Here is a 144,179-nt window from a genome sequence, read left to right as displayed (position 1 = left end):
TCACAATTCATCCATGTTGTAGCATATGTTAGAACTCTGTTTCTTTTTACAGCTGAATAATACTCCATTGCAAGTATGTACCACATTTTGTTTATCCATTCATCTCTTGATGGTCATTTAGGTTGTTTCCATCTTTGAGTGATAAATATTGGCGTATATTAGGAAGCGGACTTGGCCCAATGGATAGGGCATCTGCCTACCACATGGGAGGTCCAGGGTTCAAACCCAGGGCCTCCTGACCAGTGTGGTAAGCTGGTCCACCTTCACTGCTGATGCACGCAAGGAGTGCTGTGCCAAACAGGGGTGCCCCGCGCGTAGGGGAGCCGACACACAAGGAGTGCACCCCGTAAGGAAAGCTACCCAGCACAAAAGAAAGTGCAGCCTGCCTAGGAATGGCACCGCCCACATGGAGAGCTGATGCAGCAAGATGTCACAACAAAAAGAAACACAGATTCCTGGTGCCGCTGATAAGGATAGAAGGGGTCACAGAAGAACACAGCAAATGGACACAGAGAGAAGACAACTGGGGAGTTGGGGGGGAAGGGGAGAGAAATAAATAAATAAATAAATAAATGTAATTACTAAAAAAAAATATATATATATATATATAGGCGTATAATAGGTGTACAAATATCTTTTCAAGTCTTTGTTTTCTATTCTTTTGGGTATATCTGGAAGTAGAATTGCCAGGTCATGTGGTAGTTCTGTTTTAACTTTTTGAGGAATTGTCAAACTGCTTTCCACAGCACCTGCACCATTTTATATTTCCCCGACAATATAAAAGAGTTCCTATTTCTCTGCATCTTTGCCAACACTTGTTATTTTTCCATCCTGTGGGTGTGAAGTGATATCTCACTGAGGTTTTGAATTGCATTTCCCTGATAACTAAGAATGTTGAACATCTTTTCATGTGATTATTGGCCATTAGTATACTTTCTTTAGAGAAATGTCACTTAAGTCCTTTGCTTATTTTAAATTGGGCTATTGTCTTTTTACTGTTGCATTGTAAACGGTTTTTTTTTTTTAATATATTCTGGTTATTCAACCCTTATCAGATACATGATTTGCAACTATATTCTCCCCATTCTGTTCATTGTCTTTTCACTTTCTTGATAATGACATTTGATGCTCCAAAGGTTTTAATTTTAACAAGGTCCATTTTATTTACTTTTTCCTTTGTTGCTTTTGCTTTGTGTATCATATCTAAGAAGGTATTGCCAAATCCAAGATCCTAAAGATTTTCCTCCATATTTTCTTCTAAGTGTTTTGTGGTTTTAGTTCTTACATTTAGCTCCTTCAGAGGGCATTATTAAAACAAGTCCAATGCCTTCCACATGCAACAAAAATAATAATCCCTTAGTATCATCTAATACCAATCCATATTCATATTTCCTTGATTGTCTCAAACACATCATTTAATTGCTGACTTGTTCAACTCAAGACCCAAACAAGGCCCTATCATCACTCTATTTTTGGTCCTATAAGGACTCTTCCTCTTTTTTTCTCAAAACCACTTTTTCTGGAGAATAATACAAATTTGCTGGAGGAATTGGGTCCTTTTTCCTATAGAATGTCCCATATTTTGGATTTGTCTGTTTGCATCTTTGCTGTTTAACTAAATCTTCTATCCCTCAAGTTGCCTGTTATCTGGTAGCTAGTTCTAAAGGCTTGGTTAGAATCAGGTTCAATTTTTTTAGGCAAAGAAACATAATGAGGCACATAATGTTTAAGCTGTCCCACTTTAAGGTAGGCCAAGACTGATCCCAGGGTCAACCCAGCACTTCTGTTTTCATGTCCCCTATTGACATCTCAGCCAATAGCTTTAGCCCCTTTAATAAGTGTTGCCTCAATTGATTCTTTCATTAGAGTTTGCAAATGGTAAATTTTTAAAAATTATATAATTCCTTATGCATTTATGAGTTGGGATTCTTCTACATAGGACCTACTTTTATCAATTATTTCCTTAGCCTAATATATAATTGGCTCTGAGAAGATAAAAATAAATACTTTCTCATTATTTATCTTTCAGAGTAAAATAGTATCCTAGCAACCTCCAAAGGTGAACAATTAGTTTTTTTTTTTAAGTCATCATTACAAACTCATGATTTTTATATTATTTGACAGGTTTTAAGGCACTGCTGTTAGTATTCTTTTTGATGTCCCATCTCATGGGAGGCCCTTCAAAGGCTCCTGTGTTGTTTCAACATGACCCCAAATAGTCTTGGATAGCATCCTCGCTTTCTGGCCAAACAAGCTGTTCGAGGCTCATCGTGTATGTTCCTTGCCCTAGACCTGGAATCAGTCATTTCACCGAGGGAAATGTTATTTAGACACTCGCTTCAGATTTTTTAAATTAAACACTGCAAACATAATTGAGGCTTCCTGTGCAAACATCTCCCCAATCTCATTGCTCTTCTTTTCCTTGTTGGAGGTAAACACTGTCATGAATCTATTATCATCCTTGCTCAAGTTTTCATTCTTTTACTACATACTTTGTGGCCATATATATTAAATGGCAATGTTTTGCAGATGTTCGATTTTGTAGAACAGTATTATACTGTATATGTCTTACTACCACAAGTGTGTGTGTGTGTGTGTGGATTCTTCCCCCATACAAGACTATTTTTTTGCATTTACCCATATTTATAGATACAGTGCTGGTCCAGTTTGGTGCTGCAAGGTATTCCATTGTGTGACTATACTAGATTTTTTTTTTCCTATTTAGGTTTTCTAATTTTGTTATTACAAACAATACTGCAGTAGATAATCCTGAGCGCATCTCCCTGTGCACAGTATGAGAGTTTCCTTGGGTATATACTTAGACGTGGAACTGCTGGCTCATAGGGTAGGAGCACCAGCAACTTTACTAGATATTGCCAAATTGCTCTCCAAAATGGCCATGCAAATTTATATGAAATTTATGCAGATCAATACAAATGTATACAAAAGTTCGTATTCTCCTACACTCAACTCAAACTTGGAATTACCAGACGTTTTTTCAGACTCACAGGTATGAGGTGGTTTTTCCTGGCTATTTTAATTTATACTTTCCTGCTTGCTAGGGAGACCAAGATTCTTGTTTTATGTGTTGGCTCCTTGGGATGCTTTTTCTGTTGAGGCTTAGAGCAAAAGTAGTGGATTAAAAGCATGGGATCTAGAGCCCAACTCCTAGGTTCAAACTCAGTTCTTCACTTATTAGCTGTGTGACTGCAAGAGAGTTATCTAACCCTCTCTGTGCCTGTTTCTTCATCTGTAAAACGAGCATAATAATAGATAATAATAGCACTTATTTCATAGGGGCACAGCAAAGATTAAATTAGTTAATATATGTAAAATGCTTATCATCATTATTATTTCATAGGTGTTCTTTCTATAGTCTCGATACTACTTTGTCAGATTTTGCATGTTAAATATTCTCTCCCAACTGTCTATAATTTGTCTTCTTACTTGGCATCTTTGCAGGAGATTTAAGGTTAATATAATAAAAATCCCTCCTTACTTTCCTTTATGGTTTGAGTTTTCAATGTAAGGTCTAGGAAAAATTTACATATCCTAAGGTCATAAAACCTTATCCCTCTCTTCTCTACTAAAACTTGAAAGTTTTTGTTTTCCCTTGTAATTTAACCCACCTGTGATATAAGATAGGGATCCAATTTGGTATTTTTCCATACAGATAACCAATTGTTCAAACACGAGTTATTGAATAGTACATTATTTTCCCATTGATTTGTAATTCTACCTCTGTCATAGATCAATTGTCCATATATGCATAAATGCTTTTCTGGCTTCTTATCTTGTTTCGCTGCTCTATTTGCCAATTCTTGCATGATGCCCCTATGCCCTACTTCCTGTAACTTTAAATTAAGTCTTAATGTCTAATAGAACACCAGCTTCTTTTTAAAAAATAGAATCTGCTGTCTGAGCCCCTTGTTCCTCCACAGAGTCTCAAGGACAAGAGACTAGATGGTAGCATCTGAAGGCAGAACAAAGAACGGCATTAGGGAGATCCCGGTTTCCCAGAATTTATCTGGGCAAAGCATAGAGATATTTCCCATGGGCCAACTCTGGGCCATAAGAAAGATAGCATTTGCCGGTGTTGAGCTGTCTTAGATCCAGCCAAGAGGACCAGTTTCTAGAAATATAGTAGAGGTTCACAGCCAAATACGGAGTTGCTGAGGGAGCACTCTAAGTAACCAGGTAGAAAAGAGGCACTCTCCTTCATAAATGAAATTGAAGGTGAGTGTCCCAGAATTGGAGAGAGGGTCTCAAAAAGAAAAGGGAAAAAGCCCACGAAAGGGATCCATGGTAGAAAAATTCAGCTTTAAACTTCTGTTCAGTCCCGGAAGTTCAGAACCAGCTCCTAACAGTTCTGGTCAGGTAGTTTCCCTTCTCCTCCCTCTCTGACCCTGAAGCAGTCAGAAGCGGCCTAGTAAGTGCGTGGGAGAAGTGGAAAATCCAGTTGAGGGAAACAGATGAGACACCGACCGCACTGAGGGACAGGTTGAACCACGTTTCCCAACGAAAGACGCGTTCTTCACCCTACTCCGCGTCCCGTGGGTGTGACCCCATGTAAACAGGACCTTTCAAAGCTGCTGTTTTTACTTAAGGTGTGACCCAACTGAATCCGGTGGGCCTTGATACTTCTGTACAAGCAAAAGAAACGCCGCGCACTCAGGGAAGGCCACGCAGGAAGAAGCCGGAAGTCCAGGGAAACCGGAAGTCCAGGGAAACCGGAAGAGCCGACTGAGGCGAGAGACTACCACGTGACCGGGGCAGAGTTGCTGGCCGAAGAGGCGCGAGGATGGCGGCAGGCGGCGCGGAAACACTGCAGACTCTGTGGAGAAATCATCGTTGTGCTGATGCCTTGGCTTTGGACTTAGTCTTCTAAGCAGTGAGCCAATAAATTCCTGGTGTTGAAGCCAGCCCATGGTGTGGTATTCGACCTGGCAGACTAAGACATCTCCGCGCCCGTCGGCGCCTCCCACCAGCCGAAGGTTCAGGTCGGGGGCGGGACAAGCGTTAACGTTGTGACGGTGACGTTTTGACTATAACATGAGGCTGAATGTCTTAATTAATAAACTGGGACCATTTTTCATGGCCAAAGGACTCTTTCTGGAGGGTCTGGAAAAGTCAATGACACCTTCCGGAGATTTCATCTAGGGGCAAGAAAGAGCCAGCTCCACCGTTCAGGCTTGCGAGGGCAATAGGGGCGAAAAACACTTTAGGATTGTACCCTGCCACGGTTTGAAGCTGTATGGACCCCAGAAAATTATGTTCTTAAAGTTAATTCATTCGTGTGGGTGTAAACCTATTGTAAGTAGAACCTTTTGATTAGTTAGGGTGTGTCTTAATCCTGTGGTTGGAGTCCTCTATAAATGGCATGAATATGGAGAAAAAAGAAGAGAAAGCAGGAAGCTGAAAGCAAGAAAACCCAGAGGAAAAGGGAGAGACCAGCTGACGCCACCACATGCCTTGCCATGTAACAGAGGAGTCCAGGATCGCCAGCAGCCGGTCTTCAGGGAGAAAGCGTGGCCTGGTAATGCTTTGATTTGGACATTTTTCTCAGCCTCGGAACTGTAGGCTTGTAAACTAATAAATTCCAAATTGTTAAAAGCCAACCCATTTCTGGTATATTGGTTTTGGCTGCCTAGGGGATTAAAACGTACCCTATGAATCCTATTTATTTAAAGTATTGGCTACATATTATAGTTAATATACTGGTGAATTAAATTTGCTAACATAGGGTTTTTGCATCTATGTTCTTAACCAAGGTTCACAGGTAACTTTTCTTGTTTCATCTTTGTTGATTTCAGTATCAAGGCTATATTAACCTCATAAAATTTAAAATTGAGTAGCTTTCCCCCTTTTCTATTGTCTGATGCTGTTTGTGCAAGGTGAGGGTTGTATGTATGTTGACCATTTTGTAAAACTTGTCTTTAAAACCATCGGAGCCTGGTAACTCTGGGCACAGAAAACTAGATAATATGATTTGTAATTGTACTTAGTTAGGCTCAGATAAGGTCACGGTTGCCTGGAATTGAGAGCAGAGGAATGGGAACACATTGCCCTCTGCATTGTGGAGTTGTCACTCTACCCTTAGGACAAGTCTCACACCATATATGGCCCAGGACCTACAGTTGAGTGAGAACATCAGTATCAGTTTGGGTATTAAATTTTAGTAAAGCTTAGCATCTTTCTTGTTTGGGATATAAATTAAGTAGAAATGAAAAGAAAAGAAGAAATATTGTTTCACCATGCTCCACTGAATCCCCCCTATGCACCCCATCTTTCGAGACCACAGCTCGAGAGAAGCTTATCTATCCAGAAGGCCATTCCAAAATGCTGAGCATTATCTGCAGCTAAAACAATCCCCTCAGACCCTCCATGGGGAAAGAGAGAGGACAGGAAAAAAAGGAGGGCTAGGATTGGGCAGTGGCCATTTTCAGGTTGTTTGTTTGTTTTTTATGGTCAAGTAATTTTTTTTTCCTTTTTTTTTTTAAATGTTACATTCAAATATGAGGTCCCCGTGTACCCCCCACCCCCTCATCCCACTCCTCCCACATCAACAACCTCTTGCATCATCGTGGCACATTCATTGCATTTGGTGAATACATTTTGGAGCACTGCTGCCTCACGTGGATAGTGGTTTACCTTGCAGTTTACACTCTCCCCCAGTCTATCCAGTGGGTCATGGCAGGACATACAGTGTCCAGCATCTGTCCCTGCAGTACCACCCAGGACAACTCCAAGTCCTGAAAATGCCCCCATATCATGTCTCTTCTTCCCTTTCCCTACCCTCAGCAGCTACCGTGGCCACTTTCTCCACATCAATGCTACAATTTCTTCCATTACTAATCACGATAGTTCCATAGTGGAATATCAGTAAGTCCACTTTAATCCATACTGTATTCCTCCAGCCTGTGGACCCTAGGATGGTTATGCCCACTCCCCCTCTATATCAAGAGGGGGTTTAGATTCCACATGGGTGATGGATGCAGTTCTCCTGCTTGCAGTTGTAGGCACTCTTGGCTCCCTGGTGTGGTGGTTAACCTGCTTTATAACTTTGAATAAAAGGGGGAAATGGAAAGGACAAATGAGTTTATATGGCTATGCATCTCCAAAAAAGAGTCAGGAGGTCGTCAGAGGGGTAATGCTTATGCACACCTCAGCAGGGTCCCAGAGACAGCCAAAGTAGATACAACCCCAGGTACTGGTTTTCCTGAGGGCTACTGAGATCCATAGGTTTTACGCTCATAGCAGATGGCTCCGGAGTTCAGTGCCATGTCAGCTGGCCCTACTTTGGGGTTTGTGTTCCTGAGTGTGATGGAGTTGGACTCAGATGTGACCTTTCTACACATGCCTCTTCTCTCACTTTTACTGGGTCTGTGGTTGGCAGTGGGGTTGGTGTATACTCAGGAGACCTGAATCTCTGGACTGTCCATGTGACAGCCAGGCCTTGAGCCTCAGCAGACTTGTAACTTCAGGTATTTTTTAATGTCTGGGAAGCAGCATGGTGTTATGCATTTTCAAACTAGTCTGATGAGAAGAATTATTTAGCATCCTTGTTACTAAAGGAGATTCCCAGATTTTAACGTAGTTTTAATGAATCAGAATCTCCCAGAAGGGGTGCTTGAAAATCTGTACTTATCATAAACACCCTCGAGAGTCTTGGAAATGGGTAAGTTAGGAAAACAAACTTTTAAGAGTTAAATTTTGTCTCCTTAAAAGATAGGTTCAAGTCCTAACTCCCAGTTCCTCCAAATGCAACCTTAACTGGAAATAAGGCCATTGAAGATGGAATTAGTTAAATCAAGATGAACCCGTACTATCATCCTTACAAGAAGAGGCAAAGACAGAGAGAAGGGGGCTGTGTAAAGACAGAGGAGGAGGCTGCAGTGATGCTTCCACAAGCCAAACACCACCAAGGATTGCCACAACCGCTGGAAGCCAGAGGAGGCAAAGAGAGATCTTCCCTACAGGTTTCAGAGGGAGCACCACCCTGCCGACACCTTGATGTTGAACTTCTGGCCTCCAGAACTGTGAGAGAAAATAAGCTCTCTGGGTGGTTTTAAGCCATCCAATTGGTGGTCCTTGGTTCTGGCAGCCCTAGCAAGCAAAGACACACACAATTAGGAGAAGAAACATGGGCTTTGGAGCTGGGCCTGAACTGAATGATAACCTTCACTCTTATAGCTACATGGCTTTGGGCATGTTATTCATTCTCTCTGTGCCTTTACTTAGAAAATGGGGTTACTCACACCTATCTCATTGGGTTATTGTAAGGATTAAATTAGAATGGGTATAACACTTGGCACAAGGCCCAGCACTCAATAAGTGATCGTCTTTATTGGGCAACTTTATGGGCAGGGTTCTGGGAAAAGACATGAAGGCTCAAATTACCATCCTAAAAAGACATTCATCCCTGAACTTGCGACGAAGGTAGGACCTCAGTTGCTCTTGCTTGTTCAGCACCAGGCCCCCATTTTTCTAGAAAGAATGCCCAGATTTTCTCGGAGAATCACCATCCCCTAGCATTCCTAGTTCATGAATTCCAGTTGCTCCTGCTTTCCATTTCCAGGGTTGAGCATGTGACCCAGACCTGGCCAATCAGTGGACTCCACTCCTCCTGGCCCTTATGATTGGTTCATGATGAGTACCAGGACCCGAGTTGGTCCATTGAGACTCAGTCTCAGCACTTTCCCTAGGGCCCCGAGCCTGGAGCTGAGCTGTAGGCTGCCATCTTGCCACCAGGAGGGGAGGGCCTGCCTGAGAAGCAGCAGCCCAGAGGAGGGAAGAGCCCAGATTCGGAGAGCCAGAGGCCAAGTCCTGGGCATATTTTTTGAGCCCTTGTATCTAGACGTGCTAAGGCAGTTCTACCCAGGACTTTTCAGTTACGTGAGCCAATAAAAATTTTTGCTAAAGACACTTTGATTTAGATTTTCTGTTACTTGCAAGCAAAAGAGTTCCGACAATGATTTTTAAGGCATTTTGTCTATTTTTAGTCTCCAGCTTACTGTGTAGTCATGAAAGCCCTTTTCTTGTCTGATACATTTCCTAACTTTATTAGGAAGAAGAAATCCCATGGCCTAGCATTTAGACTTGATGGATAATGGAAATTTCTGTAGCATTATCATTCTCCAAGAATTAGAAAACTCAACTCTTTTCAAGCTAAATGGATTCTTTCTTCTCAGGGTGGGAAGGAGCTAATATTTAGGTAGTTCTCTTTTTCTGTCCTCCGAACTCTGGAGAAAGGTTGCCATTAAAGGACAACACAATTAAAAGCTTTTGGATCTGAGAATGACAAGCTACAATGGTATGCAATAATTTGCAGCTGAGATGCTTATTCTCAATTGATGGGCAAACAGTACGTAATTGTCTCTTTCAAGTCTGAGTGCTAATGCATAGGACACAATCAGAGGGCATTGTACATTGGAATATGACTCATTAGCCAGCAACAATTTTTACCCCTTTAGAAATAAAAGAGTCCATAATCCGTGAAAGCCACAAATCAAGAATTTTTCATTTGCAGCTATGACAAGTGAGGAATTTCAGTTGGGGAAGGATCCAAAAGGCAATGGGATTGGAGATTCCTACAGAAATTCATTTTTAAGGCAAAAACAGTGGTTAATAGAAAGAGGGGGTTGGGAGGGGGGGAGTTGACAGGTGCCTCCCACGAGTTGTCCCATTCAAGGGCCTCCAGCAAATCTGGCCGGGGCTGCAGCTGGCCCTGGAGAGGGACATCCCAGAATGGACATGTCCCTGTGTGACTGCCCAGTGAATACCAAAAGGCTTGGGTCATTTTATTCAAACCTGGAGGGCTTGGCCGCCCAGCCACATGCTCTGTGGATGAACTCACTTTTGCTTTAGTCCCACATGGCTGCCAAAGTCTGATCAGCGCAGACAGCAGGGAGCAGGGGAGAGGAGAGCACAGGCTGGGTGGTCAGAGGAAGCCAAGGAAGGGGATTGGGTTACCCTCAGATCAGGGGGCCTGGGGAGCTCAGGGGCAGATTGATGGGCGCATCCAACCGGCTTGGCAGGGAGCTGGGAGCCATCCCGGTCTGCTGTGGGGAGCCAGCTGCCTCGGGTGTGAACGCAGAGCGCAGCATTGACAAAAGCCACCCAGCCTTGCCTCGGCCCGCCCATCTGACAGGAACACAAAGCACCTCTTCTGGACTGAAATTTCCCCACACCATAGAAATATCTATGATGTTATCCGGTTTCCTGCTTCATAGCGTATGTCTCTTCAGGCTAAAGAGCCTTCTAAATCTCAGGCACTGTGCTGGGTGCTGGGGATATGGAGAAAATATGTGCAGTAATTCCCTCGGAGGAGCTCAATTACCAAGAAGAAAAAAGTACTGTAGGAGCTGAGATAAAGGAGAACATATAGGAAATGGGATCCTGGCAAACCACTAAACCGCTCTCCAAATACCACACCAGTCTTCTCATCCCATCCAGTCCCATATCCATGACCTTGACATGGTAAAGATATCCCCATGGCCATTCAACTCTAGTAATAATTTAATGTTGGATTCTTCTCGGTGTATGTTCTCTGGATATGCTTTCACATCTTGGCTGTCTTTCTTCTGAGTGTGTTATTTAATCTGGCTGGTAGAATATGATAGTAAGAACCCAGGGCTTTAATTTTATGGACCATTTCGCTTCATTTGGAAGGACAAGAAAGCTCCCATGACCAGAGGTTACCCATCCATCAGAGCCAGGGCCCGGCAAGTGTGTACCGTGCCCTTGGTCAGGGGGTTAAGGCAGGAGACCGTGGATGGTTGGACTCCATTCAAACCTATCATTACCTGAAATACCATGAGTAGGACATAACCTGTAGGTAGTTTGGCAGTAGAAATATATTCATAAATAAGAGTAAGCGTGTGTGTCCGTGTGTGTGTGACATTTTGCAATCTCCTGGGCACAGCAGAGACAAGGATGTAGCAGGAACTACTATAAACTGATGAGGCCCCTGTCCTCTCCTTCTTTTAGGTCTGTGCTCAAATATCATCTCCTAAGAAAGGCTTTCCCCAATCACACTAGAACATAGTAAATGCACCAGGAGTTTTGTCTATTTTGTTGACCACTGTACTCCCCTGTTCCCAGAAGCAGTGCTTGACACATGGTTGAGGCTCAGTAACTATTTATTAAATGTCTAGTAAATTAAACAATAAGGTGCTCTAGCAATGAGGCTTTCTTTTATATTTTTTTCTTTTTTTTTTTTTATTAGGAGGTACTGGGGATTGAACCAGTGACCTCATACATGCAAAGCAGAAGCTCAACCACTGAGCTACACCCACTCTGCTTTTTCATTTAAAAAAAATTGTTTTGAGGTACTAGGACCGGGGATTGAACCTGTGACTTTGTATGTAGAGGCTGGTGCTCAGCCACTGAGGCACTTGGCTTCCCTGAGGTGGCTCCCTCGTTTGCTCATTGCTTGCTCATTGCTTGCTCGTTGTTTGTTCATTTTCTGTAGGAGGTATCTCCCCCATGTGGGAGGTGGGCTCTCAACTGTTTGAGCCACATCTGCTCCCTTTTTAAGCAGGTAATAGGTTGGCTTAGTTTAATAATTTTTTAGTGTGAAAAGATACATAATGAAAAGTCTTGGCCTCCGCCCCATTCCTTATCCATCCAGTTCCCAGGATGGGAACCCTGCACAGGAACCCCCGCTACCACCAGCACCAATCATTTTTATTAGTTTCTTATTTATCCTTTCAAACCAAATACAAATGAAATTCTTTTTATTACACCATGTGATACACTCTGATTTTATCCTTGCATTTTTCATTTAACTTGAAGATTCCTCCATATCCAATTTGGAGAGCATATTCAAAAATTTTTTTATACTTCCAATCAGTTCCATTGTATGGACGTTCTGTAATTATTAAACCAGCCTCTGTGGATGGACATTTGCATTGTTTCCAATCTCTGACTATTAAACAGCACTATACACCACATAATAAGATAAATACCCAGAAATGGGATTGCTGGGTCAAAGAGTCTATGTATTGGTAATTTCATATCTATATTGCCTAGTTACCCTCCAGAAGGATTATGCAAATAAGTATTCTAACCAGCAAAGAATAAGAATGTCTGTTTCCCCACAGCTTTGTCAACAGACTGTTAATCCAACTTGGATTTTTGCTAAACCTACGGGTAAAAATATCTCAGTACAGTTTTTTTTTTGTTTTTTTTTTTTTAAAGATTTATTTTTATTTATTTAATTCCCCTCCCCTCCCCCGGTTGTCTGTTTTCTGTGTCTTTTTGCTGCGTCTTGTTTCTTTGTCCGCTTCTGTTGTCGTCAGCGGCACGGGAAGTGTGGGCGGCGCCATTCCTCGGCAGGCTGCTCCCTCCTTCGCGCTGGGCGGCTCTCCTCATGGGTGCACTCCTTGCGCGTGGGGCTCCCCTACGCGGGGGACACCCCTGTGTGGCAGGGCACTCCTTGCGCGCATCAGCACTGCACATGGGCCAGCTCCACACGGGTCAAGGAGGCCCGGGGCTTGAACCACGGACCTCCCATGTGGTAGACGGACGCCCTAACCACTGGGCCAAAGTCCGTTTCCCCTCAGTACAGTTTTGATCTGCAGTTCTCTTTTTGTATGTGAGGTAAAGCATGTCTTAATTTCTATGAATGAACTATTCATATCTTTCTTATGTTTCTATAGGTTAATAGTACTTTTATACTTGGTTTATAGGAGTACATTGATTAGCCCTTTCATTGCCATTTATTAACAAACATAAAATAAATGGTATAGAAAGTAAAAAAGTAACATAAAAATCATTTAACCATTTTAAGTGACCAATTCTTTGACATTAAATACGTTGACAACCCTGTGTGTTTTTCACCGCTATTTCCATACTATTTTCATCATCCTAAACCAAAGCTCGTATTTGTTTAGCAATAACTTCCCATTCCCACCTCCTGACCCACCTGAAAATCACTTTTTGCTTTCTGTCTCTATGAATTTGCTTATTCTGAGCATTTCATATAAGAGAAGTCATTCAATATTTGTCCGTTTGTGTCTGGCTTATTTCACTCTACATGATGTCTTCAAGGTTCATCCATGTTGTAGCATGTACCAACACTTCACTTCTTTTTATGACTGAATTATATTCCATTGTATGGATAGACCACACAAAATTCCTGAAAATTTAACAATCAGCTTTTGTGTGCCACTCCAAGCCAGCTCCAACACACCATTGCCTTTGTTCCCAGTTTGTTGTTTGCCTTTTGATTTTTTATCAAATAATGTTTTTCATCATACAAAGCTTTTGCTTTTTATGTAGTTACGTTTATCAATAGTATTTTTATGAGTTCTAAATTTTGAGCAATGATTAAGACGACTTTCCCCAATCCAAGATCATAAAAGAATTCTCCCATGTTTTCTTCTAATAATTTTATGGTTTCCTTTGTACATTTAAATCTTTAATACATTTAGAGTACAGTGCATGAATCTGTCTTAGTTTGCCAGGTCTTCTACAACAAATACCACATAATCTATTGCTTTAAACAAGCATTTATTGTCTCATAGTTTTGCAGACCAGAAGTCTAAAATCAAGTTGTTGGCAAGGCTATGTTTTCTCCTAGGGTCACCAGCATTTTGATGATGGCAGTTCTCCATCACATGTTGCTCTCTTCCTCCTCTTTGCCTTCTTCTGACTTCTGACTGTGTCAGAACTTCTCTCTTTATGAAGAGCAGCCAGTCAGGTGGATTAAGGCCCACCCTGATTCAGTTTGGCCATACCTTTAATAATAGTATAATAGTAACATTTTCAGAGGCTCTATTTACAAATGAATTCACACTCACAGAAACATGGATTAAGACTTGAATGTGACTTTCTCAGGGTACAGGTTTCAATCCCAAACAGTCTTGTCTCTGGACCCCAAAAAGACATGTTCTTCCCATATTCCACACACATTTACCCCATCTAAATATCCCAAAATCTTTAAGCAATTTCAGTAAAAATTCTAAGTCCAAACTCTCATTAAAATAGGTGAGGGGCATAGTCCATTCCAGGGCAAAATTCCTGTCTTTCTATGGACCTATGAAACTTAGAAAACAAGTGTTTTAGTTTTCCAAAGCGCTGCCAGTGCAAGGTACCAGAAATGGGTTGGCTTTTATAATGTGAATTTTATTTGGGGTAAAAAGCTTACAGGCCATCAAATGTCTCTGAGGGAAGCGGATTTTGCCCAGTGGTTAGGGCGCCCATCTACCACATGGGAGATCTGCAGTTCAAACCCTGGGCCTCCCTGACCCGTGTGCAGCTAGCCCATGTGCAGTGCTGATGCGTGCAAGGAGTGCCCTGCCACGCAGGGGTGTCCCCGTGTAGGGCAGCCCCACGCACAAGGAGTACGCCCCGTACGGAGAGCTGCCCAGAGCAAAAAGAAAGTTCAGCCTGCCCAAGAATGGCGCCTCACACACAGAGAGCGACACAGCAAGATGACACAACAAAATGAAACAGATTCCCGGTGCTGCTGACAACAACAGAAGCGGACAAAGAAGAACGCACAGCAAATAGACACAGAGAACAGACAATGGGGGTGGGGGCGGGGGGTTGGTGTGAAGGGGAGAAAAATTTTTTTTAAAATGTCTCTGAGAACTGGAGTAGCAGCTGGGCTCTTCCTGAACATCAGGGCCAAAGGCCAAGGGCTGGGACGGATTCCCTTCCCTACCCAAAGGCAAGAGCAGAAGGCCCTCCCTCTTGGCCCCAGAGAGAGCTCTTCAGTCCAGACTTCTGCCTCCCATGGTTCTGCCTTCAAAGTCATTTTTCCTTCATTTCATCCCATCTCTGTCCCTTTTAGTCCAGGCTGACAGTGCTTCTACTCATACAAAATTCTCAAAAACCTTCTTGGTTTTATAGGCAGTTCAAGGTACTACGAGCCATCAGACCAAAAGATCTTCCACAGATTCTTCCAGAAGAAATGCATTTCCAGTCCTGACTTCCTCTGAGATGTCTGACTGGATCCATGGGTCATAACCCTAATCTCCTTAGCAAAGCACAGTTCACTTATACCTCACATGGGGCTCCCTTCTCTGTAGAATCACTTCCTACAAGCTCCAGGATGGCCCTTATTAGAGCTACTTCTGCTCCTAATCTCAACTCTCTTGATAGGTTGAGAATTTTCCAAATCATCCATTTTTGGTTCCTTTGTGCCTAACTGTTCGGTCCTCAGTTTATCCTTTTCTACACTCGTTTCACTATAAAAGAGGCAAAGAGAAACCAGGCTGTACCTTCCACATTTAGCTTGGTAATCTCCTCATTTAAATATCCAAATTCATCTCTTATGAGTTCTGCCTTCCATGAAACATCAGAAAACAATTGTGCCTAGTCCTCTGCCACTTTATAACAAGGATCTCCTTTCCTCCAGTTCATCATTTTCTTCTAAGTCCTCACCAGAAGCACCTATAATATCCATATTTCTATCAACATTCTATTCATAACAATATAGGTACTCTCTAAGATGATAGAAACTTTCTCTATGCTCTAACTCATTTCTGAGCCCTTAGCAGAATCACCTTTAATGTCCCTATCTCTACCAATAGTCTCTTCAAAGCAATCTAGGCTTTTTCTATCAAGCACCTCAAAATTCTTCCAACTTCTTACCCATTCATCAATTCCAAAGCTGTTCCATGTTTTTAGGTATTTGTAATAGTAGCACCCCACTTTCCAGTACCAAAAACTGTTTGAATTCTCCAGGGCTGTTAAGACAAATTCCAACAATAGATTGATTTAAACAACAAGCATTTATTGTCTTATGATTTTGAAGGCTAGAAGTCCAAAATTAAGGTGTTGTCAAAGCCATGCTTTCTATGGAGGTCAGTAGCATTTGGGTATCAGATGGATTAAGGCCCACCCTAATTCAGTTCGGCCACACCTTAAATATACATGACATCTTCAAAGGTTTTATTTACAAATGGGGTCACATCCATAGGAACATAGATTAAGACTTGGCCGTGTCTTTTGTGGGGTGCATGATTCAATCCTTAATTTTTTTCGGATTCCAATCTAGTTATCCCACACATGTTGTTGACAAGTCCATCTTTTCCTACTGATTTGTACAGCCATCTTTATGTGATGCAACTTTCTTGCTTTTAATGATAACAGTATTGATCATATTTTATACATTTAAATTATACTTTGTAGTTTGTTAATAGCTTCCTTGTGCCTGGTCATTTTATTCTTTAACCTTCTGTGGTAGGTTTGGCAGGTTGTAATAACTATAATTTTTTTTTGTCTTCTCTTCTCTCATTTTTTTCCTCTAGGATTCACCAGGATTTGATACTGCGGACCTCCGATGTGGAGGTCACTTGTACCACCTTCAGTTCCTGGTTTCTGTTGCATCTCACCTTGACTCTCCCCTTCATCTCTCTTTTTGTTGCATCATCATCTTGCTGCATGGCTCACCTGGCTCGTGGGCACTAGCTCGCCATGCAGGCACTGGCTTGCCACGCAGGCACGCTTTTACCAGTAGACCCCAGGAGTCAATCCTGGGTCCTCCCATAGAGTAGATGGAAGCCCAATCACTTGAGCCACACCTGCTTCCCCATAATATTTTTATGCAACATACTTTCTCATCATCTACCTCCTGAATCTTTTAGGGAATTCTCCCTCAATGCTATGTGATCCTGGTGAGGCAGTCAATTATGTTGTAGGAGTCAAATCAGAGGAAAGTATTCATGACTTAAGCTAACCAATCAAAATATCCCCATTACAGTGCCTGGCTAATAGTTGGCCATCTGACCTGAGCATGGCTGTATAATTTTCCCTGAGATGATATTTGAATGGGAGAGAAAAGAAATTTTCTGTTGAAATTGATAAGTTAGGAGATACATTTCTTAGAATTTCTTACCTGGCTCATAAATTAAAGCTGTCTGTGAATAAAGCCGAAGAATAGAGCCAGGAATGAAGAGGCAGAAAGTCCTGATAACATCCTTTAGGTCTCTGCATCTAACCTTGCCAACTTATCCTTGCTCAGCAAGTTAAGAAAGCCTACAAATAACTTTTTTTATTTAACCTAGTTAAATATGGGTTCTTGTAATTTGCCATCAAAAGCGTTCAAATTCTTGGGAAGCCAGTGTACCTCAGTAGTTGAGCGTTTGTTTCCCACATACGAGGTCCTGGGTTCAATTCCAAGCCCCAGTAACTCAAAAAAAAAAAAAAAAAAAAAAAGACCTCAAATTCTCTTCATTGGATATAATTGTTCCCACATTATAAATTAAGAAACAGAGATTCAGAAAGATTAAATCCAATCACAATAATGTGTTTCCTACTCTTAGTTCTTATTTCCTAGTACCCATTTTTTAGCATTGGCAGCTCCCCTCTTGGTACATTGTATGCCAAAGAAGACTCTCTGATGATGACTAGGAAGAAATGCTATATAAAGGTATCTTGGGAGCTGCTTATTAGCCTCTAAAATTGCCAAGATTGTAAATTACATCGTTTCTGTTTCTGCTCATCAGCCATTTTACCCAGTGTAGCAGTTTGATATGGTTATGAATTCCAAAAATAGCTATTGGATTATGTTTGTATTCTGGGATGTACCTGGGTGTGATTAAGTTATGATTAGGGCTTTGATTGGGCCACATCATTAGGGTATTGAGTCCCCACCACTTGGTGGGTTGGGACTCACAAATAAAAGGCATGGCAAAGGACAGAGTTGGGGAGTTTTCATGTTGGAGTTTGATGCTGAAGCTGGAGCCCTGAGAAGAGAGGAACCCTGAGACTGGAAAGAAGCAAGCCCTGGGAAGAAAGGAACTCTAAGCCCAGAGGGAAGCAAGACCCTGGAAGGGGGGAACCCAGGAAGCCTGAACCCTCGCAGACATCGGCAGCCATCTTGCTCCAAATAGACTTTGGTGAGGGAAGTAACTTATGCTTTATGGCCTGGTATCTGTAAGCTCCTACCCCAAATAAATACCCTTTATAAAAACCAACCAATTTCCGCATCAGCACCCCTTTGGCTGACTAATACACATAGAAAAGTGAAAAAAAACCTCCCTGATATTACTTCTGACATACAGTCAAGATCTTGGCTTTGCCCCTCGGTGTCTTTGGCTAGAAATGTATAAAAGGTCATTCATTATCCAGTGAGGTCACAGATTAAATATGCCGCAGAGCTTTTTTCATCTTCAAAGGAGAAATTTGGTTTTCTAAAGCTCCTTTACGATTTGTAATGTAGATTGTACCTGTAAAATATTCTGAATTGGCCCAGGTCTTTAATAATTCTTTTTCCAAAAAGTCCAGGACCAGATGGCTTCACTGATGAAGTCTACCAAACAGTGAAAGAGTAATTAACACTAATCTTTCTCAAACACTTTGAAAGAATTCAGGGGGAAGGAACACTTCCTAATTCGTTCTATGAGGTCTCGTTACCCCAATACCCCACGTTACTCCTGAGATACAACTGGGACCCACAGTGAGGAGTCAGACATGCTGCTGTGGCAGCTGCCTTTAGGAATGGAGCACACTGAACAGTCAAAGAGGAAATTAAGAAAACTACTCCATTTACAAAAACATCTAAGAAAATAGAATATCTGGGAATAAATTTAACCAATAATATAAAAGACTTGTACACTAGAAACCCCAAAACTGCTGAAAAAGTTAAAGAAGACCTAAATAAATGGCAAGACATACCATGTGCATGGAGTGGAATTATTGTAAAGATGTTAATATTACCCAAATCAATATACAGATTCAATGCAATCCCTATCAAAATTCCAGCAGCCTTTTTGTAGAAATGGAAAAACCTATCCTCAAATTCATATGGACCTGCAAGGGATCCCAAATAGCCAAAAAATTTTTCAAAAAAGAACAAAAATGAAGGACTTGCACTTCCCAATTTCAAATTGTACTGCCACCCCGCGTGAAAAAAGCACAGCCTACCCAGGAGTGGTGCGGCACACAGAGAGCTGACACAGCAAGATGAGGCAACAAAAAAGAGATGCAGTTTCCCGGTGCCGCCAGATAATGCTGGCGTACGCAGAACAACACACAGCAAATGGACACAGAGAGCAGACAACAGGAGAGAAGGGGAGAGAAATAAATAAAAAATAAATCTTTGAAAGAAAAAAAAAAAAGACACAGATTCCTGGTGCCACAGAGAATGCAAGTAGACACAGAAGAACACATAGTAAATGGACACAAGAGAGCAGACAAATGGGGGGGGGGGAGGGGAGAAACAAAATAAAAAATAAAAATTTTTTTTAAAAAAGAATATATGCTGTATGATAGCAATTATAAGAGATGACTAGAAACAAGACATTCACAGAAATAAGCAAGAGGATGGGGAGGATAAAACGGAATAATAGGAAAAATAAATTAATTTTAAAATAATTTTTGAAAAGCATAAAGAATGGAGCATTTTTGTAATTTTTCTTTTGGAGTTTCCTTCTGGTATTGTGGGTTTGAGACACAGAAGGAAATCAGTCTGATAATTTTATAATCACGAGACATTCACCAGTCCTGATACTTTTTCTTATGGACATTTCCAATTTTTTTTTTGTTCTGCTTAGCATTGGAATCTCTTGTATTGTTGTGATTTTCTCAACTTTATTAGCCCCAGTGGGTTGCAGAGAATGTCTCATCCAATAAGAGATACAAATGTCAAACACTTGCTAATAATAATAATTCTCATTCCAATGGAGTGGCTAACACTTAGAGTTTCACAATTCAGAATTTTTTCTTTTAGCTTGAGATATAAACTTCTGTTAAAACGCAGATAGAGAATGTCGCTATGGGGGGAGCAGTGGAGTGAGGGGGTAGGGGGTATATGGGGACCCCATATTTTTTTAATGTAATATTAAAAAAATGAATAAAGACAAAAAAAAATTGGAAAAACAACAACAAAAAAAAACACAAATAGCTCCTGGAAGGGTTAACACTCAACTTTTATTGGCCATGTGCCCTTTGGCATGAATTTGCTTATCAGATTATTTCTTCATAGCATATTTTCACTAAGGGGGTATAGGGCAAAAGAGGGTAAGAAAAGAGAGAAGAAACAGAAAGAAGAGGCGGGGGTAAGTATTACTGGTGGGAAACAGAATACAGACACGGAGCCAGTTACCAAAGGTCTACCTCCTTAAGTCACTCCTGAGGCACAGTTGGGAACCGCAGTCAGGGGCAGGACAAACTGATATAGCAGCTGCTACTTAGAATGAATTGCATTAGACATTTTCTCTGAACCCTGAGTACCAACCATCTCATTCTTCTCACACAATCTTCAGCTTGTTTATTTTGGTGTTGCTCAAGACCCTTCAAGAGCTGGAATTAGTTTGCATCCAGAAATCAGACCAAGCAACTCATTACATATAAGTGAAGTTGTCTCATAATGTCCCTGAGAAATTTACTATCTAGACAGTATGTCATTTCATCAACTTATCTGTCCTGGGAGGCAGATGTGGCTCAAGCGTTTGGGCTCCTGTCTACCATAAGGGAGGTCCAGGGTTTGATTCCCTGGGCCTCCTGGTGAATGCAAGCTGGCCTGTGCAGTGAGCTGGACCGAGCAGAGAGCTGGCGCAGCAAGATAGAGCAACAAAAAGAGACACAGAGGAGAGACTATAAGAGACACGGCAGACCAGGAGCTGAGGTGGTGCAAGAGATTGAGCACCTCTCTCCCACTCTGGAAGGTCATAGGATCAATTACCAGTGCCGCCTAAAGAGAAGACAAGCAGACACAGAAGAATGCACAGCAAATGGACACAGAGAACAGATAGAGTGGGGGGTTAGGGGATAAGTAAATAAGTAAATCTTAAAAAAAAAAAGTGTTTTAAAAAAACTTATCTGTCCAATATCCTCATGAATTCCTCATTTATAAAGTTTTAATTACTCAACTAATTTCCTATTCCAAATTTCTTTTCAGTGGCTGAGTGTTTTGTTTTCACCATTCTTCTGTGATCACGCATACCACTATCTAGGCTACATACCAAGTCTCTCTTGCCCTTGTATGAAATTCCAAGTGAAAGCAAAAAACTATGCAGGAGATAAAGTGTGTTTTCTCATCCCTCTCAAACTACTCAAGTGTCATTAAAATTTTTTCCCCTTTACTCAACCAAAATTTATTGAATACTAACCAAACATCAACTCTCTGGTAGGTGTTCAAGTTTCAAATATACAGAAAATAGTCTCTGTGATACAGGACCTTAAAATCTGGTTGAAAAGGCGTGAAAGTTAAATTAACAGATAATGCCACGTGACAAGTACTAGACAGTGGTAAGAACAGAGACCTTAGGAAGCACATGGGTGGGGGCATTTAGCTCAGACAAGAAATATCTGGAAACACTTTTCAAAGGATGTTAGTGACTGGACTGAGCCTCAAAGAACGAATATGAGTTGGCCAAGGGAAAAGGGAAAAGAACATCCCAGGCAACAGAAGCAATAAATAAAAAGACACAGACATTGAAAAGGCAGAAGAAAGGGTCAGTGAGCTTGAAGACAGGCCTCTGAAAGCTATCACATAAAAGAAGAGATAAAGAAAAGAATGGATAAAATTCAAAAAGGTCTTAGGAAACTAAATCTTGGCAAGAGATGTGCATCATTGTGTGTCCCAGAAGAAGAAGATAAGGGAAAAGAGGCAGAAGGAATATTCAAGGAAATAATGGTAGAAAATTTCCCAACTCTTTTGAAGGACATAGATATCCATGTCCAAGAAGCACAATATTCTCCATCAAGCAGGTAACACAACTTCATTCCCCTTTATTACTGAATAATATTCATTGTATGTATACACACATTTGTTTAACCATCTGTTTATGGACATTGGGTTGCTTCCACCTTTTGGCTATTGTGCATAACGTTGCCACAAACATTGGTTTACAAATATTGGTTCAAGCGTCTGCTTTCAATTTCTTTTGAGTATATACCTAGAAATGGAATAGATCCAGCAAGAAATAAAAAGTGGAATTACAAACTAAAAATACAATAGTACTGGCATTTATAATTACCCATATAGTTACCTTTACCAGAGATCTTTGTTTTTTATGTGGTTTCACTCTACTTCTAGTTTCCTTTCCTTTCCTTTCAACCTGAAAAATCTCTTTATCATTGCTTGTAGGACAGGGCTAGTGGTGACAAGCTCCCTTAGCTTTCAATTATCTGGTAATTTCTTTATCTCTCCCTTATTTTTCAAAAGACAGTTTTGACAGATATGGAATTTTTGATGGGCAATTTTTTTTGCTTCTAGCACTTTAAATATGTCAATCCACTGCTTTCTTTCCCCCCATAATTTCTGATGAGAAGTGGGCACTTAATCTATTGAGACCCCTTGTACATGATGTGTTGCTTCCCTCTTGTGGCTTTCAGGATTTTCTTCTTTGTGTTTGTAATTCAACAGTTTGGTTATAATGCATTTCATTGAGATCATCTTTGAGTGTATCCTGTTTGAAGTTCACTGAACTTCTTGGGTATGTATACTCATGTCTATCATTACATTTAAGACATTTTCAACCATTATTTTTTCCAATATTCTTTCTTCCATTTTCTCTTTTCTTCTGCTTTTGGAACTGCTGTGTTGCATATATTGGTACACTTGTTGGTATTTTTCATAGTTCTCTTAATCTCTGTTCATTTTTCCTCATTCTCATTTATTTATGCTTCTCAGATTATATTATTTCAATGGTCCTATATTCAAGTTCACAGGTTCTTTTTTCTCCCAGCTCCAATCTGCTTTTGAACACCTCTAGGGACTTTTTTTAAAATTTCAGTTACAGTGGTCTTCAGCTCCAATATTGCCTTGGGTCTTTTTAAAAATTTTCTATCTCTTTTTCCTCATTTAGATCATATATCATTTTTCTCATTTCCTTAGTTCTTTTTCTGTGTTTTCCTTTAACTCTTTGAGTATATTCAAGATGGTTTTTTTAAAAAAACTTTGTTTGGTATGTCCAAAGTCTGGGGCTTCTTTGTTGATCGTTTCAGACACATTATTTTGTTACATTGAATATGCCATTATTTCTTGTTTCTTTGTATGTCTTGTAATTTTTTGTATCCTGGACATTTTAATATTTCAGTGTGTTAACTCTGAAATTTAGTCATGGGAGTTTTAAGTCTGCTCCTTAAACTGGTATCCTGCTAGGTTATAACAGAGGTTTCCTTGAATGCCAGGTGCTTACAGAAAGATAAAAAGGAGGAGGAGGAGCAGGAAGAAAAAAACATCTTTCCCAGTCTTCACAGATTGTCATGTAAGTGCTCTCCTCCTTCGCTTAGCCAGTCTTACCATGAGCCTGAAAAAATTGTCTAAGGCAAAAGTGTAGGATACACACTGGTCTATTCTAAGTATGTGTCTTGTCCTGGTCATGTGCCTGGCTCTGTGAATTCCCCCATTTACACGGATACTTTCCTTAGGCCCTCTTACCCCCTGGAAATTCTCAGTCCCTCCTCCGAGTCTTGTGCACTGTATTGTATGTTTAAAACTGGTAACCCTTTATTCCTTGCAGCTATGGTTTGATTTTTTTTTCCCTGTGGTATTTTAGCTTCCCTATGAGCCACCTCTCTTTCTGAGCAAGTTCTGGGACATACAAGAGACAAGCAGACTGGTTTAGTCTTTCAGGCTGTCACCAGTTTGGTATAGATGTACACGCACCCCAAAACGTGCATACGCTTTACTCTGCTCCCCCGAAACCTGGGCCAGGAACTGCACATGGACTAGTGCTGTACCGAGCTGGGGAGGGGTGGGGAAATGGCAGGCAAGGATGCTACATGGTAATCCTCCTGCTTTTAAGTTGACTTTTTCTTAATTCAGCATTCAGCCAGTTACTGCAACCCTTTAATTATTTTCCAGAGCACTAAGAAACATGGTTCTGCCAGTGTTATTTGTTCAAAAGTTCTGTGGGGAACAGAACCCTGGAGTGTCTCCCTCTGCCGTCTTAGTGACGTCACTCTTCAGCCCCTGTCTATTTAAAGATTACCTTTCCTTCATCCTTTCAATTTTCTTCTCCTGGGAACTCCTATTAGCTGTGTGTTGAATACATGCCTCAGCTCTTCTTTCATATTTTCCGTCTCATCTCTCCATGTTATACTCTGGATAGTTACCTTGTAGCTCTGTTGCTGTCCACTAATAATCTATTAAGATGTGGTAGTCTCAGTTTCACCCACTTATTCACTTTTTAAAGAAGGTACTGGGGATTGAACCTGGGACCTCATACATGTGACGCGCACACTCAACCACTGAGCTACACCTGCTCCCATTTATTCAATTTTAATATCAATATCTTTTTCATCTCTAAGAATTCTATTTGGTTCTTTTTCAAACTTATTTTCACAGAACCTTGTTTTTTTCTTTTGACTTCTATATTCTCTTTTATCTCTTGAATCTTTTTTTTTGACTTTTTTATTTTTAGGGGTACCAGGAATTGAACCCAGGACCTCATACATGGGAAACAAGTAATCATCCACTGAGCTAAACCCACTCCCCTCTTAAATCTTTTTTTTTTTTTTTTGAGGTACCCTGGCCTGGAGACCGAACCCAGGACCTCATATATGGGTAGCCAGCACTCAACCAATGAGTCATATCAGCCTCCCTGAGTTTATCATTTGTTTTGCTTGTTGTTTGTTTTATTTTTTTCAGGAGGTAGTGGGAACCAACTTGGGACCTCCCACATGGTAGGCAGGTGCTCAACTGCCTGAGCCACGTCTGCTCCCTTAAGCATTTTTAAATTGATTATTTTATAGTCTTTTTAAGACATCTATAAAATAAATTAGGGAAACGGACTTTGGACCAGTGGTTAGGGCGTCCGTCTACCATATGGGAGGTCCGCGGTTCAAACCTCGGGCCTCCTTGACCCCTGTGGAGCTGGCCATGCACAGTGCTGATGCGCGCAAGGAGTGCCGTGCCACGCAAGGGTGTCCCCCGCGTGGGGGAGCCCCACGCGCAAGGAGTGCGCCCATGAGGAAAGCCGCCCAGCGTGAAAAGAAAGAGCAGCCTGCCCAGGAATGGCACCGCCCACACTTCCTGTGCCGCTGACAACAGAAGCGGACAAAGAAACAAGACGCAGCAAATAGACACCAAGAACAGACAACCAGGGAGGGGGGGGGGAATTAAAATAAATAAATAAATCTTAAAAAATAAATAAATAAATAAAATAAAATAAATTATTTGGAGTTCTAATTCTACTGTGCCTGATAAGTCTCTGTATGGCTTATCATTTCCTGATGATTTGGAACTTGGGCTGTGAGCTCATCTTCAACAGGGATTGCTTTTCCCTTATGAGTCTCCTGGGTTATGGAAGTGTATTTGCTTCTGCCTGGCATAAAAAGGATTTCACTGTCCATGATCAGATTTTATGTTAATATCCCCTCCGCAGAATTCCCATTAACAAGAATTAGGGTAAATTCAGATTAAAAATATTAACATGGCTCAGAAATACATTACTTTGTTACTTCTTTGGAATTTTCTAGTTCCCCCTTTCACTGAGGGGGAGCTCTGCCACAGTCCTGGGTTTATTTAGGGATCTCACTTTCAGTTTCCTGCATTAGTTTATCTTAAGTCTATATCTTTTATTCTAAGGCAAGTGTTAGAAGGTCGGCTACTAGCCTATAGAGTATATATCCTGCCTTGATAGTTCCCTGGAAGAGGCAATAGGTTTAGCGATCTTACTTTTAGTTCCTTCTCTACTTTTGGTACCCAAGCACCCCATTTCCATGTCTTCACAGTGGAGAAGGGGAGGCATTGGCTCATTCTGCCATGATGCTCAAACTGGCAGTTTCCCTGTATTGCTCTCTGATTCGTATCTCTAGTTCCTTGGTTCCTACATTTTCTTCCAGAAATCTTACTCCACTCATGGCTATGGTGCAATCTCTATCCAGTCTAGAATCCACTCTATTACCTACAACCTAACATTGGATACCTCTTTTATTTTGTCTCACCCACCTTGCAAAACATGAAGATTGGCTCTATCCATTCACCATCCCTTTATATCATGCCCATGAAAAACATAGTGCATATTGCAAGTATGGACTCTGGAATAAAACAGAGCTGAATCTGAATCCCAGTTCTGCCATTTACCAGTTGGTTAACCTTGGGTAAGTCAATTAACTTATCTTATCCTCCATTTTCCCTTCTGTAAAATGTGGATGATAATATTTATCTCAGAGTTATTATGAGGATAAAATAAAATAGTGAGAGCAATGCACTTAGCGTAGCTCCTGGAATGTTCAGTAAATGGTAGCTATTATTGGATCCTGGAGAAAAATCTCTAAATTAATACCTCACAAATATATTTTCTTCAACCTCAGCAAGATCCTTTGTCACGCTTGGGAACTTTTTAAGGGCTGCCTTTCTTCCCCACAAATGCTCTTGCAGATGTGTAACATTCTCTTCCAAGCCCTGCTCCCAGCAGTTAACACCTTCCTATTCCAATGAAAGCATTGAGAGTAGCAGGTGCCTTCACCTTGTCTTAGTTTCCTAGGATCATGGTTAAAAAAAAAAAAAAAAAAAAAAAAAGCACCACAAGCTTAGAGGCTTAAAACAAAAGAAATGTATTGCCTCGCTGTTCTGGCAGCTAGATTTGAAGTCAAGATATTAGCAGGGTCCTGCTTTCTCTATAGTCAATAGGAAATAATCAATTCCATGTCTCTCTCCTGGCTTCTCTGCCTCAGTTGTCACATTGTGTCTGTCTGTCACCAACTTCCTGTACTTATAAGGATACCAGTTACATTGGATTAAGGGCCCACCCTACTCCATATGCCCTCTCTAATTCCATGTGTAATGACCCTTTTTTCCAAATAAGTTCACATTCTGAGGTACTAGGGATTAGGGTTTCAAGATAACTTTTGGGGGGACGCAATTAAGCCATATCAACCCTCAACTTACTGCCCCTGTGTAGTACTTGTAACAAATTTGGTATTCATCTCAGAAAAAATTTTGAGAACATGCTGTATTAGTCAGCCAAAGGGTGCTGATGCAAAGTACCAGAAATCTGTTGGCTTTTATAAGGGATATTTATTTAGGGCAAAAGCTTGTAGTTACAAGGCCCTGAAGAGTTCAACTCAAGGTTAGTTCCTCACCAAAGTCTATTGCCACGTGTTGAAGCAAGATGGCGGGTGACATCTGTGAGGGTTCAGCCTTCCTCTTTCCTCTTAAGGCTTTGTGGGTCCAGCATCTTCTGATCTCAGCTGTAAGCTGGCATGGGATTCATCTCTCTTCCTGGGGCTCATTTCTCTCTGGGCTCAGCTGCTCCAGTCTCTTCACGAGATCAGCTGTAGACCTATCAGGTGAATGACTTGTCTTTCTCCCCCAGGCCTCTGCTGTGTCTATGGAGCTGTCTCTCTGCCTCTGCGTATCTTCTCTGTGTATCTACTTCTGTATGTCTTCTTGACTGAGTGTCCATTTATATAGCCCATGAAGGGGACCGGGACTCAAATGGAGTTAACTCTACTGACATGGTCAAATCAAAGCCCTATTCTTAATGTCATTGAATCAAAGACATCTCAGCTGAATCTAATACAATCAAAGGCTATCACACCCAGAAGAACAGACCAGATTACAAACATAATCTCTCTTTTCGGAGTTCATAAATAATCTCAAACTGCCACACATGCTATGTGCCCAGTAGAGTTCTAGGTCCTGATGAACAAAAGGAACAAAAATCCCTGCTCTATTTAGTGTACATTCTATAGGGAGGAGAAAAACAATAAAATAAGTAAGTCCATTATATTGTCTTAGAAAGTGATAAGTGATATGAACCAAAGTAAAATGATGGCAGTGATACAATTTCAAATAGGATCATCAGAAAATTTCTCACTGAGAAGGGAGCATCTGCAGAAAAGTGGTGAGTGAATGAGGAAATAGCAAGTTCAGGGTCCTGGTATGGAAAATACCTGGTATGTTTCAGAAAAGAGAGGGGCCAAGGGGCAGAATAGAAGAGTCAAGAGCTGTAGAAGGTGAGGTCAGAGATCTAATGAGTGACCAGATTGTGCTGGACCTTGTAGGCCACTACAGGCCTCTGAGTGAGATGGAAAGCCTTGAAGGTTGGACTAGGGGAGCAACATGACCTAACTGACATGTTGATGGCTTCACTCTGTTTCTGTTGAGAATGACTGTAGAGAGGTGTGATGGTTTGAGTCTTTTATATGGAACCCAGAAAATTATGTTCTTCAATTGAACCTATTGTGAACCTTTGATTAGAGAGTTAAGGGCCGTTTGATTTTATAGGTAGGGTGTAGCCCAGGGTGGGTCTTACACCTCTTACTGGAATCCTTTACAAATGGAGGAATAAAAGCCATAGACACACAGATAAAACCTGCGTAGACAGAGAAGAGCCCAGAAGCTGGAATCAACAGAACACAAAGGCTGAGAAGAAGTCGCTTTAGCCAGAAGCTGAAAAAGACAAGATCAGTAGGGGAGGGGAGAGATGAGTGGACACTGCCCTGTGCCTGACCACCCACAACTGCAACTTGGTGAGACTACATCTCTTGATGATGCCTTGATTTGGACACTTTCATGACCTCAGAACTGTATGCTTTTAACCCAATAAATTCCTATTATAAAAGTCAACCCATTTCTGATATATTACTCCCAGTATCCTTTGGCAAACTAAAATTAGATGCAAGAGCAGAAGCAGAAGACTAGTTAGCAATCTGCTGAAATAATCCAGACAAGAGATGTTGGTGACTTATATCAAGAGAGTAGCAGTAGAGGTGGTGGGCAATGGTCACAAATGTATTTCAAAGAAAGTGCCAACACTATTTGTTAATAGATTGGATGTGGGCTGGGAGAGAAAGAAAGGAATCAAGGATGACTGCAAGACTTTTGCCTAAGCAACCAGAAGGATAGAGATCCCATCAAATTAATTAAGGAGGACTGAGAAAGCAGGTTTTGATCATGGGGATGAAGAATATTCAGGATTTTAGTTTGGCATTTGTTAAACGTGCAATGCTATTATGGGTTGAATTATGGCCCCCCAAAAGACATGTTGACAGCTTAGCCTTTGGTACCTGAGAATGTGACCTTCTTTGGAAATAGGTCTTGGCAGATGTCATCTAGTTAAGATGAGGTCATAATGAATTAAAGTGGGCCCTAAGCCATTACAGTTGGTGTCCTTATAAGAAGAGACATTGAGGCACAGGAGAAGGCCATGTGAAGACAGAGGCAGAGACTGCACTGGCCTTTGCTAGTTGCAGAGAAAGGGGCAGTCTCTGCAGGGGAAGTGGAGAGAGCATGGGAGTTTCAACTATACTAGCAGGAGGGGGGCCAATGGACGTGAATATATCCACTGCTAAGTGGGTGGGCAGATGTGGCGGTCAAGAGTTCATTAAAATTCTCTTCTAAGTGCTTTAATATTCTGTGGATATGTGTCCTAATCCCTGGAGCCTGTGGCCATGCTACTTTATATGGCAAAAGAGAATTTGCAAATGTGATTAAGGGTAAAGATCTTCACATGGGGCAATGATGCCAGATTATGCTTTGCGTATGCGTGTGTCTGTGTTTGTGTGTGTGTGTGTTTCTTTATCAGAGAAGTTGTGAGTTTATAGAACAGTCATGAATAAAATACAGGATTCCCACATACCACCTGTGGCAGTTTGATATTATTGATGAATTCCAAGAATAAATATAGATTGTGTTTGTGAACTGGTCTGTTCCTCTGAGCGTGACACCCTTTGATTGTATTAAACTAAAAGGTTACATTTACTTGATTAAATTAAGATTAGGGCTTTGATTTAGCCATGTCAGTAGGACATTGAGTCCCCACCCCCTTGGTGGGCAGAAATTCATACAGAAAAAGACAAGGCAGAGGAAGAGAGACAGCTCATTAGACATGGCAGAGGCCCTGGAAGAGAGATGAGCCTGATAGTCTGCAGCTGACCTGTGAAGAGAACAAAGCAGCTGAGCCCAGAAAGAAATGAGCCCCAGGGAGACAGCTTATGTCAGCTGACAGCTGAGACCAGAAGAAGCTGGAATCACAGAGCCTTAAGAGGAAGGAGGAAGGCTGAACCCCCACAGATATCACCCTTCATCTTGCATCAAAACGTGGCAAGACTTTGGGTGAGCAAGTACCTCTTATGGTACCTTGCATCGGGCTCTTTAGGACCTTGTGACTGTAAGCTTCTACCCCAAATACACGCCCTTCATAAAAGCCAAAAGATTTCTGGTACTTTGCATCAGCACCCCTTTTGACTGACTAGTATACCACCCCACCACCAACACCCAGCTTTGGTGTGGAGCATTTGTTGCAACTGATGATAGCACATTTTTATAATTGTACTATTAATTAGAGCCCGTGGTTTAACAGGGTTCATTGTGTAATGTAGTTACATGGATTTTTTTTAAGGCATTGGAACTAGATCATTGGAATTGTTCTGCATGATATTGCAATGACAGATAGAGGCCATTATGCATTTTGTCAAAACCTTATAAAATTGTATGGTACAAAGTGTAAACTATATGTAAACTATAGCCCATGGTTAGTAGCAATGTTTAAATATTTGTTCATCAACTGTAGCAAGTGTACCACACTAATGAAAGATGTTATTAATAGAGGAAAATGTGAGAGGGGTGGGGTATATAGCAATCTCCTATATTTCCAACATAACTTTTCTGTAATCTAAAACTTCTTTTAAAATAAAGTTAAAAATTTTTTTATTGTTACCATAAATACCAATTATCTTGATGGGCCCAATCTAATCTCATGAGTCCTTCAAAGTGGAAGAGGTGAATGAAATACTGACACATGCTACGAAATGGATGAACTTTGAAAATGTGCTAAGTGAAAGAAGCCAGTCACAATAGATCACATATTGTATGATTCTATTCATACAAAATGTCCAGAATAGACAAATTCGTAGAGATAAACAGAGTCAAAGTGGTTGCTTTGGGCTGGGGGATGGGGAAATGGGTAGTGACTGCTAATGAGTACTGGGTTACTTGTTAGAATGATGAATATGTCCTAAAATTGATCATAGTGATGGTCGCACAACTCTGTGAATACTCTCAAGACTATTGAACTGTACACTTTATTTTTTTTTTTTTTTAAGATTTATTTATTTATTTAATTTCCCCCCCTCCCCTGGTTGTCTGTTCTTGGTGTCTATTTGCTGCGTCTTGTTTCTTTGTCCGCTTCTGTTGTCAGCGGCACAGGAAGTGTGGGCGGCGCCATTCCTGGGCAGGCTGTACTTTCTTTTCACGCTGGGCGGCTTTCCTCATGGGCGCACTCCTTGCGCGTGGGGGCTCCCCCACGCGGGGGACACCCTTGCGTGGCACGGCACTCCTTGCGCGCATCAGCACTGCGCATGGCCAGCTCCACACGGGTCGAGGAGGCCCGGGGTTTGAACCGCGGGCCTCCCATATGGTAGACGGACGCCCTAACCACTGGGCCAAAGTCCGTTTCCCTGAACTGTACACTTTAATTGAATAATTGAATGAATTGTATGGTATGTGAATCCTTTTTTTTTTTTTTTAGGTACTGGGGCTGGGGGTTGAACCCTGGGACCTTGTATGTGGGAAGCCAGTGCTCAACCATTGAGCCATATTGGCTCCCAGGTATGTTGATTATATCTTCATGAAAGTTGTTACCAAAAAAAAAAAAAAAAAAGGAAGGAAGCAGAAGAATGGGTCAGAGAAACATGCGACTATGAAAAAAGTATCAGAGAGTTGCTGGCTTTGAAGATGGATAAAGGGGTGACCTTTAGAAGACGGAAAGGGCAAGGGAATGGATTCTTCCCTAGAGGTTCCAGAAAGAGACACAGCCCAGCCTATACCTTGATTTTAGCCCAGTGAGACCCATTTCAGACTTCTGACTTCAGAACTGTAAGATAATAAATGTATACTGTTTCAAGCCACTACATCTGTAGAACTTTATTATGATAGCAATAGAAAACTAAAATAGTCATCAACTGAGAATGAAAATGCAGAAGGAGGTATTGGAGGATCAAGGCAAGAGGTCATAAGAAATAGTCGTGTATGAGAGCAGAATGAACTGACTAGGAAAATGTAGTATGATTTCCAGCCAGAATTAAAGATATACTTAGGGGAACTGGGAACACCTTCATCCTCTCTAGAAGGCTACTATGGGAGTTCTACATTTTTATGGCCCATCCCTGGGCAATATTTCATCAATCCAGAGATGGCCATCTTTTATGAGTTTGGTAAATCTTCATACCACATTCCTGGCCATAGCTGATTTCTGGACTGGGTTATTAGCAACTGCTGTTCCCCCAAAAGAAAGTAATGAGCAGAAAAACTGACACACACATATCAAAACCCTTGCAAAATGAGCTGTGATATTGCTCAACCCCTAAGATAAGCCCCAGGCCCTAATGTATCCACCAACAGAGACTCTACTACTAAAATAGTAAAGTCCCTGTATTAGTTGGCCAAAGGTGCTGATGTTGGCTTTTATAAAGGGTATTTATTTGGGGTAAAAGCTTACAGTTACAAGGCCCTAAAGAGTCCAACTCAAGGCTGATTTCTCACCCAGAGTCATTTGCCACGTGCTACAGTGAGACGGCAGGTGACGTCTGTGAGGTTCAGTCTTCCTCTTTCTCTTAAGGCTCGAGGGTTCCAGCCTCTTCTGATCTCAGCTGTAGGCTGGAGGGTTTGTTTCTTTCCAGCTTAGCTGCTCTGGTCTCTTCACAAGATGAGCGGTAAACTATCAGGCGAATGGCTCATCTCTATCCCCTGGACCACAAGATCAAAACTCTCTCCTCTGCCGTGTCTGTGGAGCACTCTTCCTCTATTTCTTTTGTGTTCTTGATTGAGTGTCTGTTTATATAAACCACCAGGGGCCAGGGACTCAACCTGCACACCCTAATGATATGGTCAAATCAAAGTCCTCATCTTGATTAACTCAAGCAAACATAAAACCTTTAAATTTAAATCAATTGAACAGTATCATGCTCAGAGGAAGAGTCCAGTTTATGAACATAATCAACAACTCTTTTTGGAATTCATAAATAATATCAAACTGCCACACTCCACCCTCTGAATTCTAAAAAGACATCACAATATTCAAAAAAACTTATTTCAGTAGCAATGCTAAGTACAAAATCACATTGCAATCAGTTTATAGAAATAGTTTGTCTTGGGAAAAAGTTCTCTTTGGTTGTAGACCTGTAAAACTTATATAACAGTTTGTCTGCTTACAATATACAAAGGGACAGACAAAGGGTAAACATTGCATTATCATAAGGAGAATTTTGGAGGGAAACATGATTCACTCATCCCCTACGGGTTCCGAAACCTGGCAGGGTATGCTTCATTAGATTTCAAAGTCTGAGAGTCATACTTAAGATGATGGTTTCTTCTCATCCTTGGGGCTGCGTGGGGCCACCCTTTCTATAGACTTGTCCAACAGCCATTTTCTTGCTTCCACCCTCATCAAGCATCTGGGTGGTAACTGAGCTCCAGACCTCACCCTCAAGAACATTGGGGTGATGACCACGCCTTACCCAATCTCTGGAGTAGAGTCGTTACCCCGTTAGTGCAGTAAGGTGGAGGCATGCTCCCTAATCTCTGGGATATAGACCCAACCCTCTTTTTTTTTTTTTTTTTATTCTTTTTTTTTCCTTTTTTTTTAATATTCATCTTTTTAAAAATATTACATTCAAAAAATATGAAGTCCCATTCAACCCCACCGCCCCCACCCCCCACTCCCCCCACAGGAACACTCTCTCCCATCATCATGACACTTCCATTGCATTTGGTAAGTACATCTCTGGGCATCACTGCACCTCATGGTCAATGGTCCACATCATAGCCCACACTCTCTCATGTTCCATCCAGTGGGCCCTGGGGGGATCTATAATGTCCCCTAATTGTCCGTGAAGCCCCACCCAGGACAACTCCAAGTCCCGAAAATGCCTCCACATCTCATCTCTTCCTCCCATTCCCCGCACCCAGCAGCCACCATGGCCACCCTTCCCACACCAATGCCATATTTTCTCTGTGGACATTGGATTCCCAACTCTCTTAAAGCAATGAGTTGGTGACCTGGCCTTCCCTAATCTGTGGGGGACAGGCCCACCCTTCTTAGACCTTTGGGGTGTCAATCTCACTCTCCCCAACCCTTGAGGAATGTGCTTCACCTTCTCTGTAGTGGGGGTAGCAAAACTCTCCCTGAACAGCAGGCTGGAACATCCACCCTCTTCAACTGCTGGAGCAAACTCACTTACTCTGTACACATGGGCGGGGTTCCTCTCTTGGTCCGAGGAGATATCTCAATTCCAGAACTCAGCTTTCATGGTTTTCCTCTTAAAGCCATTTTCCCTTCATGTCCCTTTTAGTCCAGGCTGACAGTTTTGTTGGTACAACTCTCTTAAAAATCTTGTTGGGAGAAGTGGACATGGCTCAACTGATAGAGCATCTGTCTACCATATAGGAGGGTCCAGGGTTCGATCCCCAGGGCCTCCTGACCTGTGTGGTGAGCTGGCCCATGCATAGTGCTGCCGCGCGCAAGGAGTACCCTGCCACACAGGGGCATCCCCGTGTAGGGGAGCCCCACACACAAGGAGAGCACCCTGCAAGGAGAGCCACCCTATGTGAAAAAAGCACAGCCCGCCCAGGAGTGGCACTGCATACATGGAGAGTTGATGTAGCAAGATGATGCAACAAAAAAGAGATGCAGTTTCCCAGTGCCGCAGGATAATGCAATAGGACACAGAAGAACACACAGTGAATGGACACAGAAAGCAGACAACAGGGAGGAAGGGGAGAGAAATAAATTTAAAAAAAAACAAACAAAAACCTTGTTGGTTTAGCTTGCTGGAAACAGGAGTCCAAGCCATTAGACAGTAAGATCTTCCACAAGTCTTTCCTGGATAGTTGCATTTTCAATTCTGATTTACAAGTTCTAAGTTTAGTTAAGTCCTCAAAATAGGGCACTATTATCTAGGAGCTTGGTTTTCAGAGGGTTGGGATTTCTGGTATCAACTTCTGGTTTCTTTGTGCCCAACAATTCAGTTATCAGCTTGTGTCTTTATTCTAACATTTTGCTGTAAGCTGTAAGGAAAAGCCAGGCCACATTTTCCATTTAGTTTGGAAATCTCCTTGGCTAAATGTCCAAGCTTGTAGTTTTCAAATTCTGCCCTACATACAACATCAGGAGTCAATCTTGCTAAATTCTCTGTGACTTAAAACATGGATCACCTTTCTCCCAGTTTCCAATAATAGTTTCATCATTTACTTCTAAGACTTCATCAAATGTCTTGTTACCATATTCCTAACAACACTCACTTCGAAGCAACCTAGGCCTTTTCCATCAAGCATCTCACAATTCTTCCAAAAAATACCCCTTACGCATTTATAAAGCACGTCCTCAATTTTGATAATTACAAGGGCACCACCCTACTCTCTGGTATCAATTTCTGTATTAGTCAGCCAAAAGGGGTGCTGATGCAAAGTACCAGAAATCTGTGGGCTTTTTTATAAAGGATACTTATTTGGGGTAAAAGCTTACAGTTACAAGGCCCTAAAGAGTCCAACTCAAGGTTGATTTCTCACCCAGAGTCATTTGCCACGTGCTGAAGCAAGATGGTAGGTCGAGTCTGCGAGGTTCAGCCTTCCTCTTTCTCTTAAGGCTCTGGGAGCCCAGCCTCTTCCGATCTCAGCTGTAGGCTGGAGCGCACCTTTCTTTCCAGATCGGCTGCTCTGGTCTCTTCACAAGATGAGCTGTAAACTATCAGGCGAATAATTCATGTTTCTCCCAGGACCACAGGATCAAAGCGCTCTCCTCGCCATCCATGTCTGTGGAGCACTCATCCTCTATTTCTTTTGTGTTCTTGATTGAGTGTCCACTTATCTAAACCACCAGGGGCCCAGGACTCAACCCTGCCTGCCCTAATGACGTGTTGAATTCAAAGCCCAAATCTTGATTTAATCAAGTAAACAAAGCCTTTGAATTTAAATCATTCAAAGGGTAGCATGACCAGAGAAACAGACCAGACAGACAAACATAATCAATATCTCTTTTTGGAATTCATAAACAATATCAAACTGCCCCAGGCCCTTCAGAGGAGGCCCCCAGAAGCGCTTTCTCAGGGACGGCCCTGGGGGTTGCACACAAGGGAAACTCTCCTAGCGTAGAGAACCTGGGGCAGCCATACTGAACGCATGCCCCTATTAAGGAAGTGAGTTGATAAACAGATGCCCGTGAAATGTGTTGGTCCTATGATCTGCTTCACTGACCATAGCAAGCTGTTTTCCCTTTCCTTCTTTTCTAAAGGCTTTTTAAATTATGGATGTCCTGCTAGTCTTTCATGATTTTATATTTGTTGTACTCTAGAGGTGCAACATACACAAGTTTAATTCATATGACTTCAGATGGGCTTGAGAGAGAGAGAAGCATAACCATTATTTCACTCAGTGAGTAAATACCTGGAAGAGCAGAAGATGGAAGACATGAATCTGTCTTCCCCTCAGATGATTTCTGTCCACATACCTCTCACAGTATAGGAATCTAGCAGTCTGAGTACAGGTCTAGGGTCCTCAAAAGCAAGCCATTGGGGAGCAGATGTAGCTCAGTGGTTGAGTGCCTGCTTAAAGCAAACCAGCTACTTCCTCTAGTGCTCAGAAGAAGAGTGCACAATCTGTTCCACTGGGTTGGACTGACTGAGAGACAGTATGCCCACACGGTTCATAAATATAACTGTCCTTGTTTGTCTTTTGTGGACCCCAGAGAATTACGTTCTTAAGTTAACCCATTCCTGTACCTGAAACACAGGGCCTCTCGATTAGATTCAGTTAAGGGACCTTTGTCTTGATCATTTTCGATTAGAAGGCTTTAGGACTTTTGAATGGACTATGTCAGTGAGATGTGACCCAGGCTGGGTCTCCACCCCTTGCTGGGTCTTATATAAACTGAGAACACAGAGAGAGAAAGGAGAGACCCAGAGAAAGGGAGCTTTGCTGTTTTGACCTTGCATTGTGAGAGAGAGGACTCCAGGCGCACCAATAGCTTCAGAAGGACAGAGGAACCCTAAGAGGCTAAAGGAGATAAGGCCCAGGGACATATGGCTGATTGCCCACAGGTCATCCCAGGGAGCACAAGAGCAGCAGAGACGGAGAGAGGAGGCAAGGAAAGAGACAAGCCATATGCCTGATCACCCACAGCTGAGTTTCAGGAGCCAGTGAGCCTGAAGAGGATGGCAGGGACCTCGGCAGAGATGGCCGCCATCTTACCTTGCCACATGGCAGGATGCCAGAATCACCAGCAGTTGACTTTGGTGCAAAAGCTTCTCTGACGATGCCTTGACATGGGCTTTTCACAGTCTCAGAACTATGACTTTCCCCTAATAAATGCCTTTTATAAAAGCCCACCCATTTCTAGTAATTTTGCATTGGCAGCCCTGTAGCAAATGAGAACAATAACATATTGTGCTTTATGGGTAATTTAAGAGATCTTCAAAGGTGAATTTGATGATACATGATATTTTATTTGTCTTGTTTAAGATTTTAAAATTTACTGTAGAAAATAAGATTAACAAAAAATAAGGAAGGAAGATGAAACTGAGTATAGAAGATAATTGCATGTGAGACATATAAAAATAAATTGAGTGTGTATGTTCTGAACTAGATAGAAAAAGAAGGACCTAGTCACACCACAGATTCATGATTCACATAACTATACAAGGCACACTGAACATTCAGTGCTTACGAGGTCTTAAGCTGGTCACCCATAGATGATACCATTCTGACCGTACTTGTCCTCTGCCCAAGACATGCCAATGAAACCCCTTGCTACCCATCAGGCTATTTGATGAGAGACAACTATCAGCCATGTATACTTGCCCCTGTGTCTTTCCAATAGACAATGGGTATGTTGACTCCATGCACTTTCAGTCTGTTGGACACCCTTGCTCAAAGCTCATCTCTGATCCTCTTAACTACATTAGACAGGAATGCTGACACAGCAGAATAAAAACAGGAAATGAGTACTGTATAATCCAGATTCAGGTGCTCTTCCACCTCACTTGGACCTTATCCAAAGCATGTTAACCTACACCACACTTTCTCTTATCTGTTGCTGTGTGTTTTAATAAATGGTGTGATTCAAGCTTCTTAGTCTGTTCTGTGTACCTTTCTGTTCTGTGACCTTTGGGTTCACTGTTGAAGGCTACCATTGCACCAAGGTAATTTCTCACATGATATGTGCTAACTTTAGAACCACTGCCAAAGATGTGATCCTACTTGTTGGAGGGTTACTGAATTTGTCAGTTAGCCCATAGGTGGCAAAAGTATGTGTAACCACATCTAGATCTGATTATCAGAGAGTCTGGAAATCAGAGGTGTATGTAGTAGCTGGTCACGTCTTTGAATTGTTTCACATTGAGAAGTCAGAGGGTCTTGGTTTGCCAGGGTTGCTATAACAAAATACCACAAACTAGGTGACTTAAACAACAGGAATTTATTGGTCCACAGTTATGGAGTCTAGAAGTCCAAAATCAAGGTATTGGCAAGACATGCCTCCTTTGAAGTCTGGTGGTGGTTTGCTGACGATCAATCTCTGCCTCTGTCACATGGAGATCTACCTTTTTCTATCTCCTCCTGTGGCCTGTACCTTCTGGGTCCAAATTTTCTTTGCTTATAAGGACTCCAGTCATACAGGATGAAGGCCCACCCTGATCCAATTTGGACAGGATCATGAAAGTTCCTATTTAAAATGAGCTTCCATCCAAAGGACCAGGGCTTAAGACATGAACATGCCTTTTGTGGGAGATACAATTCAGTCTACTGCACAGGATATCTGTTATTCCATGTGGGATAACTACATCATGTTGGAAAAGGGATTTCATGTCATTGGACGTATGGGAAGAGATAAGTTTGTGTTCAACAACTAAATGGTAGATTGTATGGACATCTGTAAGATTGTCTGCCTGGCCTACCTCCTCCTTCTGGAAACTATCCCCCTCTTCAGCATCCACACATCTGTCATGGAAGCTGCCATGTTTTTATTGTACCCTATTGCCTTGTTTTCACAGTTGATTGAGTTAGGGATGAGAAGAACCCAAACCAAGCTAAGCCAATAATTTTCTTCCCTAGGATTTTTCCAATTTAGGACCCAAGAATTGAGGTCCATTTCTCTCTAGCAAACATATTTGCATGGTGTGCTCATCAGATTGCAGTACTTGAGAATTTTAAACTGATAGCTTGCATTCCACAGCCAGATTTCTTAGATTTGAATCCTGATTCTGCCTTTTGCTACTGTGTGGACTTGGACAAATGGCTTACCCTTTCTTCAGTTTCTTCACCTGTCAAATATGGTCCAAAGTAAGTCCTAGAAGGACTTAGCCTAGAACCTTGCATTCAATGGGTATGAGTCATTTTTACTCTTCACTTATTGAGACCAAGTATTTTATTCCCTCCAAGTCTGACTTCAAGCAATGTTATTCAGTTCAACATTTATTTTTAAGTACATTCTATATTTCAAGCATTAGGTTTAGTGGGAAAGGATAACAGTAGACAAATAATCACATAAACAGTGTTATAAATAACACAATAAGAAGTGCTATGAAGGAAAGGAAGAGGGTGTCTGGGAAGATAGAACTGGAATACCAAATCAGTCTTCCCTAAGAAAGCAATGTTTGAAAGAGAGGGAAGGAGGAAGGAGTTGGAGAAAGATTTCCAGCAGAGGGGACACAAGAAGGGAAAGGCCCATTCACTGCCTTAGGAAATGAAAAAGGCAGCGTGGCTTGGATATGGTGAGAGAGGAGGAAAGTGGCATGAAATGAGGCTGGCGAGATAGGCAGAGACCCAATCATCCAGAACTTGCAAGATGAGTAGAATTCTCTTATGCATTGAACTGTGTTCTGCAAAAAGATATCTCCAAACAAAAACAAAAAGAGAAAAAGAAAACAGTAACCAAAAAAAGAAAAAACAGTATCTTCGAGTTCTAACTCCCAGTCTTGTGAATGTGACCCTGTATGGAATCAGAGTCTTTGCAGACAGAATAGTTAAAATGAGGTTGCAAGGGGTTAAGGTGGCCCTTAATTCAATATGATATGTGTCCTCACAAGAAGGGGAAATTGGGACAAGGGAGAAGGCCTAGTGACAACTCTGGCAGAGATTGGCACCAAGGAACTCCAAGGATGTCCAGCAAACGCTGGAAACCAGGAAGAGACAAGACAGGACTCTCCCCTACAGGTTTCAGAGGGCATGTGGCCCTGCCACATTGGACTTCTCGCCTACAGAATTGGGAGACAACAGATTCCTGTTGTTTTAAGCCACCCAGTTGGTGGTACTTTCTTGTGGCAGCCCTGGGAAAATAATCCCCAAGATTGAAGGTCTTGCAAGGAAGGCTAAGGATTTTGGATTAGAATGGTGGTGGTTGAAAATGAGAGAAGTAGTCAGGGTTAAGAGATATTTAGTAGAAAATATGGATTAGAGTGGACTTACTGATATTCTACTATAAAACTATTGTGACTAGTAATAGAAGAAAATGTAGCACTGATGTGGAGAAAGTGGCCACAGTAGTTGCTGAGGGCAGGGAGAGGGAAGAAGAGATGTGATGTGGGGGCATTTTTGGGCCTTGGAGTTGTCCTCAGTGATATTGCAGGGTCAGATGCTAGACTTTATATAGCCTGCCATAAGCTACTGAATGTACTGGGGGAGAGTGTGAACTACAGGGCACTATTATCTATGTGGTGCAGCAGTGCTCCAGAATGTGTTCACCAAATGCAAAGAGTGTGGGAAGACAAGCTGGACATTATATATCCTGCCATAACCCAGTAATGTACTGGGGCAGAGTGTGAACTACAGGGTAAATTTTTATCCATGTGGTTCAGCAGTGCTCCCAAATGTGTTCACCAGTGCGATGAGTGTGCCACAATGATGGGGGAGGTTGTTGGTGTGGGAGGAGTGCGGTGGTTGGGGGGGTCTATGAGAATCTCTTATGTATTTTTAATGATGTACGTATCTTCAAAAAAATACCATTTACAAAAATGATGGGGGTGGGGGTGGGGATTGGGTTATATGGGAACCTCTTATGTTTTTTTAATGTAACTTCTGGGTGATCTATTAAATTTAATAAAAAGAGTATGTTAAAAAAAAGAGAGAGAGATTTAGTAGAAGTGAAGGAGTCAAGCATTTATCCTGCTTTCTTATAGAAACTGTACCCCAAGGTAATCAAATAACTGAAAGGGACTATTTCTCTTTATAGAAGCATTCTAGCTAACAAAATGAACGATGGTTGAATTATATCACCATTTAAAAGCTCCTCATGAATGAATTGATCTAGGCATTACTTACCAATGGTTGCTAACATCACAAAGGGAGACAAACACTCATTGGGTGTCTCCTAGTGAAAAAAATATACTACCGCCTATGAAGTAAGTTTGCCAAAAAAAAATGGAACTTAATCTAATAAAGCATGTGGATCCCACTACCAATTTACAGAGAATATAGAGGAAAAGGGGGCATGATAAAGTGCAGCTTGGAGATATATGGACAAGACTCAGGAGGGTGAATAACCCAGTTTCTTTAAAAACAAAAACAAACAAACAAAAAAAAAAAACTGCTGGGGATAAAAGGGAGGGAAATGCAGGCAAACTCCATAGATTAAAAAAAAAAAATGATTTAAAAGATAACCAGGGAAGCAGATGTGGCTCAAGCAATTGGGCTCCCGTCTTCCATACAGGAGGTCCAGGGTTTGATTCCTGGGGCCTCCTAGTGAAGGCAAATTCTACAAGAAGAGACACAGAGGAGAGATAATAAGAGATGCAGCAAACCAGGGAGCTGAGGTGGTACAAGAGATTGAATGCCTCTCTCCCACTCCAGAAGGTCCCACGATCGGTTCCCAGTGCTGTCTAAAAGAAGACAAGCAGACACAGAAGAGTACGTAGCAAGTGGACACAGAAAGCAGACAGTGAGCACAAAAACAACAAGGGAGTGGGGGGAGAAATAAATCAATAAATCTTAAAGAAAAATGATAACCAACACAATTTAGATTTTGATATTAAGAAATACTGTATTTTTTAAAAGTATGATGACATTGTGGGTTTTTAAAAAAATCTTTTAGTTTAAAATGTTTACATGGGACCTAACATGATAATCTAGTATTTTCTTCAACATACTACAGGTCGGGGTTGTGGATGAGGCAGGATTGGCAATGGGTTGATGATTTGGGGGCCTGGGTGACAGGTACTTACTTAAGTGTTTGTTTTTAAACCCTTCTTTCTATTTTTATGTTTGAAGTTTTTCACAGTATTAAGATTTTTAAAAATTAAAAAAATTTTTGAACAATAAAATAGACTTAAATTTATAATAAATTAGGTATTTGGCAAGGATAAGTATGTGAGAGGTGTCAAGGAGAAGGCCCAGTTTTCTGGTTTTGTGTCTGGATGGAAAATGGTACCCTACAGTGATTTAAAAATCAACAACTTGGGAAGCGGACTTGGCCCATTGGTTAGGGCATCCGTCTACCACATGGGAAGTCTGTGGTTCAAACCCTGGGCCTCCTTGACCCGTGTGGAGCTGGCCCATGTGCAGTGCTGATGCGCGCAAGGAGTGTCCTGCCACGCAGGGGTGTCCCCGCGTGGGGGAGCCCCACACACAAGGAGTGCACCCTGTAAGGAGAGCTGCCCAGCACGAAAGACAGCCTGCCCAGGAATGGCGCCGCACACACGGAGAGCTGACACAACAAGATGATGCAACAAAAAGAAACACAGATTCCTGTGCCACTGACAACAACAGAAGCAAACAAAGAAGAACACGCAGCAAATAGACACAGAGAACAGATAACTGGAGGGGGGGAAGGGAAGAGAAATTTAAAAAAACAATCGACAACCCTGCACCATGTTTACAGAAGAAGATTGTTAATCAGTTCCAGATCTGTTGAGTTCGAGGTATCTGTGATAACCAGAGTAGAAATAGTAGGCCATTAGAACTGCAGCTGGATGGGGAGATCTGAGCTATGGGTATTCATTTAAGAATCAGTGACTCGGGAAACGGACTTTGGCCCAGTGGTTAGGGCGTCCGTCTACCATATGGGAGGTCCGCGGTTCAAACCCTGGGCCTCCTTGACCCGTGTGGAGCTGGCCATGCGCAGCGCTGACGCGCGCAAGGAGTGCCGTGCCACGCAAGGGTGTCCCCCGCGTGGGGGAGCCCCACGCGCAAGGAGTGCGCCCGTGAGGAATGCCGCCCAGCGTGAAAAGAAAGTGCAGCCTGCCCAGGAATGGCGCCGCCCACACTTCCCGTACCGCTGACGACAACAGAAGCGGACAAAGAAACAAGACGCAGCAAATGGACACCAAGAACAGACAACCAGGGAGGGGGGGAAATTAAATAAATAAAAAATTTAAAAAAAAAAGAATCAGTGACTCATAGATTTTTATGTGAGTGGATGGGATTGCTTGGACAGGGGTTCTCACACTTTAGCATTCATAAAAATTATCTAGAGAATTCATCAAAATACAGATCATCGGGCCCCAACCCCAGAGCTTCTGTTTCAGTAGGTCTGGAGCATGACTTGAGAATTTGCATTTCTAACAAAGTGATACTGATGCTGTCAGTCTAGGGAGATAGTACAGGCAGTGGTTCTCAACCTTGGATGCACATTGGCATTCCCTGAGCAACTTTAAAAAATGGTCATACCTGGGCCCCATCACTGCAGTTAATTAAACAGAATTGGGCACTGGGATTTTTTAAAGCTCTGCAAGTGATTATAATGTGCACCCAAGGTTTGGAACCATTTGTCAAATATAAAAAGAGAAGAGCACCCAAGTTTGGATCAATTCCTCCCTGCCTTCCCTTTCGCTCCAATTAGAGACTGAGAAACAGCTGTCAGCAGTAAGAGCAAAAACACCTGGTGTGGTAGTTGGAGGCTTTTATGGACCCCAGAAATCATGTCCTTTGAGCTAATCCATTCCTGTGGGTATGAACCTATTGCAGGTGTGATCTTTTGATTAGGTGGCTTCAGTAGGGCATGGCCCAGGGTGGGTCTTAATCCTCTTACCAGAGTCCTTTATAAACAGGATGAATATGGAAAAAGAGAGAGAGAGAAACCCACAGAACCCAGAGAAAAAACCACAGGAGCAGAGAGAGAGCCCTGAGATCAGGGAGATGACACCAATGGAACCGAGGAGAGAGGAAGTCAGAAGCTGAAGCAATGAAACTCAGAAGGGAAGGGAGAGACCCGTAGATGCCATCATGTGCTGGTCTTTGGGAAGAAGGTATCACCTGCCTGATGATGCCTAGATTTGGCCACTTTCATGGTCTCAGTACTATAAGCTTGCAACCTAATAAATCCCGATTGAAAAAGCCAACCCATTTCTGGTATATTCCTTTTGGCAGATTTTAGCAAACTAAAACACCAGGAGAGTGGAGTGTCTGAGAAAATCAAGGCAGAGATTGCTTCAAGCTGGGGGAAGTGGCCAACAAGACCAAATGCTGCTGTAAAGCCCAGTAAGATGAAGGTGACAAATGCCCTTTGGACTACCAACAGAGAAATAATAAGGTACTTTGAGGAGTCACCTTTTGTTGGAGGGAAGGAGAAATCAAATTAGATTGGACCTGGGGAGTTAAGGAAAAGATGCAAAACAGAAGAATGGTGAGTGTAGATAATGGTTTTGAGGAGTTTGGCTGTGATTCCTATGAAGTGGAAGAAAGATAGGGTGGTGGCTGAAGGGGGAGGTATAGCTGAGAGCAGATAAAGGCATTAAAGTAAAGTTATTGTAAATGAAAGACTACCTTCTTCCTTACATTAAAAAAAGAAAAAGAAAAAAAGATATTCATCTTCTAAAGATGAGTTGTATTTCGAAAGGTGCATCTTAAAGACCCAAAGAGCTTTGGAAAATCAAAAGAACGGACTTCAGTCATGGATATTCTGACACCTTGTGTTAATATTGGAGCTCACACTTTTTCCCTTACATCTTTGGGCCTGGGAAGCTATGACTGTACTGGCCTCAACATTCATTTATTTTACCATTCATTCATTCATCAAACATTTTTCAAATACCTATTATATACTAGACACTATGCTAAGCTCTGGGGTTACACTGGTGAATGAACAAGTAATTATAAGAGTGGAGGATGTTAGAGAAATGTAGGAAGCTCTGAGAATATATAATGTGGGGATAATCTGGGGATAATATGATTTGGGGAATCAGGGGAGGCGTCCCTGAAGGTACGATGATTAGGAAGAAATCGGAATTCCTTTTATATTAATTATTCAGAATCAGCCAATCTAAAGAGACAGCAAGTAGATTAGCGGTTGCCTAGGGCCAGGGGTTCAGGGGAGAAGGGGAGTGACTACTTATGGACATGAGGTTCCTTTTCGGGTGACCAATGTGTTTTAAAATTGATAGTGGTTGTCGTGGACCCTGGGGGAGCAGCGGCAGTCCCCCAGGTGCAACGGCAAGAACCAGGAAGGAAGGAGGGCCCAACAGTGGGCTCCTGATACTAATGGCTATGCTTTTGAGCCTATACACCTGCAATAAGAACTAGGCCTAGAGTAGCACTGTGCCTGGGAGTTTCCTCCTGACAGCCTTCATGTTACTCAAATGTGGCCACTCTCACAGCCAAACTCAGCATGTAGATGCAGTGCATTCCAGCGTGGGACATGACACCCGGGGATGAGCCTCCCTGGTACCGAGGTATCACTACCACATACCAGCTGAAGATGCAACTAGAAAATGACCTTGAATTAAAGGTTCAATACGGATCAGCAGAATATCCCTGTCTACATATAATAACATGACTTCAAAATGCTGTTTGACCTAATGTAAGGGGGAAATGGAAAGGAGAAATTAGATTATAAGGCTATGAGTCTCTAAAAAAGAGTCTGGAGGTTGTCAGAAGGAATGCCCTTATGCACAACTGAGCAGAGTCTGAGAAACAGATAAAGTAGATACAACCCCAGGTATTGGTTCTTTTGAGGGATAAAGAGACCCACGGGTTCTATGGTTATGGCAGATGGGGTTCACTGCCATGGCAGATGGCCCTTCTTTGGAGCTGGTGTTTCTGCATGATGGAATTGGACTCAGAGGGGATCTCTTCTCACAAGACTTGCATGCTACTTTATTGGAATTGTAGTTGGTGCTGGGGTTTAAGATATATTTAGGGGATTTGAATCTCTGGACTGATAATAAGACACCCAGGCCCAGAGCCTCAACAGACTTCAGCTCCTACACTTTGATTTACTGGTCTTACCCCACTCAGCTAACATGGAGTTGAAGAAGGTCAACCACCACACCATGGAGCCTAGAGTGTCTACAACTGAAAGCAGGAGGATTGCATCCAGTATCCATGTGGAATCTAAGCCCCCACTTGACATAGATGTGCAATGGTCACAACCAATCCAATGTCCACAGAGAAAATGTGGAATGGGTGTGGGAAGGGTAGCCATGGTGGCTGCTGGGTTTGGGGAATGGGAGGAAGAGATGAGATGTGGAGGTGTTTTCGGGACATGGAGTTGTCCTGGGTGGGGCTTCACGGACAATTACGGGACATTGTAGATCCCCCCAGGGCCCACTGGATGGAACGTGGGAGAGTGTGGGCTATGATGTGGACCATTGACTACGGAGTGCAGTAATGTTCAGAGATGTACTTACCGGGTGCAATGGATGTGTCACGATGATGGGAGAGAGTGTTGCTGTGGGGGGAGTGGGGGGTGGGGGCGGTGGGGTTGATTGGGACCTCATATTTTTTTAATGTAATTTTTAAAAATAAATAAATAATTTTAATAAAAAATAAATAATATAAAATAAAATAAAATAAAATTGATAGTGGTGATGGTTGCACAACTCTTAAATAGAGTAAAAACCATTGAATTGTACCCTGCCGTAAATGGCATGTGCATTATATATCGATAAAGCTCATCTAGGATTGGGAGGGTGGGGGAAGGGGGAAACTGTGTGCAACTTGCGTATTTCTAAAAGGAGTCCAGTGAGAGATGGAGCTGCAGACATTGAAAGGGTCCAGATCATGGACAGTTGTAAAAGCCACGCTAGGGTTTGGGGCTTTAGGATAAGAACATGAGGATGTCATTGTTGGGTGACACATTATGACACTGGCCAGTGTAGTGAATGGAAAGAAAGGAGAGCATATTTGGAAACCAGATAAGTTGTTTTTTAATTCTCCAGGGACAAGCTATTGGCGTCTTAGATTCAGGTAGTGGGGTTGAACTGGACAAATTTAGCAGGGCTTGGTCATGGATTGACTATGAGATGCAGTGAAGTAGATGAATAAAGTAGTGAGGTTGATTCATTCAATTGGGTGGATGATGAAATGGGAATATAGAAGAGATGCAAATGGGGGTAGTGGAGAGCGAGATTAGTTTTTTAAATAAAGTTGGAAAGATCTGAGAATTGAGCAAGGCTGATGTGTGTGGCATGAACTCCCTGCCATTGGAATTACTCAAGTCAAACTATAGATCCTTCTGATGATTTTGAGGCAGGACAGAATAGCGACCTAAGGAGGAGGGGCAGAAAATGCAAACAGCCACACAAACACCACCTGATGAGAAATGCTGAGGCAATAGCCTGCTGACTTGTACAAGCAAGTTTTCAGGGACAGCTTGCAGCATTCACCCAGCAGCTGCACCATCAGAAGGCAACTTGCAACACTATCATAAGGCGGGAAACCAAGAGGGGGCAGGAGGGGCACCCCCACCCCAACCCACCCACTTGCATATCACCTCAGGCAGCAAACTCAGCAGAGCTCGTGGACAGCAGCACTGCACAGAAACCCCTACAACTCAAACCACCCCGTGAAATTTCCCCCACTTTGCCTCAAATACACCAATCAGCACAGACACTAACCCTCTATGACAGCACATGAAACCGGGAACCCCAGAACAGAGCGAGCCCGTCTCTAGCATGAGCATGCCCACACTCGGGTCTGAGGGTGCACTTTCCCCTTATTAAACTGTTTTCCAGCTTTCTTCTAACTGTGCTGTGTCTCTGAATTGATTCTTACAGAGTGCCCAAGGACCTGGAAATCAGTTCCGGCAACAGGTAGAAAGCATTCTTCCTCTGAAAGAAGTTTTGGACTAAATAAGTTTCCATTCAGCTCTAATGGTCTACCACAAGAAAATGGCCATCTTTGCCAGAAGTTGGTCCCTAAACAGCTATGGCTGAAATAAAGCCGTTTGAGTGGAATTTGAATTCCTCCAAATCATCCTCACCATGTTTAGTAATTAAAGGTTCCTCACACTGTCTGTATTTGTTTGTATCATCTGGGTACAGGACTCCGGTTTCACCAACTCCTCCCAGCTGTATTATTTAAAGAAGGGTAAAAAAAAGGTGAATGTATTCCATAGCCCAAAGGCAAGTCCCTACTAGCTGGGAAAAGAAAAAGGTGGGAAGCGCCAGGCAGAATTTGCGGAAACTGGCCCAGCCCAAATCCAAAACAGATGAGGCTCCTTCTTTGTATATATCTTTGTATAGATTTCTCACACCCTCTCCAAGTATCTAACATTGATTGGGCCCTTAAGGGCCCAATTGCCATTTATTGGTTAACTGAGTCTCCAGATCTAGGAGTGGGGTAAGAGTGTGATACAAATTTTAAATGTAAAATGAAAAAGAAAAAAAAAAGAAAAGCAGAGGAGGGAAAGGGTGAGGAGGTAAACCACTCTAGAGAAAGCAATGTTTTGGTTGGCATTGTTTGAGTAAAAGACAGCCGCAACCTGGGACTCTTGTGAAACAGAGAAGACTTGCCTAATGGGCTGTCCTAGGAGAGATAGGCAGTGAGTTGGTTTGGCTACTTCATTCACGCCGATTTTCCTTCAGTTGTTTACCTTTGAATTCACTCTCACAACGCCACAAGGGCCTCAAGCTCCTGTCCCTTCCTGCCCTTTCCTCTGTCAGCTGCCATTGCTTTCCCAGAGTAGGCACCCATTCCTACTCTTCTTTCCATTCCCTTCTTCAAAACTTGGCACACAACCCTCTGGGTCTAAGTCGGATCTTTCTGATTTTCTCCATCTCTGAAATGGGAATAATATAGTTGTGGGACTAAATAAAAGCTATGTATCAGCGTTGGGAGGATTAAATAACATCCTATAGACTTCATAACTTGTTGGAAACTTCAAAGGAGTCTACAAATAGAAGTTGTTTTTATTGTTTTTATTTCTAAAACATTTTTCAAATGTTAGAATTAGGGTGCTGGGGTACTTAGCTGTTTGTCTCAGAGAGACGATTAATGTGAGATGTCAAATGTCTCAAAAGAATAATCCATTTGGACTCCAGGGGACCTCCAACCCACCTGGCACCAAGCTCTGGGGAGAGAAACCTTTCGGTTTAAAAGCTGGAGGCTGAGGAAAACAAAGGATGCAAATGAGGACAGCCCACGGCGCGTGGGCTGCCCGGCTCCCACCCTCCACCGCCTCGGGCCGTCGGGGAGGACTCCACCTGGGCACTCCTCTGCACCGCTGGGCCAGGGTCTGGACAGGTGGGGAAGCTAGGATCCAGGGAACTAGGAGTCTGAACACGGCACACGACTGTGCGACTGGCCACGCGCCCCGAATCCTCCCCAAGCAGTGCCCGCCACCTCGGGGTGGCCCCATACTCCCTCCGCTGAGGCCGGGAGTCCCCAACAAGTAAGTGGGGTGTCACTCTAGGTGGTGGATGGCCTGGGGGCGGCTCCGGGTAGCCCCGGCGTCTGGCGTCTCCCTCGCCTGGACGGGGTGGGTGCCGGGGACGCCTCCGCACCGGCCTGTTTTCCTCTGAGAGGCTTCACCTCGCAGAGACCTGGGCTGTGCTGTTCCGGGTTCAGCGCCGCCACCGAAACCACTCTAGGAAATCGGCGCTTCTCTCCTTACTTCAGAGGAGAGACGTGTGAGAAGCGTGAATCTCGCCGAAAAAAGCCGGGTGACCAAGTGGAAGGGAGGCCGTCCGGGGGCAGGACGAGCCCGCCCCGCGGCCACAGCAGGTGGAAGGCAAGGTGCGCGCAGGAGCCGCCGCCCGCCTGCGCCTGCGCCTGCGCCGTGGGCCGCCCGGCCGCCCCGCCCCCGGGCCCGCCCGGCCGCCGGCGCGGAGCATTGTGGGACACAAACAAAGTGCCCCCAAACAGGCTAGAGGGAGCCGGGCGGCGGCAGCGGCGGCGCGGGGCCCGCACGCGCGGCAGCGGCTCCCCCTCCCCAACTCCCCTCCCCTCCCCTCTCTCCCCCTCCCCTCCCCACCCCGCCCCGCCGGGACCACGCGCGCCGTCGCCGCGCTCCCCGAGCCGCGCGCCGCCCGCGGCCGAGCGTCCCCCCGGCCGCCCGCCCCGGCCCCCGGGCCCTCGCTCCTCCCCTCGGGCCCGCCGGCCGCCGGGGCTGCGCCGCCGCCCCCCGTCGCGCGCGCTCCCCGCGGGGACGCGCCGCCATGCCCCAGCCCCAGGCCGCGCACGGGCCTCGGCGGGGCGGCCCGAGATAGGGCCTCGGCCCCCGGGGGGGACCCGGAGCGAGCCGCGCGCCCCGCCCTCCCCCGGGCCGCCGCCGCCGCCCCGACCTGGCGGGAGGAGGAGCAGCAGCAGCAGGCCTCCGGGCCCCGCACCGCCGCCGCAGGTAACGGGAGGGCAGGCGAGCGCGGGCGGCCGGCCTCTCTCGGCCCCGGGCCCTCGGGCGCGCCCTCCGCGGGGCCCACACCCCGGGCGCTGGCGGGGCCGGGGAGCCTGGTCTGTCGCCCGCAGGCTCCCCTCGCATCTGACCCCTCAGGCCGGCGACCGGTCTGGGCTTCGCAGTCCGGGAGAAACGATCCCCGTCTTCCTTTAATCTGCACGTCCTACCCGAGAGAAGGAGATGGTGGTACCACCTCTCACCTGGTGGAATTTCCTGGTGCGACCTAGGAGCCTTCCTGGTCCGACCTAGGAGCCTTAGAGCTGACTCTTGTGCTCCCCCCGCCCCGCTTCTTCTCTGGTATTGGAAAGAAAAGCGTGGCATGTATTATTGTTATTTTTAAAATTACTCCTCTTTTTCTTCTCTGCCTGAGGAGCACTCTCCTTGGAGTCCTTTTACAGCTGGCCTAACCAGAACAAGGGGTTACCTGTCGAGTGAAGTGACAAGTACGTTAGCAATGGTGAAGGGAATTTGTGTTCGTGTGAGTTCTACGAACCATACCGGAATTTAGAAAAAAAAAAAACCCCGATAATTGTGTACTTTATTGGAACATATTTATTCAAATACAGACAAAAACTTAAATTTTTTCAACATGTAGGTAGATTATTTGTTGGGATCAGGAAAGAATTCTCTTTAGCTTCACTTATTAGTGTTTTATTCGGATGTAGACTACTACAAAAAGCAAACTACACACATTGATAGACCGCAGATACTTCGGGGAGATGAAGAATTTTGATGATTTCCTCTTGCCTAGGGTATCAGTTGGAATTCTGGGATTTAAAAACAATTATATAAATCTTCATTTGCCCTATTATTTCACTTTGACTTCCAATATGTTAATATTTAATTTTACCTTTTTTAGTTTCCCGATCCGGGAATGTGCAGATAATGAAAGGAATGTTTTCCTTCATTTCTTAAATTTTAGGATGATTACATTCATTAATTATGAAAATCTGATTAACTTATTGCAGGTAACATTTTTTTGCTGGACATTTTGCATATATAATATTTAATTCTCAGAACAACCTAATGAAGTAGATGTTAGGACTCAGAATTTTATGGAAGAGGCAGAAACAGTGATATTAACTAACTTGCCTTAGGCCACACAAATAATAAACGATAGAGATGAAGTTTAAACCCTCATATAACTCCCGTTTAGGTACGCTCAGTTCCTCCTGTATCTCCTAATAGTAAAAAATGTTTAAGCTTTATTAGAAAAATTTTCAGTTGTGTGGAAGTTAGGAAGAAACATACCACCCGCCACCACCATGGAGGGATTAGCATTTTTGCCACATTGTCCCCAACCCCCCCTTTCTGAGTGTGTATAACTGTTTGAAAGTTGCAAACATCTTGACATTCAGATGTTCAGCATCCATTTCCTAAAAACAAGGACATTCCCTTACTAACCCCAGTGTCATTGTCACACCTATCAATGTTAATGATTCCAATCTGTATTCAAATTTTCCTCGTTGCAAAACATTTGGAGTTTTTGTCCGGAGTTTTTGTCTTGTGGGATTTAGTTGGGATCCATGCATTGCCTTTGGCCATTTGTCTCTGCTTAAAAAGAACGGAGACATCTCCCCACTGCTTTTTTCTTTTTCCCTTGGCGCTTGAGACACCAAACCTATCTTCTCGTAGAATATTTCCAGCATTCCCACATTGTGGATTTGTCTGTTTCCTCCTAGTGTCACTTAACAGTAAATTCAGGGGATAGGGGAAAAAGTTAACTGGAGGTTAGGTGTAAATAAAGTCTTGAATAGCTTGAAGTAAAACTCTTTTTTGGGCAAGAATATTTAATAGGTGATGCTGTGTACTTCGTATTATATCACATCTTCTGTCTTGATTGAAGGGAATGACTGACAGATCATCCCATTGTAAAGGTGTGGTCTGCCCCTGTGAGATAAATTTGTAATCTTGACACCAACAAATTAGCCTGTTACTGGCCACCTTTTGTTTAATGATTTGAGTACCCACTGACGACCCTTCTTTGAATCAGTTATTTCGTTGAAGGTTCTCTGTATGGAGGAAGGTTTCCTTCATTAAGTGGGGGTGCACTAAAGGTCTTCCTAGAAATGCAGGTTAAATGCTTAATTTTTTCCCTTTATCAAAAAGTGAAGAATGGGGTAATAGTCACATAAGTGGTGGAAATGGAATTTATTTGCTTTCTTTTGGGGTCATATCACTGTGGACTCAAGGATTTTTCATTTATTTTTATAGCCATTTGCATTCATTGTGCTTTTTGATTATTAAATTGTTCCAAATTTTGCCAGGAGGAGCCCTTTCAAGCTGGCTCCTGTGTCTTGGAGTGCTTTCTGGGACTGGGTATCCCCGACTTTCCTTGTACTTTCTTTGCTTTGCCCCCAGATCAGGAGTGGACTCTTTATCCAAGGAGCCCTGGTTCTTTTTAGTCAGAAAAGGTATGTAGAAACTAAACACTGGATGTTTGGCATATTCATTGTTTCTGGGATGCCGTTGCTTCTAGGCCCTTTCAGAGGAGAGAACTAGATGGGTTTTGTTTTGTTTTGTTTTGTTTTGCTTATTTCAGTTCATGGTGATATAGCTGATTCAAATTGGACATGGCAGATGTTTTTCTTCTCTGATTCCTTAGTGTCTCTTTTGTCTTCAATGAAAATCTTGATACCTAATAAAATTAAGACTTGCTTACTTGCTTCATCCTGTCTACATAATATTATTTCAAACTTACCATGCCTATATTACTACTGTTACTTCTGAGTGAAGTTTGACTTATTTGCATTTATTTACATCCTTAGAGTTATGATATGAAGGATATATAATCATTTTGAAATACTTTTCTCTATTCGGCTGTTCTACTAATTTAATATGTATTTAGGCTCATTGATTTCCATACAGGAACTGTTGTTACTAGATTAAAATTTTTTTTCTAATTACTTCTAGAACAATATTAAATTTGTTTAAATCAGTATATCAACTGTCCTGAAAATTATAAATTTCTTTTATACAACTAAAGAAAACATTGTTGGGGGAAGAGTTGACTTGCTACAGTGAATACCTTTCTAAATTGTTAAACTGATAAAAAGTCAGGCAGGCTGTAACTGAATGATGTTTCATTTTTATTTTAGGGCTTTTTTCTGAACCTTATTTTTGAATATAAATGTATACATGGCTCAAAAGTCAGAAAAATGCTTTAAAAGTATTCTTAAATAGCCTCACCCAAATTAGGTTTTTTAAGATTTTGGCCATCCTCCTTTTAATGTCTCTTATATTCTCATGTATCTTAAGTACAGAAGGAGTAGTGTTGCTGGAGTTGATTTCCAGGTCCTTGGGCACTCTGTAAGAATCAATTCAGAGACACAGCACAGTTAGAAGAAAGCTGGAAAACAGTTTAATAAGGGGAAAGTGCACCCTCACACCCGAGTGTGGGTATGCTCAAGCTAGAGACGGGCTCGCTCTGTTCTGGGGTTCCCGGTTTCATGTGCTGTCATAGAGGGTTAGTGTCTGTGCTGATTGGTGTATTTGAGGCAAAGTGGGGGAAATTTCACGGGGTGGTTTGAGTTGTAGGGGTTTCTGTGCGGTGCTGCTGTCCACGAGCTCTGCTGAGTTTGCTGCCTGAGGTGATATGCAAGTGGGTGGGTTGGGGTGGGGGTGCCCCTCCTGCCCCCTCTTGGTTTCCTGCCATATGATAGTGTTGCAAGCTGCCTTCTGATGGTGCAGCTGCTGGGTGAATGCTGCAAGCTGTCCCTGAAAACTTGCTTGTACAAGTCAGCAGGCTATTACCTCAGCATTTCTTATCAGGTGGTGTTTGTGTGGCTCATTGTGTTTTCTGCCCCTCCTCCTTAGGTCTATCTTTTTTAAAATATTTATTATTTATTTCTCTCCAGTCTGCTCTCTTGTGTCCATTCGCTGTGTTCTTCTGTGTCTGCTTGCATTCTTATCAGTGGCTCCAATAATCTGTGTCTCTTTTTGTTGCATCATCTTGCTGCCTCAGCACTCTGTGTGTGCAGGCGCCACTCCTGGGCAGGCTGCACTTTTTTCAAGCGGGGTGGCTCTCCTTACGGGGCACACTCTTTGCATGTGGGGCTCTGCTATACGGGAGACACCCCTGTATGGCACAGCACTCCTTGTGTGCATCAGCACTGCATGTGGGCCAGCTTACCACACAAGTCAGAAAGTCCTGGGTTTGAACCCTGGACCTACAATGTGGTAGGCCAACACTACCCATTGAGCCAAATCCACTTCCCCCTATTCTCCCTTGCCTCTGAGTAGTGGACAAGATGTGTCACTTACTTGAAGTGATGTAGGAGTACTTTTAAGTTTTACTGGATTCTGATTCCTGTGGAATAGTGAGACTAATTTTTAGATGTTAGCAGAGAAGTAAATTTCAGGTTTGCTTCTGCCTATCATGTTTGTAATAACAAATTACATAAAACTAGAGCTGCAGCTTTTACTTGAAAACCTTGTCTTTGAAGAAACAGGTAGTTGGTAGAGGTTTTTTGAATCTGCCTACTTGTGAGCCATACAGCAGAACTGGTGTGCAAATGCTGTCTGTAGCTACAAAGGCATTTGGACATGTGATCAGTGAAGGTAATACATTTGTATTGGGAGTAATTGGATGGAAATTTATAGTTGTGTGTTTTCAAATATCGTCTTCAAATGAGGTTTTAAAAGGGAGCAGTGGTTGTCTAATGTAGGCGGAGCAAAACTAGGCACTTTATCAGGTACCTGTCAGCCGGGTGCTGAGAAAGCAAAAGATGTGCCCACAGTGTGTTCTCTGTTCACCTACACTGCTTTTGAAAATAAGATGAACATCTGTTTCCTTCCGGGAGTAGAGTGGGAAGAGTTCCTGTTTGCTCTCCTTCTCCCTTTATTTTTTATTTATTTATTTTTTTTTAAGATTTATTTTATTTATTTAATTTCCCCCCTCCCCTGGTTGTCTGTTCTTGGTGTCTATTTGCTGCTTCTTGTTTCTTTGTCCGCTTCTGTTGTCGTCAGCGGCACGGGAAGTGTGGGCGGCGCCATTCCTGGGCAGGCTGCTCTTTCTTTTCACGCTGGGCGGCATTCCTCACGGGCGCACTCCTTGCGCGTGGGGCTCCCCCACGCGGGGGACACCCTTGCGTGGCATGGCACTCCTTGCGCGCATCAGCACTGCGCATGGGCCAGCTCCACACGGGTCAAGGAGGCCCGGGGTTTGAACCGCGGACCTCCCTTATGGTAGACGGACGCCCTAACCACTGGGCCAAAGTCTGTTTCCCCTTCTCCCTTTAATCTCAGTAAAATAGACTGTCCAGGACGATTAGAACACATGCAGTACTGAGAGATATGCTATCAACCGTTGGCTAGGTTTCTCTGGCCTGCTGTGGTAGGCTGACTGGCCTAGTACAATGCTGATCATTGCTAAGATTTTAGAGCCCTTCCTTCATGCCAGCTCGGTGCTAAACATTGTGTACGTCACCTCGTTTAAATCTCACATGAACCCTATCATATGACAACTGTCATCTTATTTTGCATGTGAGGAAACTGATATTTAGAAGAACTAAATGACTTGCCTGGGTGTCACAGCTAGTAAGTGGCAGACACAGGTTTCAAACTCAAGCCTGCCTGTCTTCAAAGTTAGCACTTACTGCTCTGCCACATTCCACGATTAAATTTAACTAGTCATGAATTTGGATGAAGAGACTATATGAACCATGTTTGTCTTCTAGCAACCTGAAGCTTGCGTGCCTAGAACTAAATGTGCTCGTCATCTCTTTAAACAGCCTTAGTATGCCCCCTTCTGAGATGGTGGCTGTTCCTGACCCTGCTTCAGAAAGTACGTTTAGATACTGTTTTAACAGGCATTGCAAAAGTAGAGCATCAAAAAGCAGTTGGGTTGATGGATAGAAATGTGACAACAAGTATAGTAAAATGTTAATGGTAGAATCTTGGTATGATTGGGCATTCGGCTACAAAATTCTTTAAATTTTGCTGTATCTGAAAATCTTCATAATGAAATGGAATGTTGGGGTGTGATTAATAAAGGATATAGACAGCAATGTATAAACCAGTAACGTGATATATATCCTCCATGTCTCCATGGAGACTTTTACTGAATCATCTTAGACTGCTAAAAGGGTAAACTCTTTGAAACTGACAATGGTCAAACATCAAAGATTATTGTAAAAGGCTTTTCTTCAGTAGTTAGAAGGCTCCTTCCAACTATAATTTTTTTAATACTCTTGTAGATATTACAGCTATCAAATAAATTTTTGTTCCTGCTTTCTGGACGTTTTGTAGACTGCTATTAAAGTATATTCTTGAAGCTTTTTGGGTTGTTTTTATTTTAAATGCCTAACAGTCATGACTGAAACAGTTTTCTATATACCTCAGAATGATTGTTTGAAATTTGTCTACTGTTAAGCTGAAAGCCACATTCATTTTTCTTTGTTCTGCATATTAGAAACACTTCATCCCATTTTAGGCAATGAACTAGAAACTTTTAACTTCTTAGTCATAAAATCTGAAAGAGTGTGTGTGCCTTTAAAAAGGTCCGTTAGAAAGCCGCCCAGCGTGAAAAGAAAGAGCAGCCTGCCCAGGAGTGGCGCCGCCCACACTTCCCGTGCCGCTGACGACAACAGAAGCGGACAAAGAAACAAGACGCAGCAAATAGACACAGAGAACAGACAACCAGGGGAGGGGGGGGATTAAATAAATAAATAAATCTTTAAAAAAAAAAAAAAAAAAGGTCCGTTAGATTGATGATACATTCCTTCTTGAAGGCCACAATGAATATGACATCAGTTTCTTCAGTGCATGTTATTGGTGTGACTGCTAAAATTGTACTTGGCCAGGACATCCATACTAAACTGGCCCTGGAGGAAAGCCCTGCCTTGGGTCATCAGGGTATCTCTTTGTTTTAAAAGAGTAAAAATTGACAGAGGATCCTTCTTAGTAGTATCTCACTCTTCTTGGAGATCTCCCTTATCTCCATATTGAATACTCTTCCATTTTACTAATTGTCTTGGATAGCTCACAAAAATATGAAAATTACAAATGTTTGATACCTGATATTTTTGTTTCAGTAATTTCTTCAGGATATTGCTGTCCTTCAAAAGTTATTAAATGGTATGCGTACCTTTACATTGAAGTGATCTGATATTAACTTGGTTTTGATAATTTTTGATGTAGTCCGTATAACTGCAAACATCTCGGGAGCATGTAAACAAGCCTGAATTTCTGGGATCAGGTTTTTATGGAACTGCTCACCTCCTGAAACAACTGTAGATAACTACGTTATGTTATTTACTTATTTCCCCCCTCCCTTGTTGTATGTATCCCTGTCTGCTCTCTGTGTCTTTTCTTTTTTTTTTTTTTTTTTAAAGATTTATTTATTTATTTAATTTCCCCCCCTCCCCTGGTTGTCTGTTCTTGGTGTCTATTTGTTGCGTCTTGTTTCTTTGTCCACTTCTGTTGTCGTCAGCGGCACGGGAAGTGTGGGTGGCGCCATTCCTGGGCAGGCTGCACTTTCCCTTCACGCTGGGCGGCTCTCCTTACGGGGCGCACTCCTTGCGCGTGGGGCTCCCCCACGCGGGGGACACCCTTGCGTGGCAAGGCTCTCATCAGCACTGCGCATGGGCCAGCTCCACACGGGTCAAGGAGGCCCGGGGTTTGAACCGCGGACCTCCCATATGGTAGACGGATGCCCTAACCACTGGGCCAAAGTCCGTTTCCCGTGCTCTCTGTGTCTTTTCATCTTCTCTTCAGGAGGCACCAGAACTGAACCTGGGACCTTTCATGTGGGAGAGAGGCACTCAGTTATTTGAGCCACCACAGCTCCTTGGTTTGTTGTATCTTTCATTGCCTTTCCTCTGTTTCTTTGTTGCGCCATCTTGCTGCGTGACCTCACTGAGACTGCCGGTCATGCCAGCTCGCCTTTTCCTGGAGGCACCAGGAACCAAACCTGGGACCACCCCTGTGGTAGACAGAAACCCTGTACTTTGAGCCACATCCACTTCCCTAGATAATTGCTTTTTAAAATTATTTTTTCTTACTTAGATCTTTTTTTGTTTGTTTTCAATTTATCTCCCCTTTCCCCACCCCCCATTGTCTGCTCTCTGTGTCCTTCGCTGTGTGTGTTCTGTGCCCATTTGGATTCTTGTCAGCGGCACTGGGAATCTGTGCCTCTTTTTTTGTTGCGTCATCTTGCTGCATCAGCTCTGCATGTGTGCGGCACCACTCCTGGCAGGCTGCACTTTTTTCGTGTGGGGCAGCTTTCTTTACGGGGTGCACTCTTTGCGTGTGGGGTTCCCCTACACAGGGGACACCCCTGAGTGGCACGGCACTCCTTGCTCTCATCAGCACTGGGTGTGGGCCAGCTCACCACATGAGTCAGGAGGCCCTGGGTTTGAACCCTGGTCCTCCCATGTGGTAGGCGGATGCTCGTATCAGTTGAGCCAAATCTGCTTACCATTACTCAGATCTTAACCCACTAAACATTTGATCCTCACCTACTCTTGGCAAGCTAGCATATTCAGTACTGCACACTGTTAAAATAATGTAATGTGGCATTTGATCAGTACAATTGGAATATTCTTTGGCCCCCAAAAAATAAAGTATAAACGTTTTAGACATACTTATTTTTCCCTTTACTAACGGTGTTTACTGGAGTATGTGTGTTTGTCTGTTTCCTTTCTTCCACTGTTAACTATTTCTCCTTTTTACATTAAAATTTTTAAAAATTTTTTTCACTTTTTTTAAATTAGAGAAGTGAGTTTACAGAATAGTGATGCATAAATACTCTATTCCCGTTTACCACCCTTTCACTAACACTTTGCATTGATGTGGTACATTTGTTAAAATTGATAAAATCACATTTTTATAATTGTACTACTGTGTCCATGGTTTAATTTAGGGTTCCATATGTTCTATGGTTCCATGGATTTTTTTTCTTTTTTTGTGCTAGTAACATATACAATCTAAAGTTCCCCTGTTAACCACATTCAAATATATAATTCAGTGTTGTCCATTACATTCACAATGTTTTGCCACCATCACCATCATCCATTACCAAAATTTTCCCATCATCCCAAATGGAAACTGTGTACATTTTAAACCTTTACTCCCTAATCCCTAACCCCAGTCCCTTGGTATAATATTCTGCCTGTATGTGTATGCTTATACTAATTATTTCATATCAGTGAGATCATGCAATATATGTCTTTTTGCATCTGGCTTATTTCACTCAACATGATATCTTCAGGGTTCATCCATGTTATCTTGTGTATCAGAACTTCATTCCTTTTTACATCTGAATGATACTGCATTTTATGTATACACCACATTTTTGTGTTTCTATTCATCTCTTGATGGGCGCTTGGGTTATTTCCTTCTTTTGGCAGTTGTGAATAATGCCACTGTTAACATCCGTGTGCAGATACCTGTTTGAGTCCCTGCTTCCAATACTTCTAAGTATATATCTAGAAATGGGATTGCTGTCACTTGGTAATTCTATGTTTAACTTTCTGTGGAACTGCCAAGCTGTCTTCCATAGCAGTTACACAATTTTACATTCCCACCAGCAGTGAATGTGTGTTCCTACCTCTCTACATCCTTTCCAACACTTGTAGTTTTCTGTTTATTTTTCTTCGTAACAGCCCTTCTCTTGGATGTGAAGTGGTAGCCCATTGTGCTTTTGATTTGCATTTCTCTAATGGCTAATGATGTTGAGCTTCTTTTCATGTGCTTTTTGGCCATTTGTATATCTTCTTTGGAGAAATAATCTATTCAAGTCTTTTGCCCATTTTGTAAACAACACATTTGAATTGTTTGTCTTTTTGTTGTGGAGTTGAAGGATTTCTTTATCCATTTGGGATATTAAAGCCTTTTCAGTATGTGATTTCTAAATATTTTCTCCTATTATCTAGGTTGTCCTTTTATGTTCATGACAAATTCACTTGAGGCACAACAGCTGTTTTTTTCTTTTGTTGCTTGTGCTTTGAGTGTAAAGTCTAACTAAGAAACTATTGCCTAACACAGAGGTCTGGAGTTGTTTTATGGTTCTGGCTCTTGTATTTAGGTCTTTGATACATTTTCAATTGATTTTTATATATGGTGTGAGATAGGCTCCATTGTAAATCTTTTGCAAATGGGATCCAGTTTTCCTAGCACCATTATCTGAAGAGACTATTCTTGCCAGTTCAGTGGTCTTTGCCCTCTTTTCAAAAATCATTGGCCAAACAGGTTTTTTACAAACCTACCAAGTCTACATTATTGGGACAAAGCAGTCTCAGATGGTGCTGGAAGAACTGGATATCATAACCAAAAGAATGAAAGAGGATTCCCGTCTCATTCCCTATACAAGAATCACTCAAAATGGATCAAAGACGTAAATATAAAAGCTAGGACCATAAAACTAATAGAATAAAGTATAGGAAAGCGGATGTGGCTCAACAGGGCGTGTGCCTACCACATGGAAGGTCCAAGGTTCAAACCCAGGGCCTCCTGACTTGTGTGGTGAGCTGGCCCACGCACAGAGCTGATGCGCGCAAGGAGTGCCGTGCCACTCAGGGGTGTCCCCTATATAGGGGAGCCCCACGCGCAAGGAGTGTGCCCTGTAAGGAGAGCCACTCCGCGTGAAAAAAGCACAGCCTGCCCAGGAGTGGCACCACACACAGAAAGCTGACGCAGCAAGACGACGCAACAAAAGAAACACAGATTCACAGTGCCGCTGACGAGAATCCAAGCAGACACTGAAGAACACAGGAACATTCACTGTTTGGGGGAATGTAGAATGGTATAGCCACTGTGAAGAGCTGTTAATTCCTAAGGAAGTTAATATAGATTTGTCACGTGACCTGGCAATACCACTGCTAGGCATATACCCAAGAGAACTGAGAACCGTGACATGGACAGACATCTTCACACTGATATTCATAGCAACATTGTTCACAGTTGCCAAAAGATGGAAACAACCCAGGTGTCCATCAACCAATGAACTGATAAACCAACTGTGGTATATTCACTCTGTAGAATATTATCCAGCTATAAGAAGAAATGAAGTTGTGAAGCGTACGACAACATGTATGAACCTGGAGAACGTTGTGGTGAGTGAAGTAAGCCAGACACAAAAGGACAAATAATGGGAGGCGGACGTGGCTCAACTGAAAGAGCATCCATCTACCATATGGAGGGTCCAGGGTTCTGTCCCCAGGGCCAGTGGTGAGCTGGTCCACGTGCAGTGCTGCCACACGCAAGGAGTGCCGTGCCACGCAGGGGTGCCGCACGTAGGGGTGCCTCACCTGCAAGGAGAGTCACCCCGCATGAAAAAAGCACAGCCCGCCCAGGAGTGGTACTGCACACAGGGAGAACTGACACAGCAAGGTGATGCAACAAAAGAGACGCAGTTTCCCAGTGCTGCAGGATAATGTAAGTGGATGCAGAAGAACACAAAACAAATGGATACAGCAGACAACGGAGGGGACAGGGAGAGAAATAAATAAAGCTTAAAAAAAAAAAAAAGACAAATACTGTATGATTGTGTTACTATAAACTAAATATATTGTATAAACTCATGGAGTTAATAACTAGATTATAGGTCACCAGAAAATAGAATGAGGTTAGACAATGGAAAGCTGAGGGTTAATCTGTGCAAAATTAGTAAAAACATTGTTAATATTTGGTAATGAATAGAGATGGTGAATGTGCATCATAGTGTTTGTAACTAGCAGTGCTATTGTATGGGTTTGATAGTGGTTGAAAAGGAAAGTCTAAGGTCATATATATTCCTAGAAGGAAAGGTAAAAATTGTAACATGGGACTATATAGCATAGTGAAACCTCATGTGAAATATAAATATGGATAATATTGTACATATTAATAGAAGACCGTTTTTGTTCGAAGCTGAAAAAATGTAAATGTTAAAGTTGTTAATATCAGGCAGAAACCAAGCAAGCAAGCAAGCAAACAAAACCCATGTTATGCTAAGAGAAAGAAACCAGACACAAAGTACCACGTATTGTATGATTCCATTTATATAAAATGTAAGTACACATCAATTTCTAAAGATGGTATTAGATTAGTGGTTATGTAGGGCTGGGGAAGGATAGAGGGATTGAGAGGTGACTGCTAAGGGGTGTGGAGTTTTTCTTTTTGGAGTAATGAAATTGTCCTAAAATTTTTGATGAATGTACAACTCTGTTTTATACTAAAAGCCATTGATTTTGCACTTTTGATAGAGTTTATGGTATGTGAATATATCTCAGTAAAATTGCTTTTAAAAAGATGAGTTTGCCATAAATGTGAGGGTTGACTTCTGAGCTCTCAATTCATTTCTTTTTTTATTTTTTAGATTTATTTTATTTATCCACCCCCCACCCCCACCCCGCCCCGTTGTTGTGTGTTCTTCTGTGTCCACTTGTATTCTCATCGGCACTGGGGATCTGTGTCTCTTTTTGGTTGTATCATCTTGCTGTGTCAGTTCTCGATGTATGCGGTGCCACTCTTGGGCAGGCTGCACTTTTCTCACGCCAGGCAGCTCAATGCAGGGTGCACTCCTTGCGCATGGGGCTCCCCTATGCGGGGGACACCCCTGTGTAGCACAGCACTCCTTGCGCGTGGCAGTGCTGCACATGGGCCAGCTCACCACACGGGCCAGGAGGCCCTGGGTTTGAACCCTGGACCTCCCGTATGGTAAGTGGATACTCTTATCAGTTGAGCCACGTCCGCTTCCCTCAGTTCAATTTCAGTGGTCTTTATGTCTGTCCTTGTGTCAGAACCATGCTTTTTTTGATTACTGTGGCTTTTGTGACTCCTCATGTATAGATGTTGATCTTGTACCCTACCACTTTGCTGAACTCATTTATTAGCTCTAGGATCTTTTTGTGGATTTTTCAGGATTTTTCTGTATATAAGATCTTATCCTATATACAGAAAGTTTTACTGCTTCCTTTCTAACTTGGATGCCTTTTATTTTGTTTTCTTGACTAATTGCTCTGGCAAGAAGTTCCAGTACAATATTGAATAACAGTGGTGACAGTGGACATCTTTGTCTTGTTCCTGATCTTAGAGGGAAAGCTTTCAGACTTTAACCAATAATTAGAATTCTAGCAGTGGGCATTTCATATATGCTCTTTATTATGATGGGGGAATTTCCTTCTATTCATTAGTGTTCTATGTTTTTAAAGCAACAAAGTATGCTGATTTTGTCATATTCCTTTTCTGCCTTAAGATAATCAGGTGTTTTTTTACCCTTTGTTTTGTTAATGTGGTATATTACATTAATTGATTTTCTTACATTGAACCAACTTTGCATACCAGGGCTAAATCCCTCTTGATCATGGTGTATAATTTTTTAAATATGTGGTTGGGTTTGGTTTGCTAGTGGTTTTTTTGAGGATTTTGGCATCTATATTCATAAACAATATTGGCCTGTTATTTTCTTTTCTCATGGTATCTTTATGTGGCTTTGGTATGAGGTAATGATAGTCTCATAAAATGAATTAGGGAGTGTTCCATCTCTTTAATTTTTTGGAAGAGATTGAGCAGAACTGGTGTTAATTCTTGGAACGTTTGGTAAAATTCCCCCTGTGAAGCTATCTGGTCCTGGACTTTCTTTCTTGGGAGGTTTTTGATTACTGATTCCATCTCTTTACTAGTTTTCACTAGTTATTGTTTTGTTGTGATCTTCTATTTTTTTTTTTTAATGATTTATTATTTATTTATTTCTCTCCCCTTCCCCGCCCCCCCCCCCCAGTTGTCTGCTCTCTGTGTCCATTCACTGTGTGTTCTTCTGTGTCCACTTGTATTCTTGTCAGCAGCACCGGCAATCTGTATCTCTTTGTTGCATCATCTTGCCACATCAGCTCTCTGTGTGTGCAGCACCACCCTGGGCAGCCTGCGCTTTTTTCGCGCTGGGCGGCTCTCCTTATGGGGCGCACTCCTTGTGCATGGGGCTCCCCTACGCGAGGGACACCCTGCGTGTCACCGCACTCCTTGCACGCATCAGCCCTGCACTTGGGCCAGCTCACCACACGGGTCAGGAGGCCTTGGGTTTGAACCTTGGACCTCCCATGTGGTAGGCGGACACTCTGTCCATTGAGCCAAATCCACTTCCCTTCTATTTCTTCTTGAAGTCAGTATAGGTAGTTTATGTGTTTCTAGGAATTTGTCCATTTCATCTAAGTTATCTAATTTGTTGGCATGCAGTTTTTCATAGTATCCTTTTATGGTCCTTTTTATATCAGTGGGGTTGGTAGTAATACCCCCTTTTTCATTTCTGATTTTAAGTCTTTTGTGTCCTCTCTTTTTTTCTTCATCAGTCTAGATAAATGTTTGTCAATTTTATTGACCTTTTCAAAGAACCAGCTTGTGGTTTTATTGATTCTCTATTTTTTATTAATTCTCTATTTCATTTATTTCCACTCTAATATATATTTCTTTCCTTCTCACTTTGGGTTTAGTTTCCTCTTCTTTTTCTAGTTCTTCCAGTTTTGAGGTAAGGTCTCTAATTTGAAATCTTTTTTAATGTAAACATTTATAGCTACAAATTCCCCTCTCAGCACTGCCTTTGCTATATCACATAAGTTTTGGTATGTTGTATTTTCATTTTCATTTATCTGAAGATATCTCCTAATACTCCTTTGTGATTTCTTCTTTCATCCTTGGTTGTTTAATTTCCACATATTTGTAAATTTTCCATTTCTCCCTCTGTTACTGATTTCTAGCTTCAATGCATTGTGGTCAGGGAAGATACATTGTATGATTTTAATTTTTTTTTAATTTAAGAAGACTTGTTTTGTGACCTAAAATATGGTCTGTCCTGGAGAATGACTCATACACACTCAAGAAGAATGTGTATTCTGTTGTTGGGTGAAGTGTTCTATATATATTTGTATTGTCTGGTTTAGAATATTGCTCAAGTCTTCCTTATTGATGTTATGTCTAGATGTTCCATCTTTTATTGAAAGTGGTGTATTAATGAGCTCTACTATTAATGTGGAATCGTTAATTTCTCCCTTCTAACTCTTGTCAGTATTTGCTTCATATATTTTGGGGCTCAACTGTTAGGTGCCTACGTATTTATAGTGTTAGGTATTCTTGTTAAATGACCCCTTTATCGGTATATGATGACCATCTTTGTCCTTCATAACTGTTTTTGTCTCTGTTTTATCTGATATTAGTATAGGCACCCGAACTTTCTTTTGGTTACTACTTGGCATGGTGTTTTTTTTTTTTTCATTCTTTATTTTCTGCCTATCATGGTGTCCCATAGCTGTCTTATGCTATTTTTGCTTTTAATAAATCTTTTTTCTTTCTACTCCTCAGCCTTACTCATTTCAATTATCTTGTCTTCAAGTTCACTCTTACTTTCTTCTGCCAACTCTAGTCTGCCATTGAAATCCTCCTGGGAATTTTTCATTTCACTTGTGGTCTTCAACTCCAGTTTTGTTTGGTTCCATTTCAAAATATCTGACACTTTATTGAGATTCTTATATTGTTCATTCATTGTTTACCTGACATCCTTTAGTTATTTCTCTGTATTTTCTTTCATCTCCTTGGGCATATTGAAGAAGTCTTTAAAATTATTTTTTATTTTTAGGTACTGGGCCAGAGATTGAACCCATATGTGGGAAGCCGGTGCTCAACCACTGAGCCACATCAGCTCCCCTGATGTGGGAGTTGTTTTTTCCATTTGCTTGCTTGTTGTTTGTTTTTGTTTTTTGGGGGGAGGCACCGGGACCAGACCGCAGACGTCCCATGTGGGAAGCAGGTGCTCAACCGCTTGAGCCGTATCCATTCCCTGAAGATCCTTTTTTGTAGTCTTTGTCCCGCATGTCCACAAGCTTTTCTTCCTTGTTGGTGTTTTCTGGATTTTTATCCTCTTCCTGTAGATGTGCCATCATTTCCTGTTTTGTCTTGTATTCTTTTGTTGCATATTTTAATATTTTTGTTGTATATTTTACTATTTTAAAATGTTAACTCCTGGATTTATTCCTGAGATGTCTGTTTCTTAATCTTGTAACCACCCAGTGATATGACAAGATTTTCTGGAATGTCAGCCCTCCTCTCAGGACGGCCTGCCCAAGTTGAACACAAAGTGCGGTGTCCTTTCTCTGTCTTTTCTGGGCCTGGGTCTTGTCTGGGGCTTGTGCTTGCTAGTGACTTAGGAGTTCCCCTCTTTACAGGAGTTTAAGTGTCCTCTCTACTTCCCAGTAGACAGACCTTTCTCCCTCTCCAGGTGTTCCACTCTTGTAGTTAAAACTGGTAAGTCTTGGCTCCTGGTGGTCTGCCTAAGTTGTTTCATACACTGCTTTCCTTTTCTCAAGCTGCTTCTGCCTGGAGGGCACATTCAGTGTTGGGCTGGGGAGGCATGCTGGAGAGGACTTTCTTTTTTTAAATGTTTTTTATTTATTTTTAAAAGACACATATTTCACATAAAATGTTACATTAAAAAATGTAGGAGGTTCCCTTATGCCTCACTTCCCACCCCCCACACTCCTCCCACATCAACAACCTCTTTCATCAGTGTGGTACATTCATTGCATTCGGTGAATACATTCTGGAGCACTGCTGCACCACTTGGATTATAGTTTACATGGTAGTTTACACTCTCCCCAGTCCAGTCAGTGGGTTATGGCAGGATATATAATGTCCAGCATCTGTCCCCCGAGAGGACTTTCTGAAATCCATCTTTCCCCGCTGGAACAAGGCCAGGGACCCACAAAGGGAGCTCCATTTGGCTCCAAACTGCCCTGGCTCCCCAAAGATGCATTTTCTTGACCTGTCCTGGAAATGCAGCTGTCCTCTGTAGCTCTGAGGAAATTGTCAGTCCTTAAGCCTCCTCTGCCACCTTTGTCCAGGGCCAGTTGAAACAGTGACGTCTCTCAAGAGTCTCCAGCGAGCCACAGTTGCTAATGAAAAGCTGTGATCGGTGATTAGACCGTACCCATCCTGGATCTTGGGGAAGTGGAATTTTGTTTCACTTTATGACACCAGCAAGCTAGGTTATCTGTGGGACCCGCCTGCTGTGTGCTGTGGAAGTAGGGGATGGGTGCAGGTAACGGCCATGCAGAGAGAGCAGTTTACTGTAATTTACTAACCTCTTCCTCCTGCTCTTCCCTGGATCCTGTACAGTGTTCTACTGGATTCCTTAGTTTTGAAATAATTGATTTGGACAGTTCTTGCTTGTTTAACAGTTGTTCTGATGGAGAGACTTCTTCCCACAATCCTCTTCCCTTCTCTTTACATTCTCACTTTGCATTTTTCCTTGGCTCTTTGCTTTTCTTCCTTTCTCTTTTTCCTCTTCCCACTGCTCATTTCCTTCTTGTAGCTTTCCCTTACTATATGTGAACCGTTTCTTTATCTTTGGACCTTTTACATGCTGTACAAATCTATACAAATGACTTGTATTTACAGGAGTCACAGCCTTTGTTTTGTGGCCCACCTGGTTATTGTTTCCTCCCCATTTCTTTCTACTTCCCTCAGTAAACTAGGTTTACTTAGTTTAAGTTTAAGAGGTGATATAGTATAGTGTTAAGGGCATACTACCTGGTTCAGATCTTGACTCTGTTATTTACTAGTTGTAAAGACCTTGGGCTAGTTCCTTAACTTCTCTGTGTTTCATTTTCCTCACTGCTAAAATGATGATAACAATTGATACTTATCTCAAAAGACTATTTAAAAATTAAATTATTTAATATATAAAAAGTTCTTAAAATATAAGTATTAACTAATGATTTTTTTTTGGTAAAAGTGTTTCAATTTTATTGCTTTTTTTCACTAATGTTTCTTGAGCTATAATTCGAAAGCCGTAGACTATTGCCATTTACAAATTTGTGATATTTATTTCAATTGATTCTTTATGCCTCCTCACCATTTTTCTGTTATATTTCTTCTGTACACATTAGTTCTCAAATTCTTTATTTTCCTCAAAATCCTCCTTCATCTCTTCCTTTCTCAACAGTCTACCCCTGCCTATAACTTCAAACAGAAATAAAAACGAAAGCCATCAGATAAGAAGTCCCACTACTTTTTACCACTCCATCTTTCCTCATTTCTTCCTATCACTGAGTTTCCTACTGTTTAAAGCTAATCCTTTTGCTCACGCTTTGAATCCCATTTCCTTTTACCTATCCATGGACCTTATGCCATCTGTTAACACCTCTGTTCCTGCATGTTAGCTGTTCCCCCTCTGCGGAGTCTTTTCCAGCAGTAATCAGACACTCTCTGATTTCTCCCATTCTATAAAAATTTCAGTACCCTTGCCTACCCTTTACTTCCCTTCAGCCATTCACTGTGCTCTGTGTTTAGAACCAAACTTCTTCCGATGGAATTGTCTGTACTCACTGTCTTCACATGCACCCATCAGTCTTTGGTTATTGCAATCTAGCTTCTAATTCGACTACTATTTTTTTCTTTATTTAGACATTTTTCTTTAATCATTTATTTTATTTATTTTTCCCCGACCCCTCATTGTTTGCATTTACTGTGTCTGTTCGTTGTATACTCTTATTTAGGAGGTATCGGGACCTGAACCTGGGACCTCTTGTGTGGGAGGGAGGCGCCTAGTGGCTGGAGCCACCTCCACACCCTGCTTTTTTGTGTCTCTCATTTTGTGTTCCTCCATGTGTCTCTTGTTGTGATATCTCGCTGTGCCGGCCTGTGATGTCAGCTTGCTGTCTTGCTTGTCTTCTTTAGGAAGTATCAGGAACTGAACCCCGACCTCCCATGTGGTAGGTGGGAGCTCAATCACTTGAGCAACATCCACTTCCTTCTACTACTTCTTATGTTCTAGTATATGGTCATCAGTGGCTCCTTTGTGGTTAAACCTACTACACATGTGTCTATATTTTATTTGATCTATCAGCAGCAATTGACGTTGTCAACTACATTCTTGGTTTCCAGAACATAGGCCTTCCTTGTTAGTCTATATATCTCTTTCTTGGGTTTCCCCCTCCTTATTTAAATTCTCCCTCACTTCTTTTCCTTGATGAATCTAAAAAAAAATGTTTATAAGTTTTGCTTATCTTTTCAGAAAACCAACCTTTGACTATTTTTTTTTCTATGGATTGTCTGGTTTTTTCCCCCAGTTATTTCCTTCCTCCTATGTATTTTGGGTTTACATTGTTCTTTTTCTAGCTTCTTATGGTAGAAACTTAGGACGTTGATATTTTTTTTTATGTCAGTATGTTTATTTTGCAGTTGATAAAAATTTGCATTAATCCTGAAATTTCATTGCTTGAAAAGCCCCAGCTTTGCTTTAATTTTTTCCTTTATTAGAGAAGTTCTGGGTTTACAGAACAATCATGCATGAAATACAGGATTCCCATATACCACTCTACCACCAACACCTTGCACTGTTGTAGAAAAGGGGTTCTTAACAGGATGCTTTGCCAGTCAGGTGAGAATACCACAGACCCCTTATGAAGTTCACACTATGCTGTGTATTATTTAATAAATATATCACACCCTCACCAACACGTCCCTACAAGAATAATGTTTTAATTTAAATTCAAGCTCACGGACCCCTTGTTAAGAACCCCTGGTATAGAACATTTGTTAAAACTGATGATAGTTGGAACGTGGATGTGACTCAAGCGATTGAACTCCCGCCTACCGTATTGGAGGTCCCGGGTTTGGTTCCTGGTGCTTCCTAAAGAAGATGAGCAAGACGGTGACCTGACGCAACAAGCTGGTGCAACAAGAGACACAAGGAGAAAAACATAACAAGAGACCCAGTAAAGCAGGGAGTGGAGGTGGCTCAGGCATTTAGGTGCCTCCCTCCCATATGGGAGGTCCTGGGTTTGGTTCCCAGTGCCTCTTAAAAGGAAGATAAGCACACAGTGGACAGATAAGCGAGCTCAAACAATGAGGGGGAGGGGAGAAGTAAATAAAATAAATCTTGAAAAAGAAATCGATAGCACATTTTTAAAATAATCTTTCTATTAATTTAAAGTCCATGGTTTAACTTAAGATTCAATGTTTGTCTAGTATAGTTCCATGGGTTTTTTAAAAATTCTGTTACGTATATACAGTCTAAAGTTTCTCCTCTTAGTCATATCCCGGTATGTATTTCAGTGCTGTTGATGGTGTTCACAATGTTTTGCTGCCATCACTACCATCCATTGCCAAACCCATTTCCATCATTCCAAATAGGAACCCAGTCAATTTTAAGCCTCAACTTTACACTCCTTATCCCCACCCTGTCTCCTGGTAACCTATATTCTAGGTGAGTTTGCTTATTCTAATTGTTTCAAATCAGTGAGATCATACAATATTTGTCCTTTCGTGTCTGGCTTATTTCACTCAACATGATGTCTTCAAGGTCCATCCATGCTGTCACGTATCAGGATTTCATTCAGTTTTACAGCTGAGTAATCTTCTGTTGTATGTGTATACCTCATACCACATTTTAGTTATCCATTCATAAGTTTGGTGGATCCTTGTGTTGCTTCTGTCTTTTGGCAGTTGTGAATGATACCCTATCAACATTGGTGTACAAATACCTGTTTGAGCCTTTGTTTTCAATTCTTTTGGGTATGTATATACCTAGTAGTGGGATTGCTGTGTCACATGGTAGTTCTATACTTAGCTTTCTGAGGAGCGGCCAAATGATCTTCAACAGTGACTGCACTGTTTTACATTGCCATGAGCAATGAATTTGTGTTCCTGTTTCCTCATTCTTTTTGACCCTTGTTATTTAACATTTTTTAAATAACAGGCATTCTAATGGGTGAAATGGTATCTCGTTGTGTTTTGATTTGCATTTCCTTGATGGCTAATGATGTTGATCATCTTTTCATGTGCTTTCTGGTCCTTTGTATATCTTATTTGGAGAGACATTTATTCGAGTCTTTGACCTGTTTTTAAATTGAATTGTTTGTCTTGTTAAGTTGAAGAATTTCCTTATATATACTTGATATTAATACTTTATTGGATATGTGGTTTCCAAATATTTTCTCCCATTTCATGATAAAGTCCTTTGAGAAACAAAAGTTTTTTATATTTTGATTAGGTCCCATTTATCTATTTTTTTGTTGTTGTTACTTTTAGGTGTAAGGTCCAAGAAATAATTGTGTAACACAAGGTCCTGAAGATGCTTCCCTTTGTTTACTTCATAGAGTTTGGTAGTTCCAGCTCTTACATTTAGTCCTTTGATCCATTTTCATTTGATTTCTTTATATGGTGTGAGATAGGAATCCTACTCCTTCCCTTTTTTACAAATGGAAATCTAGTTTTCCCAGCACCATTTATTCAAAAGACTGTTCTTTGCCAAATGAGTAATCTTTGCCCTCTTGTCAAAAATCACCATAAATGTGAGGGTTGATTTCTGAGCTCTTAGTTCAATTCCATTATTCTATGTGTCTGTTCTTGTGCTATTGTCTTGCCGTTTTGATTACTATGGCTTTGTAATAAGTCGTCCACCTTTATTCTTCTTTCTCAAGATGGTTTTAGCTATTCAAGGACCCTTTCCCTTCCATGTGAGTTTGATGATTGGCTTTTCCATTTCTGCAAAGAAGGTTGAATTTTGATTGCGATTGCATTGAATCTCTAAATTGCTTTGGGTAGTATTGACATTTTAATGATACTTAGTCTTCCAATCCATAAACACTGAATATCCTTCCATTTATTTAGGTCTTCTTTAATTTTTTTTTTTTTTAGGAGGTACTGGGGTTTGAACCTGGGACATTGTACGTGCAAAGTATGCACCCAATCACCTAGCCATATCTGCTCCACTTCTTTCATTTCTTTTAACAATGTTTTGTCGTTTTCTGTGTACAAGTCCTCACATCTTTGTTTAGTTTTATTCCTAGATATTTCATTATTTTAATGGCTATTCTGAATGGAATTTTTTTTCTTGATTTTTTTTTCCTTTTCTTCCCATTGCTCATTGCTTGTATATAGAAACACTTGATTTTTGTATGTTGATCTTGTACCCCACTACTTAGCTGAATTCGTTTATTAGCTGTAAGAGTTTTGTTGTATATTTTTCAGGATTTTCTACATATAGGATCATATCAGCTGTTTTCCTGATATCCTTTCTTTCATTCTTTGCACTTCTCTTCATCTCCTTGAGCATTTCTAAGGTCATTTTTAAAAAGCATGTCCACATTCTTATCCTCTTCATTAGTGTTTTCTGTATTTTTATCCTTTTCCTTTGGATGGGCCATCATTTCCTGTTTCTTTGCATACTGTATATTTTAATATTTTTAAATGTTAACTCTGGAATTCACTCCCTGGGATGTCTGTTTCTTGTTTTTGTACCCAGCTGGTGATAAGACCAGGGATTTTCCAGAGTGTCAGCCCTCCAGTCAGGAAGGTCTGCCCACAGTGAATGCAGTGTGCAGGCTCTTCCCTGTATTTCTGTGCCTCTTTCTTGTACTGTGCTTTTGTTTATTAATTGTTTTGGAGTTTCCTAGTTTACAGGAGTTTGGTTGTCTCAGACTGTCTGCCTCTATAATTTCCTACACTCCTTTTGTTTGGCACAGCTTTTGCCTAGAGAGCAAATTTTAGAAGGGCCACCCCATGGAATCTCCCAAGTTTGTCTTTCCTACCCGAAACAGGGCCAGGGACCTGTGAAGGGGAACAGAGCAGCTCCAGAGAATGCCCTATGATGGGGCTCAGGAAGGCACCAAAAGCTTCTCCGATGGCTCACCAAAGCTGAGCTTTCCTGGCCTGCCCAGCAAATATACCCCTTCAGCTAACTTTCTGCCACAACCCTAAAGGTACACCACATCTTTAAATTTCCACTACCTTTGCCCCTGTCTTCGAGGTATGAATAATGCCTGCTGCTGACTTTGTCCAGGGCTGCTTGAAACAGTAGATGCCCTCAGAGTTGGATCAACTCAGTCTTAATTTGCTAAACAAAAGTCTTGATCAGTGAAAGGCGGTGGCCACTGCTATTCTTAAGGAAGAGGATTTTTACATACTTTGCTGTCACCAACCAGGAGCCAGGGACTGGATGCCTTGGTGGCCTGCCACATGAGTGGGGCCTGGGCACAGGTAGCTGGGCAAAGAGCAATTTACAGTTCTTTCCTGTGATTTATATCAGCCTCTTCCCTACATGCTGTCCAATATTCTTCTGACCTGGCCCCTGGAGCTTCAAAATAGTTGTTTAAGAGGAAAGACTGAGCCCTAGAGCTCCCTATTCTGCTATCTTTCCTAGAAGTTCTCTGATTTAAAAAAAAAATACCTTTTCTAATATGTGTACTTAAAGCTATAAATGTTCTACTAAGCACTGTTTTAGGTGCATCTACAGATTTTGGCAACAAAATATTTTCAGTACCACTCAATTAAAAATAGCTTTGAATTTCCCTTGTGATTTCCTTCTTTGATCCCAGATTATTTAGAAGTATGTTTAATTTCCAAATGTTTGGGGTTTCTCTATATCTTAATATTATGATTTCTCATTTAATTGTCTTGTGATGAGCTAACATTTTGTTTGCATTCCTTCCTTTAAATATCGTAAGACTTGTCTAATGGCCTATGTATGGTTTACTTGGTGACCATTTTCATGTTGCACTTGAAAAGAATTTGTGTTATGCACTATACATATATATCAATTAAGTCAAGGGGCTTGATGGTATTATTTAGATCTTCTGTGTCTTTACTGCTGAGTTTTTTTCTGGGTTGGTTGTTTTTGCCCAATTCTACCATTGGACAAAATCACTATTATGTTGCTGTCTATTTCTCCCTTTAATTGTTCAGTGTTTGCTTCATGTATTTTATAGCACTTGTTACTAGGCGAACTCCCTTCCCTTTTTTCTTTATCCTTCTATATTTCTGGTAACATTATTTTTTTGTTTTGAAGTCTACTTTCTGTGATATTAAAACTGGCCAACTCCAGCCTTTTTTATCTTTATTGTTTGCCTGGTATGTCTTTTTCCATACCTGTCTTTATATTTAAAGTGGGTTTCTTGTAAAGAGCATATAGTTAGGCTTGCTTTTTTTTTATCCTGTGTGACATTCTCTGCCTTTTAATTGAAATGTTTAGTCAGTTAAAACTTAAGGGGGGAAGTGTTGAGTTCCTAACCAGGGGAGCTCTGTCATGGTCCCCAATGGAACAGCAACAGTCCCCCAAGTGCAAGGCAAAGACCAGTGAAAAAGGATGGTCCAATGATGAGCACTTGATACTGATGACTGTGCTTATGCGCCTGTGTGTTTAAAATTTCAACTAGGCCTAGAGCTGCAGGGTGTCTAAGAGTTACCTCCTGAGACCCTCCATGTTGTTCACATGTGGCCACTCTCTAAGCCAAACTGAGCATGTAAAGGCATTACCTTCCCCCAGCGTGGGACATAACTCCCAGGGATGAGCCTCCCTGGCGCTGAGGAATTAGTACCAATCACCAGCCAGTGATGCAACTGTAAAGAGATCTTGAATAAAAGGGGGAAATGGTAAAGGCAAATGAGTTGATATGGCTAAGAGACTTCAGAATGAGTCAGGAGGTCATCAGAGGGGTCATGCATATGCACTTCGCAGCAAGATCCCAGAGACAGCCAAAGTAGATACAACCCCAAGTACTGGTGCTCCTGAGGGCTACAGAGACACCCGGGTTCTATGGTCATGACATATGGCTCTGGAGTTCAGTGCCTTGTCAGTGGGCCCTACTTTGGAATTTGTACTCCTGAGTATGATGGAGTTGGATTCAGATGTGACCTTTCCACACATGCCTCTTCTGTCACTTTTACTGAACCTGTAATTGGCCCTGAGGTTGGTGTATACTCCGGAGATTTGAATCTCTGGACCGGCCATGTGCCAGCTGGGCACTGAGCCTCAGCAAAGTTCCAACAGCTACTCTCTGGTTCGTTAAACTTACCCACGTCAGCTAACAGGGAGGTGAAGATGGTCAACTACCACACCAGGGAACCAAGAGAGCCTGTAACTGCAAGCCGGAGAATCACATCCATCAGCCATGTGGGATCTAAGTCCCCTCTCGACTTAGAGGTGGAGTGGACATCACCATGCCAGGGTCCACAAGATAGAGGAATAAAATATGAATTAGAGTGAACTTACTGGTATTCTACTATAGAAGTATTGTGACTCTAGCAGTGGAAGAAATTGTGTTATTGATATGGAGACATTGGCCACAGTAGTTGCTGAGGACAGAGAGAGGGAAGAAGAGATGTGATATGGGGGAATTTTTGGGACTTGAAGTTGTCCTGAATGATACTGCAGGGACTGATGTTGAACATTATATACCCTGCCATAAGCTCTGAAAGTACTGGGGGAGAATGTAAACTACAATGTAAACTAAAATCTGTGCAGTACAGCAGTCCTCCAAAATGTATTCACCAAATGCAGTGAATGTGCCACAGTGATGAAAGAGAGTGTTGATGTGGGAGGAGTGGGGGGTGAAGGGTGGAGGATATGGGAACCTCTTATATTTTTTAATGTAACAGCTTTTGTGATTATGTAGCTTTAAAAAAAAAAAGAAGTGGATGTGGCTCAAGGGGAAGTGGATGTGGCTCAAGTGATTGAGCTCCTGCCTACCACATGGGAGGTCCCAGGTTTGTTTCCCAGGGCCTCCTAGAGAAGGTGAGCTGATGCAATGGGCAGGCGCCGTGAGCTGATGCAATAAGATGGCACAACAGAGACCCAAAGAGGAAAGATATGAGAGACATAAAAAAATCAGGGAGCTGAGGTGGCTCAAACAATTGGCACCTCTCTCCCACGTGGGAGGCCCCAGTTTAGTTCCCAGTGCCTCCTGAAGAAAGGACAGCAGACAGCAAGCACAAACAATAGGGGGAGGGGGAATAAATGAATAAAAGAAATCTTAAAAACTTAAGGGAGCAATATCGCTGAAGTGGTTGAGCACCTGCTTTCCATGTACTAGGTCTTGGATTCAATCTCCAATACCTCCTAAAACAAAAGAAAACTTAACCCAGCTAAATTTTACATTCTTTTGAAAAGGAGACATATTTAAGTGCCATCATATAGAGCCACTTGTTAAAGCCACTGTAGTTGTATACATATTTAATGCATTTATGCAGTGGAACTCTTGAGTACTTGGTATGAATACTTTCAATATTTTTAAATGCTTTAAAATTCCCAGTCATCTGATTTAACATTAAACCTTAAGGCAGTGGTTCATATGGTTTGGGTACTCTTTTGAGGTTCTCTAGACCTTTCAGAGGGTCCATGGTATCAAGACAGTATTTTCATAATAATATTGAGACATTATTTGCCTTTTTCACTCATTCTCTCACAAATGTATAGTAGACTTTTCCAGTGGCTATATGAAATATAATATCACAACAGACTGAATTCAGATACAGATAGGAGAATCCAACTGATTTCTAATGAACCAGACATTAAGAGATTTGGAAAAATGTAAAACAATGCTATTCTTCTTGCTATTTGGAGGAAGAAGGGCGTTTGAGAAAATGTCGTTTTTTGAAAAATATTTGTGTTAACTATAATAGTCTAGTGTTATTTTTAATAACACACTTTTCTAATTTTTACTTTTTTTTTTTAAGATTTATTCCCCCCACAAACACACACATTGCTCTCTGTTTCCATTAGCTGTGTGTTCTTCTGTATGTCTGCTTATCTTCTCTTTGGGCGGCACTGGGAACCAATCCTGGAACCTTCCAGAATGCCAGCTTAGCTCCCTGGTCTGCTTTGTCTCCCACCATCTCTCCTCTATGTCTCTTTTTGTTGCACCATCTTGCTGCATCAGCTCTCTGCTCAGGCTAGCTTGCCACATAGGCCAGCGCTCCGCGTGGGCCAACCTGCCGCACGGTCCAGCTTGCCTTCACCAGGAGGACCTGGGAATTGAACCCTGGACCTCCCATATGATAGATATGAGCCCGATCTCTTGAGCCGCATCAGCTTCCCAAAATTCTAGTTTTTAATTTCCTGTATGGTAAATATTGCTAGATATAGTTTATGTAAATAAGTGCTTTGGAGTTCTCATATTTTAAGAGTGTAAAAGAGATCCTGAACAAAAAAGAGTTTGAAATCTGCTGTTGATTCTTCTCCATTTCTTCAGTCATTTTGCCTTGACTCTTGCTCATTATTGTTATCATGCAGATACAGCACCTTCATATATTGGTGATAACGTTGAGGTTACTTCATAATAATTCCTGCTAGTCAATGATTTATCCCATTCACTCCTTATTGATATATTTGCCTCTGCATTTTATTTCTACTGTAATTGTATACGTCTGTTTATTAGCACTTTCAGCATTCTTACTACTGCTGCCCTTATTGAACATTTTGGATTTAATACTACTCATAAACACCTCAAACGAAGCACAGAGAGAACAAACTAATGAAGAACTAGAGAGCTAAGACTTAAATGACCATGTAAGACCATTATTAGATTTCCTGGTAGTGGGCGTGGCTAGCACTCTTGCTCTGCAGTGTTGCTTTAATTTGTCAAGGAACATTCCTAAGGAATAGAGAATCTGTCATTTTTCTAAATTTGTCTGTGAAGGGAGAGAGAGTAGCTGAGGGAAGATTTCTAAGGTGGTCTAGTCGGGTTGAGGGGAGAGGTGGAGAATCAAAAAGGAGTATTAGATTTTAAGAGTTGGGCAACTAGGCCATTAAGGCACCATTAATAGAATGTAAATTCTATAATTTTGAGAATTGTTGAGAAGAAGGAATTTGGGTTCAAATTCAGACATGTAGAAATTGAAATGATAGCAAGCACATACAGATGGCACCATCTCGCACTCTAGCTGGTCATTCAGGCCCCAAAATTGAAATTCAGGAGATGTAGAATAGCTCAGCCAGAGGTGACTGGGCAGTCTTGATAGCTCATTTGTTGCAGTACTCTCCTGTATTCTTGTGTATGTATGCACTCTGTGCTAGACCCTGTACATTCTATATACTCAACGCCAGTTAATCCTCACAGCCGTCCTCAGGAAGCTTGCTTACCGTGGTTTAGGCCGGCCAGCCTGTTCAGCTGGCCCACCACAATTAAGAGCCAGGTCTTTCTGAAATAGAGAGAGACCTTGTGCTTCCAAGTATGCATGCTTCCTCCAGGCAACATTGACATATTGACTAATAATTAAATATGGTAAGATACTTGAATAAAGCTTAATTTTACATGAGGTGAAAAAATCTGCAATTGGATTTTGGGGTCTATGAAAAGACTGTAATTCTTTTAATGCATAATAATGTGCCAAAAGATCCAGTGTATTTATCCTTACAGTCATCTTCTGTAGTTCAAAGAGCAGGGTATTCTAAACTGTGTCTAAGGTATGTCTAGAATTAGAAACCTTAATTGGAATTGAGGAGTAGTTATGATGTATGGTATATATGGCTCATTAGGAAGATTTGGGGTAGTAAGTTTCTAAGAAAATTCAAATTAATAGGTGCTTTAAAATGACTTTGTAAATTTTTATATTTATAGATTGAAAAGTTACAACTATATTGGTATATATTTTTCTCAATCAGAGTGGACTGTTTGATGTTTTTACCTTTTTTTCTTATTAGGTTGCTTTGCAACAAATACTCCAAGACTCAGCTTTTATAAAAGTCTGGCCTAATAGCAATTTTTCATTTTCTTTTATGCATCATTTAGTTACAGTCTGCCAGACTTTGTCAGTTTTAATAGTTTAGAAAGGTATTCACTGTGACAAGTCAACTTTTCCCCAAACTACCTGTTTTCTTTAGTTGTATGAAAGTATTTTATAACTTTCAGGATAGTTGATACACTGGTTTGAACAAAATGTTTTCTAGAAGTAATAAGAAAAAATGTTATTCTAATAAAAACAATTCCTGTATGGAAATGGAATAATTCTTACACTATTATCAAAACAATGGCAAGAGTACTCATAATTCAGGAGGACTGGGCCCAGGTCTTGGTTTTGGCTTTAACTGTGATTTTTGTACAAAGCACTGGAGTCCAAGAATAAAGTAATCTGGATTCCACTCCCACCTCTGCTGTTCAGTTACTGAGTTGGTTAGCCTTTCTGACTTGAGCACAAGGATCTGGCACCTGATGTTTGTTGAATTTAACTTAATTTCATTTCCTAAACTTTAAAAATAATCTCATATCCCTTTCAGCTCTGAAATCTCAAATTCCGTCATTCTATTTCTGAGGATTTTTTTCCATCTGAGAAGACAGTGCCTCTTTTCAGTCTATTCCTTCATCCTTCATCTCTTTAACATCTTAAGATCATATCCAAGCCCTGAGTAGTATATCTTTAGAAAAGAGAACAAAAACTTTAGTCCTAGTGGTGTCCACTACAGTCTAGCATGTGATTGTTCCAGGGACTCTAATACCGCATCAAGTATATCAAAGGAGAATGTTTTTCCGCAGTTATCTGAGTCTTCTGTGCTGGTTTCCAGCATTTGGCCACCTTTTGACAGAATCCTCCAAGGAACAGATCTTATCAGAAATTTTGTGATTGTGTTCTCTTTCGTTGTGAGTCAAAGCTAGAGCTTCAGAAATTGGACTTCTTAGCTTAACAGCTACAACCTATTGTAAAGAGCCATTTCTAAAGTCCAGCTCTGTTAATGGTTGTGGCAATAATGAATTATCGAAGTGTTTATATTTTATCAGTGGATAAAATTGTAATAAGACAAGGATGAGTAAGCACAGTGAGAGAGTTGTACATCCACATTTCCTTATAAGCGAGAATGATACAGTGGAAATAAAATTGACAGTTGCATCACATGCAATAACATGTAATTCTATACACTCCATGCATTCTAATATTAAATTTGTGAAAAATGTTACCTATGTATTTGATTGCTAACCAGGAGGAAAAAAATCAAAATTCCTCCCCCCTCACTCCCATGGCTCCCTCATTGGTTTGCTAGTTGTTTTTCTTTAGGAGGCACGGGGAACCAAATCCAGGACCCCCCAATATGGGAGGCAGGTACTCAACTGCTTGAGCCACATCTACTCTCTGTTTTTTGTTTGTTTTCTCCTGTTGTCTTGCTTGTAGTGAGGTTTTTTTGCCCATTTGTTTTTTGTTTTTTTCTCGATGTCTGCTCATTGGTTGTCTTCTTGAGGAGCACCAGGAACTGTACCTGGGACCTCTCATGTGGGAGGTGGGCACTCAACTGCCTGAACCACCTCCACTCCCAAGACTTTTTTCATTTGAAAATGAAACTTAATTTTTGAAAATGTTCACCTCCTTAATTTATTTTTATATAAAATTGAGAAAAAATAAATGGACAAATTTGTTTCCTGCTTACACACTTTATAAAGTATTTTTAGGAGCACCATACCAAAATAAAAGACTGATGCTATTTGTCTTTTGCTCCCTGCAGTTCTTTAAAGAGTTGCCGTTATCTGGCTTTGGCCATGGAATTGTGTCACACATGAACATCATCTGTCATGACTAAATTAGTTAAAATGCAAGTTATAATTGCTTACTCAAAGAGAAAGAAATGTGAGCAATTTAAACTTGCAGTTTACTTTCAGTCTACCTAAGTCATTATGTTTGAAGTGAGTTTTTAGACAGGATATAGTTGGCTCATGTTTTGTGTTTTTAAATCCACTTCTCCAGTCTCTGTCTTTTAATTAGTGTATCTGGCATATTTCCATTCAGTGTAAATATTGATAGGTCTGCCATTTTTTTGTTTTCTGTTCCCTTGTTCCTTCTTTGTTTTCTTTTTCCTGCCCTCCTGTGAACTACTTGAACCTTTTTTAGCATTCCATTTTGATGTATCTACAGTGTTTTTGAATGTATCTCTTTCTATAGATTCGTTTAGTGTATTTGTCTGCCAAAGGGTTGCCAATGCAAAGTACCAGAAATCTGTTGGCTTTTATAAGATGTTTATTTGGGGTGAAAACTTACAGTCCCAAGGCCATGGCCATGGAAAGTCCAACCCAAGGTACCATGAGTGGTTCTTTCTCACCAAAGTCACCTGCCATGTGTTGAAGCAAGATGATGGGTGATCTCTGGGAGATTTCATCCTTCCTCTCTCAGGCTCATCTGCTCTGCTTCTTCCCAATTTCAGCTACAGGCTGGTATAGGGCTTGTTTCTCCGGGCTCCCTTCCCAAGGTCAGCTGTAAGCTGTCAGGCAAAATGGGTCCTCTCTCCCCAGGGCTTTAGCTGTTTGCACCTTCTCCTCTCTGACACATGGCAGGATAAAAAATGACAGAACTCTCTTCCTGTGTGTGTGTCTGTGAGTTTCCATTGATAATCGGGCCCACCAAGGAGGTGGGGACTCAACCTGAGTGATGCCTTACTAACATGGTCAAATCAAAAAGCCCTCAAAGCAGTCTTAAAGAGTAATCTAATCAGAGACCTCTCAACTGAATTAATACAATCAAAGGGTGTCTCAAACTGCCATAATTAGAATTTGCTTTAGGTGTTACTGTATACATAAGTAATTTATCACAGTCTACTGTTATCAGCATTTTACCAGTATACGTGAAGTCTAGAGGCCTTAACTCTCTTTACCCACTGTCATCTTACTTGTTTTAAATATTTCCCATATTTATTTATTTATTTATTTATTTATTTATTTATTTTTTAACAAGGTACTGGGAATTAAACCTAGAACCTGCTCATACATGAGAGGCAGGTTGAAGGCACTCAACCACTGAGCTACATCCACTCCCAGTTTCCTATACGTTTTTGAGAACCGTATCAGAAATGTTTACTTCATGTATATCAGTCAGAGCAAAAGCCATAAAACCCTTAGAAGAAAATGGGGAAATCTTCAGGACCTTGGCAGTGATACTTTAGATATCTCAAACAAATATTTATATATCAGTGTTCATAGCAACTGTGGTGGTCTGAAGTGGTATGTACCCCAGAAAAACATGTTCTTAAATTTAATCTGTATATGTGAACCCATTGTAAATAGGACCTTTTGATGAGGCTACTTCAGTTAAGGCAAGTCTCACATCAATCAGAATGGGTCTTAGTCCTCTTGAGTACTGTGTAAGTGGAATGAAATTCAGACAGAAAGTCACGGAAGCAAAAAGCTGAAATTCAGCGGAACCCAGAAAGGGCTGCTGAGTGCCTTGCTGTGTAACAAGCCAAGGACCAAAGGTCCACCAGCAGCCTGCTCCAGAATGCCACCGTCTTGGGGGAGAAAGCATCACCTTGACGACGCCTTTAGTTGGACTTTTTCCCAGCCTCAAACTAGAACAAATAAATTCCAGTTGTTTAACCCATTTCATGGTATTTGCTCGAGCAGCCTAGGAAATGAAAACATTATTCACAATAGCCAAATGGATGACTGGATAAATAAATGTGTTATGTGCTTATGTTAGAACATCATTCAGCTGTAAAAAGGAATGAAGTTCTGATACATGCTTCCATTTGGATGAACATTGAAAACATACTGAGCAAAATATTGTATGGCTCAAAAGAGCAAATATATGACTCCACTTACATGAAATACCTAGAATAAACATTTCATAGAGACAGAAGGAAGGGTAGAGGTTATCAGATGTAAGAAGAGAAAGAGGATTGTTATGGCTAAATGGTTACAAAGTTTCTCTTTCGGTGGATGAAAATGTTTTGGTAATGGATGGTGGTGATGGTAGCACATTAAATGTAATCAATACCACTGAATTTTATACTTTAAAAATTTAAAATGGGCATTTCTGTTAGGCATTTGTTACAATAATATAAAAACAGACATGGAAAGAACTATTGCCTATGTTTTTACTCTACATTTTTCTTTCTTTGTTTCATTTCAAGAACTTCAACTTGCCATTCTTTTAGGGTTAGGTCTGCTGGCAACACATTCTCTTGATTTTCATTCATCTGAGAATGTCTTAATTTCCCCTTCATTTTTGAAGTTTGGAGTCATTTCTCTCTTGTGGTTTTCACAAGTTTGCCTTTGTCTTTACCTTCCACTAGTTCGGTTATGATGTAGCTGGGCATGGATTTCTTAAAGTTTGTAAGTTTTTGTCTTTTGCCAAATTTGGGGAGATGTCAACCATTATTTGTTTGAGTACTTTTTCACCCCCACGCTCTTTTCCTCTTCCTAAGGGACTCTGTTGACATGAATTTTAGATCTTTTGTTTTATATTTCAGTTCCACAGGCCCCTGAGGCTCATTTCTTATTTTTCAGTCTATTTTTCTGTGTTGTTCAGATTGGGTAATTTCTGTTGTTCTGTTCTTATATTCACTGATTAATTTCCTCTGTCATTTCCATTTTGCCATTGAACTCATCTACTGAAATTTTTATTTTCAATTTTTTTAACAGCTTAAAAATTCACATACTATGTAATCCACTTAAAGTATACAGTATTCAGTGCCTTTTAGTATATTCGGAAAGTATGTATATCCATTATCACAAGTAATTTTAGGACATTTCCATAACCCCAAAAAGAAACCCTTTACTAACAGATTTGCCTGTTTTGGACATTTCATATAAATGGAATCATGAATTTGGTCCTTTGTAACTTGCTTCTTTTATTTAGCGTAATCTTTTCAAGATTCTTCCATGTCATAGTATATAACAGTATTTCATTTCTTATTGCCAAATAATAATCCACTTTGTAAAGATATATCACTTTTTATCTGTTCATGAGTTGATAAACATCTGAGTTCTCGCCACATTTGGGCCATTATGTGTATTACTGCTATGAACATTTATGTACAAGTTTTTGTTTGGACATATGTTTTCATTTCTTTCAAGTATGTATAGAACAGTGGAACAGCTGGGTCATGTAGCAACTATGTTTAATCATCTGAAGAACTGCCAGACTGTGTTCCGAAGTGGGCTGCCCATTTTACATTTCTACCAGTAGTGTATTAAGTTCCTGATTTCTGCACATCCTCACCAATATTTGATATTATCTCATCTTTACTCTAGCCATCCTACTTAATTGATTTATTTGCAGCCAAAGGGGTACTAACGCAAAGTATCAGAAATCTGTTGGCTTTTGTAAAGGATATTTGTTTGGGGTAAAAGCTTACAGTTGGTTACAAGGCCCTGAAGAGTCCAGCTCAAGGTACCATGTGTTGCCATGTGTTGGAGCAAGACAGCAGGGAATGTCTGCAAGGGTTCAGCCTTCCTCTTTAGGCTCCATGGGCCCAGCCTCTTCCAATGTCAGCTGTAGGCTGGAGGGCTCATTTCTTTCTGGACTCAGCTTCTCTGGTCTCTTCACAAGCTCAGTTGTAAACTATCAGGAGAATGGCTCAGCTCTCTTGCACAAGATAAAACCTGACATATTCTCTCCTCTTCCGTGTCTACGGAGCTTCCTCTATTCCTCTGTGTGCCTCTTTTCCTGTCTTCTTGATTGAATGCCTATTTATGTACCCCACAAAGGGGGCAGGAACTCAAACTGAGTCACCCTAATGACAGAGGTTGAATCAAAGCCCCAATCTTGATTTAATCCAGTAAACTTAAAGCCTTTGAATTTAAATCAGTCAAAGGGTATCATGCCCAGAGGAATAGACTGGTTTACAAACATAATATCTCTTGGGAATTCATAGATAATATCGAACTGCCACATTCCACCCTCTGCATTCCAAAAAAGAAACTACAGTATTTTTAAAGAACACCTTGAATCAGTCACAATGTTATGTACAAAATCATATCACAATCCGATTAAGGAAACACTGTGTGTCTTGGGGCAAATTCCCTCCTGGCTTCTGCCTGTGAAACTTACAATTTATTGCTTCCAATATACAAAGGGACAAAGGATAAACATTTACATTATCATAAGGAGATTTTTGGAAGGAAACATGAGTCATTGGTCCCCTACATTTCTGAAAACCTGCAGGGCATACTTCATAAGATTTCAAAGTCTGAGAGTAATTCTTTTTTTTTAAGATTTATTTTTCTATATTTCTCTCCCCTTCCACCCCCCCACCCCCACCCCCGCCTCAGTTGTCTGTTCTCTGTGTCCATTAGCTATGTGTTCTTCTGTGTCTGCTTGTATTCTCATTAGGCAGTTCTGGGAACCAATCCTGGGACCTTCTGGAGTAGGAAAGAGGCGATCACTCTCTTGTGCTACCTCAGCTCCCCCGTTCTGCTACATCTTATTTTCTCTCATCTGTGTCTCTTGTTGTGTCATCTTGCTTCACCAGCTCTCCACGTTGACTGACACTCCTGCATGGGCTGGCTTTTTTCCTGTGCAAGGCGACATTCCCATGCAGGGCGGCTCTCCTGTGTGGTGCCACGTTCCCGCATGGGCCAGCTCGCGGTGTGGGCCAGCTTACCTTCACCAGGAGGCCCTGAGCATTGAACCATGGTCCTCCTATATGGTAAATGGGAGCCCAGTTGGTTGAAGCACATTTGTTTCCTTGTGTTTTCTTTTGTTATTCATGTTTTAGGTGTCATATCTAAGAATACTTTGACAGTTTCAAGGTCACAGAAGTTTTACCCATATATTTTCTTCTAAGAGTTTTATACCTTAAGCTCTTACATGGTCTTATGATCCATTTTGAGTTAATTGTTGTATATGATGTGAGGTAAGGATCCAACATCATTCTCTTTCATGTGGGTATACAGCTGTCCTAGCATCTGCTGTTAACAAGACTCTTCTTCCCTATTAGATGGTCTTGGCACCCTTGTTGAAAATCAGTTGACTGTAGATGTGTGGGTTTATTTCTGGACCCTCAGTTCTATACCCTTGATCTGTATGTCTATACCCGTGCCAGTACCATGCTGTCTTGATTACCATTGCTTTGCAGTAAGTTTTGAAATCATCAAGTGTAACTTCTACTTTCTTTTCTCTTTTTAAAGATGTTTTTGCCTATGTGGGATATCTTGTAATTTCATATTAATTTGAGAATTGACTTTTCCATTTTTGGGGCAAAAAACACTTGAAATTTTGAAAGGGATTACGATGAATCTTTAGATTACTTTGGATAGTATCACCATCTTAACAGTGCTACGTGAATATGGGATATTTTTACAGTTAAGATTTTCATTCATTACTTTCAACAGTTTTGTACTTTTCGGTGCATGAGTTTTGCACTTTTCATAAATAAGGCATTGTTTCCTTATTTCCATATTCAATTGTTCAGTGAAATGTGAATATAACTAATTTTTTAATATTAATCTTGAATTTCGCAACCTTGCTGAACTTGTTTCTTAGTTCCAGTAGTTTTTTAGTGGCTTTTCTATATACAAGGTGATATCATCTCTATGAATAAAGATAGTTTTACCTTCTTCCTTTCTAATCTGGCTGACTTTAATTTCTTTCTTTCTTTCTTCTTTTTTCTTTCTTTTTTGCCAAATGCCCTGGCTAGATCCTGGAGTACAGTGTTGAATAGAAACGGTAAAACTGTTCATTCTTGTTCCTGATCTTTGGGGGAAAGCTTCCATTCTTTCACCGTTAAATATGATATTAGCTGTGGGTTCTTTGTAGATGCCTTTATCAGGCTGAAGAGATTCCCTTCTATTTGTAGCTTATGGCATACTTTTCTCATGAAAAGCGGTTGGATTTTGCCAAATATTTTTTCCTGCATCTATTAAGATCATGAGATTTTAAAGTTTTATTCTGTTGACATGATGTGTACATTAATTAATTTTCAGGTGTTAAAACATCCTTACATTTCTAGGGTAAATCTCACTTGTTCATAGTGTATAATTCTTTTTACATGTTGCTGGATTTGGTTTGCTGGTATTTTGTTGAAGATTTTTTTCATTCATATTCATTGGAGATATTGGCTTTTTTTACAACATTTTGTCCAGTTTTGATATCAGGTTAACACTGGTCTTATAAAATAAGCTGGGAAGTGTTCTCCTACTTTAATTGTATATTAGAATTCAGTGGTGAGTCATCTGGGTAGCTTTTTTTTTTTAATTGTTACTAATTCAATATCTTCATTTGTATGTTATTCAGATTGTTGTATATACAATGAAGCAGTTTCGGTAGTTTGTGTCTTTCTAGGAATTTGTCAATTTCATCAAAGTTGCCTAATTTGTTGGTGTACAATTAGTTATTCATAACATTCCTTTATAATCCATTTGATTTCTATTTGGTCAGTAGTGTCCCCTCTTTCATTTCGTTTCATTCCTACTAATTTTGAATAATCTTTACCTAGAATGAAGGGGGAGTTTTTGTCAATTTTGTTGATCTTTTAATGTACCAGCTTTGGGTTTCATGGATTTTCTCTGTTGTTTTTCTATGCTGTTATTTCATCAATGCCCACTCTAATCTTTATTATTTCCTGCCTTCTGCTTTGTTTCAAATTCAGTTTGCTTCCCCCCCCCCCCCCCCCCAGTGTCTTATGGTGAAAGATTAGGTTATTGATTTGAGATCTATCTTCTTTCTTAATGTAGGCAATTATAGCTGTAAATTTCTCTGTAAGCACTACTTTATCTTTTAAGTTTTGTTAGGTCATATCTTGTGTTTTTTTTCACTAGTATCAAAATGTTTTCTAATTTTCCTTTTCATTCCTTCTTTGACCCATTGATTATTTAGGAGTGTGTCATTTAATTTCCACATATTTATGTTTCCCAGTTTTTTTCCCACTGTTGATTTCTAATTTCATTATGGTCACAAAGCATATTAATTCTCTCCAGTATTGAAAGTGGGACATTGAAATCACCAACTATTATTATTGAATTATCTGTTTCTCCCTTTATTTCTGTCAGTTTTTCCTTCATGTATTTTGGTGCTTTGTTATTTGATGATGTACATTAATTGGTACATTTACAATTGGTATATCTTCCTAATGGATTAACTTTTTTTATCATTATAAAATGTCTCTCTTTAGTAACATTTTTATATTAATGTCTATTTTGTATGATAGTTGTACAATCACTCCAGCTTTCTTGTGTTTGCATGATGTCTTTTGTGGTTTGTTTGCATTTTCCCCATTCTTTCACTTTCAGTCTCTCTGTCTTTGAATCTAAAGCACATCTCTGAAGATAGCACATAGTTAGCTCACATTTTCTCTGTCCAGTCTAACATTCTCTGCCTTTTGATTGGATTTATTTCATCAATTCACAATGAATGTTATTATTAATATAGTTGGATTTATGCCTGTAGTTTTACTTCTTTCTTTGTGTATCTCATGTCTTATTTTGTTCTTCTAGTCCTCATTTACTGCTTTCTTTTGCTCTAAGTGAATATATCCTAATGTAACATTTTAATGTCTTTATTTTTATACTGGTTTTTTTTTTTAGTTATCTTTTAGTGGTTGCTCAAGGGTTTATCATATATACTTAAACTTATCAGAATCAGTTTTATATTAGATTAAATCCAAAGGTATATGGGAATGTCCCTATATAGCTCTAGTCTCTTGTCTGTCCCTTTTTGTATTTTTGTTTACACATCTCTTAATATTACAGCTCCAACAATACATTGTTATAATCATTATTTTACTATCTTTAGTTATTTCCTTAGCCCAGTATGCATGTGTACTTTGCCCCATGCTCTTCCCTTGTGCTGTTCTTGGCAGATATATTACACATATACTACATTTCTATATTTTATAGGCCCCAAGATACAGTATAGACAGATTATCTTAAATAATTGCTTTTTAAATCACTTAAGAGAAAAAGGGGATAAGTACTTACACAGTCATTTATAATTACATAATTACATTTACAGGTGCTCTTTATTTTTGTGTGTGGATAGGAGTTAGTTACCATCTGGAGTCACTTGCTTTCAGTCTGAAGAACTATGTAAAACTTCTTTTACTATGTCTCAAGGCAGGTCAACTAGCAGGGAATTTCCCAATTTTTGTTTATCTGGGAAAATCTTTATTTTGCCTTCACTTTTAACAAATCCCTTTTATTGATACATATTAATAAAGTATGAATCCATCCAAAGTATACAGTTAATGGCATTTGGTATAATCACATAGTTGTGCATTATCACTTCAGTCATTATTAGAGCATTTTCATTATTCCAATAATAATAATTAAAAAAAAAAACCAAACTCCATTCCTTTCACTGTGTTTCCCGCCATACATAGCTGCTATTCTGTCTCTGGTTTATTTGTATTTATATTTTGTTAAAACAGTCTTATATACACAGTATTACCCATATTTGTATTTTGCATGTGATTTCTCTCTGTTATACAGACCTATGTTACATTTTTTAGTTTTCCTTCTAGGAATATAAATGTCCTTAGACTTTCCCTTTCAACCACTGTCATATACATATAATAGCTCTGCTAGTTAAAAATGCTATTTCTATTCAATTCCAAAGATTTACAGTCTTTTCTGCATAGACTGAACTTCTGCTTTCCATTCCCTTAACTTCATTCTGTTTTCTGGTTACCTGTATTCTAGTTATTAACTCCATGAGTTTATACAAGATATTTATTTTGTTCATAATAGCACAGTCATACAGTATTTGTCCTTTTGTGTCTGGCTTGCTTCACTCATAATATCCTCCAGGTTCATCCATGTTGTCATATGTTTTACAACTTCATTTCTTCTTATATCTGCATAATCCATCTTGCGTACATACCACATTTTGTTTATCCATTCATCAGTTGATGGACATGTTGGTTGTTTCCATTTTCTGGCCTATTGTGAATAATGCTGCTTTGAACATCAGTGTGCAGATGTCTATTCATGTCACTGTTATTAGTTTTTCTAGGTATATACCTAGTAGCCATATTGCGAGATCACATGGCAAGTCTGTATTCAACTTAGGAACTGCCTAACAGTCTTCCACAAAGTGGCTATACCATTCTACATTTCCACAACCAGGCATTTCATTCTCTCCACATCCTCTCCAACACTTGTAGTTTTTTTATTTCTTTATAATGGCCATTCTAATAGATGCAAAATAATATTTCATTGTAGTTTTTATTTGCATTTCGCTAATTGCTCATGATGTTGAAGATTTTTTCATGTGTTTTTTCACCATTTGTAGTTCCTCTTGGGACAAATGTCTATTCAAATCTTCTGCCTGTTTTTTAAATTGTGTCATTTTTTCATTTTATTGTTGAGTTGTAGCATATCTTTATATATCATGGATATTAAACCCTTTTTGGATATGTGATTTCAAATATTTTCTTCCATTGAGTCAACTCCCTTTTCACCCTTTTGACAAAGTTCTTCAAGTTGCAAAGGTGTTTTATTTTGAGGAGGTTCCATATATCTATTTTCTCCGTTGTTGCTTGTGGTTTGGATGTAAAGTTTAAGAAACTGCCTCCTACCACAAGATCTTGAAGATGTCTTCCTACATTTTCTTCTAGTAGTTTTATGGTCCTGACTTTTACATTTAGGTCCTTGGTCCATTTTGAGTTAATTTTTATATAAAATGTGAGATATGGGACCTTTCTTTTGAATATGGCTATCCACTTCTCTCAGGACCATTTGTTAAGTAGACTGTTCTGGCCCAGGTGGGAGGGCTTAACAGCATTCTCAAATCACTTGACCGAAGATGTAAGGGGCTATTTCTGAATTCTCAATTTAGTCCATTGGTCTTTCTGTCTTTATGCCAGTACCATACTGTTTTTACCACAATAGCTAAGTAATATGCTTTAAAATCAGTAAGTAAGAGTCCTCCAACTTTGTTGTTCTTTTTGTGATATTTTTACAGGCTTTCATATCATTCATTGTTTATGCTCACCCAGTGTTGTCTTAATATCCTTTATCTCGGGAAACGGACTTGGCCCAGTGGTTAGGGCGTCCGTCTACCACATGGGAGGTCCACGGTTCAAACCCCGGGCCTCCTTGACCCCTGGCCCATGTGCAGTGCTGATGCGCATAAGGAGTGCCCTGCCACGCAGGGGTGTCCCCCACGTAGGGGAGCCCCACACGGAAGGAGTGCACCCCATAAGAAGAGCTGCCCAGCGTGAAAGAAAGTACAGCCTGCCCAGGAATGGCGCCACCCACACTTCCCGTGCCGCTGACAACAACAGAAGCGGACAAAGAAACAAGACACAGCAAATAGACACAGAGAACAGACAACTGGGGGAGAGGGGGGAATTAAATAAAGAAAAAAATAAATCTTAAAAAAAAAAATCCTTTATCTCTTTAGTCATATTTTCCTTCCATTCTTTTTCTTTATTTTTTAAGATTTATCCCCACCCCCACTGTCTGCTCTCTGTTCATTTGCTGTGTATTCTTTTGTATCTGCTTGTCTTCTCTTTAGGTGGCACCAGGAACCAATCCTAGGACCTTCTGGAGTGAAAGAGAGGTGCTCAATCTCTTGTGCCACCTCAGCTCCCTGGTCTGCTGTGTCTCCAATTGTCTCTCCTCTGTGTCTCTTTTTGTTGCATTATTCTGATGTGCCAGCTCTCCTCTTGGGCCAACTTGCCGCACAGGCCAGCACTCCACGTGGGCCACCTCTCCGCTTGGGCCAGCTCACTGTGCAGTCCAGCGTGCCTTCACCAGGAGGCCCCTGGAATTGAACCCTGGGCCTCCCATACAGTAGATGGAAGCTTAATTGCTTGAGTCACATCAGCTTCCCTCCTTTAATTCTTTGAATTGATTTAAGAAATTTGTGTGATTATTATTGATTAGTTGTCTTAAATCCCATATCTTGTCAGGATATTTGGTTCCTTTGTCTGGGCCATCTTTTCCTGTTTCCTGGTATAGTTTGTAAATTTTTTTGCAGGTGTCTAGTCATCTGAATATGTCGGTGAATTTACTCTGATGGTGAATTGCTCTCCCTTTCCTAGGTTTTTGGGTTTTTTTGTTGTTCGTTTGTTTTTTCCACAGCTCTTCTTTGATTTTTGGTTCAGCTTATTCTGAATCTTTAAAATTCCCTGCTTAATTTATCAAAATCGGGCCAGGGACTCATTATGGGGCACAGATTTTTTTCCCCAGAAGTTAGGGCTAAAAAGAAATCTAAAGCAATTTTCCTCCTTGCAATTTCCAGACTCTCCAGCAGATAATGATGGTCAGTGAACCATTCCTTGGACATGTTTCTTTCAGCTTCTGCTTTCCCATGTTTTTGGTTTGGCTTGAGCCTAGATTCAAAGTGAGCTCTGCAGTGCAAATTCACTGAAGAGAAACCATTCTCTGCCCTCCAATGCACCCTCCTTTTTCTCTTGTAACAGCTGACAGGGAGGAAGACATCTGTTTCTCACAGTCAGTGCAGTGAGCCAGGGTATATCCACACTTAATATCTTCAGGGTGGAGGGTGAGAACCGTTCACAGTCTTACTCCCCATTGCTCTTCTATAAACTGTTTCAGATTCTTTGTCTCTCTTTTCCTAGCCCTTTCAGTTGTCGTGCAGCACTGTCCTGATCTGCTGACCCCCAAAGCAGACCCCTTGGGGAGTAAAAGGCAAAAAAAAAAAAGGAGAGAAAAAAATAAGTCATTTTTCTCTCACTACTTTTAAAATCTCTCCTTTTTTTTTTTTTTTTGCCTTTTACTTTCAGCATTTTTACTGTGCTCTATTTGTTTGTGTATCTCTTTGTGTTAATCCTATTTGGAGTTTGAGCCACTTCCTGGGTGTGTAGGATATTGTATTTAAATAAAATTGGGACTTTTCAGCCATTATATTTTTAAATATTTTTTTCTGGCTCCTTTTTGTGTTTCCTTCTCTAACTGCTATTGTATATATGTGATTACATTTAATGGCCTCCCACATTTCTCTTGAGGCTTTTCATTTTTCTCTGTTTTCTTTGGCTTGCATAGTCTCTTATCACTCTATTTTCAAGTTTGCTTATTTTCTTCTGCTAATTCAAATCTAGTATTGAGTCCTTCTAGTAAGTTGTTCATGTCAGTTATTACACTTTGCCACTCCAGAATTTGCAGTTTGTTCTTTCTTATAATTTATATCTTTTTCAGTTCTCTTTTTGATGCAACATTGTCATCCTCCCTTCTTTTACTTATTTAATCATGCATTCCTTTAATTCTGGGAACCATGGGTTTTTTTTTCTGATAAATCTGTCATCTGGTTACTTTCACAGGCAGTTTCTGTTGCCTGCTTTTTTCCTGGTGTATGGGTCCTACTTTCCTGTTTCTTTGCCTGCCTCATAAGGTTTTGTTATAAACTGGACATTTTCGATAATATATGGTAGCGTCCCTGAGAACTGGTCCGCCCCTTGCCTGTTATTGTTATTTGCTTATCTGTTTATTAGTAATTGGCTGGATTATTTTAGTGAAGTCTATTTTTCCACGGCAGTGTTGAGCTTCTGGTGTAGATCTTAGGGAGGCGTAACTTTGCATATGCCCACATTCGTTTGTGGCTGACAGTGCTGTGGGTTGGGCTCTTTCCTCGAGGCATCCAGTGGTTGAACTCCTCAGATGGCCAGCTGATTACTTTATTCTTTTTAACAAGTCTCGGGGCATAAATTGCTCTATAAATTACCTACCAAATTCTGACTCCTTTGAAGGAATGGTTTCTGAGGCCAGTGTTTATTTGTTCTGGCTCTAGGAGGGCTTCTTCCGGCTGTCTTAGTCCCCATTGCTCTTCTATAAACTGACCAGGCTACAATTTAGTCTGTATCTTGAGTCTTCTATTTGCCTTTCATCACAACCTCCACTGTTCTTCAGATTGCCCTGAGGTTTGAACTTCTCCATGCTCTGTTGCAAGTAAAGTCACTTCCTTTGGGAACAGTTGAGAAGCTGTTCTGTGGCCTGCTTCTCCCTCAAGGCAGAGTCTCCAAGCCGGGTCCCTGGAGCCAGGACTCCAGCATGCTTCCCTCTGATGGCAGCCCCGCTCCGGAGCTGAGCGCCTGGTGGAGGAGAGTGCAGCCGCCCAGGTCCTCTCGGTTCGCTCTCCTGGCGTGGAGCCGCCCCTCATGAGCCGGGGCGAGGCTGACCAGGGCCTTGCTGTTCCCCACACCGAGGCAGGGCCTCTGTTACCTGAGCGGCGCCTGTGAGGAGAGCCCGCCCCGTCAGGCCTCTGCCAGCCACAGGGAGCTGGAGGCAGGGCGAGAAACAGGGCGTCCTGCCTCGGGGGGCCGGGGGAGCCCCACGGCTGGGAGCTGAGAGGACAGGGAGTCCTGCGCAAGTGCCGCAGGCTGGAGTGGGGGCTCCTGTGCCCCTCAGCTGTGTTGAGAATGGGGGGGAATGAGGAATTAAAATACCACAGATTCTCACCTTTCTTGTAGCTCAGTTTTCATGGGTTTTCTTAAATAGTTGTTTCTTTATTTGCTGTTTACTCTTTTATTTTTAAGATTTATTTTTTTTATTTATCCCCCCCCACCCCCGGCTCTCTGCTCTCGGTGTCTATTCGCTGTGTGTTCTTCTGTGCCCGCTGGTACTCTTCTCAGCAGCACTAGGAATGTGTCTCTTTTTGTTGCATCATCTTGTTGTGTCAGCTCTCCGTGTGTGCAGCACCATTCCTGGGCAGGCCACACTTTCTTTCGCGCTGGGCGGCTCTCCTTACGGGGCGCACTCCTTGCACGTGGGGCTCCCGCGTGTGGGCCAGCTCCACACGGGTCGAGGAGGCCCTGGGTTTGAACCGTGGTAGGTGGATGCTCTTTATCAGCCAAGCAAAATCTGCTTCCCTGCTGTTTATTCTTAAGACCATTTTCAGAGGCTTCAAATGGTTAGAGGTTGTTTTTGTTTTTTAATAATTTTCGCCAGTTTCGCTGATGAGCAGAACAATGAAGCCTCTTACTGTCATGCCGGGAGTCAATTTTCTCTCCTGTCAGTTTTTGCTTTGTGTATTTTGAAGCTCTTATAATGTGCATACACGTTTAGAATTATCTGGAAGTCAAGATGTGAAAAAACAAGGGAAAAAAAAAGGTCCCATGGGAGATTTCCTCCCCTCTCTAGCCTTGAGCCAGAGCTCGAGGACTCTCGATGAGGCTCTTTCTGTTCTTACCAGTGCCACTTTCTGGGTTCTGGCTGGGATTTACCAGAAGCAAATCAAGTAATAAACTCACTGCCAGTTTGGTGGTATTTCAGATTCTTGTCATCTTTCCCAGTCTGCCTACTACTTTTAACTTTTCAGTGTCCTCAAATACTTGAAGCCAGTCCCAATTTGGAGAAATAGCCGCTTGTTCCCACCTTCAGGGAGGCTAGCAAGAGCCTACTACTGCCTGTCGCCAGAACCGCAGCCCTGGGTCTCGCCCCGGCATGGTGTGCATGTGTTGGATTCACTAAGCAAAGCGCGACCTACACGGGCACTGGGTGGCGCAGCACTTCCCACATGCAGGGAAGAGACAGCGTGGTCGGTTTCGCCAGTGGCTGTGGGGCCTCTGTGGATAGCGACTGGCTATAGAGGTGGGTCTGCAGACACCCATTACACACTATAGGTAAAGGACCCCACTGGCCCCACTAGGACCAGAGACAGTGCTGGAACTGGCCAGGTGCCATGAAACGCACACTTAGCCAGGCAATCTCCAGTGTTTATACGTGGTCGAGACAGAAGGGGTAGGAGTGCACTGGCAGGCCTCTCTGCTAAGGGATGTGTCTTTATAAGTTTCATATCAATACATTGTGAGTGATTGGTTCCTAAAATCCTTTAATCTCTTAAGTTCCCCCTTCATCTCTTTTTTTCCTTGTAGTTTGTTAGTTGTAAAAACTATCTGCAGAGTTTCTCACAGTCTAGATTTTGTTGTTTACATCCCAGCAATATAATTTAACATGTTCCTGTCACCTCTCTCTGTCCTATGAATTGGGAGTTGGATTTAGAGGTTTGATCAGATTTAGTTCATTCTTTTTTTTTTTTTTTCCTTTCCCCTTCTTCCCCCCCCCCAATTGTCTTTCTCTCTGTGTCCATTTGCTATGTGTTCTGTGTCCACTTGCATTCTTGGCAGCACCGGTAAATCTGTGTCTCTTTTTTTGTTGCGTCATCTTGCTGCATCAGCTCTCCTTGTGTGCGATGCCACTCCGGGGCAGGCCGCACTTCTTTCGCACAAGGCGGCTCTCCTTGTGGGACACACTCCTTGCGCGTGGGGCTCCCCTATGGGGGGACACCCCTATGTGGGGGACACCCCTATGTGGGGGACACCCCTGCGTGGCATCGCACTCCTTGCGCGCAGCAGCACTGCATGTGGGCCAGCTCACCATACGGGCCGTGAGGCCCTGGGTTTAAACCCTGGACTTCCTATATGGTAGGCAGACACTATCAGTTGAGCCACATCTGCTTCCCTAGTTCATTCTTTATTTGCCATGTCTCCTTGCTCTCTTGGTGTAATTTGTAACCATTGATGAGCAATGCCTACTCATTAGGGGAAGTTGCAAAATGGTGATCTTCAAATTCTGATATTCCTTCTTCATTGTATTAGGTGAATATTTCTATAAAGAGCAGCCTCCTTCATAATCTGTTTGATTACCCCAGTGATACCATTTGTGTTGGGAAGATGGGCTAAATGCTTTATCCTTTCCCTTAAAAAAAGTTTTCAGAAACTTTGATTATTTTGTTCAGTAGCATCTTCTATTTTTTTAAGATTTATTATTTATTTATTCCTGCCTCTCGCAACCAATTTTTTGCACTCGATGTATGTTTCCTGTTCATTTTCTTTTTTTTTCTTTGGAGGCACCAGAAACCAAACCCAGGACCTCCCAATCATTGGAGCCACCTCTGCTGCCTGCTTGTTGTGTGTCTCATTGTTTTTCCTGGCCGTGTTTTTTTGTTGCGTCGTCTCGCTGTATCTCTCATCTTGTTGTGTCAGCTGGCCATGCCAGACCATTGCGTCAGCTCTCTGTCTTGCTCATTGTCTTTAAGTGGCACCAGGTACCAAACCCGGGACCTCCCATGGGCAGGTGGGCACCCAACTTGCTTGAACCACATTGGCTTCCCCTCAGTTGGTTTTTACGTTTATTTTGCTTATGTTTCCATTTTTTTCTTCAGGAGGTACCGAGAACCAAACCTAGGACCTCCCATGTGGGAAGCAGGTGCACAACCACTTGTGCAGTGGTGCAGTGTTGTTGTTGTTGTTGTTTGGGCTAGGGTCACAGATTAAACCTGGGACCTCAGGTGGGAAACCGGCACTCAACCACTGAGCCACATCAGCTCACCTTAAAAATGTACTGTTCTTTCTTTTCTTTTTTAAGGAGGTACTGGTGATTGAACCCAGGACCTCTTAAATGGGAGGCAGGTACACAACCACTGAACTACATCCACTCCCCAGTAGCATCTTTTAAAGATTAGCTTTGTTTCTAGTGTCATGAGCTCATAGATGTAAACATATTTGATTTGTTTGTTTATTGTCCCATTTTTGGCCATTGGAACCTTCTGAAATGATTTGCATTTTGACACATCCCTCGTAATCTTTGATAGCTTCACTGCTATATGGTAAGATGTTGCAAGCTTATATTGGACATTATTGCTCCTGACCTGGAATCAGCCATTTTTCTAAGCACGCGTGGTTCCTTTTAGTGGAAAATGGAATTAGGAAACCAGTTTCGATACTATAGATATTCATTACTGAAGAGTAACAATATCTTGAGTTCATATCAATGCTTTTCATTCCAATTCAGGACTATAAATTCAGTTGCAACTTTTTCTTCAACTTTTAAGCACTGATGATGAGTAGATATGGGCAATTTATATAGCCAAACCAGGTATAAACTCCATAACATATATTTGTTGATTCACATATTTCAGTGCCTGTTTTGTTTGTATTATTATGCTAAAGATTGGACAGGATCAAAAGATCAAGTAGGTGCCATAAAACATTTTTGCAGAATGCTTTTCCTCTGCCTGCTCCAAGCTTCTCACAACTTTCCTGTCTGCCTTTCCCTGCATTCATTCTTTAGAAGTCTTCAGCTCTAAGAAACCCAACAGAAAAGAATTTATCAGTGACTTATGTAAAATCCAGCATTTAGGTCCAGCTCTTTTATGCCAGGTTAGAATGGGCAGCTTTATATATAAATTTGTACCTGGATATTCCTCTTGGAGGTGTCTCTTAACTCTTCATGCCTAAAACAGGTATTTCTTGCCCTCTATCAGTACCCCTACCAAAACCTCTTGCGTCTACATTTCCTGTATTACTTGATGAAAACACCATCCACTCAGTCATCCATATTAGCAATCTATGGTCAGACTTGATGGCTCTTACCCTTCCTTCCCAGCTACTCTCCAGTTCAACCCACCCCACCCCACCTTACTTCCAGTTCAAAATCAGACCCTGGTAATTCAAAATCAGACCCTGGTAGTTTTACCTCCTAAATATTTCTCAGATGCATTTTCTCTATCCCCCATTTCCACTAACTTGGTTCACTTTTATTCTGTCTCATACTGTATTAAGAGCCACTCTCATATCTTCCCTCTCTATTACCACCAAGCTAATTTTTTAAAAATCCGTCTATATACTACTTCCCAGTGTGGCCACCCATGTCTGTTGAAGTAAGGTGCTAGGTCCTCTGTATAGCATAAACATGGGGAGCCTGAAGAAATTAATTTACTGAGCCTCAGTTTCCTCCTCTGTAAAATGAGACAGGATTATCCTCCCCCTCATTTCATTGAAAGCTCCTAGGTTTCGTCTGGCACGTAGAGAGTCAACTGGTACGGACAGCTGCATATATCAGTTTCCACCTGGATATTCCTCTAAGAGGTATCTTAAACTCAGTATGGCCCTTTTCTTCCCCTTCTTTTCTCTCCTTGTTTACTTACAGTATGGTGTGGGAATGGATTGATACCAGGTGGCAGGGTTTTTAAGGATTTACTTATTTCCCCCCACCCCCTCATTGTTTGCATTTGCTGTGTCTGTTTGTTATGTGCTCACCTTCTTTTTAGTAGGCACCAGAAACTGAACCCAAGACCTCTGATAGCAGAGGGAGGCACCTAATTGCTTGAGCCCCCTCTGCTCCCTGCTTTGTTGGGTCTCTCATTATGTTTTCCTCTTGTCTCTTGTGTCATCTTGCTCCATAAGCTCGCTGTGCCTGCCTGTCCCATCAGCTTACTCTCTTGTTCGTCTTCTTTAGGAGGTACCAGGAACCAAAATTGGGACCTCCCATGTGGTAGGCGGGAGCTCAATTGCTTGAACCACATCTGCTTCCCAGCTGGCAGTTTTAACATCTTTAAAACCTTATTTGTCTAGTTTGGAAAGTTAGCATGTGGTCTTGAGAGGAAGTTGGATATTTAAGCATGGAAATTCTTACTAAATATCAAGTTTTTCCATCCTCACAAATTATTTCAAGGTTAACTGTCTCTTTTTACTTTCCATTACTCATCTTAGGCAGTCACCTCACTGTACCTGCTTACAACCACTCCATTTAAATCTCAAATCCTGTAATTTTAATCAGCTAGTCTTTATACTATACATATACAAAAATGTGCTGTCTTACAAGAAATAGATATAGACATTTTGAAATTTGATCTCCATTTCATTTTAAGTCACACATCATTTTGGGTTAATAATAGTAGCTAACATTTATGGAATACTTCATGTAGGAAATTTGCCCATTTAATTCTGACTGCCCTAGAAGCATAATTTTCATTATTTGTTTTTACAGATGAGAAAACTGAGGCATAGAGGGGCAGAGTAACTTGATTAATTTCTTTATGCCTGACTAATAAGTGGAGGAATCAAAATTAACTCACGAATTGTCCAGTTTAAACCATTCCATTTTAACATCTAGTCACTAGGCTATACCAGTTATTTGGTAAAGAATTTTTCAGCCCGACTGCAAATCAAAATCATAGTTTCCCCCCCACTGCTTAAACTGTGTATTGTTTAGCAACTAACACTTTCCTAAGTATGTATAATATTTCTCATCAATAATTTGAAATGAAACAGGTGGGAAGGAAATTATTTCTGAATTACTAAACAGTTCAAATTACAAACTGTTCTGTCACTTTGAATGCTGCATAAATTCTAAACTAGTAATTAGAATTAACTAATATTTATTTTTACTCAGGAATTTCAAATGAATTCCAGATTAACTGTATAATTACACAAATACATAATTCATCTACACACATGGAGAGACATGATATGTTTTTAACAGAATTGTTTAATTTATAATATTTCTGGTTCTACTTTCAGGGTGTTCTGAATTTTTCAGTATTAGATTAAGACTTTTTCAAGTCACATAGTTTCATCTTTTCCAAGTTTTGCTGTATTCTGTGATATTGCAGTATTTCCAAAATATATTTGTCCATGTAAATTTTTATTAGAGCACATTATGGGGCTAAGTTTCCACAAACATGTCAGGAAATGCATGTAATAAGTACATGGCATACAAGGTACTTCACAGTCTAATTCTAATCTTCCTTTCTGCCTCTCATCCCTTCTCTCCATCTCTGTCAGACTTTGTGCCGTGTACTTGTAACTATTGAATTAGTGTGACTTGCTGAGTGTACTCATAATCCATCTTTATTTTTGTCTTCCACTCTCCATCTAAATTTAATTTGAGGGGTTAGTTCTTCCCACCTGCCTGTAGGGGAAGTCTTATAACTTTCCTGGTCACTTTCAGGAAATAAAAACAATCCATCCAAGGATTAATTCAGAATTAAAACTTCTCCTTTCCCACTTCAGGCCTACTGTAAGCTGCAGTGAAAGAATAGGGTTTGGTTGGCTTCTGTTTTCTTTCTGTTTTCCCCAACTTTCCCCTTTTATTTCTCCTTCCCGTTTGTTGACTGTGGTTTCTGGCCCCTCCAGGATTGGGAGAGACAAGGGCTGAGTAAGAAGAAAAGGCCATTAATAGTATTAGCAGCATCTCCTAGCGCTTACAGAACCTTTACTGCCTGCTCGGCGCTGTTCTGAGCCCTTCACATGCAGTAGGTCATTTACCCTTCAAAACTCTGTGAAGGCGGCCTGTTATCCCTATTTTTCTGCTAAAGAAAGAAACTGGTACGAAGAGTATGTGGCTTACCTAAGGTCGTACAGCCGTAAATCTCAGAACCAGGATGCACCCCTCCACTACATTCTTCCTAGTCTTGGCCAGTGTTTAAGTCAGACTCGCCCTTGAGAAGTGTTTCAAATGTGGCCTGCACTGCCATTGGCCTGGAACCCCTTTCCCTTGCAGAAAAGTAGAAGGGAATGGAATGGAGTTTGGAACTCAACAACACAGTGATCACCTTCACCAAAAATCTTTTTCTAATCTTCAACTCTTAGAAAGTTGAAGGTGGGTGGGTGCAACTCAAGGTTGAAAATAGTTTTCCACTATCTCCTTGTATAAGCGACCTTGCACCTTACTTTGGAAGTAGCATCTGTGGTTTGGGGCCTCCACTGAAATTGTGGTTGAAATGGTTTCCTTTTAACACATTGTCGCACGTGTTCTCCAGATATGTGATTTAATTTCAGGCCTTCACACCTTCGTTTAGGCAGATTGTATCACTTGCCCTGAAGGCATATTTCTCCACTGAACCACACAATTGCAGTCAAATTAAATGCACTTGATGGCCAGTCTTTCCAGACAGTAGCCAATTAACTGGGATGAAGCAAGTGAACAAAAAACTTTATATATAGCCTTCCCATTTTGTTCCTCTTCCTCTCATTCTTCTGATAGATAAATCAGCAAATACGTTAAATGATGCTTTGCTTAGGCCGATCCTAGCTGCCTCAGGTCTCTTTGTGATTTTACTTGTCCTGGGGGGGGAATGAGAATCAGGCTGGCTACCCGTGACCCTTGGCTCCTCTGTCCCATGGCAGGCACATGGCGCTGCCTCCTGGTCTCTTCCTTCTCTTCCCTGTTCATCATTGTCCAGCCTCCTGCTCCCCGTGATTTCTCTCTCTGTCTGAATTGCACTCTGCTTACAAAGAGCTCCACAGCGGTGTGCAGACCCGTCCTGACTGAGGTGGGTCACACCCTAACCGAAGTCACCCCATCGAAAGGTCTTACTTACAAGGGGTTCACACCCATAGGAATGGGATAAGTTTAAGAACATGTTCTTTCCGGGGTACATGCAGCTTCAGACCACCATGGGTTGTGTCGTCTTTGAACTGAAACTGCCCTCAGCATGCTCACGTTTAGAACATGTGACAGTCCCAGATAACAGCCATTTCTCATAAGGACATAACCTTGTCCATAAGCCTCAGCAGGGTGGCGAGCCTCAGCCACTCAGAGGGTCCTGTTTCTCAGCTGTCAGAGTTCTGCTTTCATTAGGCCTTGTCCAAGTAATGCCTCCCCTGTGACGCCTGTTCCACTTTGCACATTCAAAATTAGGTATTCCATTCTTTGCTTTCAGGGAGCACTTTGTTAAACCTTTGGTATTAAACCACTTTTTGTTAAGCGGGGAGAATAATGTCCATTTCTGACAGGAATACCATAATGATCAAATACATTATCAAAGGGGAAGCATGTAGAATAGCACTCTTTAATTGTTGTTATTTACAAACTATTATTATTCAAACTATGCAGCTCCTTAAAAACATTAGCTCAGTAGGTAAGAGGAGTGTATTTTAATACTTTCTCTACCTTTAATTTTCTCACTAGGATCTTTCAACTTTTCTCTTTAGCACAGTAACCATGTGAGAACTAAATGACTTTCCATTTTAACTACCAAACGAGCAATTAATGCTTTATTTTATGTATTTTTTAGGATAATTCTGACTCATTGGATCCTTGAAGAGCATCTGTAGAAGAGGAAGGAGAAGATGGGTGTGAAAACATTTACTCATAGCTCCTCTTCTCACAGCCAGGAAATGCTTGGAAAGCTAAATATGCTGCGAAATGATGGACATTTTTGTGATATTACTATTCGTGTCCAGGACAAAATCTTCCGGGCACATAAGGTGGTCCTAGCGGCTTGCAGTGATTTCTTTCGCACGAAGCTTGTGGGCCAAGCCGAGGATGAGAACAAGAATGTGTTGGACTTACATCATGTGACAGTGACTGGCTTTATACCCCTGTTAGAATATGCTTACACAGCCACTCTGTCAATTAACACAGAAAATATTATTGATGTTCTAGCTGCTGCCAGCTACATGCAAATGTTTAGTGTTGCCAGCACCTGCTCGGAGTTCATGAAATCAAGCATTTTATGGAATACACCCAACAGCCAACCAGAAAAGGGTCTAGATGCTGGACAAGAAAATAATTCCAACTGCAATTTTACTTCTCGAGATGGAAGTATTTCTCCAGTGTCTTCAGAATGCAGCGTGGTAGAAAGAACCATTCCTGTTTGCCGAGAGTCCCGGAGAAAGCGTAAAAGCTACATAGTTATGTCTCCTGAAAGTCCTGTAAAGTGTAGCACACAAACAAGTTCTCCCCAGGTATTGAATTCTTCAGCTTCCTACTCGGAAGGTAGAAATCAACCAGTTGACTCTTCTTTAGCTTTTCCCTGGACTTTTCCTTTTGGAATTGATCGAAGGATGCAGCCTGAAAAGGTTAAGCAGGCAGAAAATACCCGGACTTTAGAATTGCCTGGCCCATCTGAGCCAGGAAGAAGAGTGGCTGATTACGTGACTTGTGAGAGCACAAAAACCAGCTTGCCTCTGGGTACTGAAGAAGATGTCCGCGTCAAAGTCGAAAGGTTAAGTGACGAGGAGGTTCATGAGGAAGTGTCCCAGCCTGTCAGTGCATCTCAGAGTTCCCTGAGTGATCAGCAGACCGTACCAGGAAGTGAGCAAGTTCAGGAGGACCTTCTCATCAGTCCACAGTCTTCCTCTATAGGTATAATGTCTTCTGTTTCTCATGATACTATAAAGCCAATTCAGCATACGTTTTTAAGTGCCTTTTAGATACCTGTAAAATGAAAGAAGGGTAAAACATTATAACTGCACTTTTTAAAATTTTTTATTTTTTGAAGTATATCATTCATATATGATGCATTTTTTTTAATGCTATTAGCAGTACAATTTTTTTTTCATTTACTCATTGGGGAAGAAAAGAAGGTATGAATTGTGAATTACTTTCAATGCCAAAAAACCCCCACAAAACACCAGTTTTTAAAAATCCAGTTAATATTTTCTTTTTTCTTAAAAATACCTGTTGAAAACTTGCATGCAAGATGAATAGTCCTTGAGCTAAGGAGTTAACAGAGTAATCAACAAAGCAGATGTGTGAATAAATGGTCGCAATCAATTATTAGAAGTGTTAGGCTAGAAGTATAAACAAAGTGTTAAACCTTCACAAAGAGGAGCAAATTAACTCTGTATTTGAGCTCCATTATTTATTATACCTCTTTCACAGTAAGGAGAAATTTGCCCAGGTGAGGGAATGACATTTTGGGAAGATGAAAAAAAAAAAACAACCCAGCATATATAAAAGCAAAAGTGCAGAGGTGTGGAAGATCATTGTATGTTTGGTAAGCTGTGAATTCTATGCAGAATAATTGAGTGAAGCATGGATGCCTGAAAGTGTTGGGAGAAATGGAAGAAATAAGGGACAGCGCTTATACACAGAAAGCACAATTTTCCAGAAATCCCTGTAAGACTTCTGCCAGATCATGTCACCTGGTCTGTCTGAGCTGCAAGGGAGCCTGGGAAGACATGTGTACTAATTGAGTATATAAATGCCTTAAACAAAATTAGAGAAGAGTGGATACTGGGTATGCAGTTATCAGTGTCTTCCATAACTAGGCCACGTAAGCATGGATTTTATCCTATTGATAGTAAGGGAAGCAAGCATACTGTTAAGGGCATGCAGGGGTTTACTGGGCAAGACAAGAGGCTCAGAAGCCAGTTGCAATAGTGTTATCTCAATATGAATGGAGATACTTAGAGGAAAACAAAAAAGAAAATATTTAGAGACACAATGAAAAAATCAGTATTACCTGGTGATACTGAACATGTAGATTAAGGGAATGGGAGGGGTTGAAAGAGCTCTGGATGCCTAGGAAAATTAGTGATAATATTTTATTATATTCATTGATTCTTAGTCACAATTTTTCATGTTTTCTATCTCTGAAATTCCTGTATTTCTTCCAATTGATCTCTTACAGTTTTTCTTTCTTAGTGGAACAAAAAATGGTAACCAAATAATAGGTGGCTTTTAGAGTCTATTAAATATAATAACTACAGTATGAAAATCAGTACATGTAGGCAGGAACCCAATTTTAAGAGTAATAAGTCATTAAGGTCAGTTCAGTGACCAAGCAATATCATGCCACAAAACACTTGAAAATGCAGAACTGCTGAGGTCAAGACTGGAGATTGCTAATTGGGGATTTTTATTAGCAGTTTGAATCTCAATAAGAAATAAGTACATAAGAGCCAAAGCCAAAGGACTCATCCTTTGGAAATTTAGGGAATGGAAAGAAGGAAAGCTAACAAAGAATAATAAAGAGGATTTCTCTCAAAGAATGGACAACCAGGAATTACCCACTATAGATTGTAGTTCTAATTTCAGTCAAGATACTTTAGAAGAACTCAAGCAACTGCACAGCGAATAAAATATTTGGCAGGAGATCATAGCTATTTTTTTATATGACCAACTTTTTATTAAATTACTAGGGTCTTTAATTTTGAAAATACATTGGTACTTTCGAAATAATAAGCTGCTTAATGCATAATTACTATTTTAATTGTCATTCTGAAACCTTAGAAACCATATATTAATCTAGTTAAAAATCTTGCCAACTAGACATATGAAATTGTCCATTTTTGCCACTGAAGTATATCTATAATCAATTCACATTTTGCATTTAGGATCTAATTAACATGGCTAAATAGAAAAAGAACATAGGTAGAAGAATCTATAGTATATACTGTTATAAATGTAGACTCTGTATAAAGTGGACATAGGAACAACTCTAATTTGAATTTCATATAATCAAATAAACCAAGTATGTTTTTTCCCCTGCTTTCATATCACATGGTGTGCTTATCACTTGCAACAAATCTAGCTTAACTCTAAATCTACAGACTAAAAACCATGCAGAAAAAGACTGCATTCCTGGGGTTATGTAATAGGCAGTCAGTACATGTGGGAGGGGGTAAAAGAAAGAGGTGTGCACTATTTTTTTTTCCATATTGAATAGAGTGTATTTGATTTCATTTAATTTATGAAAGACAGTATCTAAGAGGTAGTTATTCTAAGAGCTGAGAATATAATGTTTAATATATTCATTATGAAATTCTAAAGTAACAATTTGATTAGCCACAAATTTAATTCAAATAGGATTTTACCTATAATTTTAAGTTGCCTTTGTGGCCAGTTGCCCAGCAAAATGTTATAGAATCAGACACCCACCCCCCAACTTAGGGCAAGTAAAATTAATAAATGGAGCCCATTTAGAGGGGAAAAAAGGACTGCTGCATTTAGGTTGGGTCTCAAAACAATAACCCATCAATTTCTGGTAGAATTTAAGGAAGAGTTTTGTTTTTTGTTTTTGTTTTTAAAGATATATACATCATAAAAACTGTTACCTTAAAAAAAATAAGAGGTTCCCATATACCCCCACTCCCCACCCCACTCCCACTTCTCCCACATCAACAACCTCTTTCACCAGTGTGGCACATTCATTGCATTTGATGAATACATTTTGGAGCACTGCTACACAAAATGGATTATAGTTTACATTGTAGTTTACACTCTCTCCCAGTCCATCAGTGGGTTATGGCAGGATATATCATGACCTGCCTCTGTCCCTTCAGTATCATTCAGGACAGCTCCCAAGTCCCAAAAATGCCCCCATATCACACACCTCTTCTTCCCTCTCCCTGCCCTCAGCAACTCCCATGGCCACTGTCTCCACATCAGTGATACAGTTTCTTCCATTGCTAGAGTCACAATAATTCTATAGTAGAATACCAGTAAGTCCACTCGAATCCATATTTTATTTCTCCATCCTGAGGACCCTGGGATGGCAATGTCCATTCCACCTCTAAATCAAGAGGGGGCTTAGATCCCACGTGACTGATGGATGGGATTCTCCTGCTTGTAGTTGTAGTTGTAGACTCTCTTGGTTCCCTGGTGTGGTGGTTGACCTCCCTATTAGCTGACCTGGGTAAGTCCAATGAACTGGAGAGCAGGTGTTACAACTGTTGAGGCTCAGGGTCCAGCTGGCACATGGACAGTCCAGAGATTCAAGTCTCCTGAGCATACACCAACCCCAGCACCAACCACAGTTTCAGTAAAAGTGACAGAAGAGACATGCGTAGAGAGGTCATATCTGAGTCCAACTTCATTGCACTCAGGAATACAAATTCCAAAGTAGGACCCTGGCAAGGCACTGAATTCCAGAGCCATTTCTCCTGACCATAGAACTTGGGTGTCTCCATAGCTCTCAGGAGCACCAGTACCTGGGGTTGTATCTACTTTGGCTGTCTCTGGGATCCTGCTGAGATGTACATAAGTGCTAGCCCCCTGATGACCTCCTAACTCATTTTGAAGTCTTTTAGCCATATAAACTCATTTGTCTTTGTAGTGTATTCCTTCTTATAGCTATTCTGAAGAGTATTCCATTTTTTTGTATATAACACATTTTATTTATCCATTCATCTGTTGATGGGCATTTGGGTTGATTCCAACTTTTGGCAGTAGTGAATAATGCTGCTGTGAATATTGGTGTCCATATATCTGTTCGTGTCCTTGTTTTCAGTTCTTCTGGGTGTGTACCATTGCTGGGTCATATGGCAAATCTATAGTTTTTTGCAGAACCGCCAAACTGTCCTCCACAATGGCCAGACCCTTCTACATTCCACCAGCAGTGGATGAGGATTCCTAAGGAGGATTTTTATAAGTGAGAAAGTTTTCATAGCATGTCTTTGTTATTCATCTTGAAATATTTAATTATCTGCCTACACCAAAGACAAATATAATAGTTATAGATAATGCTGTCTACAATGCTAACAAATTGAATGGTTTTTTGGGGGTTTTGGGTTTTTTTTTTTGTTTTTTTTTTTTTTAAAGTCCTGAGGCTGGGAATTGAACCCAGGACCTTGTATGCGGGAAGCTAGTGCTCAGCCATTGAGCCACATCAGCTCCTTTAGTGTTTTTAAAACTCTAAAATCTCTGCCATAAAAAAAAATTATTATGGGCAATGGTATTAATAAGGTATTAATAAACAATTTGGCAGTTTTTTCAGTAGCAGTAGTGAATATATAAACTTGTTGCAGCGGACAGCTAGGGTAGTAATGGGAGAAAGCTGGGATTGACCATTGCTCATATGCAGAAGCAATGTAGTATAATGGTTAAAAGTTCAGGCCTTGGAGTCCAACAGATCAAGATTCTGCTACATTTCTGACACTTAATGGATGTGTGACTTTGAGCAGGTTTCTTAGCTTCACTTGAGTTTCCATAGCCATAAAGTGTTACCTTTTAAGTATGTCACTGCCCTCCAGCCAAAGACCACCAGGTACACACCTGTAGCTGGGGTGGTAGTTTAAGATCTGAAAATCTCTGTTACCTCAGATACATAGGATCAGTTAGTGGCAGCAGGCAGGTGGAAACCTGGTGTCCACATAAGTAGCAGCATCCTAGAGGAGTGTAAGTATCACTTATCACAAGAGTTAGCCAGTTTTGTGTCCCATGAAATGACCAGATTCCTTGAGTGAAGTTAATCAGTTCTTACAAAGCAGGCTAAAGTGTCTCCAGGGAGAACAGACTCTTATGGTCAGAATAGTCCCAATATTTGCATTTTTCTAATTGGCCAGGTCTTGCAGATAGAATTATAATGTCTTTAGAAGCATTTCTGGGAAGCAGACTTGGCCCAACAATTAGGGCATCCGCCTACCACATAGAAGGTCCATGGTTCAAACCCCCGGCCTCTTTGACCCATGTGCAGCTGGCCCATGTGCAGTGCTGACGCGCCCAAGGAGTGCCGTGCCACGCAGGGGTGTCCCCATGTAGGGAAGCCCCACACACAAGGAGTGCGCCCTGTAAGGAGAGCCACCCAGCGCAAAAGAAAGTGCAGCCTGCCCAGGAATGGCGCCATGCACACGGAGAGCTGACACAACAAGATGACGCAGGAAGGGAAGCGGACTTGGTCCAGTGGTTAGGGCATCTGTCTACCACATGGGAGGTCCACGGTTCAAACACCGGGCCTCCTTGACCCGTGTGGAGCTGGCCTATGTGCAGTGCTGATGCGCACAAGGAGTGCCATGCCACGCAGGGGTGTCCCCCACGTAGGGGATCCCCACACGCAAGGAGTGTGCCCCGTAAGGAGAGCTACCCAGTGTGAAAGAAAGTGCAGCCTGCCCAGGAATGGTGCTGCACACACGGAGAGCTGACACAACAAGATGACGCGACAAAAAAGAAACACAGATTCCCATGCCGCTGACAACAACAGAAGCGGACAAAGAAGACGCAGCAGATAGACACAGAACAGACAACCAGGGTTGGGGTGGGGAGGGGAGACTAATTAATTAATTAATTAATTTTTTAAAAAAAGATGATGCAGCAAAAAGAAACAGATTCCCATGCCGCTGACAACAACAGAAGCAGACAAAAAGAAGACGCTGCAAATGGACGCACAGAACAGACAACTGGGGCAGGGGGGAAAGGGGAGAGAAATAAATCTTTTTTTTTTTTTATTCTCTTTTTTTAAAAAAGAAGCATTTCGATGATGTGAGGTCAAGGTCCAATTTTTACAAGACTGAAAGTTGGGATTAATGATGTGAGGAAAACTTAAATGCCAGAAGGCCCCTATAAAAGGCAGTTTCCCTTCTGAAGTGTTTAAAGGAGCAGCTGTTAAGTGTTTGTCAGCCACGTCAAATGGGGAATAACCCAGTGATAAATTGCGAGCAATAGGTATGGTCTGGGAAAAAAAAATATGTAAGAATTTTGTTTTTCCTTAAGTGGCAGAAGGAAATCTTAGGGGAATTAAAAATAATAAGATGAAAATGAGCCCTCTTATTTGTTATAATAGGCAAGATTAGTAGTAAAGCAAAAGGACAGAAAAAGAGTACTGAAGAATAAGAAAATTATCCTTGTTTCATCATCTTGGGTGGACCCTGCCCACTTTTCAAGTCAATGTCTTCTGAAGAATCCCTCAGGCTCCTAATTTGAAGGTCTGCAGTGGAGTGGAAGTTCTGTAGACAGGAGGACGTGATCCATGTCTTTTCAGTTGGGATCATAAATCCAAGGATTGAGACATCGGTATTTTACTGCCAAGTCAGGTGTTAATGTTATCTGATAATGTCCTTTCCACTGATACTCAAGGCCAGTTTTTCTCTAGTGTCTTTTCCAAAAGACCCAAATTCAGATTTTAAATCATTCAGAGGCTGCTTATAAGTAAAATTCTGACATGTAAAAGTAGCTTGGCGTTAACTCATAAGGAGATAACTTATGGGTCCCTGCAATTTAATTTACTGTCATTAAGGCTCCTGGAAGTTCTTGGGACCGTGGAAATTTGAGGGTTTTTAAGTGCTTTGATAATTATAGCTTTAGAATTCTCTTTTTCTTAAAGTGGTGGATCATAAAACCAGTGGAGAGTCTGAGTAAAAGATAATGCTTACAGAGTTCCAACAGTATTTGTGTAACATCTAGTCCTGTTACTGGAGAGATAACTTGGAATTCCCCTACTCACGAAGAAAAAATCAAGTAATTTTTTCCCTACAATAACTGCCATAACTTCAGCAAGCAAAAGCCTCCATCCCCCTGATAATAAACACTAACCAGAACACATTCATAGCCCATTTGGAGTGTTTAAAGGGGCCTTGGTGCTTTGCTGCCAGTGTCTCGCCTTTACAGAACTACCAAGGTCGTGTTGTTGGCGGGAAGGCCATGCATTGGAACCCAGTATTGGTCCAGTGTCGAAGCACTTTATCTCTTTCCATGGATAGTATCATGAGGCATTTTTGGTCAACTCTACTTTTATTACAACGTTCTCCTTAGCAAAGTATCTCAAGAGTTTAAACTTACTGTCCATTTTTTTAGGGGTTCCTGTAGGAAATCTCTTTGTTACTAAAGCATTTTGAAGTTTGGTGCTAACCCAAATCATATACCTTTTGTCAGTATAAATATTTGCTCTTTTGTCTTTTGTCAGATGTCAGGTCTGGGCAAGGGCAATTAATTTAGCTATCTGACTTGACTTAAATTTCTGTGAGAAGCTTTCATTTCAAGAGTAAGTTCAAGTCTATGAAAGCACTACCTGCTTGGCATATTTTAATTTTTCTTATTATGAACCATCAACAAACTGAATTAAATTAGGCTATTTAAGGGAGTCTGTAATAGGTTTGGGTTAGATATGGATAATTCCCTTATCAAGGGTAAGCAATCATGGAGTTCTTTTTTAGGCAAAAGAAGGAAGATGCCTGGGTTTAAAGTGTTGCAATAATGGCAGTGATTTGCAAAGGGGACAGCAACAGTAGTTCATGGAATTAGGCAATGGATAAAAAGTGGCAAAACCATTACTTTCATGGAGACCATAAACTAAGTCATCTGAAGTTTGTTCAAGTTTGCTGTAACTCTGAGACAAGGTGATGTGTCTTGGTTATTTTATCTAACAGAAGACTCAAACAAGCAATATTTGGTACTTGAACAGTGGTAAGTAGCAACAAACCAGGAGTCAGCCTGACCGCACAGAAGTCTGCAGCACTCCTAATTGAAGGTGAAGGAGAGTGCCCTCTGTTTTGATAACCTAGCCCTTACCATATAAAGCTGATTGTCTCTCTAAATTTCACAAGTTGAAAAGTTCCATCTCAAATTCTTAGCCTTTACTGCTATTGAGAGCAGAATCCCTAGTGTGTGAAAAAGAAACTTCTTAGAAATTTAAGAAATAAATTTGTAACATGAGTCCAAGATGAATGTTCTTGCCACTGTTCAAGTACTAAATACACTGTTCATAACTATGAAAGGAGTACAAAAACCCTTCTGGCAATGAAAAATAATAATTACAGTGGTTATCTCTTACTGAGAATTTACCATGTGCCAGCACTGTTCTCAATGTTTTAAAGCTTGAAAGAACAGCCCCTCGCCTTCAAGAACTAGCCTGGCACATACACCTAGGGGCAGACTGGTGCTCACAGCTAGCCCGTGGTGGTCTCCGGGCCAACATAAATCTCATAGACCACTATCATATTTACTTAATATAAAGGTAATTATATATTAAAGCCATAGTTTAAGTTTATATATATTTGTATATTTACATATCTGTATATAGTTAAATGCACACATAAGGGTGTATTAATAGATCCTTACTAAATTTGACATGAGTAATGGATGGGAACTAGCGGTACTGACTCAGTTCTGTGGGGATGGTCAGAGTTCTATTGCCCCATCACAAATTTTCCAGCACAAATGATTAAAGTAAGTTTGGATGCCTTAAAAGGAAGCTTATTTTTTGGACAATTTACTTCTATGGACATTTTACTCATTTCCTAATAATATCAGCTAATTCAAGTATTCCAAAGAGGAAAACTGAAATACTGGATTTTATAAATTTTCATCAAGAAGAAATTTCATCCATCTGCCAACAGTTGATATTTCTAAAATGTTCATGTGGACATGGCATTCGACAGAACTTTAAACAGTTACAGTTAATACATTTTAGCTTTCATTAAAATAATGTAGCCAAAAGCTAGATTGTTTTTAAAGAGATTAATAGCTTTAGAGGCTGAGATTTGTTCGTTTGGTGCAACCCAGCTAATTTACACACAGTAAAGAAATTGGCAGAGTGCATCATTACCTGATGCAGACAGGCTAGGTTGTTTGGACTATCCTTCCACTAAAAAGATCCTAGATTTTAAAGTCACCTTAAAAAGTATTTGAAAAGGGGAGTGGATGTAGCTCAGTGGTTGAGCACCTATTTCCCATCTGTGAGGTCCTGGGTTCAATTCCTGGTACCTCCTTAAAAAAAAGTATTTGAAAAGACAAAAGGATAGTGAAGGAATTGCCAGGTTAAATTTGGAGCAAAAGCCTGAACCCAGATTGGTAAGTAGATTATCAGAATGCCAAACATAGTTTGGGCTTTGCTTCATCAACTCAAAAGCCAGGGGAATGGAAGTCAAGACCCAAGTGTGTGACTGTTGTGAAGTCTCAGAGAAGTTACTTCACACATAAATAGGGACCCCAAAGGACTATACCATCAGGGTAAGAGTAAACGAGAACTAAACCGGCTCCCCTTCCTCCATACCCTAAGGGACTTTAGAAAAAGCTGCTGCAGCAGTGGGAAAACCAGATGAAGAAAAGGAGAAAGGGTGGAAAACACTTTGCTGAAAAGTTGTGGCCACAGACTACCTCTTGCAGAATTATTTTCTGGTTATGCAAAAACAAACATTAAACTTCTTTGGAAGAGGGACTATTCATTGTAACCTCAGTAAATTCTTTGCAAATAATTTTCAAAGGCATTTACCACTGTTAAAAATAACCAGGACATACACGGAAACAAAATAGAGTGAGAACCAAAGAGAAGGAAAAAAATGACACAAACAAACTGGTTTAGCCAATTGGCATAGTTATCAGACAAAGATGTAAAACATATGCTTACTACATTTAAAGAAATAAAATACTTGAATGATAATTGCAGAGAACAGAATGCTATAAAAAATGACATTGCTAATTGAGGAAAATTCTGAGAATGTTAGAAATAAAAATAAAAAATAACGAGAGGAGTCAGTGGTTGACCAAGATGACAGTGTCAGATGCTCTAGGATGCTGTTCCCCCACAGAATCTGAACTAGGAAAAACTAGCAGAGCCATATTCCTCAAAACTCTGGAAAATAGTTAAAGGGGTTACAATAACTGGGTAAGTTCCAGATCAAGAAAATGCAGCTTTAAAAATGGTAGAAGTTCATGGCACCCTTGCTAGCTGCTCCCTAGGGCAGCATGAAGCCAGCCTGCTCTCCCATTTTGGGTCCCTGGCCTTGTTCCAGAAGGAGAGTAACCCTTTTGTACATACTGGTATATCAATCTATCAGGTGGCAGCCTGAACACTGAACCAGAAACTCTTCTCTGGCTTGCCCTCCTGGGGTTTGCCCTGCAGACAGAAGTAACTCACAAACAGCTATATATTAATGTAAGAAACAAATCTTAGGGAATGGATGTAGCCCAACTGGTTGAGTGCCTGCTTCCCATGTACGAGGTCCTGGGGTTCAATCCCCAGTACCTCCTGAAGAGTGTTAAAGCAACTTGGGGCAAAGGATTACCTCTTTTAAGTCTTAGAATAGAGCACCTGGGAAGGGAAGATAGTCTGTTTCACTGAGAGTAGGAGGAGCATTCCTAAAACCATAAACATGTACAAGCCCAAGACAAGAGGGAGGCTCAGAAAAGACTTAAGACATTGAGGACTCTGCAGTTCATATTCACCTTGGACTGAGCTTGGTAGGTGGGCTAAACTCCAAAGGAGAGCACCCACCAAGACAGGCCCAATTTTGCAAAGATAAAAAGGTGTTTGTTGCATTGGTTTTTGTTAGCTCCTGGCACTCAAGGAAATCTTGTATCAATAGCTGGATATAAACTTCAGGAACTAAAATCCAGAGTTAACACTTTAAAATGTTAAAATGTATAGTGGGTGGGAATGGATGTAGCTCACGTGGTTGAACCTCTGCTTCCCATGTGCAAGGTTCTGGAACTCAATCTCTGATACCTTCTAAAAACAAACAAAACTCTCATAGGGGAACAGATGCTTTTGTTGTTGGTTTTTTATAAGTTTTGTTTTTTGGGGTTTTTTTGTATTTTATGTTTTTAAAACTATCATTTTGTTTTCTTATTTTTGTTTGGTTATTTTCTTGGCTTTCTTTGGAGAGGTTTTGAATCACAGAAGGGTCAGAACTGTGGCAGGGGAGGATCGTTGGTGTAAGGAATCAGTGATGGGGGTCTCCATGGGAGAGAGTTCATCTGGGGCATGCCTCTAAGGCATATGAATAAAGAATATTAAAATTCCATCCTGGGGAGTTCTGCTGCATTCTCTAATCGGAGAGCAAGAATCCTCTGAGTACAGGGGCAGAGCCTAGCGAAGGAGGATGGACCATTGCGCTGGGTCCTTGATATTGATGGTTGTACTTAGGAACCTTTTCTTTTGAAATTGAAACTTAACCTAGTATTCTATATTGCCTAAAAGTTGCCTCCTGAGGGCCTCCTTTTTGCTCATATGTGGTCACTCTAGAAGCCAAACCTTCCCCCTGGTATGGGGCATGACTCCCAGGGATGAGCCTCCCTGGGAGTCAAGGGATTATTACCAAGTGCCAACAAGCGTGCACCTGGACAGAGACCTTGACCATAAGGGGGAAATAGTAAATACAAATGAGTTTTTATGGCTAAGAGATTTCAAAGTGAGTTGGGAGGTCATTCCAGAGGTTATACTTAATGCATGTCTCAGCAGGAGCTCATTGACTGCTGCAGTAAATAGTGCTTCAAATAGTGGGGCTCCTGCAGGCTTTAGAGACATCCAGACACTATAGGCAGGGCAGGCAGTTCAGGAGTTTGGTGCCCTGCCAGTGGGCCTTACCTTGGAATTTATGTTCCGTAGTGTGACAAGAGTTAGACTCACTTGTGGTTTCTCTACACATGGCTCTTCTGCCCCTTCTATTTGAACCTATAGTTAGTACTATACTTGATAGGTGTATTTCCAAGAGATTTAAGTCTTTGATCTGTTCACGGGCCAGCTGGGCCCTGAATCTCAGCAGAGTTGCAACAGCTACTCTCCTGTTCATTGGACTCACCCAGGACAACTACAAGATGAAGATGATGGGCAATGCCCATCCCATGAAACAGAGAGTCTGCAACTGCAAGCAAGATAGTCCCATTCATCTGCCCAATGGGATCTAAGCCCCCTCTCAATTAGAGGCAAAGTGGACATCATCCCCCAGAATTCTCAGGATTGGGGAACGAACGATGAACTAAAGAAAACTTAACTCTTTTTCTCCTATAGACTTATTGTAGCAATGGAAGAACTTGTAATCATTGATATAAAAGCAGTGGCCACCAGAGACTCTGAGGGAAGGGAGAGTGAAAAATAGGTGTAATATGGGGGCATTTTTGGGAAACTGGAATTGTCCTCCATGACGAAATAACAGATACAGGTCGTTATATATCTTGTCATAACTTACAAAATGATGCAGGACAGAGCATAAACTATAATGTAAGCTGTAATCCAAGGTTAGTGGCACCAATATGTGCTCATCAATTGTAATAAATGTACCACACTAATGAAGGATGTTGTTAATGTAGGAAAGTGTGGGAGGGGGAGGAAATGGGGCATATGAGAACCCTTATATTTTTTATGTAACATTCATGTTATCTAAAGTTTCTTTAAAATAAATAAATAAAAACAGACCTTGTGGGGGCAGAACAACTCATTGGGGAGCAAATATAGCTCAGTGGTTGAATGCCTGCTTCCCGCGTACAAAAGATCCTGGGTTCAATCCCAGTACTTCCTAAAAAAAAAATACAGTGTGCCAACAAAAGATTCCAAGACAAAGAAACAGGCAATGATGGTCTTTCCAAAGGAACAACATAAAAATGAGAAACCAAACTAGGAAGATCAGACTTTGAATATACTAGACAAAGACTGAAAAATGATCCTCTATATGCGCTAGAAGATAAAGGAAAGCAGAAAGAACTAAAGGATATCAGGAAAACAATAAATGACCAATACTAGAATCCCAACGAAGAGAAATTTTAAAAAGGAACCAAACAAATACTGGAGTTGAAGACCACAGTATCTGAAATGAAAAATTCCTTAACACATTTCAACAGAAGATTGGAGGTGGCAAAAGAAAGAATCAGTGAACTCAAAGACAAGACAGTTGAAATAACTCAGACTGAGGAGTAGACAGAAAATAATTTTTTAAAAAGTGACTAGACCCTAAGAAACTTAAGGGACAACATCAAGCCTACCAATTTACATTATGGGCTTCTAGAAGGAGGAAAAAGAGAAGGAACATAAGGAATATTCAAAGAAATCTTCCCAAATTTAACAAAAAATTAAGGTGCACATTCCAGGCAGCTTATTCTTACAGGGCCAGGGTGTAAATCTTAGGTTTAACTGCCAAAGGGTTTCGTTGTAATCGCTACTACCAAGTTCTGCTGCTGTAGTTCAAAAGCAGTCCTAGATTTGCTGTGCAACAACCACCAACCCCTCACTTATGGATACGTGCATTTGAGATAAAACTATTTTTAAACAGAAGGAAATGATGACCATAAAAGGCAGGATAACAGTTACCTCTTGGAAGGAGGGAGGGCAGACTTTTGGTCAGCAAAGGGCAAATGGGCAGCTCTAGGACACTGGTAGTGTTGCATAAGTGTTGACTTTATAATTCTTTTAATGCAACAAAGTTGTATGTAGATTACATCTCACATTTAAAAAATTGTCAGTGCTTCCTTAAAGAGTTGTTATAACGTTAATTTTATGTGGGCTTTTGTTCACTTTGCCTTCGAATTGCTCTGCCTGCTTTCTGAAATTTTTATCAAAAAAATATTGTTAAAGAATTTAAGTAGTAAATTCTAATTTAAGTAGTACGTATTTCTTTTTAAATCACAAACACCTCAAAAATTAAAATACTATATAAAACTACTACTTTTGATGATTAATGATACATACATTAGCTAATTTATGTTGGAGGTTTGGAGATATGCCTTGCAATTAATATCTTTGCTTTATTTACACCAAAATATTGACATATGCCTTTTATTTTTTTTATTCACAGGCTCAGTAGATGAAGGTGTCACTGAGGGCTTACCCTCCCTTCAAAGCACTTCTGGCACTAATGCCCATGCAGAGGATGACGATCGGTTAGTATTGACATAGTATGTGGTTTTCTTGTAAAGTTTTGCTTACAACTAAATTGAAGCATTTTATTTGGACCCTCACTTGAGTATACTTTTCAGAGTAATGAAGCAGCAGCATCAAATCAGAAATTAGACAACCTATACTTTTTTTTTATATTTATTTCTCTCCCCTCCCCACCCCCCCCCCCACCCCAGTTGTCTGTTCTCTGTGTCTGTTTGCTGTGTCGTCTTTGTCCACTTCTGTTGTTGTCAGTGGCACAGGAAGCTGGGTTTCTTTTTGTTGCGTCATCTTGTATCAGCTCTCCGTGTGGGCGGCGCCATTCTTAGGCAGGCTGCACTTTCTTTCGTGCTGGGCAGGTCTCCTTATGGGGCGCACTCCTTGTGCATGGGGCTCCCCTAAGTGGGGGGACACCCCTGCGTGGCATGGAACTCCTTGCGCGCATCAGCACTGCGCATGAGCCAGCTCCACATGGGTCAAGGAGGCCCAGGGTTTGAACCGCGGACCTCCCATGTGGTAGACGGACACCCTAATCACTGGGCCAAGTCCACTTCCCATCCCTATACTTTTTTTTGGCATTTCCAAATGTACCCCATCCTATTGCTTTAAATAGTGTCTATATCAAGTTGGCACAGTAGGGCCCACAGGCCAATTCTAGCCCACCACCTGTATTTGTAAATTTTTATTGAAACACAGCCACGCTCATTTGTTTGTCTTGCTTTGGGTGCTTTCATGCTACAATGTAGAGAATATATGGCCTACAAAGCCAAAATATTTATTATCTGAGCTACAGTGGAAAAGTGTGCTGGACCTTGATCGATAGCCCCCATAATGTCCCACTCTTTAAGTCACCCTCCCTGCTTGATATTTAAGCATAGCTAAATATAAAGGAAATTTTCTCAGACTAACATGGCCAAAACACAACTCCTGGTTTCTAACTCCCCCTGATCTCCAACACTTCTTCTCTTATCTTTCCTGTCTCAGCAAACAGCATGATCTCCGTGCCCCCCCCCCCTGAATTTTTCAAGCAAAATCTCTAGGAATTATTCTTGATCCTTCTTTCCTCACCAGTCCTCAGCAGGTCCTGCAACTCTCCTTCTGGAACCTACACCTGATCTGTCCACTTGTCTTCCATCTCTTCTACACCTACCCCACTCCAAGCTACCACCATCTTTTGCCTTCACACTGGCATCTGATTTCATTCTTCCTCTAATCTGGTCCATTCTCCACCAATCAACTGGAATGATCTTTTTTATATAATGTTTTAAGTAAGTCTTAACATAGGTCAAAGGTAGTTAACAGATCTGCAGAGGGTTCTGTTGCTCTGCATAGGAGGGCACCCACCTAAGCCACTAATAAATGAAAGGCAGCTTCCTGGAGGATAGCTGCATTTTGGAAAATGAGTAGGCTTTATCTAGGCAAAGACGGTAGGCAAGTATGGGAAGTTAGATGTGCAGAAGCACAGCGCTGAGCGATTTTTGCACAGGGGAGGAACTGCAGGGTACAGGTTGTGTCTGGGATTGGAAAGGAACACGGAGCCTAGATCCCAAGGAGTCCTATGTGACTTGCAGAGGGTTTAGACTTCATTCTGAAGGTAACAGTGAGCCGTTGTGGGACTTAAAACAGATGGGTGATTTAACCAGAGAGATGACTGTGGAGCAATGAGGGGGAAGGATCAAAACAGGGGTGTGGAACTAGAGAGAGGGGGCTAGTCACCCAGGGGAGTACTGATGAGGGAAGCAAAGGACTAGAGATGAAGGATCTCTGAAGTGAAATCGTTGGATGTGTTCTGTAGTCTCTATCTAGGCTTCAGTTAAGATGCTGGGCATTCTGGATTATTACCTTGCTTTTCATAATGTTATAGGCGAAACTTTTTTATCTAACAGTGAAACTTTCAAAAACTCTTTACTTTTTTTTTTTCTTTTGTTCATTTAAGTTGACCTATAGAAATGTTCATTCAACTCTAAAATCAGAGCCTGGTTGCCTTTTTTGGCTTGTTTTTTTTAGATTGGAAAATGTTCAGTATCCCTACCAACTCTACATTGCTCCTTCCACCAGCAGTACAGAACGACCGAGCCCGAATGGTCCAGACAGGCCTTTTCAGTGTCCAACTTGTGGGGTGCGATTTACGCGCATTCAGAACCTAAAGCAGCACATGCTCATCCACTCAGGTAATGCCCTTCTCCCCGGCGGTTGGATGGTCTTGCCTTTTGGAATCCCAGTTAAAATAGAAAACAGGTGCTTTTGAGTTCAAAAAAAATCTTTGGGAAGTTAGCTGAGAACAGATTAACATGGTCTGATGCTGAAATGGTATGGTGTCAGGAATTCATTTCCTTAATACATTTATCACAGTTGTTAGTTTTCCGATTAAAACTTACTAAGGTGTGTGTGTGCAGTAGTAGCTAAATAAGATAGTGGCTGTATTAGGTGTGTTATATGTGTGAGAGAAGCATGAGTGCATGTGGTAAAGCAGAGGGGTTGAAAGGGTATTCATGGGTATTCTTTATACTGTTCTTGTAACTTTTCCATAACTTTGAAATTATTCATAAATCAAAAGTTAAAAATGAATAATACATTAATTCTGCAATCCTAAATTTCTCTGTGCCCTTCTTAGTCAGGTATGTAGTGCTCTTTAGTATGAGGGGTGTTTTGGATAAATGATGTATTAAACAGATCTGAAACTAAAATTCAGTGATCACATAAAAGCTTAGCAGAATTCTTAACGGTGAAACACTGACCTGATGAGCAAGTTAAGTCTACATATTGTTTTCTATCGGTATTACATTAAATATTCAAAAAGCCAGTTCATCAAGTGATGGTTCTATCTTGATCATTATGACCAGAGATATTCGAATGTCCATTTTTCTTCTCATTTCTGAGATAGGGAATAGAGAATAGGTTCTGATCATTTTAACCTCTTTTCAATATAAAACTCACTACTACAATGACATGGATAATTGCTGTTAAATAGAAAGTTTGATTCTATTAAATACTGTGGTTAAAATGTATTTAAAGTCTGTAAAATAGATGACTTAGCCGGGTATTAAAAAATCAGCTATAGTATATACATTACCAAGCTTATCTTCCATAGGCCTTTTTTTTTTCCAAGCATTAGCAACTTGTCATATGTTCTGGTTGCTTTTCTGAGATACTGAGTTGAAATTTTTAATGCTAGTGATTTTTGTCTTTTCAGATTATCTATAGCAACAGAATTATAGTTCAGAAAGTAGTTAGGTTTGTGACCTTGTACTTTTATTTTGTTTTTACATATTTTGTTTTGCTTTATTTTCTAGGAATTAAACCCTTTCAGTGTGACCGCTGTGGGAAAAAGTTCACCAGGGCTTACTCGCTAAAGATGCATCGCCTAAAGCATGAAGGTAAACGCTGTTTCCGGTGCCAGATATGTAGTGCCACTTTCACTTCCTTCGGGGAATATAAGCACCACATGAGGGTTTCCCGGCACATTATCCGCAAGCCTCGGATTTACGAGTGCAAAACATGTGGCGCCATGTTCACCAACTCTGGAAATTTAATCGTGCACCTGCGGAGTCTGAACCATGAAGCGTCAGAGCTAGCAAACTACTTCCAGAGCAGGTGAGGTGCACGACAGAAACCTACCAGGAAAACTGCTTTCTACACTCTCTTTTCCTGCTTGTAGGGCAGCCTGCCACGGTCTTTTAAAATCAGGTTGTCAGCTAATCAGTCACATTCATTTATAATTCCTACTTTCCCTACTCTGATCTCCTGATCTGATAAAATTTTGCTGAATCTTCTGAATATATATAAATATTCTTATAGTTGTTATTGAAACTCTTTTCCTCCAGAGGTAGACTGCTTACCCTTTTGATTGTGTTTTAAATAGTATATGGCTGAAGTTATTCTGTAGTGGATCTTCAGTAGATCTTATTTGGAAAATTACTGAGTCAGATGATACTTTGTAATATTGGATCACTTCAGACTCTGAATATTAATAAGACTCTTAACCATTCCTCATTTTTTCAAAATTCTATATAAAGAAAAATGCACTTACTAACTAGAATATAAGAAACATTAAACAGCATCAATAATGAATAGGCATGTCATAGGTGAAATAAAATCTTTTTTCTTGCAATTTAGAGCTCCATGTTTTTAATGTTAATAACATATAATAGAATTAACCATTCTGGTCTGTAGGGTATCCAAGGAAGTCAGGAAACCTTGGGTTTCTAGTTCTGGTTCTGTCACTAACTACTTTTGTTATTGAGCATGTCACTTTATGGATGAGGAGACTTGAAACTTAAGATAAAATGAAAGAGTCCTACGGTCTCATCTAAATAGAAAATTCTATTGCTTATTTTCCTAATGTTTTTTCAGAATTATACATCTGTAGGAATCCTTAGTTTCTTATAAAATAAAATCTCTCTAAATCCTTTCCGTTTTAAATCGCCTTTATTTTTAAAGAGATATTTTTAATACATCCCAGGTTATTTCCGCATAGATTTTGTTTTTCCCTTCAAACTAGGCATCCATTGTGCTTAATGTAATCATTCCTAATTCTGAACATCTGGTTGTCACATCACTAAACCTAGATGATGCATATTGTAATTAATAGTTTGTTAATATGATATAGTCGGTATATTTTCACATACCAAATCCAATAACAGGATACATGTAAATTTGTTTTACATTTCTCTATTTTATATAGAAAACTATGTATAAGGTCATTTGTAACTAACTTTTATCCAAGAAGTAATATAGTACTGGGTTTATGTACCTCTTACCAGTGAGTAAGTGAGAAAAAGTTAAGCAATAAGTTATTCCAGTGATCCTTACTTCAGTGAGCAAGCTGTTATATTTGTTTTATAAACAGAAACTCTGTACCATAGAACAAGAAAGACTAAACAGGTGTCCAAAGTGATGCTGAAAGTGATTATAAATCTTACGTTTGGTGGTAGGAAGAGTTGACATACTTTGGCTCTGCTGGGATGGCTTTGGTTCATGTTTAGCAAGGTTTATAAGTTGAATGTTCCTGCGTTTTAACCTTCAGATAAGAGTCTTCCATTCAAGATTTAGTGAAATGAAAAATCTCAATCTTGTTTTACAGATCTCATCTTTTTACTGTGTTTTATCTATTGTTGATGTGAAAATTAACTCTGTATTTCTTCCTTTGCCTCTTATCTAGTGATTTCCTAGTACCGGACTACTTAAACCAGGAGCAAGAAGAGACCCTCGTTCAGTATGATCTTGGAGAACACAGTTTTGAAAGCAACTCCTCTGTCCAAATGCCTGTCATTTCACAGGTCTCCTCGACCCAGAATTGTGAAAGCACTTTTCCCTTGGGGTCTCTTGGTGGGCTGGCAGACAAGGAAGAAGAACTGCCAGAGCAGCCAAAGACCAGTGCCTGTGTCGAGGCGGCCAGAGATGAGCCCCCGAAATCAGAGCTGTCTTCTATAACTATTGAGTAATTTTGTGGTTTGGTTTCATTTTTGGTTTTTGGAAAGTGCCTGTGCTTGGTCTTGTATATTTCATTTTAATTTTTTAAACAAAAAAAGGGTTTGGGAAAGAATTTCCCTTCTTACTTTGTAAGCCCTGCAACTGATGTTTTTTTCCTGGCTGAAAGATTGCTTCTGTGAGTATACAAAAACACGATGTTGAAACAGAATAGAAACTAAGAGATTTGAGGAGAAACAGTTGACTTAAAACAGATACCAGTTTCTTCTTCAATTGTTAAAAGTAGGCTAAGAACAGATCATTAGGTCAAGAAGTCAAGTAATCATTGACCTTCCTGATATGAAAGGCTACACCAGAAACAAATTCCTAAACAGAATTCAGCAAGTGGCCTGAGTAGATGCTTCCTTCTGTCTATACTCAGGACATTGTACAATATTTTGTAAATCCTGTGATTTTGAGAAGTATTTATGATATAGCTTTCTTAAAAATTATTAGAGTAAATACTTCTGAAATCCAACATATTCTTTTAAGCTTTGTCATTTCTACTATGATTTGTTTTGGTGAGAAAGTGGTGTTGGGATAGACAGTTCTTGTACCTCTATAGTACTCCTCCTCCAAATCGTCTTTCTTTCATCCATGAAAGAAGGCAAAGAACCATGATTGAGAAGCGTCAGGCTGTGCACAGAATGACCAGGCCTGGAGGCCTGCAGTGGAAGGAGCCTAAATCCTAGCTTCATAGCAACTCTCTTAATACCGCTTTTTGGATTAAAATTGATGTTTACCTGGTCTTTGAATGTTAGTGCCTGGATGATTAGTTCACTGCCCAAAACAGTTTTCCTCTTGCCCCATCAACAGTACTTTCTCTTGCATACTGGCTAGCTACCTTACAAAGGAAAAATATTGGAGATATTCTATATTTTATATATAGGTGTATGTATTGTTGGAGATGTTTTTGTTGTGCTGTTTTGGACAAAATAAAGAATTCTTTGTTAAAGCTATGTTCTTAACCCAACTAAGATTGTTTACAAAATCCCATATGACAGTGATGCATTGTCCTTATTCCAAAATATTTTTAGATATTTCCAAGTTTATTAAAGGCAGTTACTATAGTTATCTACACAGTATAAGCAATAATGTAAAATATGAGAAAAGGCTATTAAAATGACCTATGATTCATAAATCTGTTAGGGATTTCTAAAAAAAGAAGTAAGACTAAAGGAAAACTAAAAACCTTAAAGTAATGATTATCACCTTTTTTGCTGCTAAAAAGTGCAACGTCTTAGTTATAGTCGAAGTTAGGATGCTCTTGACTGGAGTATACTTTTCATCTGATGCCATGAAAGCATCACAGACCTTGACCCTGAGTATTCTTGAGTCCATGAATAATCTTTGAATAACTTTTTTTCTATTTATATACCCAAAGAGTAGGAATAGAAAAGAGAAACTACAGTTCCTTAGTCAAAACAAGATCTGAATTTCATTCAGGTTCTAGATCTTAAAAATAAAGTGCATCTTTAAATTATTATGTGATTTAATTGTTTCATTTTTTCAAATTGTCCGATTCTGCATTTATTTATTTTTTTCCCTTCACAAATGTAAAGGAGGGGAAAGTAAACTCATTAAGAGATCTTTAAGCTGAGATTCTGTCTCTTCCCATATCCTTTTGTCCTGAACTTGTTTTGGGCTCCTTACTTCACTCCTGAACCTGTTGTTTTCTTCTTGCTCCCAAGCCTAGGTAGTGTATTGTTAACTCTTTGGGAAAAGAACAACGTGTATAGGTTGTGATGGGCTTCCACAGTTTGTGCATCTTTACTTAAAGGGTTGAATTACTTTCTGCAACAGGCTGTGATACTTACGACAGTACTGGTGAGTCTCACCTGAAAGGCCAGGGGTTTTTATTTTTAATGCCATACAGGCTTTGAAAACCATTATGCCTACCAAGAGGTAAATCTCCAAGTTACTTTTTAAATCCCATATTGGCAAAACAAAGATTAGGTATAATTATGGCCAGAAACCTGTCATTGCCCTCAGTTCCAAGAATTATTTTTAAAAAATAAAAGGAAGGAAGGAAGGAAAGAATAGGATTTTGTTTTGTTTCTTAATGTATACGAATTATTTGGGAATTTCTTGGTTGAAAGCTTGTTTTCATGTCCCCTGAGACATTGACCTTAAGAGAGCCTGGCACAGTTTTGGCAGCGCTGAGGCATTCTGGCCTTCTCAGGATGAAGGATGACCACCACTGCCTGTTCTTTCCCAAATGGAAATTTTAGATTATTGATGGTAATTACAAATTACACAGATTCCCAAGTTTTATGGGAAATTTGAATATTCTGTGAAAGTGCATACTGACTTATTGTCTACTGCCCAAATTATATCAGTACAGGTAATTAACACTGTTTAACATAAAATGATACAAAGGCCTTGTATTTCCTATTTCAGTGAGGTTCTGCATTTTTCTAGATACATGGTTTAGGAATATTTAGTTTGTAGATCTGTTTTAGGAAACTAAGCTGCAAGAAATTGTACATAGTATTTAATTAGATTTATTTAAAATTCACCAATGTGAGGGAGGCCTGGATATATAGTTTTTACCAGACTATATGGAAAATGTTGCAAAAAGATGAAAGCCAGTTACAATATCCCATCAGTGATGATTATTAGTATAACAATATAAATATAGCTTAGAATATTTAAATATAGCTGTCTTTCTGAAGAGGGTAACTGGTAATTTAAAGGGCTTAAATTTCAGGATGCGGGATAAATTGCCTTTTTTAAAAATGTAAGCATTTTATACAAGAAAAAAAATCTAATCTGCCAAATACAAGTGACATACTTTGACATACTTTAGAAATGAACAAAATATTTTCCATGTGCTGGATGTTACAGCTCCTGCAGTCCATCTTTGCATTTCTAAGGGCACATTTTACTAACAGTGGAAGTATCTAGCATGCCTGTGATTTTTCAGAAACAAAGGGATTATTAATATTGGTTTCTATTTTTTTTACACTTTACATTTTCTAGAAATGGATGCATTAAATCTACTTAAATGTATTTTTCTTTGAATTTCAAGTGATTATAATTTTTAAGTAATTATGCATTTAATTACATTGCCAGTTTTTAATGTTCTCAATTTCAGTAAGACAGAATATACTAAAATTTTACATAGCTTCATTCAGTCTTATATTTAACATTTCAGCAGCCATCCTGGTTTACGGTATGACACATGTCCTTTTGGTTTTAAAAACAAACAACAAAAATTTCCATATATAATGTCCTTAGGTTGGTAACTTGGTTATGTTCTAACTACTGAACCAGACTCTCCTTATACATATATAAACTTTTCCCTGGGAGCTTTTGGAAGCTGTATTAAATCTTTTTTTCTTTATCTCATTATTTTATCCTCTTACCCCAATCTATATAGAGGTCAGTTACCTGGTATAATGGGTCTCATTTTGAAGATTCTGAGATCACGTTTTAGGCTCTTGTAGCTTTGTAGTCCCTGAAAAACACATTACCATACAATGCCACGGCCATTCTGTTCAAGTATACCACACAGACGGAACAGCCCTAAAATTTTAACACTTTAACTGAGAGGAGTTTGGGGTTTGAGGAACTGATGAGCAAGAGAATTAGAAACTTTTTTACTTAGCATTTACTCTTTTTTCACTCATCTGCAAAATGTGAAATTGTAACTGAAATATAGACTCAAGTGAGGGAGAATAAATAATTTTCTAGATATTAAACTGAGAAAAACAATTAGTAAAACTGGCATTTGGATGAAACATACACAAAGTTGTTAAAAGGTAATAAATGTCATTTTTACTGTTTAAGTTGTTAGCTTAAGGTGCCTAATTTGTATTTAAATTGAAAATTTGATGTAGAACTCGATTTTCTTTTCTGAAGCAGTAGAACAGAATTTGGTGGACACTTCTATGAGGAATATTTTTAAGCATATTCCCACAGGCTTTAAGCTAACAAGCAAAATTTAAGTTATTCCTTATTTTCCCTATAGTCATTTTTCTCCATTAGTGTCACATTTTCTTGACAATACGACAATAGGGTATTCTTGAAGACCCTTCGGCCAGACAAATTTGCCAAAAGCAATAATGATTCGGAGTAAGCAATGAATTGGAGTTAATTAATTTCCAGATTCAACTAAGGAATGCCCACTCAATGGATGTTTCATTTTAGATTATAAATATATTGAAATATTCTTCTATTTATGGGGAGTTAAGCCCATGTGAAATTGTGGGATGAAGACTCAATGTCACTGCTACATTAGTTAAACTTTCTTTTTACTAAACTAATATAGTTAAAATTCCTACTACATCATAGTGATTATTTTTATGATAGAAAAAATAATACTTCCATGTTTTTGCAAGTTTTTAATGCAGCAGAAATGCTGGGTGGTGGTAACTGAAATCTCTGCTTGGCGAGATCCTAAAAATGAGACTGCCTTAATAAAATGTTTATGCTACATTAGTTAAGAAAACTCCCTTTATATAGGGCCCAGACAAGTTCCAACTAATACCAACCCTGTGTACACAGTGGTTTACAAAGAACTTCAGAGTACACACCACTGAGGGGGGTGAAGGGAAAGAAACTTAAAAAGCTTTTAAACTTTTGATTTCAGTTTCAAGTGCCTGGTTTATAAAATGGATTTCTTTGATTATTGCCTCTCTTTTAAGTTGATTTGTTTTGCTGATAAAGCTTAAAGCCCTGGGTCTTGGATTTTATTGATAAATTATCTGCTTGATGGTTTGGGGGGCTAGCTACAGTGTCGTGACTTAACATTAAATTGACCTTGTTCTCCCAAATGCCAGTCTGGCCATATCCAGATTTCTTTATTCAGTTAACCAACTTGGAAAGTCATCCTTAAAGCAAATGTTCAGGTTACCAAAGTGCATCACCCACTGAGGAAGACTAAAATTTCCCACTTTGAGAGAAGTCCCATTGACTCCTCTTAATAGAGCTTTTCCCTTGGTTATTAGTAGAAGTATATTCATTTGAAAATCGGAAGCTTTTCCTGCAGTTCCTAGAAACTCCTGTTTCCTAGAGAGAAACTTTTCTATGATTAGGTTATCTGTTTTCTCTAGGTGATTTCCCTTTATTTCATTTATCAATTTAATTATCAAGTTGACAGATGCTATGTAAAGTCTCTCATACTGAGAGTCGTCCGTTAAATTTTTGAAAGTTGCACTGCTTTTCACCTTTCAGGTACCTGAAATAAACATCAGGTATTTGAAAGATGTCAGATCATAAACTTTATTAATTTTCTTGTACAAAGTGATGGCTTCTACATGTCAAGGTATTTTTTTAAAATATATATATAGCAACAATCCCTAATAGAATAAAGTTTGATTTTGATCCAAGACCCCAATAATATATGTAGTTTTTCTGTTATTACTGGTGCCTCCTGTTGCATCAGAGATAAATTGCCTGCCTCTTTGTAGGGCACTCTCGTGGCACCTTATATCCAACTTGAAGGACAGTATATGGCTTCTTTGTGCCTCTGCTGTCTTCAAAAGCCATTTTATAAAAATCCTAGGTAGCCTATTTTAATATTTAAATATATATATTTGTGAAAGATACTTTTAGAGCAGACTTTTTTTTTTTTACTTTAAAAGTCCCAAATTCCCATTTTTAAAAGGAAATTTAAATACTCTTAAGATGAGGAACTTTTTCCAGAGCAGCATAATGAGAAAGTCATATTGCGGTAACAGACCATAATTAATAGAAGAAATTGACATTTGGTTGAAGGAGACTGATGTGAAGGAAAAATTGTTTTGATGTAACAAATGAATTTTTAAATAAAGTTGTGTTTTAGTTTCTGTGATTTCATATTTGCTGCTATAGTAGCTCGATAATTTACAGGGCTAACAAATCTGGCTCCACTTAAATACTGGAGTACTTTGTAGTGCAACCAGCCCAGGAGGAAGCTGTACCACAGTCTTCCAGCTGGGTGACCGAATGCTTTGTTTAGCTGATGCATGCTTTAATGTTTTCCCTATAGCCTGGCATCAAGGCAGTTTGGGGGGAGGGTCTTTTTACCCTGCCAGTTACAGCATCATGGTTCTTTGGGGGCACTGGCATTTTGTGAAACTTGAGAGAGGGTACTACCAGGGGGAAATGTGAATTAAATTACGTAGATGGGTGTTATGACTTCTGTCCCTCTCCAAGAACTAGTGCAGCTCTCTTAACCGTGCCAGTCCCCAGCTCCCCAGCTCCCCAGCTCCCCAGCTCTGTGTCCAGGTGTCATCTCATTCAAGTATGGCTCTGCTTGGTGACAGTGGCCATAGCTAAATTCCTTGGCATGTTTGACTGTTTTGAATTTCAACAGTAATAAAAATGGTTTGGATTTTATTTCCTAAAAATGTACACAATGTCAGCACTTCACATTTTATATACTAGTATCTGACTATTTAGTATTTTACAGGAACCATAGTTCTTGGTGACTACACATATATATATATTTTTGTGACATTTTTGTAAACTAAGTGCCGTTTCAACGTTACAATCATTTTTAGAGTTATTGTAATCAATGTGAATATCATGTTTTTTCATATCTGTTCTGAGCCTATAGTGTTTGCTTTGTGAACATACGTGTATTGTATATATTCTGTATAGTTACACTGTATTGAAATGATAGCCTGTTTGATATAAGGAAAGTATGTATTGAGTACCTTTTTTGCTAGCCTGGTTGTTTAATCTTTTTAAAAAAGGTTTAAACTTTTTTTAAAAAAAATCTTTAAACTGGCCTTTATTATATGGTCAAAAATAAAGTTGCATTTAGAAGGGATGGGCAGGGAAAAACTAGTTTTGAGTGTCTTTCGATAGAAACATGAGACTAAAGTGTTTTTGGTTTTTTTCTTCCTCATTAAAATATCTTACTAGTGCTTTATGGAGTAAAACTTCCTGCTTTTGTTATTTATTGTTGGCCTGGAAGAATTGATGGTATTGGTTGAAGTCAAGTGGATGAGAAAAGTCATCAGAATAACCCTTTACTTAAGCACACGTCCATTAAATAGAACATGCTTCCTAAGGAAGAAGAAACCGAGTGCAAGGTTCCACCGTTGCCCTCCCCAGGGCTGGAAGGGCTGCAGAGGGCAGTTGGAGAAACCAGAGCTGTGGAGTAAGCTGCTTCCTGCATGATGGGCTACATATCTTTAGAAATTGTTCTGATTCTTTCTGAAGTTATACCTTATTGATTAGAAATCTGTTGGTGCCACTTCAATGATAGCTTAAAAACCAGGAAGTAGTAAAACGGGCCTTTGGGAAAGGGGAGCAGTTCATCGCATAAGAAATAGGCCTATGAGAGCCTTGGGAAAGAATTTCTAACTAGATTTTTACAATACTTGGTCTATAGAAAGGGAGTAATAGGCAAAAAATAATAATTTCATTGACTCCCATCACCAAAATCAATTCAGAGAGGAAAAGGGTAAATTCAAAGAAACATTCTCTTTTAAAAATTCAGGGAGCATGTTGAGTGATTTTTAACAAGTTTACAAAACCATTCAGGTCAGCAAACTGCTGTGTTGCTTCCTAACCTGAGCCACAGATGATGTATACAAGTGCAGAGCATAGAATTTTAACTAATTCTGCAGTTTGATTTGTATATGAGTTTTGTACCAGAAAGATTTTTTTCAGAGATTCGTCCTAAGAGTAATAACCAAAGTTGTGTATCTCAACTGATAGAGTTGAAATTAATAGTCTTACAATCTACAAACACACTAAGTGTTTAAGGGGGTAAAACTTAACTCAGAAATAAAATCCCAACATTTACTGTAATTCCTTTTTTGCCTGGGTAAACTGTTTTACAGCTAAAAGAATGACTAAGGTAGGGCCTAGTCAATCTCGAAAAATGCCTCTTCAGCAAACTGATTTAGAACTAGAGCTTAAAACAGCCTCGGAGGCAAAAAGAGAGGTGTGTTTTGCTTTGTCAGTGTCCTGTCCACCCCCCCCCCCCCATGAACCTCCCCCCACCGTCCTCCCTGCTCTGTAAACTGTTTATCTGAAATGTAGAAGACATTGGAAATTTTTCTACCTACCCATTTTATAGATAAGGAAATGAAGACCCAGAAAACAAGCCACTGAAGAGGCCGGGGGCCGAGTTGGCATTAGAGAAGCTCCCGCAGAGCTTCCGCGTGTGGCCCCCCTTCCTGCCTTTTCCCACAGCTGGCACGTCTGGCTGCCTCTGCTGGGTGTCATTTAGTGAATGGGTGAGTCTAGGGAGCCAGAGGTTGAAGGCTTAGCAGGCCTCCTAGAGTGGAGGCCTCCCGTGATTGCCTCTACTGCTTCCATCAGTCTAGAACTCTTCTGTTTAGGATCGTTGCTTTAGAACATAACAAGGAAAGGTTGCTACCAAATAAAGTTCCTGAGGTCCAGTTTAAATTAGGGATGGAGACAGAACAGTACATGGGAGCAACAGGGCATTTATTTAGTAGGAGCTTTGTACGTGATTCCTTTTGTCCAGGAACAGAATTCTTTGTTCAAATGAACCTACTTAGAGTAGTAAAAACTCCTCTTTTATGACCTCTCTCCCAAACAGTGATCAGAAGAGAAGCCATGTCCAGGATCCCACGCTCTCGGCAGTCAGATGGGTTTTTTCCTTGCAAGGTGAAAAGAAGTGCTTGCGAACTTGTTCTAAAGACAGCGACTCGTCATTTCTTACGTGTTCGCATCTAGTATTAGCTAGAGGAGGCCTGGGTTTTCCTTCCTACCCTGCTGAGAACATTTCCCGCCTTTTTCTTGCTCCTGGGTGAGTCGGCTGCGGCCAGGTGGTTTCTGGCCTCCTCACTGCTGTCCCCCCAGGCCCGCCCATCCAGTGCATCCTTCACTTGCTGCCCGCGACAGTCCCCACCGGCCTCCCGCAGGGCCTTTTGCTGCCTGCTGCGCCGGCTCACAACCGCTGGACTCTGGGACGGAGCAGGCTGCGCCCCTCGAGGAGCCCACCCCACGCTCCTCATCCCCCTCCCGCCCCCCCAGGCCAAGATAAGGGTCCGTCCTGTGTGCTCCCCTGGCAGGTCCCGCTTGTGAGCATTGAATGAGTTGGGGTGACGTGCGTGGAGCCACCTGGCGTCAGGTGGCCGGTCCCGCGTGTCCCCCCTCATCTGACTGAACAGCCTCAGGTCAGCGACTGTGGCTTTTTTTTTTTTTTTCTGTAATGAGCACAGCACCTGCCACGAGACAACTCAAAAGCCATTAGATGAATAAATGACCATTGCCGAGAAAATGGTCACGAGCTCGATTCACCAGAATGCTCTGGGACCCTGAACAGGGAGCTCTTAGGACAACACAGAATTATTCTCCTCGCTCACCTGGCGGTCTGCTCAGCGCTCACTTCACCCTATAGATCAGAACCTTACTTTTAAGTGAGGGGAGACAAGGCTCTGAGGGAAGTACGGACTTGACACCCAGGCTTCAGAGCTGCTGCCGCCGAGGCCCGGTCCCCGAGGCCGCCGGGTGAACCTGCTGGCTGCCGTCATCCTTTCCCCTCACTGGCTCCTCCGCCAAGTCCCTGCTTGCCCAGGCCCCCCACACCAGCTCGGGACTCCCTAGTGTGTCTGCATAACTTACAGCACTTCCGTTAGAGTGGAAATGGGATGTTTAAAGTCAGCTAGACTGACTACGGGAGTGGATGTGGCTCAAGCGGCTGAGCACCTGCTTCCCATATGGGAGGTCCCGGGTTCGGTTCCCGGTACTTCCTAAAAACAAACGATAAAACCAACTCGGGAGCCCATGTGGCTCAGTCGTTGAGCACCAGCTTCCCACATAGGAGTCCCGGGTTCAATCCCTGACTCAGGTACCTCAAAAAAAAACAAAACTTAAAAACTTAAAACCAGTTGGACTAAACTCTAGTAGACCAAGATCCATTAGGACAGAGACCTGGAAAGGGACCTATCTCTTGTACCAAGTGGCCCCAGGCCCAGGTAGGGAGAATGAAGACTCTGACCTCAAGAAGCTGTGGCCTCTGACATAGAATCAGAAATACCACTGATGGGGAAAGAGCTGACCATCACGAGACAAACACCGAAAGGTGCTCTGGGACATTTGAAGGAGGGAGAGGCCTGGCTGGAGGAGGTGGCGCGGGAGCTGTGTCCTTCCCGAAAAGTGGCACAGGGTTGTGCAGGCAGAGTGGAGGGCTAGGACGCCACCCCAGCCAAGAGCCCGGAGCTCCAGTGCAGGGACTGGAACAATTCAGACTTCCTTCCCCAACGGCAAGAAGAGAAGAAAACGTTCCAGGGTCGTCTGAGATTGATCAGAGAAGGCCGTTAGGAGGTGGGCTCTGTTTGGTGGGACACAGAGTACCACCCGCCATCTCCAGGCTGGGCGACAGTATAACAACCAGGTGTGCTCCAGGAAGCCTGAGAGCAGGTAGAACGCACATCCGAGGGGTGCCCCTGGCACACGCAGACTCCCCTGGAATGGAATCGCCTCAGTGGTTCCGAGAGGAGCCAGCAGAAGGCTAGGGGGCTGGGCTAAACCGACATCTCAGCAGCTGGCCAGGGAGGCTTGGGAAGGGGGCGGCCTGCGTCCCTAAGCCCAGGTGTCTGCACAGCAGCGAATACCTCCTGTGGTCCAAGTTCTTCCAGCTCTCGAGCTGGCCTCGTGGGATGCTCGGGCGGCCTCCCTGTGTGTCTGAGGGGCGTCTCTGTACCCGGGAGAAACTGGAGGAAGCACTAGGCAGAGTTCTGAGTCACATTCAAGAGCAGAGCCCAGAATGATGGTGAGCAGTGGTCCCTGCCCCCCTAGAAATGATCTTGCAAATCAAGTTAGGCAGCCTCCCTTTCCTTCCCCTTCCCTCACCACCCACCACTGAAAAGAAAAAGAGAAGCCTGGTTTGCTGCTTTCCAGAGTGGCCCTTTCCAGCAGAACCTTCTCCTAAAGCCAGGGTGGCAGGGGCCGGGAAGCCCACGGGCAGGGCTCATCCTAAGCCCCTCTGCTGCCTGTGCGGCCCCTCCCGCCCCAGCGGCCCGGGGGCCTCGGTCAACTCCGAGTGGCCGACCGCCAGGCCGTGCTCGCCGCGCTGAGCAGAGCAGTGCGCAGGACAGAAACCTCCCCTGGGGAGCTTCTGCGCTTGCCAGGGGAAGGGAGGAGGCGCTGCCAACACCCAACCAGATAAGCGCGGCCGGGAGAGAATTAACGCAGGAAAGGGTGTGGGGGGCCGTTAATGGGCCAGGGAACTCTTCCAGATAAGGAGGCCAAAGCAAGGAAGAAGGGCCGGGAAGCGCTCGGGCACCGCGGACCACAGGGCCGGCCCAGCAGCCGGGGCCAGCAGCCACCCCAACGGCGCGTCTCCAGGCGTCGGAGGGAGGAGGCCACGGCACAACGGGCCAGAGAGGCGGCTGGCCTCGGGGGAGACGGCCCTCCCAGCCAGATATACACCATCCCCCCCAGGCACATCCGAGGGGTCTGCTTGCCCAGATCGAGCCAGGGGCAGGGGTTTGCGACGGAACTGGAAAAGGCTAAGCGCTGCCAGGACTGCAGGCGTCAGGGCTTTTTGTTTTAATAGATTAATTTAATTGATGCATATTAATAAACATACGATTCATCCAAAGTGGGCAATCAATGGTATTTGCTATAATCACTTAGTTGTGCATTCATCACTTCAGTCACTATTAGGGCATTTCCATTACTTCAATAATAATAAACAAAAAACAAAGAAAATTCCTCACCCCTCAATCCTCTGATTCCCCCACTGTGCAGAGCTGCTGTTTCCGGCTATTCTGTCCAGTGTTTAATCAATGGCTTTTAGTCTAATCACAACGATGTACATTCATCATCTCAAACGTTTTAGAACAATTTCATTACTCCAAAAAAGAAAGACTCCACACCCCTTAGCATTCCTTCCTCAGAGCCACATGACCACTAATCTCCTGTCATCTGTAGAAATTGATTTAAATTTACATTCTACATAAAGGGAATTATACAATATGTGGTAGGCTTCAGGTTTTTTTTTAAATAGCTGAGTTCTTTCTGTTACCAGATTTTATCTAGGTTCTTGACTATGCTGCAGAAATGAATTTCAAGAGCACGTCGGGTGAGTTAGGCCAGTGATTGATTCAGGAAGGGAGGGACGAGAAATGGGAGGAAATAACAGAGCAGGGGTCCCAGGTAGAGGGGAAGGGGGTGAAAAGTGATAAAGAGGGCTGATTGACAAGCTACAATTCCCCATTACAGATTATAAACCCCTTGCATGGCCACGTGGCAGAGGGAAAACGGCGAGAGCGGTGCACTGAGGGCAGGACGGGGCCACAGGCGACAGCGCAGGAGACACAGTTCAGGCCTCACCGTCCGCTTTTTGAACATTACTTATCCCACCCTTTGCTAATGGCAGGGGAGGGGCTCCCGCTGTTTGCTGTTTGATTGATCCCCCCACCCGTCAATCCCTTCTGAGGGCCCCGTGATAAAGTCCTTGGGAACATCCGGGGCTTCTCCTGGCTTCTGGAGGAAGTCTTGTTCTGGATGGCAGGATCCTGGAGGTGGAGTCTCCCAGCAGCCGTCTTGGGGTTGCTGACGTCCACGTGGACTCTCCGCCAGGTTCCAGATCCGTCTACTGACTCCCTATCTTACTAGCCGGCTTCAATTCTCCGTAAGAATTTCACATGCGCTTTGAACAGTCCTGCCTCTGTGGAGTCCCCAGGCCCACCCCTCTCTCGAGGGTCTGGCTGCAGGGACCCTCCTACCCACACACCCAGAGCACACACATCCACAGGCGAACTTGCTAAGCGGGTGGCCTCCCGTCGCCCAAAACGCCGTGGCTTCCCGACCACTCCCCGGCAGGCGAGACGATGCCACAGCTCGCTGGAGAATTCAATGGTGGGCCTTGAAGAGATGCCGCAGGGAGGGCCCTGGAAGGGGGGCGGTTTGAGCAGGAGAGAATGCTCCTGTGCTGGCAGCACCTAAGACATGCCACGGGCGTTGGTGTGTGATCTTTTTTTACTTTTTTAAAATTAAAGTTAATAGATCACAAGGACTGTTACATTAAAAAGCATAAAAAAAGAGGTTCCCATATAACCCAGTCCCAACCCCCACCACATTTTTGTAAATTGTATTTTTTTGAAGATATATACATCGCACAAAAAAATTTATGCTAAAAAATATAACCCCGCACCCCAGGCCTCCCACGCATGCGGAGGGGATGCCTGTGAGAACTCAGATCTGCACGGGAGAACCTGTCAGGCATGGTGGGTTGGTCCTAAGAGAAAGAGACGAGCACAGAGCAGCTCTGGGGAAGAGCTGGTGCTTTGCCGTGCACATTTTAAGGTGCTCCCAGAACACACAAAAGTGCACGCGTGTGTGTACAGTCATACACATACACGTAATACATACACACCTACACATACCCATACACACAACTCACATAGAAGGAAGGGGCACCCCCAAATGTCCATTTCAGCAAGAGGGTACCTCAGGAGCCCCAGTCGTGCCCAGGTCATTGGAGTGCTGCTGTAACCACTAGTTACGCCGCCCCAGGGTCCCCCACCCAGGACTGTCCCCAGACCCTCGCGGTGCCACAGGGCTCTGAGCCTCCAGCCCCAAAGCACGTGGAACCAAAGCCCCCGCCCAGTCGCCCCCACCTCCGCGCACCCCTAGGAAGGTCCAGTGAGTGCAGTGTAAACGCAGGTGTTCCCAGCGAGCCTGCCCCTCCTTCACTCCTGCAGAGCCATCGAAACTCCCAGCCCGTCTCCCTTGCCTTTGCTCGCAGGCGTCTGCGTGGACGGTTTTCCCCACTTCGCAGTCTCTTTCCAGCTCTGTTGTGCATCCGGGGATTTTCCAGCTCCGCTCCCAGAGGGTGGGAGTGGGTGGAGGGTGAGCAGAGCCAGGAGCAAAGGAGAAACCAAACAGTTGTTCCGCCTGGCAGCCCCCCATCTCCCACAAGAATCGGATGGGACCCAGCCCGGGCACAGCCCTCCTGAGCCCCGAAGCCTGGGCCCTGGCCGTGCTCCCCGGTCTCCTCGCACAGCATCCCTGCAGGTCCCCGCTTAGGCAAGTTCGACAGGAAGTTGTACGGCCCAACGTTGGTGTAGACAGGAAGGCTTTGTCCTTGCCTCCCAGAAGTCAGCTCCAGGGCAGTCCCAAGGAAAACTGAAGTCAAAAGGGAAGAGTGCCAAGTGGACGTGGCTCAACTGATAGAGCATCCGCCTACCATATAGGAGGTCCCGGGTTCGACACCCAGAGCCTCCTGGCCCGTGTGGAGCTGGCCCATGTGCAGTGCTAATGCTGGCAAGGAGTGCCATGCCACGCAGGGGTACCCACCGCATAGGGGTGCCCCACATGAAAAGGAGGGCCACCCAGCGTGATAGAAGTGCAGCCTGCCCAGGAACGGAGCCGCACACACGGAGAGCTCATGCAGCAAGATGACGCAACAAAAAGGACACAGATTCCCATGCCGCTGACAAGAATCCAAGGGGACACAGAAGAACACACAGCGAATGGACACAGAGAGCAGACAACTGGGGGGGGGGGGGGGGCGGGGAGGGAAATAAAATAAATAAATCCCTAAAAAAAGAGAGCGAAGAGCCACTAATCCCAGGGAGAAGGGCAAGTATCCAGAGAGATCAAAGTTGAATATAACTTGACTGACTAAGGGCATGTTCGAGTGACAGGAACGTGGACAACACACGTTTACCTCTCCAGAGCCAAAACCTGTCTTCCCTAGTGGGCACTGAGGCTTCTCTTCAGGCTCTTTCCCCACCCTCACCCACGGTAGCTCAGGGCAGGAGAGCACCGGATTGGGAGTAAAGGGACTTAGATTCCAGCACCCCGTGAGCCCTGCACCGGCCCTGAGCCTCACGTTGCCCCTGGAGCTGTTCTGAGGGGCCCCTCGTACCCCCACTTCCAGGGCGAGGCCGGGCCCCAGCAGGCCTCTTCTTTTTCAGGAGGGCCGGGGCTGGCACCGCACAGGGCACCCCGCGAGGGCAGCAGGCGCTCCCCGCGGGGCTGCCTCCGCTCAGTGCGCGCCTTTTGAAGGGGGAAAGGAGGAAAGGGTCCACGATCACCGAAATCCGCTAAGCGGGTTAGAGCCCGCGAGAAAAGGACATTAACCCAGAGGCACGTGAGCCGGGATGTTCACGCTCAGGGCAGCGGCCCCTCGGGCCGTCAGGCTCTGCGCCAGGGCCGGGGCACCCGGCGGCAGGGGTCGGGACCCCCACCCCACCTTCACCCGCTACCCTGGTGCTGGACATGGACGCACCTGAAAAGCCGGAAGACGACCCGGAGGACGGCGCGAGGGCTGACCGCTACCTACCCTAGGACAACCTTAGCCACGAGGTTTCCAGAACATTCGAGGGGATGACACCCAGGCTCTGGCACAGGGGCCTGGGGGGACTGCTCCGGGCGAGGGGCGCGGGCTGCGGTCTCCTGAGCCGTGGCCAGCGCCCCCTTTGCCGTCCACAGACCCCGCCAAGCCGGGCTCCTGGGCGGCCCCCAGCCCGCGGCCCCTCCTCCGAGGTCCCAGAAACGAGGCCGCTGCCCTCGACAGGGACGCGCGCCGAGTTCAGGAAGCCTGGAGGGTTCGCGGGGGCGCCGGGCCCCCCAAGGCAGCGCGCGCAAGGGGCCGGGCGCGCCGCCACGGGGTCGGGCCAGGGCCCGGGGGCGCCTCTGCCGGGCTCCAGCCGCGGGGGACAAGGGCGCCCGCCCGCGGGGGGACGGGGGGGGTCGGGGGGGGGCGAGGGGGCAGCGGGGGGGGCGTCGGGGGGGGGCGCCGAGGAGGGGGCGCCGGGGGGGGGCGCCGACGGGGGGGCGCCGACGGGGGGCGCCGAGGGGGGGGTGCCGAGGAGGGGGCGCCGAGGGGGTCGCCGGGGGGCGCCGAGGGGGACGCCGAGGAGGGGGTGCCGAGGGGGCGGCGCCGACGGGGGGCGCCGAGGGGGCGCGGCCCGCCGCCTGCGGAGCCGCGGGCTGCGAGCGCCCCCTACTGCCCCACTCAGAGGACCCGGGGGTGGGGGGGGGGGAGCCGAGATCAGCCCCGGGTGGTCGCCGGGCGCGACCCCGGCTGACAAAGCGCGCTTTCTGAAACCCGGGCAAAAAGGCCTTTGTGGAAACCAGCAGCCAAGGAAGCGGCTCACACGGTCGGCCCCGCGTGTGTTTTCCAAAAGCTCCGGCAGCCGAGCACAGCGGAGCGGCTCGTCCTCCAGCCCGTTCCTGGCGGCCTTGCCCCAGGTCTCAGGGAGAAGCTGGTCCCTGCCGACGCAGAAGCCTTCCTGCCCCCTCCCCCCTCTCCCGCTCTCCCCCTGTTATCCCGTCCCCGTCTCTCCCCTCCCCCTCCCCCCCCTCTGTCCCCTCCCCCTCCCCCCCCACAGGGTCACCAGCGGGCCGCTCTGGAGCTGGGCTGAGCTAAGGGCGCTGCCCGGGCCGCAGGCTCCATAGCTCCGTTTTTCCGCTGGGAGCCGGGCCCAGCTCCCTCTGCTCAAGCTTCTCCCCTCCCCACCCAGGCCAAGCAGCAGGAAGAGCCCCTCAGGGGAGGAGGGCGCGGGGCAGCGGCGGGTCCTGAGTCAGTGAGCAGGGCGGGCGGTTCTGCCACCCACGGCCAAGACCTCAGGGACACACGGGGCCCTGGCGGGATCCTAAGGGAAAGCAGATGGCTTGGCCCCTGCCAGAGGGAAATGCCCGGGGCTGCTGGAGGGAGCCCAGGAAACCAGCAGGAAAGACTGTGAAATGCTGCAGAGGGTTTCAGAGCTAGTGAGAGTGCACTTGGCACGTTGGGGTCACCAAAAAAAGAAAGTGCCTCCCGGCCTTTGGGGCAGGTGCCTAAGCCTGTGCGTTTATCACCTGCCAAGAAAGGGGGGGCCCTGGGCCCTGCAGGTGAAGGTGTCAGCAGAGCATCCAGCTCAGAGAGGGCTGTGGGGCCCGGCAGCTGGCGCTGCAACCTCCTCACCCGCTCGGCAAGCCTGAGCAAGGGGCCTGCTGAGCTCGGCCTCGGTTTCCCCTCCTGTAAATGGGGACCATCAAATTGACCTCCTGAGGCTGTGAAGACGAGAGGAGACGAGTCTGTAAGGCACTCGGCACAGGCGTGTCCCTGGGCATGTGCCACGCTTCTTGGCTGGGCCTTCCCAACCAGCGGGAGCTCCGCTGGGGACATGGGTGCACGGGTCAGTCAAACACCCGCCCCAAGCGCGGTGGCGGGCAGCCCTGCGGGGACGGACCGGAGGTGCTGCCAGCCTCCCGTGCCTGGAAGCCCGCGGACGGGACTGGAGCACCTTGGGGGGCCGGGGGCCCTGTCGTGCCAGGGCCTTTCCAGCTAGGGGGCTGAGAGTGGGAATTGTTCCAGATCTAAACAAGGCGCTCGTGCCGTCATCCCTAGCGCAGGAAAAGCTTTCCCTCGACGACGGGAGGTCACCAGCAAAGCCTTGCCCCCACCTGACTCACGCCCTCCGGGCCAGGCCAGGCGCCTCTGCTGCCAGGAACCTGACCGTGCCCGGGACAACCCCCAGTCCTGGGGCCTGAGGCGCCCCAGCAGCCTCACACCCCGCCCCACTCCCCCTTTTCTCCCCCTCAGAGGTCCTCTTGGGACCTGCAGTGTCCCAGCCCCTAACAGGCCAGGCCACCCCTCAGCAAAAGTGTGTGGAATTAATGAGCAGCCTCTTCCCATCCTGTCCCCTGGCGTATTTAAATAAGCGTGTTGCCCTTTTTGAAGTAAATAAAAAACACAGGCGGCAGGCTACAAACATTTCTCCTTTTTTGTTTTCTTTGAGTCTGTTTCCGTACTTGCTCCTGCCCCATTTGTTCTCCTTGGGCTTTGGACAGTGGGTGGACTGTCAGCTGCAAAGCGGGGTCCGGCGGCCTCTTTATCTGGGGCCCTGTCCTCTGAACGAGCGTCTGTGTGCAGAGAGGAGCACGAGCAGGCACGGGTGGGAGAGCCACCTTCTCCTCTTGGCTGGCGCTGTCCCCCCCACGTGCACACGCACACCCATGACACACCATTTTCCTGGGCTTTTTGGAAAACAGAGCACAGGCCAAGGGTGGGAGACTTTCCTTGCTGTGTTAAACAAGACCATAGAAAGTTCCAGAGGAGAGGCCTGGCCGGGAGCCCGCGCGCGTCTCGGTGCCAGGGTGTGGACGAGGGGAAAGTCGATAACGTCCAGGGTGAAGGAAGCACGGGGCGGAGGGGACAGCCGGCAGCCAAGGTGGAGGAAAGTCGAGCCTTCCGCCCAGGAAAACACACACAGCCCTGCTGCTGGCAGGTCCCGAGACCACGGAACAGGCGACGAGGCGAATTCCAGGAGGCTGGAATGACCCTGGCAGGGGCTTTTCAGGAAACAGCTGGAGGCGAGAAGGGAGAGGATGAAGACACTGTCTCCAAGCCCTGGGCCAAGGGCCAGCCTCGGGCCCCTGGGGCAGCCGGAAAAGGACAGCGAAGCCGACTGGAACCCTCCAAGGAACACCCCGCCAGCGGCCCTGGCACGAGCCAAGCCGAGCCTCGGGGAGCCCGGGCCGCCCCTCCCCAGTGCCCAGAGGACGGCCACCTGCTCAAAACCGCTCAGCACCTCCCCTCCCCGCAGTCAGTTCCAGGGCTGGGCCTTTTGTGCTGCTGGCACCACCTTCCAGGCTACCCCGACGTCTTGCTTTGGGGGTTGCGATGATCGGTGTTAGTGCTGCGTAGTAGCTTGCCAAGGTCCCTTCCTCGTGGTCACCCTGAGGATCCCCAGCCCGGTGCCAGGACCCAGTCTGCTGTGCCCCCCGTCGTGGACCCCAGCCTTCGTCCGGGTGCGGCACCTGCAGGGACCTCCGTGCCTCACTGCCCGTGGCCGGTGAAGGCCGCACTGAGGCAGTGGGCCAGCGCCAGGCCCGGCCACCGCTCTCCGCGCTGAGTTCCTCAGCCATTTGTTCTAAGTTTGGTCCCCAGGTTTTGTTACAGGATCTCATTTGCTTGGCAGCCTTGGGGGCACCAGGGCAGGCCTTCTCTGCCCTTTTTCTGCTGCCTGTTCACTGTTCTGTGTTGTGCTAAGAGGGGTTTGTTCGTCCTGAAAAGGAGAAGCACGGGGTGGCACAAGGGTGCGGGTTCTATAAAGCTGTTGCTCGAGCCCTGCTCGTGGAAGGACGAGTGGTCATTCTCGCCAGACCAGCGTCTGGGGGCAGACTTTGCTGTGGGTCACCAGCAAAACCAGAGGCCACTCTCCTTCCATCTCAGCCTGTCCTAGGCACTTGGCTCTGACCCACAGAGTAGGTTCTCTGGTTTTCCACTTGCAGGGGGAGGGGGTCTGCATTTGGGGGGTGCGGTCATCAGACCAGGGTCCCAAGAACACGAGGTGCACAAGCATTACATTTCAACCAACCCTTGCCCGCTCTCACAGGAGGGCTAGGTTAAATCCTCACATCCTCCGGAAAACAGCCGTGCTTCTTCTATGCACACATTATCATCCTAATTTTCACAGCTATCTTTTTTTTTTTTAAGATTTATTTCTCAACTTTTTTTTTTTTAAGATTTATTTTATTTCTCTCCCCTTTCTCCCCATTGTCTGCTCTCTATATCCATTCACTGTGTGTCCACTTGTGTTATCTGGCAGCACTGGGAAACTGCATCTCTTTTTTGTTGTGTCATCCTGCTGTGTCAGCTCTCCGTGTGTGCGGCGCCACTCCTGGGCAGGCTGCACTTTTTTTTTTCACGTGGGGAGGCTCTCCTTATGGGGTGCATTCCTTGCACGGGGGCGCCCGCATGGCATGGCACTCCTTGCGCACGTTAGCACTGTGTGTGGGAAAGCTCATCACACAGGCCAGGAGGCCCTGGGTTTGAACCCTGGACCTCCTATATGGTAGGCGGATGCTCTATCAGTTGAGCCACATCCGTTTCCCAGACGAGGGTCTTTAAAATGAGACCAAGTTGCAGCCCTGACGTGGAAGGCCCGTCTTCCCTCCTTCCACCCCAGGAGAGTAGTTTCTCCACCATGAAAAGTCTGTGGACACTGGGACCCGTGCTCCCTGGGACAGGCCCACAGAACTGTGGCCTTCAGGGCAGGGCACGGGCCCCTGCCTCTTCGTGAACTTCACCAGTTTGGGAAAGCTCTTGCTAACAATGAATGGCTCAGGGAGAAGGACTCTAAGTTATGATTTTCCCAACCTGCTCATTTCCAAGAAGAGCTGGAGAAACTAGTCAAAGGGACAAAGACAGGATAAGAATCTATCAGGTGAAACCTCACAGCCCACGGCAGGGATGGGAAATTCCAATGCCTGGAGAAGGAAGAAGTACCTGGGAGGCCTCCAGCCCCGTCCACGGTGAGCCTGTTAGCCTGTCTGTCCTGGCCGGTTCCTACAGCGTAGAAACAGGATCCCAGGTTCACCAGATATTCCAAATTGTCAAGAAAGGATCTCAATTTTTAGGTGAAATTTCCTAATTTTTAAAAGTTAGCCACTGGATCAAGTTAGGATGACATTTCACTAAATAAAACAGAAAACCCGAAACAAGAGTCGGCATACACTAGATAGGTATTTCTTGCGAGAGGCAGCTCAGAACCAATACAGCCAGCTCCATGATAATCAGAGACTGCAGTTCCTTCCAGCTCTCTGCTGTTCCATTCACGGTCTTTATCTTCATGTTACAGTGTGGCTGCGAGAGCGCGAGCACCCACGTTCCCAGGCAGCAGGACGGGGACCTGGCCTGACAAAAAGGTGGGCACAGGGAGGGTACCCATTAGGGAGCTTTAATTTATTTTTTTGCCAATTTTATTTTTTAATAGATTTTAAAAAAAAATTTAAAGATACATAGATCATATAAATATTACATTAAAAAATATGAGGCTCTCATCTACCCCCACTCCCCACCCCTTCTCCCCCCAAATCACCAAATTCTTCCATCAGTGTGGCACACTGATAGCATTTGATGAATACATTTTGGAGCACTGCTGTACAGCATGGATTATAGTTCACATTGTAGTTTACGCTCTCCCACTTAATCCCAGTGGGTTATGGCAGGGTATATAACGTCCAGCACATGTCCCTGCAGTATCATTCAGGACAACTCCAAGTTCCGAAAATGCCCCCACATGTCATCTCTTCTTCCCTCTCCCTGCCCTCAGCAACCCCCATGACCACTGTCTCCACATCAATGACACAGCTTCTTCCATTGCTAGGGTCACAGTAATTCTGTAGTAGAATCCCAGAAGTACCAGGGAGCTTTTAAGGGAGCTGCCCGAGAGCACGCTTGCTGACATC

The 144,179-nt window shown here is 42.3% G+C and overlaps 1 protein-coding gene across 4 annotated transcripts; it reads left to right on the top strand.

Moving 5' to 3' along the window:
- Window positions 1-49,897: 49,897 nt before the first annotated feature.
- ZBTB44 (zinc finger and BTB domain containing 44) lies at window positions 49,898-129,943 on the top strand. Of its 4 annotated transcripts, none has more exons than XM_071212430.1 (7): window positions 49,898-49,974; window positions 50,360-50,393; window positions 102,591-103,663; window positions 117,523-117,607; window positions 119,664-119,773; window positions 120,896-121,196; window positions 122,764-129,943. In XM_071212430.1, exons 3-7 carry the CDS (start codon window positions 102,646-102,648, stop codon window positions 123,044-123,046), a joined length of 1,797 nt encoding a protein of 598 aa, XP_071068531.1. In that variant the 5' UTR covers window positions 49,898-49,974; window positions 50,360-50,393; window positions 102,591-102,645; the 3' UTR covers window positions 123,047-129,943. The 4 variants fall into 4 exon arrangements, with proteins under 4 accessions (XP_071068531.1, XP_071068530.1, XP_071068529.1 ...); XM_071212429.1 differs by having other exon boundaries at window positions 49,913-49,974; window positions 119,661-119,773; XM_071212428.1 differs by having other exon boundaries at window positions 49,913-49,974; window positions 119,610-119,773.
- The last annotated feature ends 14,236 nt before the right edge of the window (window positions 129,944-144,179 follow it).

Source organism: Dasypus novemcinctus, chromosome 27, assembly GCF_030445035.2.
Source record: "Dasypus novemcinctus isolate mDasNov1 chromosome 27, mDasNov1.1.hap2, whole genome shotgun sequence".
Lineage (NCBI taxonomy): Eukaryota > Metazoa > Chordata > Mammalia > Cingulata > Dasypodidae > Dasypus > Dasypus novemcinctus.
The sequence above is the reverse complement of the archived record's forward strand: the minus strand, read 5'-3'. Positions and strand labels throughout refer to the sequence as shown.

What these genes read in the sequence shown, in the direction of transcription:
- ZBTB44 (XM_071212428.1), top strand. Translation starts at nt 102,646, where the DNA reads ATGGGTGTGAAAACATTTACTCATAGCTCCTCTTCTCACAGCCAGGAA. An exon ending in TCCACAGTCTTCCTCTATAG is followed by an intron (nt 103,664 to 117,522) that starts GTATAATGTCTT and finishes TTTTATTCACAG; the next exon opens with GCTCAGTAGATGAAGGTGTC. An exon ending in GCAAACTACTTCCAGAGCAG is followed by an intron (nt 121,197 to 122,763) that starts GTGAGGTGCACG and finishes CCTCTTATCTAG; the next exon opens with TGATTTCCTAGTACCGGACT.